We start from the raw sequence: 144,179 nt of genomic DNA on the forward strand, positions 1-144,179 counted from the left end.
GTTTACCATATCAAAACATTAGTAAACTGTAAATTTTTGTCGAAAATAATTTCATAATCAAACGAAGTTGTGCTAAAAACTAAAAGTATGTTTAGATTTATCAAATTATTATTTTTTAATTACAAAACAGTAACTGAAAAAACAAAAATAATTTAAAGCAAAAAGTCGACTTAAAACTAAAGCTACTTAAAACATCTGAGCAAAGCGAAATAAGCAAACCTTCACAAATTTATTTTCCTTTACGCTGAGCGTTTAAGCTAGCTTTACTTGGTTATAATCAAAATATTATATGTATTTTTTAATTTATGAAATTTACAAGCTCTTTTTACTTCTGATATTAGTATATTACAACTATTATTATATACTAAAAATTTTTTTCACCAGCTGCTAATCATTAATTCTGCAATTAAAAACTTACAGTTAAATAAATTTATGTTTAAAACTAAAATTTCTTACTATTACTAAATTAATTTTTGCTATGAAGTATAAAATATTAGTGCTAAAGTAGATTATATATAAACAAAAATTTAGAATACTAAAAGAAGTAAGAACTTTAAAACGTATAAAAGTAAAAAAAAAATATATAAATAAATAAATAATGGTAAATTTATATCTTAAGATTAGGTTTTTAGTAGGACTTGTATTATATTTTCAAGAATACACACTATAATAGATTAGGGTCTCCCAAACTTTTTTGAAAAAGGCTCCCTTTAAAAAATTAAAAGTGCGATAGCCCCCTTCAACTAGGTTACTCAAAAACTACCATTAAAAACACCTATGAAATTTTTCTTTTTTGCTTTTCATCTGAAACTCGATATTATCTAGTGTAAGTTTCAAATTATGACTTCATGGCCCCCCTATAGCTCCTTTACTTTTACTGCTCATAGCCCCCAAACTTATCCCTTTGCTGCTCGTTGCCGCTGAGTATCTGTCATGGCCCCCAAGGGGGTCACTTTGCCCACTTTCGGAATCCCTATAATAGAGTAAAAAAAATTAAATAGTAATAAACCGAATTCACATAAAAGTTAGATTCAAAAAATTAAATATAATAATAAACTCAGAGTTTTTAGTTAATAAAGTTTAACTTAGACAAAACTGTACTTGTCAAGGCATTGAAAGATATCCAAAAAAAAGCAACCCAATAGCTGAAAGTTCTTAGTGCACCAGGTCCTAAGATCAAACACTTTGAGAGTCTTTTTTTTGTTCAAAAAAATATAGTAATAGAGTGTTGAAAATTAAGGTTCAAAAAATTATTAACTTTGCTTAATGACAAAATAGTGATGTTTGAAGTTATGTACATATTGAATTTATTTTTTCTATAAATTTATAAAGTTTGCTAAATTGTTTTATTAAACATGGTTTATGTAATTAAAACTTAGAAGTTTGGGTCGTATTTTTATAAAAAAGTAATTTTTAGAAGTCCATACAATTCTTTACCATTACAAATAATTTAACTTATCAAATAATAACTTATTAACAAGTGATATTTAAAGTTTTAATGCAAAGTTTCTGAAAATAAGAGCAGATTGCAAACAGTTCGTACATCTTAAAGATGGTTTATGTAATCAAAACTTAGAAGTTGGAATCGTATTTTAATAAAAAAATAATTTCTCTAAGTCCATATAATTCTTTACCGTTTAAAATAAATTATCTTATCAAAATAATAACTGATTAATAAGTGATATAAAAAGTTTTAATGCAAAGTTTCTGAAAATAAGAGCAGATTGCAAACAGTTCGTACCTCTTACTCATACTGATCTTTTTGTTAGCGTTGGCGATCTCTATTTGTTATAAAATACAAGTCTTGCATATGTTGTTTGTGTTTTTAATTTTTCTTATGTGATGGAGGATGCTCCATTTTATTTCGTAATTGATTTTGTTATATTTCAAAACGCTTTATGTATTTTGCTAACTCGGTCCCATTGTCTTTATAAGTTTTTACTGTATTGTGGCTGCACCAACTACTTTTAAAAGTGTCTCCGGTTAAACCTATATAATTTTTGGTCTCCTTTAGCATATAATATCGTTTCTTTGTAAACGAAATTTTTATTAAACATTTGTTACCCAGGTAGTATAAATTCTTGGATCGTCAGTTACAGAATGGTGTTTTAGGTTGTTAGTTTTATTAAAATTTTCCTTGTTGTGGTTTTGTTTTATCACATTAATATCTTTCATACGACCATGGGTCAATTTATAGATATTTTCGTTTAATATTTTTATTATTTCGTTTTGTTTGCAGTGTTTATTAATAATTTCGAGAATGCTTCCCCGATATTAGTTTTTACGGATTGACCGAATGGGATTAAATTAATTGGTTTTCTTTAGCCGGTTTTTTTTTTTTAATTTAGTTTGATTCTTTTTAGTTTAGTCTTGTTAATAAAGTTAATTGAAAAATTTTAAGAAATAAAAAACAAAATAAGTAGTAAACTTAAAAAATTAAACTTTGTGTATATTTTCAAAATGAACATTCTACACCGTTATTAACATAAACAAAGGCTTATTAAATAAGTATAATATCTTTGTTCATCTTTTAAAAACATCAAAAATTGTTTGCAATTTAACTTCAATTTATACATTCATGCAAAAGTATGATGAAATCATATATAATACAAGTAAGTAAGTATAAATTAATTTACTTATATTTTGTATATAACATTAGTTTAACTTACAGTTGTTTTATCAACTCTGTATCAAGCAAATTTCTAAAAAAAATCGTACCAAGTCTATTCATAGCTCATAGTTAATAAAATTTAAAGTAATGATTAAGACTATGTAACAGAACAATAAATAACTATTTTATTACAATTTTTGTTTTCTCATGCTTGTAAACTAAGCAAACTTATCAATAAACAAACCAGGTTTTATTACAAATTTTATTACACAAAATTACAGACTAGTACTTCTTTTTCGTAAATAAAATTTGATTAATTAGACATTTAAAATAAATTGTGTGCTAATTATACTTTTGTAGTGGTAATCTTATAAAAAAACAGTATTCGTTGAATCTTACTTTGTTGAGAAGTTACCTTACTCTATGTTTTTGTCACACTTTAGTTTCTTTAAGTCTTTTTTTAATTCATTTAAGTGTTCTGAGATATTAATAAAGTGTATATCAATACTTTTGCAGTTTCTATTTAAAAGTATACAAAAAAAGTATAACTTTTTTTCAACCTTAATGAAGTTTTTATTAAAACGTTTTACTGGTATCTAACATTTAAAACAAAAAAATTATTCATGAAAAAGTTATTCAAATCTATAAAAACTAGCCTGAAACTTTCTTATAAGTTAGACTAGCTTAGTAATATTACAAACTGTATCAGTTGTCTGGTTTCTAGCTGTCTTAAATAGATAGTAATTTATTTGTTTCTGAAAAATTTATGCTTTCATAGTATTTTCTTTATCATGGTGTTGAAAGTTTAGTTTCTGTATCTTTTTTAAAGTCAATCGAATATTCTTCGTTTATTTAAATTAAACTAGTATTAAATTAAACCAGTAATTGCAGCACTATACAAGTCAAGTTTATATCTGAACATGTGTTTAAAGTTTTTTTGACGTGCGCTTGTATAAATTAAAAAAAAAACAAATTTAAGTTTGAATTTTATTGAATTAATATAATGACTTTCTTAAGATACTTACGTTTTTATTAGGTTCTTAACTTTAGTATACCTATAAAAAAATATATGTCAATATATTTTGTATTGTCATTCTAAAATAAACATTCATGTTTAAAACTTTTTGTACAATGATTACTTAAATAATAAATATTAAATGTTGTTGATGCTTAGTTGAATGTTTATCTTTAAAGCCAGTTCACTGTTTTGATAGATTAAAAAAGTTCGAAAAGAAATACACTTGTTGGCCGCAGTTGTAGTTTTTAGTTTTTATAAATATTTAGTGTTAGTTTATAATATCCTGTAAGTTGTACCTAACATATATTTTACTCTTCATTTTAAATCCCTTAACATCTAGCGTGTGCTTACAACTTTCCTTTCGCAAGCCAAATTTGCATATTTGGGATTTTACCATTGACATTATCCTGATGGGCGGCAGTTTTCTAACCGTTGCATTAAAACAATGGGAAAGGTTCTACCTAGTTCATAAATTTACAGCTAGTTGATCCAAAAAAAAAAGTTCCTACTTTCCTTAAACAATGTTTACTGAAGGAAACATAATAAGTTTTTTGGCAACTGGAAATTGGTGTAAAATTAAATATTATTAGTAAAGTATTAATTTAAACGATTTAATCTTTACATGAATTAACAAAAACTAATTAAAAACTTTATGATAAACCGAAGTAGCACTTACTAGTTCGTGCGAATAAACTTTATATCATTGATTGTAAACTAAAGCGCAGCAACAAATAAACTAACAGCATAATTTGAAGTCATTTTGACTAATCCCAAATTTAAATACCTTTTATACATACAAAAAATGTTCTTCACAATCAAATTCTACTATTCTTTCTAGCTTTAAAATCGTCACAAACAGGTGCAAAGCTAAGCAATAAAATCTAAACGCTTTTAAAACTTCGAAAATTTCAAGAAAAACATAAAACTTAAAACTAATAAATGGTTTTTTACAGATGTTTTCCTTAACAATTTAGTACATAACTACTTCTTATTAGTCCTACAGTATTAAAAACATAACAGATGGTACAACAATATTTGGGAACTGGTAACTTTTGCATTAGCGTCACTTTAGCACAAAAGGACACTTTTGCACGCAGGGTCCTTTTTGCACGAGGGAACACTTTTGCATGGCGACTCGTTTTCACGAGCGTCACTTGAGCACGAGGTTACACTTTTGCACGGAGGGTCATTTTTCCACGGAGGGTCACTAGTACACGAGGAGACACTTTTGCACGGCGTCACTTTTGCACGGTGATATTTTTAAACATCAAAACTTTTGCACGACGGTACATTTGCAAGGCGATATTTTTGCAAAGCGTCACTTTTGCACAGCGTTATATTTTTACGGATATACTTATGAACTGCAAAAATGTTAAGCAATCAGTCAATTTTGAAAGGAACTTCACTTTTGCACGCTTCTAATTTTTAATTTCTCAATTTTTTTTTTGTCAACTTAAATAATAATCTCTTTTAAACGCAAGTTGTTTTGAATGAATAAGATTTGGTAGTTTTTTAATGTAATTTTAGTGTAAAGTTTTTATGAATTTATTCTTGCAAAAAATTATTTTACAAACTTAGTTTTGGTCAAAGACCTCGTCAGTGCTTAAATAAAGTTCTTAAAAAAAGTTTTTATTTGAAGTTTTACGGAGAACAATATAATTACGTACCACAAATTTTTAAATCACATTTATAATCTTAATTAAAATAAACTAGATGATTAACTAAAATAAACTAAATTTTTAATTCTAAATAAAATCAATTTTGAATACTCTAAAAAAAATAATCTGAATCTCTTTAATTTTTAACAGAAAGATAAACTTAATTTAGTAACGCTTTAAAACACGAATCTTAAATATTATTTTCTTACTTTTATTCTCTTAATGTTAAAATTACCAAACAATTATTAAACTAAAAAAAAATGTTAATTTATGAAGTGTAAAGGTATTTTAGATTTTAATTTATGTTTATTTTTCAGTTTATTTTCTAATTTAGCGTGAGAATAAAAAGAGCAATAAAAGAGCGCATTTTTAATGACTTGAACTTGGATTATTTCATTACTGTAATGTTGCACAATCATGATAAGCCAATTAGAGAGTAACATTTGGAAGTTTGAACTTATGTACAAAGAAAATATACCATATTAGTCTTTAACCGCTGCAATATTTCAATAATGAGGCTTGTTAGAATTCTTTTTTTATCGGTCAGTTGAAATATGGAAAAAACTGACAAATAAATTAGTTTCTTGCAAAAATTTTAAAGAATTTCGACTAAAGTTAAAAACCTTTTATCATAATTATACTTATGTTAGTAAAATTGATAAGTGTTTTTTTTTCAACAGTTGATTTAATTTTAATATTAAGCTTAGTTTATAGTTCAATTTTATTAGCAGCACCTTTAGTTTATCAATAAGTCCTTTTCAGTGTATTTAATGATAATTCATCTGGCCAGTCTATTGTTAATGTCCTTGGAGCGTTAGGTTTTTACTTTTGTTGTTAGTCAATGCATTTAAATATTTGACGTTGATTGTTCTACATCAAAGCTTGAATAAGTATAAGTTTGTAGTTAAAATTTTGATTTATATGTTAACCTATGAATTTTATATCAAATTATGTTTTTATTTTTATTTTAATAAACTGACAATTTGTGTTAATTTATTTTTTTTCCTTATGTGCCTTTCAGTTTAAGTGGTTTAAGTTTTGATGCCTAGGTTCATCATTGGGACAATAAACTTGTAACCGTATAGTAAAATATATAAAAAGGCATAGTTGTTAATTATTATATAAAAATTTAAAATAAACTATAAACAATTTACTTAACTTAAAGTATTTTTTATCCTAATTTCTAAGTAAATTAAATTTTTTAATTTTGGTATGAATCTTTTATAAATATTTTTATTTTATCTTTTCGTTAGTTTGTTTCTAACATTAACTTTTACTGTTTAAGATTTTAAACCTTTCATTTTTTGCCTTTAGTATAGGTGTGTTATAAAACTTTAGTTTTCAGTTTCTTTTTATGTTACAGATTTGGAAAAACTTTTAATCGGCCTGCATGCCATGCAAATTTGTCCTTCGTGCAAAAGTGACCCTCCGTGCAAAAGAGTCGCCGTGCAAAAGTGTCCCCTTGTGCAAAAGTGACGCTCTTGCATAAATGACGCTCGTGCAAAAGTGACACCCACCCACAATATTTATCTACACTTACTAAGTTAAAAGAAAGTTTAAACATAATTAAGCACCTTAAAAATTTCAAACTAATTTAATTGTTAAACAAAAGTAAATTTAAAAGTTTGTTACTTTTTATATTTATAGTAAAAATTAAAATCAAAAGACCACTAATTTCACTAAGCTTAACATACAAATACAGTAAAACGACAACTAGAAGCTAAACTCAAAGTTTAAAATTGTTGCATATTTATGTATATGAAGTTTTTGTTTAATTATGCAAATTTGTAAATGCAGCGTAAATTTTCAAAATACACTCTTTTGTTTCAAACGTGTGGTTTTAAAGAAAATGCGTAATGCATTCTGCCGCGCTTAGTGACGTCATAAGATTTTACAAACCGAAAAGTATCTCTATAGTGAGTTTATAAACTAAAGATAACTTTAAAGTCTATACGTATAGGTCTTGCTTAAACTCACAATTTAAAAGGCACTGCAATGTGCCTCGAATAACATCGTTCAGCTTTAAGCTAAAGTCTTTTAAATTAATGCTCTTGATTTAAACCTCTATTTATTTTATTGATAGTGATTTATGAATATTTCATTATAATGAAATCTGCCTTAACTTATATTTTTTAACAAACCATCGAACATATTCTAAAGGAATTTTCAAATGTTTCTATCAAACGAAATTGACTTTTTCAAAGTCATCTAGTATGGGTCGACTGCAAAGTTTTTGTAACATTTATTCATTCTTAGTAAATGTTACGTAATAGGTCAAACATTTATCCAAAATTCTTATTTTGATAGTTTTTATAACACTTTAGCTAATTATATATTAGTATGTAAACCTCATGTATAGTTGTAAAAAAATATTCTTTTTTGATTAATTTAATTCTAATATTTTATAATATAGCTTTTTAATTATAGTTTATAGTTTTGTTTTGGTGAATAAACTATCTTAGTTTCCGTTTTCATTTAGGTTTTAGCTCTTTTATCTTAGAATTTAAATATATAGAAGTCTGTCTGGTGTATCTGCATTCACAAAAGCAATTAAATTTGTATACCTAAACCTTTTTTCTAAATGGGGTATCAAATGTTTCTATTCCATTTTTAACATCTCACTTAAATGAATACAACACTTCTATTGTTGACTTTGTCGACGCTTTTATTTAAATCTTATACACACGTGGTATATTTTCATATATGCATATATGGCTGTTTTAAAACTGTTGGAAACTTTTCTATACGTAAGTTATTTGTATCATTTGTTATTAACTATTAGTATTATTAAAATACTTTATTCAAAAAATGGCTAAACGATTTTTAAACTTCTAAAGTCATTGTAATATACCTAAATGTGTATATAATACAACATTTAAATAGCTTTTGAACAGCGCTGGATTTTTTTAGTCTAGAAGTATTGTTTCTAACTATTTAATGTGGATCTTGCTAAAAAATATGCAAACATTTTTGTAACTTTCTATCATTTTAATGCAAACACTATAAAACTAATCCAAGAAGACATTAAATATTTTATTTTTTTATTATTTAGTTTTATATTAAAAGAATATTAACACTAATAATAATTATTATTAAACATTCGGTATAGTTGTTCAGACTAGTTATAATTTTTTTTTTATTTACAACTAGTGGAATGAATGCCTTTAAGCTATTAATTTTTAATTTATAAGTTGTTACAGTTATTATGTTTTTGTATTTTAAAGGCTCTGTTTCAAAACAAATAAAATCAAAACTGAAACATAAACGAAATACATGTTATTATGTAAGTTTTGTGAAGTACTTTGAATTAATAGTTTATTTTGGTTTGAATTTACAAGTTAACATGTTTCTATAACGGTTTTTCTAATATAAATTATAAACACTGTTATGTAGTTCAGATTGTCTACTTTGTTTTAAAAAAGTTGTAAAATTTTATTATTTTTATTCAAAACTTTTCATATGCTCTAATACTAAATAGTAGTAGTAAATTTTAAATTTAAGGATAATTATTTTACGATAAAAATGTTATTAGAATTAGCAATAAATAAATAAACTGGATAAGTTAGAATAAAATATATAGGTTTAAGTTTTTTTTATATATAAACATGTTTACAATTTAAAAAAATATTTATTTATCTATTTATTATTGTATACTTTTGGAAAGCTTAATGTTATAAATTTTAAGAAAGAAGTCGCTAAAAAAGTTTATAAACAAAAATTATATTCTTCTTTTGAGTGGATTTAATTGTCTAATTCACTATTTTATACATACAAAATATAGCTAGTTTGAAACTAGAAAACCGAGAAAAAGTTTGAAACCCTTCTCTTACTATTCTTAACTTCAGTTTAGACTATTTTTTGAAAAAATATTTGATCTAGTTTTATTAAAGTATTACAAAATTTTCTTCATACAACTATCTTTTGTGCAAGTTAAATTTCCAAATTTAGTATAAGTAAATCTACTTAAAAATTAATTCATAACAAAAAGATAAAATATAGTTCATTTTGCTATTAGTTGACTACAATAATAAACTTTTCAACAAACTGATAATTCAAATATAAACAAATTTATGTCCTCTAGCGGTTCATATTAAAAAGACATAAACGACAAATTGTTAGTAAACCAAACGCATAAAAATTTACAAAAAAAACGTAAGATATTATTTTTAAAATTTTATCATATTCAGAATTTACTTTTTACATGCATTCGTACATAATGCTTAACTAATTTTGAACTTTCAAAACCATACAAACATTTCTGTAACGAATTATTAAGTATGTTTATATTTTCAAGTGTCCTATCATTCAAAATATTAAATTATCTCTTTTTTTAGATTTAGAGGTATAACAGTTACGTTTTTAAACAAGCTAAACAAGCTTATAAAAACTTTTAACAAATTTTAGGCAAGAAATATACTTTATACTTATTCGTATTTAAAAAATTTTAATAGTTTTAATGTATTTTTTTTACTAAATTAGAGACACAGTGCTAAAAAAGTGTATTATATCAAAAGAAATAAGTAACATTGAAAGATTGGCTCAAAAAAATTAAACTTTTTTGTACTATTTACGTTTTAAAATATTACTTACTTTTGCTTTTAGTCTTTTTTCATTGTAAGTGTGACAAAGGTATCTGTCAATTACGATACCTACTTCACAAGCTAAATACTCAGACGCTTCTAAAACATTCGAAAATACTTATAATAATATAAGAAGTTTTGTGAACGTAAAAAATGTTTCCATCATTTTATTATCTAGTACAGTTTCAAGCTATTTATTTGTTTTTAAAATTCAGATGAAAAAGGTCAAAAGACTTAGAGTTTACTGTTGAAAACTTTCAAGTACTAAAACTACATTTGTATAAAAATATTAGTTGCGCTTATCTTAATAAAAATTTATGTAAATTAAGAAAAAAAGTAGACTTACTTTTTTTTACAAGTTAAGTATTTATTGATTTGGGGGCAGTTACAATATGGAGTATGGATTGCAATGTAAAAGCTATCTGAACTACGATTGCTTTTTATTGTTTTGAATTCAATTACAAAACCACAGAATTTTTATCTTTAATGTTCCGTTTGAATCGTGATATAATATACTACAGAGCAGGGGCGTAGCGTGGGAAGGGACAATGGCGCATGCGTGCCACAAAAAAAAAAGAAGTAAAAAAAATGTAATATCTTTATCCTTTATTTTTTATTTTTTCTGTTTAATCTGCCTTTTTTCAACTATTTATAAGTATTATTCGAAAAGTTAAACGAAATTTTGAACACCAATTAGTGACAAGTTAGAGAAATTACCCAATATACTGATTTGGTGCGCAAGCGAAAGTGCGCACCGATGTTGATGAAAAACTCAATAAGGAAAAATTTTATAACTACGTTAACTTCATAAGAGTTTAGACTCAAAAATAACGCAACCAACTAGTGCACCGCATTAATACATATAACCTTATGAAAGATTTTTCTACAAAAAGTTTAAAAAATAAGTCAAGCTTAAAGGAAAATTTTACAAGTTTTTTTTATGTTACAATAATTGTTAAGTCTACTGCTAGTTTTCTGATCTTTATTTTTGTAAACATACAAGAAAAAGCGTGTCGGCCTATGAAAAATTTACTTTGTTTGTGGTTTATATTTTAAACAAATACAATCAGATGAATTAAATTTGAAAAGTATACTTTTAAATATTTTAAAAAATTCTAATAAATTGTAATATCAGTTATAAAGTTGTCTATTTTAACTTCTGTGTAACTTTATTTAAAATATGTGTAATGAGGTGTTGTTATCACTGTTGTATTGTATATCAAAGAGATTGATATATTTTCGTAAATAAAACAGATACTTTCGTTTTATTAAATATATTAATTTTTAAAGATATGAAGTTTACTGTAAGTAGTAAAACAAATATTTTTTTGTAAGTTTGCATTTGTGCAAGTATAAGTATTTCTAATAAAATTTAAATTTTTTTTTAGTTGTTTAATTTTGTAATATATAAGTATTTTTCAAAACAGTTACTTCGAACTTTTTGCTTAATGAATTTATTTCAATTATATTGCTTATAAAAAGATCTTCTTTTTATAGCTAATTACAAAAGTTTTAATTTAAGAGATTTTTTGAGAAATAATGTGCGCACCCCCTGACCAAAATACCACGCTACGCCAATGCTATAGAGTCATAAATAAATTGAAAATAAAAAGTATAAATTTTGCGTGCAGTTGGTTTTGGATAAATCGCAATTTTCAAAAACAAAAGAAAAACAATGTTGTTACGTTGGGTTACATTAAAGTTTAAATTACTTAGTACAAGTTAGAGTTTTAGAAAAAGTATCTCAAAAAAAATTAAAAATTAAGTTCATTTAGGTTTAATTAAAAAGATTACGGTAGTACAGAAACATTAAGAAAATATTATTAAGAGGTAATACACAACAACTTCGAATTATTATAATTTGAATTGTTGGAATTAAATGTTCATAAATTAAATTAAAGTGAAACCTTAAAATGTACAGCACATAAAACTATAGTGAAACAATTTTAAAAACTCTAAATTCTTACAATCATTTTATTTAAAAAAATTTAAACATTTAGATTAAAAAAAGTAAAAGCAATTTTTTTACCTAAGCATGTTATATTTCACAAATGAAATTTTTATATTTTAAGTTTTGTTAATAATTATTCAAACTAAGTTGTATATAAAGTTATTTTTTTATCAAAAAGTACAAATTCAATTTCAAAGCTTTCAAAAAATATAAGATTACAGATATATGTTTTACTTTAATACTAATGAACATAGTATTAAAAATGAAAAGTTAATACATTTTTGTTTATTAAAATTATAACAATATTAACTCGTTAGTATCTAACATTACTTGAACTACCCGTTCTAATAAATTTTAAAAGAAAATAAAGACGTAGATAGATAGTTAATTTTATATTTAAAAAAAAGTTTATAAGTATACTTAAAGTTATAATTCCAATTATTTTCATTTTAATTACCTGTTTTTATGAAATTTAAAATTCTACCTAACTTTTTTCATTAGTATTACTACAAGGTTCGCTCGAAAAGCTAAAAACTGAAATTTTAAAAAGTATTTATTATAAAAAAAAACATTTTTTGATGTTATGATAATTTTAAAATTTGAACCATTTGTATTTTTTTACTTATTTGCTTTTAATTTTTAAGCTTACTAATCAAATTACACTTTAGGTCAACTGATATTGAATCAAAATTATCACAATAAATAAATCTTATTTCTATAAATTATGAAAAGGTTATATAATGTATTATCAAATAAATGTTATCTTAAAATAAAAGCTATAAAAAAATATAATCAAACAAAATTTAATTTAAAAGTATTTTGAAAAAAAAAGTAAAAAAATTACTTTAAGTATAAACTTATTCCTATCTAAATGACTTTAATGGATGTTTGATTTAAGATTTACAATAGCTTGTTATAAAACGTTATAAATAGTTTAGAAAATTGTCGATAAAAAAGATAATACATCTTTTGTTGGCTATCTAATTATAGAAGCTTTGACGTTTTAAATTGTATTGGGAGCTTAAATTGCATTTGAAAAGTTTTTGAGTTATTAAACGACTTCACTTATAAGTAAATTAGTAATTAGTTTGCTTTTAAAAGTACGGATTTACATTACTCTTCTCACTAGCTTACTATCTTTAAAGTTTTTTGATGTTTTGCTTTATTTCATGGTTTGGAAAACTAAAATAAAAAAAATTAAAAAACTGCTGCCCGCGATATACTTTTTAGCTTCAGTTACACTTTTCTAAAATATCAAAACATTGTATTCAATGCTAATAGTATACACATAACTTATAACTAGTAATAATTAGCGCTTTATTATTGCAAATTTCATCAAAATTTTGTTTTAATTTGTGTATTCTTTTTTATTACTATAATTTTGTCAAGTAACTGCGGCCCGAGTAAAACTTTTTTCTTAACTGTATGGTCTTTCTATTTTTTTTATATAAACTTACTCGTTACTAGTAAAAACTGCCGGCTACTGCTTTATAAAAGAAGAACTTAACATCTTATGTACGGTAAAACACTTAAAGGTATACTAGTTAAAAAAACAACTCTGGTCTCTATATATTTAAAAGTTTTCTGTAATGCATTTTGTTACCTTATTAATTAAAATCTTGCGAATAAAACGATTTTTAGTAAAAAAAACGGAAATAAAGTTTAATTTATAGTTAACTGTTTTTTGCGTATAACAAAAAAAATAAGTATAAGTACACAATTAAAATACAGATTATAGTTTTAAACATTAACTTTAAAACAGGTTAATTTATTATTCATAAAAAAACTGAAAAGAGCCAATGCGTTAGTTTTTTATATATATAATTTTTAAATCAAATAACAAATCTTTGAAAATAATTTTGATTAGTGTAAATTTACTATTTCTATTAAGAAAAATCTGATAAGTAAACTTAAATACTTTAACAAAACTAAACTTTAAACATAATGTTGATAGCAAAAACATTTAAACAAGCTATATCATAGCTTAAAATGAACAAATAATTTGTTTCTGCTTAAAAAAAGCTTTTCTAAAATTTTCACTGACATATTTTTAACACAAGTTCGTCAGCATATATATACAAAATAATTATTTCCTTAACTTATAATTATGAATCAGATAAATTAAATAATGCATTTATTTACTTTTAAAACATTTATAAGTTGTACACAATTTAATTAACTAAACTATGTAAACGAAAGCATCAATTAAATATAAGTGTATATATTTAACTAACTTTTAAAACAGTGAAACTCTTAAGATGTTGCATTAATGTATTTAATTTAAGCTTTCATTCATATGAGAAATTTTTTAAATCATTAACAGTAAAACCCTGAAAAAAGAAAATATTTATATGTTTTTCAACTTTCGTAGTGTTAAAAAATTATAGAGTTAAACTAATTGTTAGTTACTTATAATCGAGAAAAAATCAAGTTCTTATCTTGATTTTAGTTAAGTAGATTTTTATTATTTTTTTTATTCACACAATGTTTGAATTTCTTTACAAATTAAAAATTATTAAGAATTTTATTTTTTCTATGTAGACGAAATTAGAACAACTTAGCTTTTTTTGTAAGATGCAAAGCTTTTATCCGTTGAATTCTAGTTTTACTTATACTGTATTATATCTTTATTACAGATAATTTTTCAGTGTTTCAAACAACTTAAACAATGCTTTTAACTTTAACTTGTAAACTTTTATTAAGGGTAATACGTATAATAAATCTGCTTATAAACACTGTCGAAATTATATTATTATTATTTAAAAATGTTATTAGCCGAACTGTTATCAATAAGTCGTAAAATGCTAATTAACTGTTCCATATAAAAGGTTGTTTATTATACAATTTCGATTTTCGAACTTTGGAAAATACAAGTTTTACGTAACATTAATCTAAATGTACTCTTAACTTAACCAGACTTTGTCAAAATTTTCTACTTGCATAAGACGCTTTTTTTATAGTAAGTTATAGTTTGAATGTTTATATAACTTTTTTGAAAAAAAATTCTATTTATAGTAAAAACGTTTAATAATATACTATAAATAGTAAAAAATGACATGCATTTAGTATTATTTCTTTCAGTTTAATAACCTTATATTTTATCTCAAGTTGATACTATTATGTCTAATATGATATTATAACGTAGTTTACTTGCTAATTAATATCCAAAGAATTTAATAAGGTAAGTGTAGAATGTATAAAATTTTAGTTGCTAATAAAACACAAATAAATATTTTTAATAAAAAAAAATTGTAGTAATTCCGTATTTAAATTATTTTAGTAGATAGTTTAAAGAATATAATATATATAAATATATATATTTATTTAATTATATAAAAACTATAATTCAAACAGCTGTTTCACACATTGAAATGTAAAATTTCATGTGATCTTCAGTGAGTTGTAGTTTATTATAATAGTGAACAGAAATTTCGATTTTATAATTTTTTATAGTAATTATGACGTAGTAATGGTACAGTTTAATGGTATCACATGAAATTTTACATTTCAATGTGTGAAACAGCTGTTTGAATTATAGTTTTTATATAATTAAATAAATAAATATTAAGCTCCAATTGGATTTGTCGAGCACTATCGATCAGAACTTTGTATAAAACCTTTAATATATTTATTTATATGTTAAGTACTTTTACTTTAAACAATTTTACTATAAATAGTAAATTTTATCAGACGTTACGTATTACTTTATTTAGTTTAATGACCTTGTATTTTCACGCAAAGTTTGTTTTGCTTGTTTAGCTATTATAACGTAATTTACTTGCCAATAATATACAAACAATTATACATAAGGTAGCCGTACAATGAAATTAATGGAAAACTTTGTGTAATTATGTCAAAGTTTTAATCGATTAGTTTATACTTTATTTAAACTTATTAATGTTATGATTTAATAAATATTTCTAAAAGATATTTTAAAGCTAATCTGAACAGAAGATTTTAAAAAATATACATTTTTTAAACATTTTAGTTTTTAAGTAAATAAGTAAGTATTTAAATAGAATCTATACTGTCTTTATCACATGTTTTGTTTTACGTTTTTATATTTTTAGTACAAACACTTGAAATAAAATTATGTTTAAACAAAGTTAAAATCGAATAAAAATTGTAAGTAGTAACAAAAAAAGGTTAAATAAGTTTAGTATTAGTTGTAAAAATATATTAAGTACATAAACTTTAAACAAAATAAAACGTAATGAAGTAAAATTTAAGTTTATTATAATTGCGTTAAATACATTAAAGTATAGTTAAGTAAGTAAATTATTACAACTACAAAAAGATTTTATAGAATTTTTACAAAGTTAAATTGTATACTTAACTCAGCAGAATTTAAAGCTATAGTTTTATATAAAACATAGCTTTTATATGCACTTACTAATATATTAATAAAACATGATATTTTCTGTTTTTTATTAACTTGTATGTATAACAAACACTAACATAGAATTAATACATTTAAAGTTAGACTCTCAAATTTATTTAGTATTGCTTAACTAATATATTGATTTTTTAAAATAAAATTTTGTTAACCAAAACTAGATAGTAAATATTGCAGTAAACATTTGTTATTCTAACTGACAAAAACTAATATTTTGTTACAAAAGAAAATAAACACAGAAATACTAAAAAAAATAAACAACAAAAGTATTAAAAAGTTTGTTTACAAACAAATAGTTTATGCTTATTCTGGTAGACTAAAAAATTTAAACCAAGTTTTGGTTTGTCGAATTACGTTAAAACTTGAGCTAACGACTTGAAATGTCTTAATTTTGATCATAAAATAAACTATACAGATTTCTTTCAACAATATAGATTAGATTTTAATTTTTTAGTCATTTAAAAGTAAAACACCAATACAATGCACTACAAAAACATTAAAAACAACTTTAGGTAAAAGTAGGTTTATAGTCTAACATTTAAGCGCGCATATATAAGTAGTTTAAATCTTGCAGGCTGACTTAATTGATTTAAAAGTAAAATAAAAACTTTTAAAGTTTTGTTTAACTTAAGTTTTATACTTATATTTATTCAAACAACATGTAAGAATGTTTGATGTTTCTGAAAATTTATGCTAGTGTGTTTTTGTTCTCTAGTTATTTTATTTTGAACTATAAAAACGAGCTAAAATATATTTTCTTATCTATCCGTTATAAACTTTGAACATCAGAATTACCATGTTTTTATAAATTAAACTGAAAGTCAGTACAGATAAATTAGGTGTTTGCAAAAAGAAAAAGTATTGTTTTAATTGCTAGTTTTATAAAAACCCATAATTTTTTTCTCTACGACGTAACTTAATTATTTTTCTATAGAGTATTCCTTTGAAGAAAATAGTTCAAATCTAGATCGTTTTTAATAACAAAATTTTAAACTACAGTATGATTAATATTTCATTTTTCATTTAGTTATAACAATTAAAACTCTATCATGTTTTGATACGACTTCAACATAGCAAAAGATGTCTAATTAAATGTAAAACGTTTTTATGTAAAAAGTCTTTAAAACAATTTTATCTTTATTACTTATTTGTGTTTTATGTTTTAAAATTAATTTAAGTTTTGAATAATTTATAGCTTGTTAAAAGTTTGTTTTTAATTATTACTTTTAAAATAGTGTAAAAAAAAATCAATTACAAGTCAAATCCACAGTTTATAGTGTGTTATGTATATATTTATAAGCAGCAGAAATAAACTTTACGTTGTGTTAAATATTAAATGTTCGACTTATGTGTATTAGTCATTATTTCACTAAAACAAACGGAAAAATCTTGTTTTCATATATTGAGAAACCAACTAAAAAATCCTGATAACATAGTAGGAGTGCCTGTATAAAAAAAGTTTAAATGTTTTCGTGTGTTTATGTTTACACTGGGTAAATATTACGTGTACTCGGGTATATAAGCCAGTACTCTTGAAATAGAATGTTTGTTTTGTTGAAGGCAGGTATACTAATAGCATGTTTTGAGTTGAAAGTGTGTATTTTTGTTTTTGCATAGAACTGAGTTATAAAAGCTTAGATGGGTCTTAAATAATTTTTTATTTGTTAAATTTTTATATTTATTTAAATTTAAACTACACTAGTAGTTTGTATTGATTTTTTTTGATTCAGTTATTTTTCATGTATCTTAAAGCTTATCGTTTTGTATTTCTGTTAGTTTTTTGTTTATTTTTTCATTGATATTTAAAGATGTATATAGTACAATTTTTAGCACTATTATTAGATTAAATAAATACTTATTGAACTAAAATTAAAAAGCAGACAGTTGTTTGAAACCATTATCTAAATCACTAGATTGTCTTTGATTTATCAATTTAAAAAATAATTTATTTAAATTTACAATTGTTTAATTATTTAAAGGACAATTAGCATAAATAATAAAAATCTGATTAAAAGTTTAAAAATGGTAAGGTAGTAATATAGAAAAAAAAAAAACATTTCAAACCACGATGCAATACAGTCACACTTTTAAACGTTAGTTTTAACAAAAAACACATAAACCCAAAACAATTTATCACTTTTGTTTTATTTTAATACAAAGCCGGGCAAAATTGCTGAATAGAAATTTCTGTTTACCTAGGCACTCGATTGTTATTGTGCCAAATTAAATATTAACTCGATTTAACTTTTGTCCAATTTTTTATTTTTTATTGTTTTTCAAGGCCAAAGCAGCGTTCGATCAGTTAAACTGAAAACTTGTTTTTTGTTTTATTTGTTTTTAACCTTTTTTTTTGCTTTCAGCAGCTTTTTTAGCTAAATATTTTCTTTGCAAGTTTGCCAATTTTCGGAAAGCACAAGGAAAATTAGTGGGTGAGTTTGTAATGATTTACAATTAAATACTCAAAATAACCTTTTAAGTTATTACAAATAACAAAAATTATATACAAGAGTACAGAAGTTTTTTGTTGAATTGTTTGAAAAAAAATTTTATACCGTAAGTTAAAAGAAAACCTTTTTGATAAAAATTGTAGGTATGTTTATGTTTTCGCTTTACTAGAAATTAAAAAAAAAAACAAGTTAGCTTGTTAAATTTCATGTAGAAAATACTTAAAATCTTATTAATTAAAAAAAATTATAATGTAATTTTTTTTTATTTACGATTAACAAAAACATTTTTGTAGTATTTACAATTTATAAATTTTAAAACTTTTAATATTTCAAATTATAAAGTCATTTATTTTAGACTTAATCAGTACAAAACAAAAAATTTTTTTTTTTAATTTTAAGTTTTTTTGTCATTTTTTTATATTCATTAAATTGTTTTTATGCTTAATAAATATTGTTTAAATTAAAAATAAGAATCGTTTGTTTTTATCTTTACTTTAGGCTTTACTTTAAACTAAGTTTTTAAAGTTTTCTCTTTTTGCATTGAAATATTTATTTTGTTTGTTAAAACATTTCTTTGTTTCATTTTAACTTTGAAGCCCTTGAAGATCTTTAATAAACTAATTAACTATAAATTACGTGAACTACAATTAGTTAGATAACAAGGTTATGAAACTATTAGTTAGCACAAATGTACAAACTTTATTGTCGACAATTTGTGCAAAATTTAAAACTCCTGAATACCGGGTTCAATCATCTTTGTGCTTTTATAGTTAACATTTTATATAAGAAAAATTTAACTTGCGTTTGATATAAATAATTAATTTTAAGTTGAATTTGAAATTTTAAATTCATATTTTGTTGTCACTGTTTGGAAAATGAGTTAATTTTTGAGGAAAGTTTTTAGAATATTTTTTATTCGACACTCAGTTTAAATTTTTATATATTAGCATTTTTATCTTTAGATAGTTTAATTTTTTTGTTAATATTTTAAAGTATCTGCAAAAGTTAATTATTTTGGTATCATACATTCTTAGATCCATATACATATAAAAGACTAAGTGCTTAACCATAATAGTACCAGTTTATTGTGTATTAGAGCTTATATTACGTCATAATGGCACTTGTGTTCAGTTTCTATTCAAAAAATATGTCGCTTTTTGTAGCAATATGTTTTCTTGAGAGCCGAGTTAAAAGTAACACTGTTCTAAACTGATAAATTTTCAAATTATTTTTAAAATAAAGCTAGCTTAGTAGTTTTGTTCTTTTGCGAAAGTCTACAGTTTTTAGTTTTGAAAAAAAAAAAATTTTAATTAAAAAAAAACTAAAAGTCAGTTATGCAAGTTCTACAAAAAAAAATATCACCGTAGAAACTTGAATGTCAAGGTAGAAATTTTTATTTCTAATAATGACTTAAAATTTTTTATTTTTTTTGTTTTATGTATACAAAGATGTTTAGTGCATGAAGTTTGTTTCACAAAGTTATTTTTTATTAAACAGCTATCAAGTTCTTGAAGAATCTGAAGAAAAATCTGCAGCATATCTGAATAAAGCGTTTATTTGGCATCCCGACGACTTAAGTTTGTTTTATTTATTTTAAATATGTGTAATAGATACTTGATTTTTTTTTTTAACACGAACATTGGTAAAATTTGTTTTATTATTAGTAATTTATACGACTATAAGATACGATAAGATATAAACAGCTTTATAATTATTGATACTAGTATAACAACAAGTTACAACTTGTTAACAATGAAAGATTAACGAAATACGAACTAAATAGTACTTACCTGAATTACTATCTTAGTTTTTAACTAAAAATGTAAAAGTTAGATTACTTTATGTTGTTGTTTATTAGTTTATTTCAGTTTTCTCTAATGTGTATATATAACAAATGCTTTGTTTTATTAAAAATAAATTAACTGTATACTGTCTTTGAAAATATTTTCGTAAATTGGTTTCCAATATTTAGGGCTACATTTTCAAGGTATTTTATTAATGTTTTATTTTTAAAGTACTTTATATATGTTTTAATTTTATCTATGGAGTACTTGTCAAAACGACAAAATCTTTAGTATCAGAATAGCTGACATTCTTCACATATGTGCACATAATTTAAGTGTTTGATTCAAGCTTTAAAAGTAAAAAAAGGCTTTATGTTTCCCGAGTCTAAATTCGCTTTTAAACAACTTGTTACAAATAATACAACTATTAGTATAAATTATCAGTTTTTCAAATGTCTAAAAAATTATGAATATTTTGTAATTTTAAAAGTTAAATGTTATAGCGGTTTGAAATCGTTTTGTTATTTATTTGAAACAAATTTTCAGTAATTAAACAAAAATAAAATTGTGTTTAGTCTAATAATCAATCAAACAAGATTTTATTTATAAAAACAATTCAGGTTTTGTTCTTGGTTACATAAGTTTTGACACAAAAGCTTATCAAAACATTATCACCTATTTAAACTTATGCGTTACGTTTTTATTTAAACTTGTCACTTCAATAAAAGGATATAGCAAAGCAAAAATTGATAAAACAGTTGCCTTTGGTTTAAACACTTTTGTACAGAATTGCATAAGAGTAAAATTCTATTAGTTTATAAAACGAGTAAAAATCAGTATTTGAAATGAAAATTGAAAACTAGCAGAATCACTAATATAATTAAAATAATAAGTCATGTACACAACAATAAATCATAATAACTTATTTTTTATAAATTATTATTTGCCACAGACTAAACAATCAGGTTTAGCTTAGTAAGATATTTAAGTTTAAATAACTTAATTTGAAAATTTTGCATGTAATTAAATACTTTTTTTTAACTTCTCAGTATGAATTCAAACCTTAAAAGTAAGTACATTTAATTGATTTAACTTATTTTCGGTTTAGATAAAAATAAAACCTTAAAAACCCAAAGTTTCATTTCTTATATTACCAATAAACTCATAGATATAAAAAGTAAAACAAAAGATTAATAAACTAAGCAACAATTTGATTTTGATAACATTAAAATGTTTACCTGCTCTATATGTTATGCCAACAATAATTTATAAGCGAAAGAAATCATGAACAGCTTATTAAAATTATTAAGTGTAGTTTTTTTTTTCAGCTATGTTTATTCGCTACATAAACACTTCCGTGTTTTTTTATAAATACCATTTTATTTGTAGTTCAATGCACATTTAAAATTTTTTGTACAAAACTTAACCGGTTTAATGATGTTTTTTAAGTGATACAGCCCAAAGTTCATGTCTTCAAAGGCAGTTTTTTTTTTAATTATTTGATAAGATGAAAATTATAAGTAATTTGTTTAGATAAATTTAATAGTAGAAAAGATTAGCTTATTTAAGTTTTTTTAAGTTGTTTTAGATTTTTTTAAACTACGACATAAAACTACATATTTTTTATATTTTTAGTTGTGAATATTAAAAAGAACAAGTCTTGTTTTAAACACAAAAAAAGTTTTCATAATCAAGCCTGTACATCTTTTGTTGCTATAAATAGTTAGTAAAAATATTATGTTTCTCTTAACTGTATTATGAGAATATATATTAATTACGTAAGTATTTTTTGTTGATAAACAAAAACTTTTCTTACATTGTAAAGCTTTTACTTTAATTAGCTGCACTAATTATGATACTCGTTACAAAAAGTGTTTATGAGTTTATTATTATTGTTTTTATTATTATAAAAGTAAGCTAAGAACTCAATGTATATACTCTTCTAAACTTAAGCAATCAAAGCAAATTATAACTTTTCCATTATAAAAAACGTCTTATAGTGTAGTATGTTTCTTTATTGATTACTGTATAAAATTTTGAATTTTATACAAATTAACAAGTGTGCTTTTTAGATTATTGTAAATTAATTAAAAACAATCTAAAGCTGGTTTTAGAAGCTTTTAGTGCTCATTGCTCATAACAACAACTAGTTTATATTTAGAAAGTTTTAGATAATACTTCAGCTAAGTATTATTTTGTCTCAATCTAAATAAAGCAAAAAAAAAAACAATACTAAGATTCTATTATAGTTTCAAAAATATTTACTTGATAAGTTAATACTACGACTAGTTTGATGTTTTTATATTTTTAGTATGTATTGTATTTTTTTTGTTACTAGACCGTTTATTTTTTTTTTGTAGCTCAGTAAAATTTTCAAAAGCTAGTAAAGATAAGTAAAATGTAAAAACTTTAAATATTTCAAAGATAATTTTGACATTGGTACAACTTTGTTGGTTATTTATTAACAAAATAGCTTCAGTGTAGGTTACAAAACAAACAATTCTTTGTTATTTGTTGTTATCAAGTTTTAATGTGGTTATACTTATTGTAACTTATTAAGATATTTTAACCCAAGTACGAAATAATGTAAATTACGAAATATCATTAATGTTGTTTGTTTTTTGTTTTTTGATAGTAAATTTATTAATTTTACTTTGAAATGTGGAAGTATTTACCTAACGAAGAAATAAAGCATACAAAAAAAGGTTATTAAATAAATACAAAACTATTTGTAACTTAAATTATTAAGAAAACGATTAAAGAAAACTTAAATTTATAAGTTTAGTAGTATTTGCTTGTAATACAAAACAATCATCTTTTAAAGATCAAAAACGGCTTGTTTTTACGTTTTTTAAGATTTCTAGTAAAGTATAACAAATTGTAGTTTGAAGAACACTGATAAACTGATTTGAAACTGTTTAAGATTGACTATTCAAAATTAAAAACAAAAATCTAAGCAATAACCAAGTGAAGTAAATAGTAATGTTAATTAGCTAACAATGTTTCAATCGAACACAAATTAGTTCACCTTTTCTAAAGCAAATAATTTTTGGTTAATGCTAATTCAAGCGTTTGCTTTTACAAGCATAAATTTTAATTTTTTCGAAAGGTAAGTTTTAACTCTCTGCAATGGTTGCAAATTATTCCGTACAAAGTTAAATTCAATTGAGCAATGTTTTTTGATGTGTGTACATTAATTATGAAATAGATAAATACATAACTCAGTTTTCATAATTGTTGCTAAATTGAAACTTTTAAACTCGAATACGTATTTGTTTTACTTAATGATTAACCCTTAACAGTTGTACAAGTTTTTATATAAGCCTTGAAACTTATTTAATTTAATTCAAGACTTTTTTATAAGTACTTCAAGTACATCATATTTTTCGAGTTGCAGTTTAAGATGCTTACTAGATTTAAACCTCCGAAGTTTTACAGAGAAAGTTGTGAAGTTATATATTTGATAAAAAAAGAATTATGTTTACTTGAATTAGAACGTTAGTTATGATTGTGACATTACCTTTTAATCTTAATTACAATTATAGTTTATAAGTTCTCTGAAACTCACTATTTTTAATTTTTTGTTCGTTATAAATTAAAAGTAGCATGTTTTGTTAAACATAAATTAAACAGACTAAATTTGAATCGAAGTTACAGTAAATTTTATTCATGGTTTTTATAGTTACATTCTCAATGTAGTTTACTCGTGTTTTTTTTTTTTTGAAACAACTTTAAATTGATAAAATTGCTAATATCAGAAAAGCTGACATTCTTGAAATATGTGCAAAACACAAAGTATTTGAAAATATAAAACGCAGGATTAAATATATATACATATAACACTTTTTGTATGTCAAGTAAAAAATTTAATGCACCAAAAAATATATCTAAAATATTATTATTTTTAAGTGTTAATAGTTGTTTTATTTGATATAACTAATAGTTTTTTGAAAATTAAAACATTTCAGTCTTCATGTTTTTTGTTTTAGTAAAAAAGTTAAAACGATTACTTTAAAAAATGTAAAAATCTATATATTTTAAAAATTTTCTAGTATACCATTTTTTAGTATACTTCAAAAAAAATGGTTGAGTATAACTTAATTAAAGCTTTAATTTTCAAGAAAAAAATCGTTCTATAAATTTCTTACGTATATTATAAAGCTACGCTGACCGTTTTTTTAGTATCATCAGAGTATTAGTTTTATGTAGACTTAAAGATAAGAAGTTTCAAACATGAACTAGAACATGTAAAAAAATCACATACATTTTATATTTACACATACTTTAAACTGTCGAAAGTGGACGCTTAGTATACAAATAAAACATTTATGTGAAAAAAGCTTTTTATTTTGTTTAAATCATTACTTTCAAAAAAAGTCATTTTTACTATTTGCATATACTTAAAGTTGACAATAAAGTTAGCTTAACTGGTAAATAATTTTCAACTAGTTTTAAAAAAGTTCTCATACTTCATACAAAAATAATTTTATACAAATAAGTGTCCAAAAGTACTGAAATTCATTGTTTTGAACTTTACTTAGTTTCCGAAAAAAAAAAACTAAATGAAACTGTTATAGTAATTTACTACTTTTTCTAGGATTAAACTTAACATATGTTTTTTTTTATTTTTTATACGATTAAAACTTGTATAAATAAAAATTAGTTACTAGTTATATTTTTTGCTCAAAATATAAAATTCGCGCAACTACTAAATTAATGTAAACTAGAATAAAACAGTTAAAAAAGTAAAAGTGATAATTTAAGTAAGAATGTTACAGTAAAGATTTTTTATTTGTAAGTATACAAGTATTTACTATTCAGTAATAAGTCATTTACTTAATTGATACAATGAATTAAAAAAATCGTTATATATTTCTAAAACATATAAACTGTGAATGAAACCAATCAACAAATCTTATCTTTTCCTGAATAGATTAAGTCAAACAGTATTTTATATATAAATTTTACGGCAGGAAACTTGGAAACAATAGAAAAAGGAGTATACTTGATGTTTCTAGAACATTTTTTAAATGTATATTAACTGTTTTTAAAACATGGAAACCGTTGAGTTTGCAATAATTAAAAATATTATAAATGTTTCAATTTATATTGATTATTTCCACAGTATCAAACATGGAAACAATAGAATATACAATTAAGAAAGAAGATGATGAAGAATTTGAGTTCTTCCTTAAAATGAACGCAAAAAAAGAACAGGTTATTATCTATGTTTTACGTAATTTATTATATTATAGGAATTTATTAAAGTGATAAGATTTTTGAGCAAGGCTTATTTCTTAATACTCGAATAACTACGTAAGACTTTCAATTACATTTTTAAGATTTATAGCTGACTGATTTAAACCATATGAGGCTGTAAAAAATTTTCTAAAATCCAAGGCAATTTATACATCAAGTTCATTATTTCAACTTCCGAACAGATTAATGTTGAATTTAAGTAGTTGTTAAACCGAGTATCGTTGCGTAAAACTATTTAGAGGTCAATATTGTTTGCGTTGTTACGTACATCCTTTAAATTTTTCGCAAAAAAATAAACAAGACCGTTTTAACAACTTTTTAAGAATTCTTTTCTTATCAACTCATTTTGAACTATAAAATTTCAAAAGTTGAAATAGAGTTGTGTTCTATCTTTATAAAGTGCTGATAATTGTTTCATACCTAATGTAAACCTTATTATTATGTTGTACAAAGCTAACGTTTTTAGAGTACAAATAATTTACAACAAGTCAAGGTTGACCATTTCTTTATAAAGTTACTAATTTAAAAACACTAGGTTATCGCTACACATAAAAAATATTTTGTCATATGCAAAGTTTGTATAAGTTATAGCTCAACAAACTACCATAGTTAAATAGTTATAAATAAATAGTTAATAAATAGTAATTATATAGTTAATAAAGTTTGCAAAGAGTTCATAATTTAAAGGCTTTTAGGTACAATTAAACCTAGACTTAGAAGCAAAACTAAAGCTTGATTTATTCAAACAAAATTTTAACTAAGTTATCATCAACAAGTAAAAATATACTCCTACAAAAAAAATTCCAAAGAAATAAATTAATTAAAACTAAGTTGCTTAAGTCAAATGTTATCAACAACAACTTCCTAAATTAGCTTATATTAATAATATCACAGTTACCGAGTACATTTGCCTACAGTCTTCTAAAAAAACATAAAGTGTACATCATTACTTAAATATTAATATTTTGTATGTAATCATTGTTACACACGCAAGTATTAAGTTACGATAATTTCGTTTGATAAATAATATGAAAACTACTATTTACTTTTAAACAGTAAAGCTTTTAATATCTTTAACTTAGATTAAGGCTAAATATTAAAGTTTACCTACAAAGCTATATGAACTTCAAAACCACACAGCTCCTTACTAAAAGTGGTAATCGATAAACCTGCAGACAAAGCTTCTATTAATACAAATATAACAATACATTTACCTACAGTCTTCTAAAACAAAAGATAAAGTTTACATCAGTACTTTACTATAATTTTTTTGCATGTAATCACTGTTACAAACGCAAGTATTATGTTACAATAATTTCCTTTGATGAAAAATATTGAAAATACTACTTGCTTTTATCACTTTTAAACCATAAAGCCTTTAATATTTTTTATCCAAAACATGGCTAAAGTTTAAAGTTCATCCACAAAAGCTACAAGTTTTATCAACTTCAAAATCACACAGCTCCTCACAAAAGTGGTACCTAATGGACTTGCAGACAAAGCTTCTATTAATACAAATATAACAATATGTCTGTAAAAAAGTAACAACTAAAGTTATATGTTCACCCACAGCTCCTCACAAAAGTGGTCCCGAACGGTCCAGCGGACAAGGCGGGGGCCAGGGACGGCGACAGGCTGGTGGAAGTGGACGGGACCAACGTGGAAGACATGACGCACGAGGGGACGGTGGACATCATCAGGAAGGCGATACCATCCAACAAGGTCACGTTCAAGGTGAAGAGGAGCAGTAAGAAGAAGAAGGAGGAGGCAGTGTGAGTTGAAATTGTGCTTTAGAATTATTTGTAATAAAATAAATTTGAAATATTAGAGTTGAAATGGAATAAAATTGTGCTTTAGATTTATTTTTAATTAAATAAAAACTAATTTTGATTAAAAAAGTTATTGATAAATTTTTTTTGAAATAGTAGTTTAAACTAAAGTTTTAATAAAAAGATTTGATACAAACACAGTTATCAAACTAATAGCTAGTAACAGTATTTATTGGTATAAATAGCTAGAGTATTATGGTTAAATTGTGCCTTAGAATTATTAAAAACTAGTTATTATTTAAAACTTTTACGATAACACTTTTATTGAAATAGTAGTTTTAGCCAAAGTTTTAATAAAAAGATTTGATACAAACAGAGTTATCAGACTGCTAGCTAGTAACTGTAAAAGTGTATAAAAGAAACTTTAATTATAAGATCTAATGCTTATATTATCAAGTACTTTAATAAATTAATAGTACAAATAAGCATTTATAACGTTTTAAAAGTTTATTGTAACTTTTTTATAATCTATAACTTATTTCTTAAGCCTAAACTGTTTGCGTTTAAGTTCATCATCATAGAAATAAAATATTTTATAAAATGTTCCAAAATTACTTTTTAAAAAGCTTGTAAACGTTGTTTTTTAAACTTTGGAAAGCCCGCAAACGTTTACAATAAATCATAAAACTAGAAAAATGTGTTTTGTAAATTTTAAAATATATAACTTTGAACAACTATTACACCGATTTTAGCTTATACAATAAGTTTATTTGGCAAATTATTAACTAAACTCGTTTTCATAACAAGTAAATAAACTTTTGCAATAAATCATTTGACTGCATAAAAGCAACCTTTGATATTAAAAAGTTGTTAAAATTGATGTCAAAAACACACATTTACCGGTATTGTTTGACTAGGAATTAAATGTTTTATGTAAAAAAATGTTTATTTATATAACTTGTAATCAAAACTGACCAATAACTAAATTTATTTTTTCTAACCATTTTATTACAATTTTCAACCTTACATGCTTATGACTACCTAAGTAAGTTTGAAGCATTTACAAATATTCTTTTATTTTAGTTTAATATGTGTTTTGAATACGTTTTAATCTATTTAGAATACAAATTAAAATGTTTTATTGTGAAATTTTAACAATTTATTTTTTTACAGAAAGCCAAACAAATCAAAAGCAAGTAAACCAAGGATTTGCAAATTAGTAAAGAAAGATGGACAGTCTTTCGGATTCAACCTAAAAGGTTTTGCTGCAAGAGAAAAACAAGGTTAGTATAAAAATGTATGAACAATTTTCTAAACGAAGCAAGTTACATTAAACACTGAAGTACTTTATACCATCTTTAAGCTTTATTTTAAAGTCTAAGTTTGTTCTCAATTATAGTTAAACAACCGATCACATAACTTTACGGAAACATTTTAACTACTTTACAACAACTTAAAAATACGCTTTCTTGTAACAATTATTTTACCAACCACTACTTTTTCATATTTACAGTGTCCATGTAATAAAGTTTCCTCACACTAATTTAAGAACGGTAGTTACACTATGACGTCACAATTTTTTATCAATCAGTACGCAATAACATCCTTACTAACTAATTATACTTAACAACAACCCAAATGACTAAATTCACACCCAATAACCTGCAATGTTAAACACCATTATAGTTTCATTACATGTCACAAATATCACTAATACCTGAGCTTCTACAAACAAAATTATAATTACTATTAGCTTATAAAATATTGACTTATCACTGCTATCTTTCACTACAGCGCATGTTATTGAGAACATAGTCGAAGGAAGTCCTGCCGACAAGGCCGGTTTGATGGACGACGACCGAGTGATCAGGGTGGGCAAGCAGAATGTTGAGAAGTTGACCCACCAGCAACTTGTGCAGGTTCTGAGGAAAAGTGGCAACCAGGTCACTTTGCTTGTGGTTGACAAGATCACATACCATCACTTCAGAGCAATGTTAGTGATCAATAAAATACATATATTTATTCACTAGTACACATTTTTAATTTCATCAGTATAGATAATTATATTTTGGTATATTACACATAAACATTGACAAGATTACCATCATCATTACAGCGCAAAGTTGGTTTTTTATTAAGTTTTGTTTAAATTAGGTAACTATATAAAACTTGTAACATTGAAAATTAAAACATTTGAATAGGTACATATAGTTAACACAAGATCATTATAGAACCATGTTAGTAATCTTTATTATAAAATATTTTATCTGATTAATAATGTTAAGTATATTTTAGTTAGAACTAAAAAAATTATAAATAGTTATACATAAGTAATATAAAATCACCTTTCATCAAAACAAAGCAATGATAGTATTTGTTTTTTCAGACTACTTACAATAACAAAAATTTTAAAAACTTTGCATGTATCTTTAATCTAATGTCCATATTAAATTAATAATACTTTTTTGTTTCATATAAATTAAAATTTATGTAAAGCTTGTGAGCGACTTTACTATAACAAGCAAAAGTTTTGTAGTGTTTTAGACTCTTGGTTAAAGTTTGTTCAAATTTTTCTATTTTATGTTAGAATGTTGACATGACACTTTTTTAATAATATTTTGGTGGTAAAATTGAAAAGTAAATTTAATTCAACGAGAAAATTAAACGAGTGCATAAAGTACATCAAGATTACGTAGATTTGAAATGTTACAATCAAATAATTAATATATAAAAAAAGGAAGCATAAAAGTCTTTAAATAAAAATAAACCGTACTACTTTGATTCAAACACTAAAAAATACTTAAGAATATTTTAGAACTTTTAAACTGAACAAAAACGTCTTTTGTTTTTTTACTTTAAAATGTTTTACTTAACATGTTTACGACAAAAACAGCTATAAACGTTTTGTCACGTAAAAGTTACGTTCGTAAAAACAACATAAAATTAAACAAACCACTTGAAAAGCTAATAATTAACATAATTGTAATGGGACCGCAGATGTACAATCTTTGATAAAGCAATTAATTTTTATTATGTTTACACAATAGCACTGTTGCCGACATAAAACTAGATTAAACCGGGTAAATATAGTGATAAAAACAAAATAAAATCTGCATAATTACGTAAAAATTATTCTAAACAGGTTTGTAGTCTAATTATTAGCTTTTAAAATTGTATATTTAACTATATTTTGGATCTTTAGTCTTTCCTTTTAGCATATAAACAACATATAAGCGTTTTATAAAAATTTTAAAACCCCAAATATCTGTTTTAAATGCGTCAAAAAATAATTAAAACTTTATGGTTGTCTAAAATTTCATTATCTTTATTTTATTTGAACTTCAGATATTTTCAGATACTTTGGACTTTATATATCTGTTTTTAAGTCAATACAGTTTAAGAGGTGTCTAAAAAAACATAAACGCTGTAACTTTTAATTTTTAATTCAGGAAAAAGAAGATAACTGAGAAAGATGCAGTCATGGCAACCTCATCGTCGAAACCTCACAGGTCCCAGGGTGGATCCCCCCAATCGGACCTTAGCAACGAGGAATCGGATAAGCAAGTTGCCAGGCAGCTGCACGTGGTACCCAGTAATGAGGGCATGGGGTTCTTCTTGAGAAAGAAGGAGGATAACGACGGTTTGTGTTGTTTTGTTTTTTATAAGACTTAAAGTACTAAAAAATCTTAGAGTTCTTCGAAAATACTTAAGCTAAAGCTATTTTTTTACACTAAAAAGTGTTTGAAATTCTTTTTTAACAAAGCTTTAAACTATTTGTCTGTTTGAAAAGATGTTTGAATAATGACTACCCGTCGTATAAAATCTTTGAAAAATTTATAAAATAAAATTTTACTAACTTTAATGAACTTTTTTTGTAAAGTTCTGAAAAACTTCTAACAGAAGAGTTCGTGGGAGGAGTTGAGAAGTCGGGATCGGGATACGTGTGCGGGTTGAGGGAAAACGACAGGATAGTCGGAGTTAACGGGGTTTCAGTTAGGGGGAAGACCCATGAAGAAATTGTGGAGTTGTTGAAGAAAAACAAGCATCATGTTATAATGGTTGTGCTGAGTCCCAAGACATTGAAGTTTGTATTGTATTTTATTTCTAATAATATATTATGCTTATTTTACACACATCTAAAAAGTTCATGTGTTTGTTGTTTTAAGTTAAAAAACGCTGAAGTTAGCAAGCATTTAAAAATTCTAGAATTAGTATAGATACAAATTGAATAAAAATGCATGTCTGTTATACTAATTTTTTACTACACTATCATAGAAAAAATAACTGTAAGACAGCAAATTGTAGACCGATTAGAATTAAAATATAGTTCATAAGTTTTGTATAACTACTTCTCAACTATTCAATAACTTTAAAGTTAGTTTTCTTAGTTTCTTTATAATAACTCAAAAATCTGGTTTACATCTATGTTATTTTTAAAAGTTAACTAATTGCCAATAATCGCAAACATATGGTCGTCTATATATGGGAGCTAAATAAGCTTTTAAAACATAATATTCAAAGTTGACAACATTACATTGTTAAAACATTCAACTGCTAAGTGTCATATTGTATGAGTCGTTGTAAGACTGAAAACTTTGAGGTTAGGCGAATAAACATTTTAGAACAAACATTAGCAGTGGTTGCTTTAAGCCTTAAGACACTGACGTATATTTGAGTAATTATGAATATTTTCATGTGAACTTAAAGCCAAAACATTTATGTAAGGCGTTTTAAATTTTTTTTTTTGTTAATTCATTTTACGCTTTTTTCTTCAAAAGTTTTTAGTTATTAAGTGTATGATGCTTATTTTTTTTTAACCTTTGTTTTACTTGCTTAAGTCTATTTATACTTTATGAAAGTCACGAAATTAGAAACATACGTTTTTTAACGGTTTATAATTTTAAAACGCTAAAATAGTTACTAGTTTCTAAATGCTTACAAATGAAAATGACTTTCATTGGTAGCTACAAAGTATTTTGTTATATTTGAATAATTTACTGTGTTTTTTAGCTAAATTTTGCACTTAAAATGTACTTGAACGTTATCGAATATCTTCGGAAATAATTTAGGAATTAATTTGTACTTTTAGTATTTAAAACCGTAAAAAGTTTATATGAAGTCATTTACATTCTTTTAAACTTCAGCTACATATATCTAATAAAGTTTATAACCGTATCTTCCAAGTTTACTCAATGTAAAACAAACACTTATCTTATTTTGTGCGTCATACCGTAAGTATCGCAAATAAGAGAGAATTTAAGTTTAAGACAAAGTCAACAGCCTTTAAAAAGGTTTTTATTGGTTTAATTATGTGTATTTTCTGTAAATAAAAATTAATAGGTTATTGTTTGCTTTAAACATAAGCTCATTTATTTTAAATTTACTAAATATTAAAGTTATTTAAGTTTGTTAAAACCTATTTTTCTTAAGTTAAACAAGTTATTTGAATGTTTTACTAATATTTTGTTATGAATAGTTGAAGTTTTGAGAATTTACTGATTATTTCAATAATCAATAATGAAAGTGAAATATCACAATGACTTGACATTATTTTTAGCAAACAAATTTTCCCTGTTTACTGTAAACTTTTTGTTAAATACAAATTAACTCTCAACACGTAAGGTAAACTGTAACCTGTAACTGTAAACAAACAAAAGGTGTTAGAATAATAGAAAGCACTAAATATTGTTATGAAAGTTGTGACTAATCGGTGTAAAACAAAAAGCTTTTGTTTTATACATAAATCAAAGTTTAAACAACTTTTAAAAGCAAATAACTAGTAATAAACTTACTTAAACAGGTTTTGGTTATTTAGTTGTTCAATATTAGTTTATGCCTAGCAATAAATTTAATGTTTATTTGTAAATTATAGAATTTAAGAAACACTGTCATGAAAGCTTTCAAGTCTTTTACCAATTAAGTCTAACCATTGTTATAAAATCAATAATGGAAAATAATTAGTTTAAAATTTTAGGAGTACGGATTTTTCCTTAGAGTGGAGAAGTTTTTTTATAAATGTAAAGAATAAGTTAAAAATACAACTAAAACTAAAATTTTAACTGCTACGTATTCTTTTTACCAATCAGTCTTTAAAGTATTGATTTATGGATTAAAAAAGTAATTTTTCAAATATTCGTAATAAATTTAAAATACATGCGAACACAACACAAGTTTGAAGTTGTATATTACTAATAAAACTTATTTTAAATTTTTCACACAGATTGATAGAATCGAAAGGAGTCGGATCTTTGGGATCGATGGAGACTTCTAATCTCGAGAAGCCGAGGATCGTCAAACTCGAAAGAGGGGATGACGGGTACGGATTCTTCCTTAAAATGGAGAAGGTATATTTGAAAAGCGTATAATAAATCGGAGATTTAATAAAAACTTTGATACTTCTTTTTTAAATTGGGTTAAAAATTTATAATGGAAAATTTAAAGTAAATAGGTAATAATTAGTGTTTATTTTAGTGTTTGTTTTATTTATTAGAAGTATGTTTACTGAATTGTATACAGTGACCAGTTGCTCAAACGAAACTAAACATATTTTAGGTTTTAAACAACAAACGGAGAATTTTAAACATAAAGCAAATTTTATGCTCACGTTAAAAACAAATATAACTTTTTTTAACTCTTTTTTTGTATTTTTTATGACATCATTATCAATATGATCGTGTAAAGCTCTAAAATGGTATGATTAAAACTGGTTAAATTACTTTCTTTCTAAAATCGATAAAATAGCAATTTAACAGAAAATTAGAATTTACGAAAACTTTTAAGCGATTTTGTTTAACAAAAACTGAGTTAAAATATGACAGTAAAAGTTACAAAATGTAAAGTTTCCTCGTTGCAAAGTTTCATACACATAATATTACCGAAACCAAACATTAATAATTAACTACCGCACTGAATTATCTGTATAAATGTTTTATTAGCAATTGATAATAATATTTGTTTTTCAATACCCGCTACAGCGTACTTGTGTAATCAATACATTAACTTTTCGAAACGGTGTGGATAGTTTTAAAATATACAAGTTTTAATTTTGAACGTTGTATTTTAAATGAAGTTTTAAAAAGATTCATTTTGTTTAAAACTACTTAGCATGTTGTTTTATAAATTAAACACATAAGTTTTAATGGCTAGTTGTACTAAACTTTTAATCGATTATAATTTTTCTTTAAAAAACTTGCTATTTCACAAACCAAAAGACAATCTGATAACTTTTTTTTAAATCTCTAATCAAGTGGTTGGGTTTATAATTTGAAATAGTCTTACAATATAATATAACACTGTAATATATGTTTAGCTTACTCTATTGAATAAAGTTTATAATTCATTTTAGTTTCAAATGTTTCTTTTTAGGGAAAACCCCATCACGTGTTGACTGACATCGAAGAAAATTCAGTGGCTGATAAATCAGGTATTAAAGTTTAAATAAGAAACTAATCTTTAATTAAATATATAAACTTCTGTATTAAATTTCAAGAAATATTCTTTATTACAAACAAGTAAAAAAATGTTTTGCATTACAATAGTTTATTAAGCTGATAAATCAGGTAAGTAGTCAAATAAAAATGAAAGCTTTTCATTAAGAAACAATATTAGACATTATAAAAATACAGTTTTGGCCAAGAAATAAACTATAATATAAATCAGATATTTAGAATAAACGAATAACAGTTAATAAAACTATATTAAAATTGATAACGAGTCACGAACAAATAATAAATAGATTTGATTAATCTAATTAATCTAATGAGTTAAATCTAACAAATAACCAAAATACAGGAATCAAAAATAACGAGGTACTGGCTTCTGTTAATGGACACAGTGTTACGAAAGCTACGCATAAAGAATGTGTTGATAAAATTAAGTTGGTTTTGATATGGTATTATGTTTGGATGTAAAGTTTTAACGAAATATTATTTTTGAGAAAAAAAATTATAAGATAGTACGAACTTCTAATTCAACTTATAAAACAAAAAGCATGCATATACTGGTTTATTAATTACTTTAATAAAATATTTTGGTGTAACTTTTAAACTTGAGGCTTTAATAAAAAAAAACTAATTATACTTACATCCAAGTCTTGTCTTTTAAAACAATTAAAAGGTTTAAAAATAACAAAACAAAAACTTTTTAACAAAACCGATGAAAAATATTAAATATTAATCAAAAAATAAATTGCTACAAACAAGAGTTACAAATAAAACTTATATAGTTTAAAATAGATTTTGATATAAATAAAAAAACTATTTTACTTAAACTTCAACTTTTTCAGGGAATCAGGAAACTCGGTATCCCTGACAGTAGGATCCATGTCTACAATGGACACTTTCTACAAACTCAACATCGAAGTAAACGACGAGTTTATTGACAGCTGGCCGGAAGAAACTTGTTTCAGCAAAGTTGACATCGGAGATTTTGTTTCCGCTAGAAGCGCTGCTAGCAACGATGACAAAGAGGTTCGAGTGTTGTTACTAAAAATACCCATGAGTTTTTTTTTTCTATAAATATCAGTAATGCTATATTGATTTTAAGTATTACTAAAAAACATATACATTTAAACAATTACTTAAGTAGAAAGTTTTACTAAATAGAAAATTGTAAGTTTTTGCTTAAATTCGTCAAAGCTTCATTAACTTTAGTAATTACAGATGTAATGAACTCCTTAGTGGTTAAATATTTTTATTTAGTATTTTGGTATAGCCACTACAGCAAAACGCTAGTTTTATAAAATACATCTTTTTGATGTTACGAATTGTATCAAACAGCTAATATGCTTATTTTTACTATAAATTATTCACCCAGTACATCAAAAGTTTTCATATGTCAATTTATGTATTTCTGTTTAAGGAACACCTACCACGCTTGTGCCAAAACTAAAACTAATAAAAATGAAAGTAGGACCAAAATTTCTAATGATATATAATATACATAGTACACTGCAATGTTACTAATGCATACAAACATATAAGAAAACACCAGAACTGCATAATTGTTATATTTAAAACTGATTTCCCAGGAACACCTACCACGCTTGTGTCACCTAGTCAAGGACCAACACTCTTACTCCTTCTACCTCCGTGACGAGGAAGGTGTGCACGTGCTGGAGCAAGTTGAGGAGGAGGGCGCCGCATACAAGGCCGGAGTGAGGGAGGGTGACGTCATAATCGAAGTTAATGGGGTGAATGTTCTGGAGGAGAGTCACGACGAGGTTTGTGTGACGTCATAATATTACACTAATAACTGAGTTTTTATTGGTATAATAAATAGCTAGTTAAGTCATGATGAGGTTTGTGCGTTTCGTGACGTAAAAGAATATTTTTTAATTTTTGACGATTTATGTAGTTTAATAGATATGTTTATTTGGAACTAGCTTGTGACGTAATAGTTTTACTGAGATACTTTTTTGCTTGAGAACAGTCACGATGAGGTTTGCGTGAAGTCATAGTTGTTGCATTTTGCTGTTTATAAGTTATACTTAATTGAACTGTTATTATTTGTAATTTTTTAGACTTTTATGACCTAAATTAAACAGTTTGTATTGTGTAAGTAGCATGTTAAAAAACATGTTTAAAAACTGTAATAAAACTAATAGTTGAGTAGTTTCTGAGCATAAACAGTATAAAAGTTAATAAGTAGTGATCTTAGAGACAATAGTTTTAAAATATACAAAATAAATTTTTCAAATATTAAGCTTTTTTTTATGTTAATAGTGTTTTATAAGAAAACACCAAAAGACAAACATTTACACAAACCTTTTTGTTTTACTTTAAATTCATAAGTAATAATTTCATTAAAACATTTACGTTTAGTTTCAGTAGTCAAAAAACTTTTTTAAGTCACAAAGTTCAACATTATAAATCAAATGCAAACAGTAAATTACTGAAAATTTATTATGAAAGGTGTTATTGTAAAAACACACCTTAAGTCAATTAATTATTGTTTGTAATGTAAACACTTTTTATTTCGTTAACAAAAATTGTTTTGTGAAAAATATAAAACAATTTTTACAAATGTACTTTTTTAGTCTTTTAAAAAAAGTACACAAAATTTTATTTCGTTTTGCTCAAGCTTAATTTAAAAAAGCGCTTTTGGAGTAATAAAGTGATAATTTTTGATATCAATATATATTATATATATATATTATATATATATATTATATATATATAAATATATATATTATATAAAAAAAAAATGATAAAAAAATAATCAAACTTTTATGCTTTAACTTTAAGACTTAGCAACTTTACATAAGCTTTCATGGTGTTATGTTTACTTAAAGTGTTGTTTAACTACAGTCACGTTCTTAAGTTGCTCACGTTGAAAACAAAAACAGTATTATGATACTTTGTACAAATTGTGAACCTCAAAAATTATTTAGTTGTTCTAAAATAAAATTTGTTTAGTAAATAACAAATGTTATTATTCATCAACAAAATAGTAAAATTAAAATGTCTCTCAAGTATACCCAGATATGTAACATTATTTTTTAAATATGTTATATTCACTGTTATTTAAACTAAAATATTTCTGGTATTTAAAACAAAATTATATGTATTAAAAGATGTATTAAAAAATGTTTTGTTATAGGTAGTAACAAGAATACGCGAAAAGAAAGATAATGTAACATTCCTTGTAGCCGATGAAAAAACAAGGAATCACTTTAAAGCTAAAGGGGTTCTAATCACTGCCGCTTTGATCAAGCATAAAGTTGAAGGTAAAGTACTGATGTTGTCTAATGTTATAAACTTTATTTTATACTAAAGTACACACTATTTTTTTAAAAACTAAACTTAAATTAAGCTTAAAGTATCAGTACTTAAAAGACTTTTTCTTATGAAAAAATTTCACAATTGTTTAAGAACTTTTGAGTATTAATTATTTTCACTTTGGAATCTAATATAATAAAACACTTAACTACATTTACACTATAAAAAACAACTTTAACTAGTTGAATGTGATAAAAACACTACTCTTAAGCTTTAGAGTTACACATTTCGAAACAGCTTGTTAGTTAATCCGAATTAACTACGATTAAAAAAATTTATCGATGCAAAGTATAAGAAGTCTGTAAACAAAGTTATAATTTAAGTACATGTAAATTCCAAGGACGTGCAAACAATTAATGATCGTAAAAACCATAAAACATGCAGCTACGCCGCAAAAAATTTATTTTATGATAACAATAAAAAAATAATTTTCACGTAGTTTTCATTAAAATATGTTTCATAAGCTTCAAACTTTACTCTCAGCGTTTTAATTAACAGAACTCACTGTAATATCAAAATTAATATCATACACTTATCGCAATTTATGATAACAGCATCGGTTTTAAAAAGCTTAATTATAAGTAATATTAAGTTGAAAATTAGTAACTATTTTGTTTGTAATAAGCTATATAATGTTCTTGCTATCAAGTCAATTGTAAAACACATTAAAAAAATTATTGAAATAAAAACGTGTTATGACGTCACAGAAGCTGCCCAACCACCGCCACCAAGCGACGATCAACCGAAGCCTCGCTACTGCCACCTGGTGAAAGACAGGACTTTCGGGTTCCGCCTGACAAATGACCAGAACTGCGACAGACCCGGGCAGTACGTCAGACAGGTGGCCGAAGGGGGCGTGGCTGAAGTTGCCGGTATCAAGGAAGGTTGGTATTATGACGTAATAACAAGAATAAGGATGTTGTGGTGGTAAACATTTGCATGGGTAAAGGAAGTTTAGTGTATTATTACGTAGTGGTTTTTACTGAGAAAGGCGGGCTGCTGGTGTTAAGGAAGGTGAGTTCATAAATAGTAGACAGGCGTGAGGCAGTTCGCACATGAAGGTTATTTCTTATTGAGTTAAAGAAGGTCAGCAATATAAGAAATATTATAAGTATAAAAATAAGTATGAGTATTATAAAACTACTCATTTCTGTATAAGTGTTATACAGAAGTGAGGTAACTTATATTTATAAGGTTGGTTGTGACGTAATAAGTAAGTAGGCGAGAAGATTAATATAGTGTTGAGGGTGTTAGGAAATTTAATAGTAAATATTGTGCAGTATTTGTGGGAGTGGAATAAGGCTAGTTATAATAAGTATTAGTTTTTAGTTAAGTCGCAGAGGGTGGCAGTAAGGCATAGTTAAGTAATATTTACTAATTTGACGTAATGTGACGTTGCGAGAGTTAGAAGAGAGATTGGCATTAAAAGGTGACAAAAATTACTAATGTTTATGGTGGGAGGTAAGCAACGTATACTTCTTATTAAAGCTTAGAGATATAATTTGACTCTAAATCTTGTACATAATTAATTGTGGTATGTGAATAAAGTTGCACATAAAGAGTAGATAGCAAACGCTGCCGGGTTTAAAGAAGTAAACGTTATAGCTGAAAGGACTTGGATTGTAGAAATTGAGTAGTGATAATAACGTACTATGTTTACGTATGAGTTTTCTTAATCTACTCATTAATATTTTTAAGTGTTAATTAAAACTATGATTGGCTATAAAGACAGTTTAATAATTTTTGCACGTTTCTGAAAGTAAGAAGTATATTTGCTAATAATAACTAGTTTCTAGATAAAAATTTTTAGAAAACATAAAACAAATTGTAGACAAAAAAGTCATTTAAAAGTAAAATAATTAAAAATATGTAGTTGAGAAATATATATGACGTAATAAAGAAAAAACTTGAACACTTCAACAGGTGATCGTATAATTGAAATAAACTCAACCAACATTGAAGACAAGAATCATCAAGAAGTGGTAGCAATGATTGTTGCTAGTGGTAAAGAGGTAAGATCGTTTTTGGCGTTGAACTTTTTTTTACTTGTTACTTTCAAGTAAAGTTGAGCTGAACTCAAAATATTCAGTATATAAAATCTGCTGACTTTATGATAAAACAGTTAGTATGTTAAGTCATTTAACAAAGTTTTAAAAAATTTTCCAAATAAACTTTATAAAAACTACTTAATACAGAAAACACTTAAAACTAGTTAATTCAAAAAAGTATCTATTAAAACAACTTAAATGTTATTTAACAATGATTTTTTTTCAAACATGCGAAAAGTTACAATCTTGCCGGTAAAATACTTCGTACAAAACAATTAAACAATTATTTCCACAGGTAAACTTCCTAGTAGTTGATGAAGAAACTGATCTTCATTACAAGAACCTGAAAGTCCCAATCACAATGAGCCTGTTGACTGCAGTTGCTATGACTCCTGCCGAAGGTTTGACACTGAAGTTTAATTAAATTAACTAAAAAATATAAAAAAAATCTTTTTAAAGATTTAACAAAAAAACATATTTTTTTTTGTTTCCGTAATATGCAGCAGTGTGTAAAAAATGTTTATTATAAGTATTTGATTCTTTATTGAGATACTAAAATGGTTTAAGTATTGTATCGCTTGATAGCATCACTTGATCAGCTATTCTTTTAATCGACCAATTACAAACAGACGACAAGCAATCAGTGGTATCAGAGAAAGCATCAGTAACTGAATCTGTTCACTCAGTAGAAGTACACGCAGAACCTGAAAAAGTTTGTTATAATTAAAAAACATTCAGTTATTTGAAGCAAGTTAAAACGTAAAACTTTTGATATCTTGATAATTTTGCTTAAAAGTCAAAGCATCCTTGTGATCTGTTTTTGTTCAGTTTGTATTTTTTAAAGACAAACCTTTATCAAAAACTAGGTTTGTTTGAAAAGCAGTCGGTTGCAATGCAGCTCTACGCTAAGATTTTATTTTTCAAAACTAAAATGAGCTACACAGCTTACTATTCAAACTTTGAACACTCATTATAAGCTGCATAGTTACCGCATTTTGTGAAGTTTGCTTTTTAACTTCGCAGCCGGAGATAGTAGTCGACGAACCGGCGGAAGACAAGGAAGACTCTGACAAGGAGGAAGACTCACCGCTCAGGGAGGCAGCTGAAGACCTGGCGGCTGTTGCAGTACTGAAAGAGGTGATCGATCAGGAAGAAGAGGAAGAGGCTGTCGAAGAAGCTGTTGAGGAGCTGAAGGAGGAGATACAGGAGAGGATCGAAGAAGAGTTGGAAGATAAGGTGAGAGTTTTTTCGGCAAAAGTAGCAACCGTGATTGTGTATAATCTATATAGTGTACAGCAGTAAAATAAAGTTTTTTGATATAAAACAGTGTTGCTCTTACAAGCTCACAATTGTGCGTGGTTTTTGAAAAGCTTTAGAATCACCGAAAACTAAAAACAACAAAAAATTACGCAGGTTGGTGAAGAGGCCGCTGAAGAGATCGCGGAAAAAGCAGCTGAGGAAATCGTTGAAGAAATGGTCGAGGAAGCTAAGGAAGAGGCTAAAGAAGAAGCAGTTGAAGAAGTGCTCGAAGAGATGAGGGAAGAGGCGAGAGAAGAAATTGCTGAGGAAATTAGAGAAGAAATCAAGGAGGAGATCAAAGATGAGATCCGTGAAGAAATTTGTGAGGAGGTTAATTGTTGTTTGTTTTTTTTTGCATGTCTTAAATGACTTTGTAAACTTTTGCTGCTTTAACACAAAAATACTTTATGCTGTAAACAAATTAGCAAGTTTAGTTTTTAATTTGCATTCAGAAAAAAATTGAAATCTACTTTTAAATATTTTAGAGAATTTAGTGAACTCATTTTACACGATCTTCCTTAAAATATATGCCCTTTTTACCAAAACAAATATGCAATTTTTAGTCATTTAGCCATTTTAGTCTAAATAGCCATTGTAGCCATTATATACATTTTAGAGCCTTTAAAAAACTCTTACCATTATTAAGTAATATGCCCATTTTACCAAAACATTTATACAATTTCCAGATCATTGAAGACGTCGTGGAGAATGCTTACGAGGATGCCATTGAAGAAAAACGAGAGACCGAAGAGGAAATGCGAGAGAGGCTGAAGGAAGAACTGAAAGAGCAAATGAGAGAGGAAGAAGAACAGAGATTGAGAGAGGAAGAAGAGAGGAAAGCGAGAGAAGAGGAAGAGAGAATAGCGAGAGAAGAGGAAGAGAGGAAAGCGAGAGAGGAGAAAGAGTCCCAGGAGGAGATGATGGCGAGGATCAGGGAAGAAGTCAGAAAGGAGATGGAAGGTTGGTTGTGAAAAAAAGATGGTTTTTAAATCAAATTTTTTAAATAATTTGATTTTATTTAAAAGCAGGGCTGTTGTATGGCTTTCTTAGATAAAGCGGCTCTAAAATATTAATATTTTGTATTTAATTGTTAAGACTAAATGCATGACATTTCTAAGTGTGAAAAACCGTAGAAATCACAAACGCTATTAAAAAATTCGATTATCGAAACTCTGCTTTTAAGTGTTTTTGCTTGAATGGTGGTCATCTGTTCATAGTCACACGTCCTAATGAACAAAATAATGTTTAAAAGTTTTTTTTTTGTTCATTAGGACGTGTGATTTTTATTCTCAGTAGAACAAGTGATTGTGTGGAGATTACAATAAATTTTTTTGCATGTTTCATGTTGTGTAAAGATTTTTTTAACATAAAGTTTGGAATGTCTTAATAAGTAAACTTGCAAAGTTTTAAAGATAAAATTGAGTTTGAAAGTTTTCAAAGTTAGATTTGTGCACTTGTTTTAACATTTTTTGATAAATCTTGTATACAATTTTAGTTTAAATTAGCTGCATGAAAATACGTCTTTATTTCATCACCTTTCAATTCAATTACTTAATACAGTGATGTAAGTCTTAGAATGCACAGCATATCTTATATATGGGAGCTGTTCATTTCTGACTTGTATTCATTTCAAACTCAATTATTTAAAACTTCATGTGGTTGTAATCACTTTTTTCGAAAACTGATCAAAAATTTTCAAAAGAAAAGAAAAACATTCAATTAATTTGTTTAGTTCTTTGCAATAATCAACTTTAAGGTTATTGTACATTTTGTAAACTACTTTAAAAAAATTAGTCTAATCAAGAATATAAACTTAAAATAATCGATGAGCAATTAGTTTTACCAATTATCAGAAAGTAATTATAGCATGTTTAATTCAAACATCTACTTCTGTATAAGATCTAAAAAGTAAAAACTTAATATTAATAATACTTTTGACTTGAAGTTTTTTTTAGTTAAAATTGATTGTTTTCCATTTTCAACGCTTAATATTGTCTCAACTAAATGCAAATTATTCATTGTAGTTTAGATATACATTAGCTTTATTTTGAAAAAGCTCAAAGTTTTTCATGAAACTTTTGTGATTTTTCGTTTAAAAACTTTTATTCAACATTATAACTCATTAAGGTTGGTGTGAAAATTATTTGAAATTAATTTATAGATTTGGCAGTTAGAATTAAGAAAGAAATTTCCGAGTTACAGAATAGTTCATCATATCCTTCACATTTACTCATTAAAATGAACATAGCCGGTTTGTAATTTTATCTTGAAAATTTTAAACGTAATTTAATAAATCAATTAAATTGCTTAAAATCAGAAAAATAACATAAAAATATCCATGTTGAAAGTGGTTTGAACTTTTTTCTTACCTTACGTATAGCTTAACAAAAGTATTTTGAAAAGAATTTAAAAACTCGTTATAACTTAACTACATAAAGTTGAAACTATAACTTTATTGGATTTTTGGCTGTTTTAAAGATTGTATAATTTATTTCTATTTTTCTACTAAATTGAAAAATATCCCCCTAAAGCAAACTATTTCTCCTAACAGCTGAAAAAGCAGCAGCCGCGATTGCAGCCATCCCAGTGCCCCCATCGCCCACATTGAGCTCAAAATCAACCAACCGTGAAGCTGCTCCCAGCAACGCACCCAGCAACGCCCCTAGCAACGTGACCACTCCCAGAAAAGAGGAACCGAAGGTGATCCAACCCCAGGTATCAATAAACGAGGTGAAGCAGGTGCAGTTGAAACCAGTCAACCGTGTCCAGGAGACCCCTGATCGTCATGACGACGAAGCTGAGGAGGAGAACCCGAGACCCGTGAGGATGTCGGTCAGGGACAGGATGGCCATGTTCAATGGAGGCGGAAAACCGAGGTAATTGTGTATAAAAGTAATTAATTTTTACAGATGAGCTAATCTAAATAGTCATTTATAAAACTATGACCCAGGTTATTGTTATATAAATATGTAAATAATTTACAACTTATATTGAAATTTTTTTTTACTGTTATTATTGTATAAAACTGATATATTTAAAAATATGTAAATAAATTATATTGACATTATTTCATCGAAAATAAATCAAAACTTAAAAAAAAAATAAACTGACAAAAATTATCTTGAATTCGGACAAAAACTGTAATTAGCTTCTTTTAAAATGCATATAAGTATAAATTTAATATTTACAAGTGAAAACATAATAGGTTGTTAAAAGTTTTCAGAGAATTCTTCGAACACAATAAAAGTAATTTAATTTTAAATAATCAGGTACAACCCACCAAAAGTCGATTCCCCCGTGGTCGTCAACGGCAACGTCAACACATTGGAGAAAGTGACGGAGGCTGTCGTCAAGTCACCTACCGTGACGTCACCAACTAAGAAGAAGAGACCCTTCACTTTCGCCTCAGCCAATCAGATGAGCTTCAAGATCGTCGAGTCGACGCCCACGATCAATTAAAACATCCGCTCTATGGCAGTATAAAAAGGTATTTTTTTTAAACTAATTTTTATACCTACTGATAATTTTTCTAGATGTTGTACAAATTGTGAATATAAGTTACTAAAGAGATATTAATTTAGCTGGTAACTGGTATTTAAGCTTTACAAATATACCAACAGTTATAAAACATTTAAAGAAAAATTGTTATTGCTAATTTGATAAGCACCATTATATAAATGTATAATTAGTCGATAAGCTTACAGTTTGATTGATTGAAATTGTTTTTTTTACAAAAACTTCTACAACATCTGTTTTTTTTTTTTTTTCAGGTAAACATACTCTAAGACTTTCTGCTTCCAAATTTAGTTACCAAGTACTTCTCAAAAAAAAAATTGATACCGGAATATTACAAGTACTCGTTGTTGTTAAAAGAAAATAATAGCTTCTTTTTTTATAGTACAATATTTTGTTTTGGTTAATACGTACTAAATAATCATGGTAATAATTAAGCAAAGTTTTCAACAGTTATATTTCATAAAGTTTTAAGTTTTAATATCTCATTTGTCTATATTTTACTGTTTTTATTGTTTATAGTTGTTTTATACGATAAGAAGGTTTGAGATAAGAGTTTTCTTTAATTACAAAACTTGTTTTAGTTTATAAGTGAAGGTATTTGAATTTGCAAGTACTTATAAGTTAAGAAAAGTTATTTTAACATGGTTTTAAAGTAAAAAAAATTAAATATATCACTACTATCTTGAATTATTCAAGTTTTCCATTAAGTATTTGTTATAGTTACAATAAAGTTAAAATCAAGTTTTTACTTTTCGAACTATTTCATCATTTTTATATGCGTTTTAATTGTAAATATGTTTTTCTTAAAGCTATTTTTTTTTTCTATGACAGCTTTTGTTTTCTTACATAATTATTATTCGGATGCAAAATATTTTGTTGTCAGTTTTATTATTTCTAAAAAGTTTTGAGCTCACGTCGATGCAAAAAAAGTCATTATAGTATTATGAATGACTATTTAAAATGTATATAATTTTTTTAATTAATCTGTACAAAGTTAATTATTTTTTTGTGAAAAGAAAATTACGTAATTTAGTTCGATGCCTTATAAATTACAATTTTTCTCGTTTTATTATTTTCTGAATGTAAATATTTTTGATTGTGGAAACTTTGTGGCAATGATTTTAAAAACTTGGTTTCATATTTTGTAAATAAACGAACTTTCTATTAAAATGTTAGTTTTATAATTGAGTTTTGAATTTATTTAAGGTTTACCTTATTAAAAAACTTAATAAAATGTGATAATAAGATGTAACGTTAAAAGGCGTTAAATCCTGGAGATCCTGATAAGCTAAGCTTATCAGAACAAATACCACAGATGTTCTTGTGCTAAAACTTTATTTCAACTAACGGCGTTTCACTGCTCTCAAATAAATTTAAGAACAGATCTACGGAGTCTCAAAATTCTTAGAGCTTTTTGAGACTCCGTAGATCTGTTCTTAAATTTATTTGAGAGCAGTGAAACGCCGTTAGTTGAAATAAAGTTTTAGCACAAAAACATCTGTGGTAAAATGTGATAACATATTTTTAAAATTAATTTTTATGTTTATAAAGTAAAACTTCAATAATAATTAAAAAAAAACTTTTGCTAATATACACAAACCGCTATACTTGGAGTAAAAGTTATTTTCTTATACCCTTGACTCCAAATAACAAAAGTCATTTTGGTCATAGTATACAGCTTATATATTGATAAATTACCACTTTAACAATATTGACTTTAAACAATAGCAACAGCTGTGTAAAAATTAATATTTATTAAAATTAGTAAACTCATACTTAAATCTATTTGTATACAAAACTAAAAAGTAAAGTATTCAACTAGTAACAAACTTTGTTTAAAAGTTTATTTCGTAGTTTCAGTTGAATCTAATTTTACAAAACTGTTTGAAAAAATAACATCAAACATAATTTATAAATCACTACAAACTTTTTTTACATAACGTTATACGCTTACATTATGTACAATTGTTTGTACTCAATTAGCAACTAAATTGCGTTGTAATAGCTAAACAAACAGATCGAACTTTACGTTAAAATCCAAGGTCAAAATAAATATGACAACACGTAACTTTATTTTTTGATTACTATTTATAGAATAAGGTGCAAATATACGAAAAAAAGCTGCCTATATACGTTTTTAAAAAAATATATACTTGATCCAATAGTGAAATCTGAAAACTTGAGATCGGTCAAACTTAAGTTACAAACATTTTTTGCTTAAATTTTAAAACTATTTTATTATTTTAGAACTTTGTTCAAAGTATTTTTTTTTTATAATTTAAATGAAGTTATGTCTAAATACCTTTTTTTTGTTCTATTTAAAAGTCTTTAATGTGAGCAAAATTGCAAACCCAGATTATCATCTAAATAAATGGTTTTCCAAAGCGGGTAATATCATAACCCAAATTTATAGCTTGTTTTCAGAACTAAAGGTTTATTTACCTATTATGGATATAACAACTATTTGATTAATACAGAGCATATAAAAAGTTCAGCGAAAACAACTTACGTCGCAAATCATTGTCTTTTATTCAACTTCTTCTTGAACTCTTGTAGTTATAGAATAAAATTAATCAAAAATTACAAAATATATGTTTCTAGTTTTACAGTTTTTAAGGCAAGTACGTTTGTGTTTTAATATAGAAAACTCAATTCAATATACTTTTTGCAATAAGTATGCAAAAAAAAAAAAGATTACTATTACGCAAATAACAATTCTTATAGAAACTAACTAAAAACCCTTTTTGCAAATAGCAAGACACGATATGCAACTTAATTTTAGTTTCTGTACTCCCATGACTGCACGATTTTTGTTTAAACGAGTAATCTGTTAAAATAAAAGGTTTGCCTTAAAAATTGGTATGTGGCGAGTTTGTTCTGTATAATCAATAACTTTTGCCTCTAGATCTATCTTAAGTGTTTTTAAAACTCATCAAAAACATTCATACGACCTTGCCAGTAATATTTTTTTATCTTTTGTTTGATATTGATAACAGTGCAAAGTACTTAAGCTTTAGTTAGGATATATTCGGATAATTCGCGAAAAACAAAAAACTACTGTTAAAGACAAAATTCTACAAAAAAAATCGAGTTAATCTACGTCAATTTCAACTTACTTTGAAAATTATTTTACATTTTACTAGCTAAATTTTGCCAAAAAAAGACAATAGTTATTTAAACTTTAATTTAATTATTTATTGAGTTTTTGATTTAAAAGTTTCCCAAAAATATTTCCATAATCGCCCACTTGACATTATTTAAAACGATGTTCGCTCTATTTATTAGATATCGCTCCTTTAATTTTTTGCACTGTATGGAAAACATTGATTAATGTAAATAGAACTGTAATAGAACCCTTTTGTACTAGATTATTTTTTGTATTAAGTTTTTGTAAACTTTAATTTTTAATTAAAAAAAAGGCATTTTAGTGACTTGAAGCTGTTTGAATGAGTTGTAAGATTTTGTATAATTTCTGCTTGTGTACCTGTAAATTTTTTTAAAAGGTTAAATATCCAATTTATTATTTCGTTATAGCCAATAAGTTAGCTGATTTTTTAAAAGGTCAATAATGTACTTTACTTAAATGAAAAGAGACTTAAATTAATTCATCAATAAAAAGAATTATAATTTCTAGATTAATCAACTTATTAACAAAAAAGTTTTATGTTCTTTTCAAACTATCACTCTACTATGTACTAAATTGTTTTTTTTTTCATATATAAATCATTGATATATTAAGCTAATAAGCTTATGAAGTTTTGTAGTGTTTCAACTTTTAAATCACTTTTATACGAAAAATTATCCTTATTTTAAGTTAACGTTCTAATCAAATTCAAGAAAATAAAATTTAAATATTGATAGTCAAACAGTTTTTACTACACAATAAAACTATTACTGTGTAGTAAAAATTGTTTACTATCAATAACTAAATTATATATTTTTAAAGTAAGTTATACGTTGTATACGTTTGAACAACCTAAAGTTTTGATTTTTGATAATTTTTTTTAATAAAACTTTGTAAAATGTATTTTTTCTCATTTTAAGAGTATAATAAAATTTGTTAAAACTAACTAATTGCTTATTAAAATTTAGATATACGTTATTTAGTACAACTCAAAATTATTGACAATCTTTTTAATTATAAAATTGCACAATAATACATTAGAATAATTTATACCTTTTAAAAGTTACACTGAATTTATTCAATCAAACAATTTACTAGACAAACTAATTTGTATAAAAGAACAAATTATAAATATTAAAAAATAAAAGTTTTAAATATTTACAGAATAAAGCTATTAACAGAAAAGGTTTTTGAGATTTATTGAAGTCAAATGTTTTCTTTTTAGCATAAAATAAATTTAAAAGTAAAATGATAAAAGTAAAAAGAAAAACGACACTTGATAAACGTAATATAGAACTTTGAAAAATGTTTTCTATTGAATTTAATGTAACTAGACATATTTTAACGTAAAAATGGCAAGAACTAAATAAAAAAGTATTAAGGCTTTATCAAGCAGCTTGAAAAACGTTTTTAATTTAAAGTATTTAAGTGCAACATTGTATTATACTTTACGTGCAAAAAAAAAACTTACTTAGTCTTAAAAATTTTTTTCCTATTCTTGTTTTTCAAAAATATTTAGTAGTTATATTGCGAAAACACTTTACAGAACATTAGAAACTATATACAGTAATGTTGACAAGTAAAAAGTTACATAGAAAGTAAAGTTAATTGCACTAGTCAGCCTAAAACTTCGAAACTTAAAACTGTTGATAATGAAATGAAATAAAAAAATAACATATATATTTTCAAATCCTATTTATGAAAAGCTTCTGTAACAAATCCTAAGTTTCAATTTAATGATAAGTACATTTAAATCCATTGAAAAATAAACGACTTTTAACAGATTTTTCAGACACTTAATGTTTTTTACATGATTGCAATAGTTACATTTAATTGGACGAATAGTATTGTTACAAAAAGCACTTATATATTTTCTCTAGTTTTCTTTTTTCAGATTTAAAATTGCTGCCTGTAGTCTCTTTACGTGGCCGATTCGATAAACTCCAATATCCTATAATATCATTAAACAGTTTTAAATATAATACAATTGAATTTTATTTTGTATCATGAAATATTACAAACTTTCTAAATTAATAGTTTTATTAACAATATATATCAACCTACTTAATATTGGAATTTTTAGTTTCTCATAGATTATGAAAATAAAACAAACAAATAGAATTTTGCACCATGAAATACTATAAACTTTTTAAATTAATATATATTAAACTTGAGATATTATTTTTTCAATGAACCTTTGGTTTCTTCTAGATTTTTTATTGTAAAAAAGTTAGCGACATATAACATATGCATACTTAATATTCCATACATGCTTTATTTAGAAACACAAACAGTTTTATAAGCAAACAAACTTTTACATCTTGTTCTTGAAATTTAATTAATTTTTAACACAAAAAAATAAGTAAACAAACAAACTTTTATGTCTTCTTCTTGCAATTTGAGTAATTCTTCACCTCTTATATCGTTCCGCATGAACGGTTCCTTGTACATTTGAAGTTGGACTTTTTCAAGCCAATCGCAAACCTCTCTCGTTCCCCATTGTGCCACTGAAAAAAGTAACAATTAAAAAATATTTAGTATTTGTTTTTTTTTATATTTACAATTAATACTTATCGAACAATTCATATTTGAATATTTTCAAGCAAGTCAATTAATAAGCGTGCCCCATCGAGCGACTGTAAAGTTAAAACAAAAAAATGTAAATTGAAAATCTAATACAATATGGTTCTTATCTTTTATACTATTTAAATTGTATAATAGTTTATTGCAGTTTTAATTTTTTTGCAAACTTCCCTCTACTTCAAGAAAACCGTATTTATTTTTTTTTAATATATTCTTCTACTGTTTTTTACTTATTTAATGTTTACATATTATGTGTGATAAAAAATTGCGTTGTTATTTATTAGGCTTGAAAGCTGAAACTTAATGAGGTCAGCTGAAGCTGTTTTCAGTTTTTATTTTTACTTTTCATAAATTACTTGTAAACTAGAGTAGTTTTATAGATTATTATTTAAAATATTAGAATTTACTGAAAACACAGTTATCTTCTAACTTCCAATAAAAGGAATAAAGGAAAATGTTTATTTAAAAAGTAATTTTTAACTGATAAACTAAATAATTAGTTAAACAAAAAATAAATAACTCAACCCGTGTTGAAGGAATAAATTAAATTTCTTTTTTCTTAAAGTTTAGTCGATATTTTAATAGTTATAGTTTTAGTGTGGATAAAGACAGCTACTTTAAAAAGTGAACTTAATCTAATGCCAATAATTTTAAATGTATACAATTTACCATTCGTGAACTCAATGTGTTGATTACTTTTCTTTTTTCTGCCGAGCAATTGTGACGGCATTTTGAATAAGGTCGAGAAAAACCCACTTGATTTGCTGCTGCTAGATTGGACCATTGATTTATCATTCTGTCGAAATAAGTTTAATGTAGTAAGTTCAAATTTTCTTTTAAGAACTCATTCTTCATATTGAGCAGATGTTTTAAAAAATAGTTTGATATGAAAGTAAAACTAAAAGCAAAAAAAAACTGCTTTATTTTTAGTTTAAATATTTATTATAAGCACAATATCATTTGTAATTGAGTTAGTTATTACTTAAAAGCGTTTTACATATAACAATACATCAATAAACTTAGAATAAACATTTTATCAAGTAGGAAAAATCTTATAAATATTTATCACTCAATTTTACGTCAAACCAACTTTATTTTGAGTTGCTTGCGAGAGACACCTGACGTTTGAAATTTTTTCAATTTCCAGCTTCAACCATTTCAGCCAAGTTGATATCTTGCTCGCTACTTGGTCGTCTATTGGCTGAAATGAAAAAATCGTGAAAATAAGCTTGTGGAAACCAAAACAGTTACAAAAAGTTTTATAAACACTGAAAACAGTTGATTTAACTACCTTTTGTGAAATATACTTTATGCTCCTGAAAATACAGAGTTTAACAACAAAGGTTTTTAAGCAATACAAGACAAAAACAATCAAAACAAGTAAAAACAGCTATCAACTCATCAATTAGAGTTGGATTTCTAACTTCCACCCAACTTTATTTAAAACATTTTAATACTTTCTACTGGCAATAAAAACAATTTTAACTTTTTTTATAATCTTTTAAGAATTGTGGAAAAAACCGTTTTTAAATATTCACAAGAAAAACAAATCATAAGTTATGTCAAGTAGAATACAAAATCAGATATCAGATAACAAAACTGTTTCAAACCTGGTCGTCGTCGTGTAGCAACCCGTCCAGCTTTGCAATCAAACTGGTAACCATGGCAACCAGCTCGACCAGTGGGTGGCAGTCGGTGTTGTGGGGGACTATTTTGTGCACGTTCGTCACAATCTCGTTTGTGACGTCACCGACGTGATGACGTAACTCCTCGTTACGATCCATCGCTTCGTGGATGCTAGAGGAAAAAAATATTCATTTTAACTTTTTAACACAAAAAATAATGTTAAAACTTACAATGAAGTGTATAAAGGTTTAAAGGAGTTGATGCCGCCCCCTTACTTTGGGAACTTTTAGGTTAAAAACCGTCAACGACATATAATAATTTTCAATCAACAATAAAATAATATAAGTCATTGAGCTGATACTAATTGTTTATTAAACTTCAACAAATAACTATCTACTTCGTTATAACATCAATAACATTTCAACGCATATAACAGAATTTTCAAATGAGTTGATGCCGCCCCCTATTATTTTGGAAACTTTAGGAACTCAAAATTTTACATAAATAAAACTAATACGAACCCGGTAGCAACCACAGACACGGTTTCAACAAATTCTCCAACCACGACCGTTTCAGCATCGGTAATTCCCCTACTAGCCGAGGATTGCCCGGCAGCTTGCGAGTGGTTGCCTAGCAACAGGTGTCGGTTGTCAAGCTGGTTGCTGGGTCGGTTCTCCATCCACGACTTGAACGTTGACTCGAACCTCTGAAAAAACTTTTTGTGAGTTTTGTGAAAAAACTTTTTGTGAAAAAAAATTTTTGTGAGTTTTGTGTAAAAAACTTTTTGTGAAAAATTTTTTTGTGAGTTTTGTGAAAAAATTTTTTTGTGAGTAAAACTAAAAGACAAATAGTAACTTTGTTAGCCTGTAATGAAATAAGTTTAAGTTTAAAGCATTCATTTTTCTATAAGTTAAAACCTAATTGCAATTTCCAAATCTAAATCGGATTTGTAGTAAATCTACAGCAGAGTTTTTTTTTTGACATAAACTAGCTAAAATCTAACAAATTTAACTAATATTAAACTGACCCTATCTCTAGCGAGCATCTTAACTGTGTTCTTGTGCTGTATGGTAATTGTACCAGGGGGTTGAAGCCACGCTTCTCCGTCGACTTGAACCGGAATCGCTTCCTTGCCTGTTGTTACGTCATAATGTGTTTACAAATTAAAACTAGAACATACATGACTATTTACTTTTTGTTTGAGCTTTTAAGATAGAAGTTATCAGCTCTGTTTTAGGATTTCAAGTAAGTTGAACAACTTGATTGCTATATTATACGTAACAATGCTTTTATAAACACAGAAGTATATTTTATAAATTAAAACTAGAACATACATATTTTTTTAAATAATTAGAACTGATTATCGTTGTTTTAAGATTTTGATCTTTTAACGACTTTTTTGCTAACTTTGTATTTATAAATACTGTATATTAATTGAATGACATTAAAGATAACGTTTTAAAAGATGTCAAAAATTTGCATAATTTCATTTTAAAATCAATAGTTATATCACCTTTTTGAGTCACAACAAAATGCAATGGGCAAGCATTAGTTTATTTAAACTTTGAAATCTAATTACCTTAAAAAAAAAAAAAAAAACTTTTTCTAAACTAATTATGTACTTCGAAAAAAATGTGAATAAGCAACTTAAAAAAAATATATATTTTGTAAACATTCAGTATTTTTATTACTTTAGAAGTTACATAACAATATTTGGTCTAAAAGCCAAAATAAATGAGCTTTCTAATAGCTGTTAAACGTCAGATTATTTGTTTAATTTACCAACTTTATTTTTTGAAAACAAAACTCTTGGTTAAAATGATTTATTTCGTAAGAACTACGTCAGAAAATTCTACTTTGTTCTGTTTGTAAATAAATACCAATATACAAACAAATTCATTGAGTTTTAAACTATTTATTACGCAACAGTAACGTCACAATACTCTTTTTAACGTTTTTGGAAAACACCGGGAAAAACGCAATTTATAATTCAAACTAACAGGCTAACAATACCACTTTTAACAAATGATAAAAATTCATTGCTTTAATTTGAAAATTTTTTTATTTTGTTGCTTAACATTTGCGTCAAAGCTAAATTATGACATGCTATAAAAAAGCACAAGTTTATTTAATTGTAAAACTGAAATATAAACGAGCTGGAATTATAAGTGATTTTAATTAAAAATCAATGAAAGTTCACAGCATGTTACTTAACTTTAATGATCAAACATATTTGAGTATAAAATGTCGTATTTAAGAACTTTTTACTACAAAAATAAAAATATTATTAAATTAACTGAATACACACACGGTCTAATATTTAATAAAATTAATTTTAAAAACAATAAAAGCTCATATTTATTAAAATTTAAAATAGGAAATTATAAAACACGTAACAGTTTATATTAACCTTATAAATATTCTTTAAAGTTTTTATTGTAAAATATGTTTTTCTGATCTTTAGAATTTAATTTTTTATAAAGTTTATCACGTAAGTCATATCACGTGTTTTCAAAATTATTAAAAAAACGTAGACTACTTTAGTATTTATATGTTGTATACTTTACTTTGGAAACGAGTTTATTAGTATAAAAATTTATTGTTTGATAGTTTCCAACGTTTAAACGTAATAAGTAATTCATAAAACTTAATAATATTTAAGTTCCGCATTAAATAAACCTTTAGTTTTTCTCAAAGTTAGTTAATTTAACCTTATTTTTACTATATTTATTAATAATGTAAGTTAGTAAATTTGTAAAACAACGTTAATAAAGATACATATTACTTTCTTGAAAATTAAGTACTCACTTTACTGAAAAAAATGAATTTTCATCTTAATTAACAATTAACAATATATAGGATACCATTTTTAACCTTAATTTTTTCAGTCTAAACTTTAACAGTTAGTTTTTACTTAAAAATGTAAAATATTTCTAAAACCTAAACTAAAATTTAGTTAAACAAGTTCAAACAAAAGATAACAAAACTTTAGTTTTTTGCATCAGTCAATTAGATGAAATCTAAATAACACAAACTGATTTATACGCTAACCAACATAGAATTTCAGCATAATTTATAAAATCCACTTAAATTATTAAACATACATTTCAACTGCTAAACGTACTACATAAGTTTATCAAAATAATTCAAAATATTCAAGTCAAATAAAAAACAATTTAAACACTAAATTGTTATGTTAATATAATGACGTAAAATTCAATTTTTATACTTTCACATATATGGTGTAACATATTTTTTAAATGTTAATTTTTTGCATAACTAAATGTTATAACAAAAACACGTGACAACCCATGTATTAACCTTATTATTATTTCTTTGAAGTTTTATTGCATATGCCAAGCATCAAAACAAGTTTGTTCAAACTTTAAAATTTATTTTTATAAAGTTCACAACAAAGGTGGTATTAAAAAAAAATTACACCACATGTGATGAAAACTGTAATTTTTTTTTTTTTTTGGAATTTTCTTGTTGCATGACATTATAAAATAAAATTGCAATATCCATTTTATTAAAATAAACGTTTAAGTTTTTTACACGATCATCGTGAATACTTTTACACGTTGAAACGTAATTCGACAGCTATTAATAGACGAATTGTGACTAAACAATAAACTCGAGTGTGAATGTGACAACATAAAAACTATATGAAAACTTAAATCAAAAAACGCGCCATGGAAATAATTTCTTTATTTGTTTTTTTATCTTGAGCGCAAACTTGTCTGTATGAAAACAAAGCAGCGTGCAAGTAGAGGCAAGTAATTCTTAAATAAAATAAAAAAAAACTTAAATAAAAAAAAATATTATAATAATTATACTAACCCAACATAGTAATTCAGAGTGTTGAGCACTGTGAGTTTATTATTTGAACATTTTAACTTAAAAAATATATTCTTTTAATTAGTAAACTTCAACTGACCCAGCATAGTAATTCTGAGAGTTGAGCACTTTGAATTTCTTATTTAAATAATTCAGTTTAAAACACTTATCAAACTTCAAATACAACAATTAACCCAACAAAGCAACTCTGATAGAGTAGTTCTTGTTTATATTTTTTATATAAACTATATCCAAAAAAGTAACTCTGATAGTTGAGAACAGAGTAATTCCTGTTTATACTTTTTATTTAAACCATTATTTTTTAATTAGCATATTTCGACTGACCCAGCAAAGTAATTCTGAGTGTGGAGCACTGAGCAGTTTTTTGTATATATACTATTTAAAAATACTTATTATACTTAATATATACTATACTAACCCAACAATGTGATTCTGAGCAATGAGCACTGAGCAACTTTTCGTATATTTTTAATTTAATTATTATTTTCTTTAATAATACACAACTACTGACCCAACAGAGTAATTCTGAGTGTGGAGCACTGAGCAGTTTTTTGTATATATACTATTTAAAAATACTTATTATACTTAATATATACTATACTAACCCAACAATGTGATTCTGAGCAATGAGCACTGAGCAACTTTTCGTATATTTTTAATTTAATTATTATTTTCTTTAATAATACACAACTACTGACCCAACAGAGTAATTCTGAGTGTGGAGCACTGCGCGATCCTGTGATGGGTCTGCAGCATTCCATCGGGAACCTCGATGTACCGAATACCGATGTGCCGGATGCTGAACACTGCCACCACTTCCAACAACTTGTCGTTGTAAGAAGGTGCTACGAACGTCTGTGTAAAATAATTCTGTAAAACACATAAAATTAATGTATTTTGTTTGTGCTGTTACGGCTACTACTTCCAACAACTTGTCATTGAACGATGGTGCTACAAATTTCTGTGAGTTATAACATTTCTATCATATATATATATATATATTAACATAATTTATCAGATTAAAACTAAATACTGCTACCACTTCTAACAACTTGTCATTGTGCTACGAACGTCTGGTGGTAATATTGATTGAAAAAACATTAATTATTTATTTATCCTATGCCGACCACACTGCTTTGCTAACGTTTTTTTAAATATTAATGTTTGATGTTTAGAAATTAGAAAAAAATTTCAGGTTTTTCCAGTTTTTTTTTCAAAATTTCTCATATTCCAGGTTTTTTTGCCTATATTGTCAAACTCCAGGTTTTTCCTGGTAATTTTTCCTGTTTTTTTTTTCAGGTAAGGCGGATACCCTGATACTATACATGAACTCGATATATTTAACAAGCAAACACCAACCTCGGAAGCTTGCTTGGTGCCCAAGAAATTCAAAATAACATAAGTTTGAAATAAATATAAATAAATTACTGAATACTTAAAATACATGTTTACTTTTAAAATTTCTATTTAATACGCACTTTCAAAACTTGCTTATCCTTTTTTCAACTGCGAAAAAAGGTAAAATAAACTAAAACAAAACAAACTCAAACCTCGGAAGCTTGCTTGGTGCCCCAGAAGTTCAAGCCGCCGCAGTAGCTGGGTATGTTGAGCACCACTATGCCCTGCAGTGGGGGCAGCGATATCACCTTGCCGTCGCACTCCAGCGACACCCGGTGGTGGAGGTTCTTGAAGGAGGGGAGCGCGAACTCACGCGACCCCAGCAGCCCGTACCACATGCGGTTCTTCAGTCGGCTGGAAAAAATTGTTTTTGTTTATTTTATAAACAAGAACTTCAATATCAACATAAATATTTGTTTTTTTTTTACAAGAAACTTTACATATTAGAAGTTTACCGCATCCGGTTTTTTAATTGGCTAGAAAAGTTTTTTGCAAACTTATAATTTTTCACAGCACCGGGGTGCGATACATAACGGTATACTATCAAAATCCACCCGCGTTCAAAATTCATCCTTTTTTTTTTCTATTTTCTTTAATTATTAATTAGTTTTATACTGTTTTGCAGTTTTAATTTTTTTTTTTCACTTCCACTGTTTTCCCTAAACCTTTACCGATAAGTGGTTCTCAAGTTTGACTTGGTGGATTTCAAACGCGGGTGGATTTTGAACGTGTCCCTATATAACAAACATAAAAGCATAAAAAACTTCACAACACCATAAGTTTTGATCCAGTGTTGAGATTGATTGTTATGTAAAACTGTTCGTGTTCAAACTCATTATTAGTCAGTATTGTTCATAACTTATAAAAAAAAGATTCTATTGTATATCACGCAGTATTTGTTTTAACAATGTCAACAAACTTACCCGAACTTCTTCGGTTGCAGTTCCCTCTTTTTGTGGAACTCCAAGCTCACTTTGGCGTCCAAGCCGATTCCAAAGTAATTGTTCATCACGCATTTCTCAGACGTCTGTAACCTGTCAAATTATTACGAGTAAATAAAATTATAATTGTATCTAATAAGAACTTGTGAACACTGTTTAAATATTACTTGTTAGGAAAATATTGATTACGAATCAGGCAGATGGTATAATGAAGTGAATAAAATGATTTAATTTTAAAAATTAAAATGTAAATAAATGGTCATAAAATTATTGCTTATATGAATAAACTATGTAGATTAACAAATAACAAACCAAACATATACACGAAAACATATTCAAGTATCAAACTAACAATTGTGTAAAACTTATAATACAAATAAGATATATATACATATTTAAATATCAAACTTACAATTGTGTGGGGCAATGGTGACACATCGGGGTCGCAGGGGCGCACACGGTCTGCGCGTTACTAATCAGCGCCCTCTCGAGAAACGATGCCCGCAAGTTGTGAGAGTATTTCGGATTTATTACTGTAAGAATATAAAAAAATTAAAATAATTATATTCGAATTAATAGCAAGAATTAGCAGTGTTTTGAGCACTTTGAGTTTGTTACGCTTTGAAATAGTGAAAGTACAAAGTAAAAATAAAACAGTTATAAAACTATCATGTAAAATTGAAAAAAAAAATGTATTATTATTAAATAAATTGTGACTTTTTTAAATTAAACAAATCTAATTCCAGACGTATTATCGAATAAAAAATTTAATTGATATGTATATTACGCATTACCAGTTTTAAATTTCGTGAAAACAAACTTTAGTCTAATATAAAAAGTATATTTTTGTTTACTTTATTTATAGTAATGAAAATAAATAATTCACTTTCGACTTAAAAACTTTATGGAAGTATCAAGTTAGTTAAATATAAATATTAAATCATTTTCCTATCTCATGATATTTATATGAAAGTATACTTATACTTCTTGGTAAGATAAAGTTTCTGTTTATTTAGTAAGTTAATTAAGTTATTTGATTAAAAACACAAAACTTTGTTTAAAAATATTTGAAACGGAAGCATTTATTTAGATCTAACTTTTAATATCTTAAAAAGACATGAAAATCTTCTTAAGTTAAGTATTTTATTTTATAAAAAAATGTTTTGTATAAAAAAAAAGTTTTACCTAAACATTGTTAACCATTTAAATGTACATAATAAACAAACTAACGCAAAGGTCTTTTATTTTTGTTGTTTGTATTGAGGAAGTTGTGAAACAGCGGATGACAAGGTAAATGTGACGTCATAGTACCCATGTTTTTAGGGAATTCACCGAATATTGCGTCATCTTTTAGTATGGATAAATATAATTTATAATAAGTACATAACTTTTTTTGTTTTATTTTTATACAACTAAAGATGCATCTAGGTTTTTAAAAGCTTCAAGCTTTTCAAAGCCAGTTTTTAAAATATGGTAAAAAAAATAAAACTTTAAATAGAATTACTGAGTACAATAATCAGCACACTTATAAACTTATATAAGTACCTTTAATAATTATTTATTTTTATATTTATTAATTGTAAAACAGCTAACCATTTTCGCTTGATTTCGATTCCTTTTTTCTGCTAACACTGCAAAAAATATTTAGTTGTTTTTTTATACTAATATTTTTCACAAGATTGTGGCACATATAACTATCCCAAATAACATTTTAGATTAACATTTATTACTACTTCAACAGTTCCAACGATCTAGAAATGTTTTTATTAAAAACAAGTGTATAACACTTATATTTTCTGCAGTAAACTATAAATAAAAGCAGAACAAATTATTGAAGCATTACTTCAAGATTTATACATATAAATAGCTTGGCAGCTTTACGGTATAATTGCAACTGTAAGGAAAGTATATATATCTTTATATAATTACCTAAAAGTATAAAAAAAACCTAAAAATAACAACTTGGGTACTTTTTATGTAACATTTCATTTAGAACTCAATAATAAAGAGAAGTGCAAACATTAAACATAAAAGATTAATCTTTTAATTTCTTAAAAACTTTCACATGTTTATTGAAGCATTGTGCAAAACTACAAAATAACTTAATGCTTGATAGGCTAAAACGATTAATTTACAATAATTTAAGGTAATTTGCAACAAATGGAAACAAGTTGAACAGTAATTGTATCCAAATTTAAAAAGACGAAATTTGAAAATATCTGTGCGTAGGTGACACTGGATTTTATAACATTCAATAATTTAGCTCACAATCTCTAAATGCTTATAAGAATTTAATACAAGTTTGCAAACAACTTAATACTCAGTGAGGTTTAACCACTAGAAATTATTACAAATAACGTTTTTTCAAGCAAATTAAGATATTTTGTTAGGCAAATTGTTAGTGCTTGCTGCAAAATATTTCATGAAAGTTGTAACAAATTACAACGTTTAAGTGGGAATTATCTCTACTAGTCGTGCGTAAACTTTTGAACACGTTTACACAAAATTTAAAACTTTAAATTGGTGTTTAATGTTGTTTTTAAAATTCAAAACACAAATATATCTTTTATAAAATATTTTGAAACAAATTATTAAGTTTATGAAACTTAATTTCTTACAAGTTTACAAAGTTAACAGTTATGATTAAAAGTTTAAATTTTTTGCTCTCAACTAAGGATAAAAACAATATCATAACACACTATAAAAAAACTATATTTTAAATTTCTAAACAGAGTTTCTTAAAGCTAAATAACTTCCATTAAACGAAAAACAAAAATAATACAAAATTTTGATCATAAGAATTCAGTTACATATTTTACTACTAAAGTTTTTCTTTTCATTATATAATAATAATTTAAATAAAATAACGTAAAGTTTTTTCTAATCTAACCTATTCCTACTTCCACCACTAGCATCGCTAAAATTATCCAGTGCATTGTCAATTTTAAACAAATATTATTTTCTTTTTCACTTACCTAGTACTTACATCTCCCCCACTCCTCAGATTATCGAGCGTCTCGTCGATCTTGTAAAGATTTCCACCGCTAGGTGACGACGTCGCGTCGCTCGATGACGTCATCATGTTCTGCTCGTCCAGTACTGTGGGGAGAAATGAGAATCAAGTCTGATTATCATAATAATTAAATAGTAGCTACAGTACAGGGCAAAAATAATTATAGAAAGTCATGTGGAAGTAATTGACCGTCTTTTTGTTTCTGATTTTGTAACGTTTGTTTGTTTTGTTAGCAAAACGTTAATTATTATATTACAGCTTGTGAATCTTCAAAATTAATTTATCATTTTGCTTAATTTAAATGCAAAACTAATAATATCATTATTTAGGATAATAAACGTAAACAGATTTCATTCTTCGCTTTAAACCACAAAACACCAAAAACAGAAGAGCTCGAACCTAAGCCATGTTTTAGGCTAAATTAATAAAACATTAATAAACAAACTTGATTCGGTGTGCTCCATTATTTTCTGCACAGCTTTTCTGATGCTGTTGGCTCTCAGCATCACTTGAGAACTTATCTTGAATCTTGGTGACTTCTGCGAAAAATATTGCACAATAGTTTGATATAAATATTGTATTTAAACTAAAAGTTAGAACAAATATATACGAAAATTTTTGGTGAGTTATCATTAGTGTAAAGTCGATGCTGCTTGCTCTCAGCCTTACTTGAGAAATTATTTTGAACTTTGGTGATTACTGCGAAACTTAGTGTAAAACATTATGTAAATAAGGAAAGTAGTCAGTAAATAAGGAAACAATTTCTATCTTCTATAAGATTAGCATTTAAGTCAACAAATGCGTTTTAGCATTTTGCAGCTGAACCAAGTATTTAGGAATTAAACAACTTATTTAGTAATTAAGTAAACTTCATCTTGTAAAGCTTGTACAATCTAAATTTACAATAAAGCACAGTACTTCAAATCAAATTTACAACAATATGGTGTCCCACTGACTTTACTAGCTAGTTTGGAGGGAGACCTGGTAGGAGATTTATTGAGTTTTTCTTCAGGGTTTTCCCCATTGTTTGACGGTTTGTCGCCAAGAAAATGGGACGCGGGCCGGAACTGTAAATAATAAAAGACATTACACTCTGATGTTTGATAAACTCCTGTATACATAGATATAAACTTATTTAACATTTATGAAGATTCTAAATTAATAAGAGAAATCTTGATCAGTTGTTTAAACTTGGTTTTTAACCTATGCTTAAATTTGAAACAAACTATATATACCTTAAAAATAATAAAAAAATTAGTAATAAATATTTATAGCTCAATTTTTACAATCAAGGTTCAACTATTTAAATTTTTTTAAGTTATTCATCATAAAAAACCTCATTGTTATCATTGTGTCCCAACTTAAAGATTTTGTATTTATCCTTATATGTTTACTCGTATTGTACTTTGACTGTCATAAAAACTTTTATAAATAGTTAAATTTTTTTATGTAATTGAAAATTTGGCAACCATTTTCGTTGTAAACTCAAAACAAAAACCTCATTGTTGTTTTTGCTTCCTTGTTCGATCTCCTTGTTCAAGGTGTCCATGAGTGACGTCACTTTCTGGTCGAGCACCCTGCACATCTGGTTGTCATGGCAACCGTTTTCATGGCCCCTTCTCTCCACCGTTGCCACCAAGTTCTTCATTGTTCGGCATAGTTCGCTGTATAACGAAAACAAAAGACAAATTTAAATTTTATTTTTAATAAAAATTATTAGTAATATAAAATCACATTTGAATTAAAAAATACATATAATTTTATCATATTTAAAAGAGTAAAGGAGTTAAAGCTGCACGATTAGTTTAACATGAAGCAAAAGTTATTTTTTATATTTTCCAACTTATTGTAAAAATGGTTTTACACCCAAATTTGTTCTAACTTACAAGTAACATATTCTGTTTAAATTCTAATTTTCAAAGCAAAAGTATCAAGAAAAACCAACGAAAAGTCCAAATTAAAAACTTTTATATGAACATTTTTGTTACACGGTTAAAAACTTAAGCAGCTATTTTAAGTGTTGAAATAATTTAAAAGTTTCAATCTATACGTTTTAATTTTGAGCAAAAAAACACTAGCGTTCACTTAATTTTTTTTAAATGCTGTAAACAAATCAAAGCTTATTTAAAATAAATTTTGAACTAATTTAAAACTCTATTATTAATGGGTATGCTAAGCACTTCCAATTCAAACTTCAGCAAAAAAAATACTAATCTAATATAAAAGGTGTCTCTTTGTTTCTTAATTTTAATAAAATTAAATGTACACATTTATATTTAGGCAAACAACTTGATTAGTGTAAAGACTAGCAACTACTTTGTTTTTCAAAACCTTTCCTGTATTGTATTGACGTATTAAAACTAAATCTTACAGAACAAATTCAGTTAATTCTTTATTGAAAAGGTTACAACGCACTTCCCGTACACATAATTTCACCAAAACAAGTTTTAATCCAATTTAAAAGCTTCCCGTTTTTATAGTTCCTCAATATCGACAAAACGAATACCAGACCTTTTACTTTTGAGCGTCACGAAAGTATTTAGTTAAACAAATGAATCAAATTATTTTTCTCAAGAGATTTCGTACGAAAGCTCACTCTTACTTTTAGACATGCAATGTTTGTTTAGTACTTTTTATTGTAACAGTTGTTCAAAAATAAAGAGTTTACTCCCCATTTCACAAAGTAAGTTAAAGGCTTCTGAGCTCAACGGAAAACACATTTATCATTTTTTACAAAACTAAACATGAAGCTACCTTATTATTATAAACATTTATTCAGGGTTGCCACAGACTGAGCTGAAAAAAAATCCTGACTTTTCCAGACTTTTCTAAACATTCTAAAGAACACAACATTAGCAAAACGCAGTTGTTAGATGATAAACTTTTTTATTAAGAGCATGTTTGTATCAAATTTCCTGACTTTCCTGACTTTTTTCAAAAAATTCCATTTTTCTCCGACTTTTGTATTTTACTTTTATTTTTCCTGACTTTGTGGCAACCCTGTTTATTCCATAGCTAGACTTCAAAAACACAGTTGTTTGAAATTTGAAACTAAAAATTTAAAGAAGTTTATTAAATATTTCATAAACAATGCTTCGCCTAATGTATGATGTATAAAAAAATTACAAATTGAATATATAGTTTAGACGTAAACTAGATCAATACATAGTATATAAAATTTATCTGTTGCAATTGTATTGTTAAAAACGTGGTATATTGAAGAACTTGCTGAGGTTTCTTATAAACTTATCTTAGTATTAATAAAAACAATATAGCAAGTTATAAAAAGATAAAATGATAGGAACGTTTTAAGCAAATGTTTTAATTTTTCACTTGCTTACAAAAGGAGATATAAAAAATAATTGCAGATTGAACAAAAACCAATTTAATTTTTTTTATTTTGTATGTATACAATAAACTAACGTTGCAGATTGAAGTACTTGCTGGGGCTGATTCGAATGTAGCATGTTGGATATTTGGTCAGAAACCGTCGATTCGCATATTTGCAGTTCCTCATTCATCTAAAACGAATAAATATATAATAAGTATTATTTACAATAACTAGCATGTTAGTTGTTTGATTACAAACTGTTGACTTACATATTTGTAATTCCTCATTCATTTAAATTAAATAAAAACAAAACAATGTTTGATATCTTATCAAAAACTGACGATCACATGTTTGTAATTTATCTGACACTCAAAAGCAATAGACATTTTTGAAAGTATTTTTTAATTTTTTTTAGTATGAAATTTATTACTGATCTTCACATGCTGCTATTATTACTTCATTAAAAAGGCATCATCAAAGAATGTCTAATTACAAAACGTTTATACTTTCATAAATTTAAAAACAAAAAAACATACGTCCTGCTTGCTTGCTATTTGATTAGTTTTCTTCTCTTCAGCGCCCTTTGGTGGCTCGTAGTTAACATCCCTCTCATAAGTCAGTACGCTCCATCTGTAAAAAAAGTTTGCATGTTTGTAATATTCATGAACAAACGTGTCCAATAAAAAATTTTATTTGTAAAACTTGAAACTGCCGGACCAGTCTGTTTGGCAAGCGCTGCCTTTTATTTTTTTGCTTAAAATTACTATCGACCCTCAATATATAATAAAACTTATTCAAAGTGTTTGTCGCAACACTAAAAAAACAGTGTCAGGTTTTAAAGGTAGTGGTTTCTAATTTGCTAAATTAGTGCCTTTCAACAACTGCTCATGCTACCCATAAAACACATCAACAAAAACAAACAAAACAACCAACCTGTCAAGCATCTTAACAGAAGCCCTCTCGCACCTCTGCACTATGACGTGAGCGGTGACGTCATCGTCGCACGTGTTTCCCCACCCCATCACCTGAGCGAGATCGTTGCCCGTTCCTAGGGGGAGGACGCAGACTCTCATCTGTAAACAGAATGAAGTTTGATAGTGCAGTATTTCAATTTTTGTTCAACCCTAATTTAAAGATCGATTGCGCTTAAGTTATTTAATTTAAAACAAGTTGGCTATAATAATAAAATAAAAAATGTCTCATAGGAAGTTTATTATATTCTGTTGCATTTAGTATCAAATTGTAATTGTTGTCTGTAAATAATAAAATATGAAATCTTATTCGCTGTTATGCTTTTCTAAAATCCTCAGTTTGATAAGTTCAATTTAAGTTGGATTATGTGTTACATTCGTAAAGGTCTCTAAGCTTATATAACAAAAAAAAGCACAACTCAAGTAGGTATAGTTTAGAAGTATTTTAAACCCAGTTTTAGGTTAGTTTGACTAAAAGTACATACACAGTAATTGTAATTTTAGTATAAAGTACTTTTTTACAAAAATATAAGTTATATAAAACTTTAAAAAGTCACTAAGGCATACTCCTTAACGTTAGCATATTATGACTTTTTTTGTAATTAAAAAATATCTAATACAGTTTTGTAAAAGTAGTTTTAGTGATACAAAAAAAATTCTAAAAATTTCTAATAGACCTTCGCCTGTACCCAATGGTGTAATATTTAAGCGTATTGTAATATAAAGCGAAAGGTTTTTTGAGGTTTTCAGTGATTTTTGTTTAAACTGTCAAATTCCAGGTTTTGTGGCAACCCTGACATGCGTAACGTGTAACCACTGGACAACTGTTTAATAATTTCTTTAGTTATTTAATCGGTCCCCCTATTGAGAACAAACATAAAATTTGAAAAAAAAAATTAAATTTTTCAATTTTTTTACTTTGAAGTCAACGCGACAAACTTTTAGAATATTTTTTGTATCACTAAAACTACTTTTACAAAACTGTCTTAGATTTGTTTTTAATTACAATAAAAAATCATAATAAGCTAATGTTAAGGAGCATACCTTAGTGACTTTTAAGAATTTTATATAACTTATATTTTTGTAAAGCAGTACTTTACACTAAAATTACAATTACTGTGTATGTACTTTTAGCATGGTTGCCACTCATCAAGCTGAGAAAAATTTCCTGACTTTTCCTGACATTTTCCTGACTTTTTACCAAAATTTTCCTGACTTTTCTAAATCAAACTCTTAAATTAAACTTATTCTAAAATACATAATCTAACACTTGAAACTATATAAAGCTGTTCAATATGTTAATAGAAAATTTTTGCAGTTTTATAACGGATATTTTACTAATTTATACCAGATGAAGGCATTGGAAATAAAATTTTTTAAATTTGTAAATTTATAGGAAAATTTTGGATTTTTTTTGACTTTAAAGGACTTTTAATTAATTTTTACCATTTGAAGGCTTTGGAAAACAAGGAATTTTGTAAACTTAAACTGACAAAATCTGTCTTTTTTTTTTAATTTTATCAAATTTCCTGACTTTTCCTGACTTTTTTTCAAAACCCCCCATTTTTTCCTGACTTTTCCTGACTTTTGTCATTTAAAAAAAATTTTCCTGACTTTTCCTGACCGAGTGGCAACCCTGTTTTAGTCAAACTAACCTAAAACTGGGTTTAAAATACTTCTAAACTATACCTACTTAAGTTGTACTTTTTTTTGTTATGTAAGGTTAGAGACCTTTACGAATGTAACACATAATCCAACTTAAATTGAATTTATCAAATTGAGGATTTTAAAAATGCATAACAGCGAATAAAATTTCATGTTCCATTATTTAATTATAACAAACAATGAGTTTTAAGATGAAAAAAGTAGTTTGATACCAAATGATTTTATCAAATTAATCATTTTGACAGCGTACAACAACAAATAAAAATTAAACAACCAGTTATTAGATCACAATGAACTATATTTTCCCTTCCTGTTATCATGTACAACTTAAAGTAAATAACAAAATCCAATTACAATTTGATACTAAATGCAACAGAATATAATAAGCTTCCCATGAGACATTTTTTATTTTGTTTTAAAGCTAAATTGTTTGGAAATTTAATAACTTGAAGACAATCGATCTTTAAATTAGGGCTGAATAAAAACTAGAATAAAGTAACTACTTACAGAAAATTACACTTGAATTAATAATGTGACTTTTTCTAGTAGGCGTTTACTTAAAAACTTAATAATAATGTTAAAACATCATCCAAATACAAAATATCAATTTTATCAAAAGACAAAAGACCATACAAATTAGGCATACTAACCAAACACAAAACATATATGCTAGTTTAAATAATTCATTATAAATGTTAGTTTTTCAAAACTTATGAGACCGCAACTATAAATTTCATTCAAAAAACTTGACACATATATTAATCGACGTACAATACAATCAGAATTTTTTTAAGTTTTTTAATTATATAGATATACTTGTCTTAACTAAAAATTATTACTGAATTTGCTGGAATGTAAAGAGCTTATTTAAATAATAATACAACTTAAATTTAAGTATTTTATTCAATACCAGGTTTTGATAGCAAAAAAATACGACCTTGTAAATTTTAAAAATTAAATTTTTATTATTATTTAACAATTTTATTTATTTATATAAAAATTACAATTTTGTAATAGTAATAAAATAGTAACTTAATTATACTTTACAAGGTCGTAAAGTTTTTTTGCCACTTAATCCTGAATCCTGAATGAAACACTTAATTTGAACTTGTATTATCATTTTATTAAACAGGTACAAAACTTTCATAAAACTACTTGAAAGTATAATGAATTTAATTACATACAGTTACTATATTATCATTATATATTTTTTAGTTGTATACAAAACTTTCAAACCCGACTGCTGAGCCCGCATTTATCAACTTCGTTCAAAACCCAGCCTACAGAACCGTCTCCCGAACAAATTAGTACACGGATTGTTTCGAACTTTTGAAACATCTTCAACCTGTAGATATATTTAAATTTAATCAACATAAATAAACTACTATATGTACTATACTCTGAAACATACATGAAATTACTCTGTAAAACATATGACTAACTAATACAATTTGTACTGCATATAAGCATACAAAATTATTTGTTGAAAAGTTATTATTCAGTGTTAAGTTAAATTTTAGTTTCGTTTGTTGTAGCATGTTAAAATAAAAATGTATACTAGGTTTCTAATAAACAGTTTCAAGTTTAAAAACAACTTAAATTTTTTGCTTTAAAACCTTTTTTTTTTGTTTTTACTGATAAAAAAACGATAATTAAATAACTACAAACGGTCACTATAAATGTTTTTTAACTTATGTTAAACTTATGTTTTTTATACTTAACAAAAACTTATGTGTTTTATAACGACAGCTTTTTAAACTTTATAGGAAACTTTGTACAAAAAATGAACAGAATTGTAACCAATACTTAGCAACATTTAGGAAACAATTGGCTATATATAGTGGCAATAAAAATTTTTACGTCATACTTTGTCAATTATTTGCTTTTTAATTCGCTAAGCTTTAAAAAAAAAAATTAGCTTATTTTTTTTTTTTTTTTTTTTTGTAAAAGATTGAAAAAAGTTATTTATAAAAGTAAGGAATCATTCAAAGTTTATAATGTTAATTTCCACAATTCTATGAATTACTTGTTCAAATAAATGTAATATGTAAAATAAAACAATAAATAAAACTAAAGATGTTTTTTAAATAGTTACGATGCTTGAAAAAAAGAATTAATCAAAATTTTCTTTTTGTGACAAATCAAAAAATTACTCATTCTTTAAATAGTTTTTTAATTATAAATTTTTCATTACTCATAAAGTACAATTTTAAATCTAAAGCTGGAACCTTTTTTTTTTTATTTTTCAAGCTTAACAAAGCAAAAACGTAGTTAATTTAAACTAAAACTGTTTAAAACAAAGTTGAAGTTCAACGCTGCAAATATTTAATTGCAGCAAAACCTTTACAAAGTTGATTTAATTGATCTTAATTAAGTTGAGCTCCAAGTTAAACTGATGATTCATCGGGACAATTAGAAGATTTTTTGTGAGTTCGTATAAATTAATTTGAATCGAGTTTATTAAATTTAAGGCGTAAGAAATATAGAGGAACAGTTTTTTAAGTTGTTTTAAACTTTTCTTCACGAAAAATTAACGAACTGAATATTTGTTAACTCGTAATAAAACAGTCAGTATCTCAGTTATGATTTTTAGTTATTTTTTTATTTAATCAAAAGTTGTAATTAATGTTAGCAATATAAACAGTATAGAAAATTTTTTTCACACAACGTAAAAAAAAGTAACTTTGATAAAACGGTTAGCATTGAGTACTTCTTCAATTTATTAAAATTTCTAAACTGTGGTAAAACAATTTTTAATAAATTATAAAACCTGAGCACGGCATGTTTTTTAAATAAGTTGAACCGTACAGAAAATGTTTTAAAATTTTTGCACTATTTTTGTTAAAATATTTATTTGCCGCATATAAAAGTCTGACAAAATACGATTAATTTAAAAGTTAAAAATTCAAACTCAGGTTTAGGTCCGTAGCAGTCCAGGTCTAACACTTGAGCCGGGTTCAAATACATTAACAGATTAATAAAAAGTTTATATACCAAATAACAAAACTCTTTAGCAACTAATATTAATCATCCTTATAAAAAACAATTTAAAAAACCCAAAACAATCCAGATTTGGGTCCGGAGGTCAAACACTTTTGCAAATTCAAAATTCGAATCAGTTAAGATTTTTTTTACATATCTAACAACCAAAATTTTTAGTTAAACTACAATAAACTAAAGTCATGAGCTTAAATAAAAACCGCCAAAAAAATTCAAACCGACCCAGACTTTGGTCCGTTACAGACTAGGTTGAACACTTGCGCGGGGTTTAAACTTATATACCAAAATATAAGACTCTTTGTAACCAATGTTAATCAATCTTAAAAATTTCAGATAAAAAATCAAAACAACCCGGATTGCGCCGGGTCAAAATAAGTTTTAAAAAAACTATTTATTTTAACACTTTAAGTACTTGGTAATTATTATGATCATGAGTTATAGTTAGAATTTTTTTTCAATTCAAACCGACCCAGATTTGGGTCGGTAGCGTGCGAGGTCAAACTCTTGTGCGAATACAAAATTCTAATCAATTAAGATGTTTTAATTATATATCTAACAACCAAACTTTTTAGTTAAACTATCATAAAGTAAAGTCATGAGCTTAAGTAAAACCCGCCAAAAAATTCAAACCGACCCAGATTTGGGTCCGTAGCATGCTAGGTCGAACACTTGCGCGGGGTTCATGTACTGCCGGAACCTCCTCAGAAACTTCACTCCCTGATTGTCTCCACTCCTGCTGTTCACGAACACCAGCAGTGGCGATGTGCAGTTTGATGAGGGTGAAGCGACCCAAAATCCTGTGAGAAATTAAATTATTTATCTATTTACTTTTGTTTACAAAAACCTAGTAAGGGTGAAGTACAGTTAGAAGACGGTGATGCGACTGTGACAAATGATATAATATTATTTTTTTCAACAATTTTTTTGTTTAAAAACACTGGTAAGGGGAATATACAATTTGGTGATGGTGAAACTACTCGAAAACCAGAAAAATCGTACAAGTTAAAAGTGACAACCGAAATTCCGTTAGCCCAGATTTTTGTTATAAAATTGAATTATTTCTCATTATCGAACTATTTATATGTTTTACAAACACTTATAGGTGAAGTACAGTTTGATGAGGGGGAAACAACCCAAAAACTTGTGAGAAATGTAATGTAAATTAATTTCAAAAGTAAGTAAAAAAAATAAAAATATTTTTTTGAAATGAAGAAAAGCAAAGAAAGTGTATTACTTTATCATATTGCTCAAACTTTCCTTTTAATAGAAAATATGAGTTGAAAAATTTTTAACTAGAAATTGTACTGTTGTATAAATATATACATTGTTTAATGAAATTACAATAAAATATTTTACGCAAAAAAACATGAAGAAAATGAGTAGAAATGATTTAATTTCTTCATGAACTAAATTCCTTTTCACATGACACAAATATTACTTATTTAATGTTCGTTTCCTAGAAGTCATATTTTTACAGCTTTTTCATTATGCGCTAAAAATACTAATTTATAACCCACATCATAAGACAAAAACAAACTGATCATATGATTCCGCTTAAATGTTTTATTTGAATTTTTCACTTTGATATTTTATTTTTAGAACCTGCAATAGATATTTAAACGGAGAGAAAGTTTATACACACAACTTTATCTTTAAACAAACTTCAAATTTAAAGCTTTATGAATACAAAAAATACAATAAGAGTTTAGAAAACGCATTTGGAACACTTTTTTTAATAAGTGAATTTAAATTTCCATTGAAGTTGGCTTAAAACGGAGTATAAAAGCAACAATGAAGTTTCTTTTGTAAATCTATTTTTGGTATCGCTCGTGAAAATTAAATGTATATTTAGCATAAGTTCCGTATACGTGAAAGAACAGAACCTTTTTTTTAAATTTCGTTGACAAACTTTTGAAGTAAACTTTTACAAAAACAACACAAAAATGTTCAAAAAATGAACTGGAAGTAAATTACAAGTGTATTTGAAAGAGAAGATTATCTTTTTACAAAAACTCTACACTAATCCTGTACTATACTTGAACTTGAAGCACTTACAAAGTGTGAAAACAACATACTTAATAATTTGTGGTTTGGATTGTAATGAAAGTTAAGACGCTTGATGTTTAGTACTTAAGTTGTAATGTGTTTAAGTTTGGATTTGTCAAAAACTTCTTTTCAAAACTTTATTTTTGGCCCGAGATAGGCTGCATTAAATAAACTTTACACTAAATACAATGGTAACAGCTTTTGTAAGTTTATAACTTATTAGCTGAAAACACTTTCGATAAGGTGTTTTGCGTTTAACACAATTTATTAGTTTTTTTTCATAAAGTAAGACTAGTTGACAGCAACAATAGAACTTTACAAAAACCACAATAAATTCGTTAGTGGGTTAACTGACGATCTTCAAAAACATTGGGACATTTTTTATTTTCAACATTATTTATTTTCATTTTATCATAACTTTAAGCTAAACTGACTCTATTAAATAAACTTCACACGAATTACAATAACAACAGCTTTTGTGAGTTATTAACTCATAAACTTAAAAACACTTTGTACTTAGCAGATTTTTTTTTTAATTTTATCTTTTAACTACAGACTAACTTGGCAATATTTAGAATAACTTACAAATACTATAATAGCATATGCAAGTTATGGTAAGTGCATTTTTGATATTACATTGTTTTCGGCATAATCCTTTTTAGTTTGTAATAACTGTATGCTAAGTTGACTATAACAAACTTTACAAGTACTAATTACTAGAACATATTTAAGTTTTTTTGTAAAAGTGGCAAAAAATTTTGAAAATTTTTGTATTTAGCAGTTTTTTTAATTTTTTACAACCACAAGTCTTTACAACAGTGAAAGTTATACCTAGAGAAACTTTAAAATTTATTATGAAGCTTATTACACTTACCATCAAATAGATTTTTGACGTAAACTAATTAACGGGACACAACTTTAAAACAAAAAATATATATTATATGTTTTGGTTTTAAGAAAACAAATAGATAGATCTCAACTACAAAATATATATAACAGTCGTTAGAGTTTTGCTTTATTTCATGTACATTTTGACTTATGTTTTAAGATATAATTACATTAAAAAAACTGAAGATCTCTTCTGTTTAAAAGAACAGTGAAACAATTTTATTCAAAAAATTTAGTGTTTTACAAATATATATACGCATTTAGTTTTAGCCCTCAACTTAATCTTAAATTATTTTCGTTGGTTCACTTTAAAATTAAACTGATTTTAAACATGATGAAAAAAACAATAAAACACTTGCATTGTGAAAATACAAAGCACAAATTAAAAGAATACCAAAACTGCATATAACTCTTAAAAAAACAGTGCGCAATACAACTGTAATAAAAGCCATTACTTCCTACATATTAATAATTAAAACGGTGTATTATGAAGAAGGTTTTACTTTCGCGTAATTATCATAATTTTACATTAAAACATAGTTTTAACGTCGCGAAACATAGTTTTAAATTTAATTCCATAATGGACAAAAGTAATGTGCTATGACGCGCTTACTCAGTTTTTTCGATGTACATTATTCACTTAATTCGATTAAACAACGTCTTTAACTACTAAAACATATTTGAAATAAATTAAATTATTGTAAAAAAGTATCAATAATACTAAATTATTGAAACTGTTTTGAAAATTTTCATATTCACATAAATATTATATATTAATTGTCATTTTTAGTATTATTAATTTATTACAGATTTACAGTTTGAAAATCCGCTTTGCGTTGTAATTTTGTTTATAAAATAATAAAATTTCAATTTTAAATAATGTCTTTTCCTTGAACTAAATTCACATGTAAACTACGTTGGTAATATAACCATAGTTTTTTTAACTTAACATAGTTTTTAAAGTGATATAACACAATTTCATAAGACAGTTCCTTTTAATAAAGTGATAAAATGGTTTGATTTCATAGCTTTCACGACGATTTGTTATATTTTCGTGAATTTTTTTTCTTAGATTTCTAGTGGTCAAGTCTATAATATAATTTTTTTTTAATTCGAAAAAAATGTTTAACTTTTTAATAGGTTAGAACAAATTCGGTTAGATAAAGTTACTTATACTATTTTAAAATTTACATATAGTTTAAACTAGGTTTCTAAGTAAACATCTCTTTGGCGTAAATTTTATATTAAGTTACGAATATATTTAAACTTATATCAAAAACTTTGTTTAGCGCTATTCTTTAAACCAATAAAGCCTTTTATGCAAAAATAAAAAAATAAACTTAACAATAATACGCAACAAAGTTAATTTTTTATAATAAACATTTAAAAATATATAGAACTTAAAGTTCATCAGTGTACATCAGATTTTAAAATTGTTCAAAATAAAACTCAGTTCATTAGTAGATTAAAATAAAGATAATCACGTTATTAGAAACATAAAAACTTATAATTAACTTTTAAGTTTAGGCAGTTTTAACTTTAGTCGTACAAAAAAAAATCCGTAAAACTTAATTTCAATCAGTTTGTTTCAGAGTTTAAAATTGAATAATACAAATCTAATTGATTACTAAAAATAAAATAGCCCGGCTTGCAAACAAAACCAAAATTCTTAAATCAATTTTTCGGTTCGGACTTTAATAAAAATCTAGTTTAAAGTTCGAATAAATTAAAACAATCGTAAGATAACAGCTGAGAAAGACATTTTTTTTTTGTTTTTAGACAGCTTTATAGGAAACTAATTGGGAAAAAAATAGTTACATTACGAAAAACATTTAGAAAATTCAAATCAATTCAACAAGTCTTTATTTCGAAATCTCGTAAAAGCTATTAATAAAGAAAACACAAAGCATATTACCGAGAATAAAAAATTTAATTAATTCTATTTTTTATTTATTTTCATTTTACTTAATTCTAGCCTCAGACCGTTGACATTTAAACCAAATATTAAAGAAAACGAAATACAATACGCATACCAAACAAAAACATCCTGCTACGTTATTAAATTTATTTTCAATTCGTCACTTTGGGAAGCTTCGAGATAAAAAGTATGAATTTCAATCACTATTCTTGGAAGCGATTTTATAGGTTATAAAGTTTTCGATCAAATTTACAAAGTATTGTTCACCAAAATTGCGAAGAAACTAAGTTTAGTTTTCAAGAATTAGAAAAGTGCACGTAACTTTATTTTTATGCTTTACTCAAGCAGTTGGTAAAACGATTTAATTCAATTTTGTGTCCGAAAACAAAAATTCCAACTTTAAATACATTTTGTACGACTATTTTAGATCTTTTATAGCAACTTACTGGAAAAACTGAACTTTTACTGTTACGTTACATAAAAATACTCTTATCTCGTTTTCAGGTTAAAAAAAATAAAGTAAAAATAAACATCGTTCTTTTTAAGTTTTTAATTAAAAAACACTTTACATAAGTCATTGTGTAAGTTTTTAAATTTTTAAACTAGAGCTTTACACACTTAAATAAAACACCGGAAACCGTTTTATAAGCTCTATACTCTTTTGACTTATGTATATTTAAAAAATTGTTTTTCGTTTTATGGGTACGAAAAAGTAAATGGTGATACAATTTTCAAAGCCTTTACTTTGTTTTACTTTTTCATTTACAATTATCAATAACTTTTTTAATACGTTGTATTTTTTAAATTAGTAAAACAAAAAATTGTAGAGTCTATTAACAATTACTTATTATTACTATTAAATTAGTCTTTCTTTAAAATATTTAACTATAAATTAAAAAATATATGTGTAATTAATAAAAAACACTATGTGCTTTTTAATGTATGTTCTTTTAAATTATCAAAAACAAGTAACAATGTTATCTTAAATAAAAAAAAAGAAAAATGAAGTTGTTGTAAAGACTTGAATCACAGTGTACTAAAAGAAAATTTAATTAAATAATCAGCTCAGTTTCAGTCAAGTTGCAAATAATCAATTGTTGTTGAGAACACTTGTAATAAATACGATTAAAAATACTCGTGGGAAAGTTTTTGTTTCGAACAGGAGTGCATTAAGTTTCGGTGAAAATTGTGCGAACACTTGATAAATTATATTTTTCCACGCGTATATTACTCTTTTCGTGTAGCTTAAAAAGCTATTTCAACATGAAATCAAACTAAGTAACGGCATATATAATATTCTAAAAGTAAGCTGTTTAGTGTGATAGCGCATGTGTGAATAAATAAAATTCTTTCCAGTTCTACTATGTACTTTGTCAAAACAGGACTTTATAAAATTTCCAAACAAAAGTTTGTTGTTTAAATCACCGTTTGGTTTAAATATGATTTTAGTGCATAAATGCAAGCTGTAAAAGTAAATGTATAGAAAAGGTAAAGTACTTCTGAAAACATTATGAAGACTGTTGAAATTATGCGCATAAAAATAATGGTCACAACTCCATTCCCCTCTAGAACAGGAACGAATAGAAGTGGAAGGAGTCTGTCCCATTTTTCTTTAAGATAATTACAATTATCCGAAAATACTTGCCATAAAAACAAATCACTTGAATCGTAGGAATGCATTAAAGTCGGAAACAACACTGAATGTCTACAACTAACCCCATAGTATTATGAGGTAATTACAGTTAGACACATATACTGTACATTTATTATCAATTGTAAGACACATACAGCTACCCGTTTTACTATGAGATAATTAATTAAAACTGAATGCCTACAACTTCTAATAGTATTATGACTTTATATAATAATGTTATTAATCTGTTATTACGTCATACTCACCGTTGGAATCATATGAGTGTATCGAAGTTGGCGGCAACACTGAATGTCTGCAACTGCCGAGTGTGCACCTCTGTGGCATGTGCTGTTTGCATTTGTCGTGCACCTGTAAAAAAAATGTACCGTGTACCTGTGATAAAAATGTAATAAAAATAATAACAACTGTATAAATGATGGAAACATTAATTTAATGATAATTAAATTGTATATGCGTATAAATGTTATTTAGTCGTAGTTTATTTGCTTAACGATGAAATGATAATTGTAGTGGAAATTTCAAGTTGGCTTGTAATTCGTTGGCAAAATCGTCAAGCTTGTAATTCTAAGTGATTAATTTAATTAATTTGGTATAAGTGACAGTTTTGAATAGTTGGTAACAACCATCGAATAATTGTACTTTAAACTTTTAAAGTTGACAATTTTGTCGAAGTTTAAGTGTAGTTAGACATGACCATTAGTTTATTTACAATTCAATTATAATGACATTTTTTGCATATGATTAATTAAACCCCCTATAATTTTGTAATTGTTCTTAGAAAATAAGTTTTTTTAAATTAAGTTAATCTTTTGATCTATTAGAAAAGCACGATTTTCGACTAAAATAGTTTGGACTTTACCTTTTAATGACGATCTTGTTTAAATATAACTCAATTCAAAACGACATGAGAAATTATACTGGTCGTAACGATTAATTATCGAATTGCAACAAATTTGTCAATTAAGCATTAATTGGCTGGAGGTCAGTAGGCATTAACACACTTTGTATTTTTTATTTTTCTTTATAAGTTTGTACAAACAGTTATTTGTATAATTTTAGTAAATACTTACAACCTTTGCTTAAAACTGAATATTTTGAACAAAATTATAAAGTTTTACGCACAAAAACACGCTATATAAATATGCAACAAAATGTTTTTATTGTTTTTTGTTAATTTATCGTTAATTGAATATTAATTTTCAAAGATTATTAGGATTTTGTGTATAAAAAACACTATCTCAAAGTATTCAGCGTCTTTAAGCTGTTGTTATTTATAAAAATAAAACACCTTTTTTTAGAACTTTTTTGTAAGTATTTTTCTTTTTTACTCAAAGTTATGTTTTTTTGAATCATGTTAAAATTTTTTACGCATAACAAAGCTAAATAACTAAAACAAGTTTGTTGATTTTTTTACATTTAAATACATGCGTTTTTAGTTTTGAACTAAAATAAAAGTTTTTTAAACAGTTTTTGCCTACTTGTAATTCTTTTTTGAATATATATCAAAAAAAAACGTAACTTCAAGCGTTTAAAATGTAAAAAGCTTTTACTATCTTTAAAATGCGTCAAACGTTACTCCCAGTATTTTTTAGAACTTGTATGGCTAAACTAAAATTGATTTCATCAAAAAAAAAAAAGTTTTCGATAAACAACACCATATTTAAACAATTTATCTCAATTGCAATGACAAATGAAAATCAATTGGCTTGCGTCAGTAAAATTCTAAAATTAAGAAGATTCGAAATATTTATCAAACTTTAAAAAAAATTGTCCAAGTTAGCAGTTTTTGTTTTAACTGAAGAGTAAAACTGTAACCAAGATGATTTATTTGATTTTTACTTAAGTACTAAATATACTGACTTTTCTTTTTTTTGTTAAGAGTCAATTAGTGTTTTTTTTTATCATCTGACTTATTATTGTTCCTCTTTTAAACTTTTTTTTGCATATTTATAGCTTAAATTCTAATTGATTAATTGGATTGTTTTTTGGAACGACTATTACTGAACATTTGGTCATAAAAAAACTTCTCGTATCTAAACATAAGTTTTCAAAGCATACTATCACTTTATAGCTCACTTTAAAAGTATTCACACAAGTTGATTTAATAATATTTTTAAATCCAAAGAAAAGCTGTTTTTGATTTAAGGTTCCAAAAATTTCTTTTATTGCTTTTTATAAATAAACGTTTCTTTTGGGCAACACTTAAAGTGTATATCATCTTTACTTTCTAACTAATAAATAACTAAAGAATTTTAAACTATGGGTGTTTAAAATGTGATATTAACAGCTGGTTAGAAATAAAAACAGAACGCTTTTACTTCCAACATTTAGTTGCGTATTCATCAAACTAACAACAGCTCTACACCAAAAACATTTCTTATCTTGTAACTTTTACCCATTTCCACAACTATTACTTTAAAAATTTACTAATTATTAGTTATGTAAAATTCTAACTAACTTTACACAATAAACATTTCCACTTTTCTTATTTTAATCAAAATATTTCTAGTCCTGTAACTTTAATTCTACAATTTTATTTTAATTAAACTACTTATTCAATATTAACTTTCAAAATAACTACTAATTTAAACCATAAACACAACCACAGTTTTTATTTTAATTGAACTAATTATCCAACTTATAATTTCAAACTAACTACTGCTTTGCACCACAGGCACTTCCAATCTTGCAGTCTCAGCACACTGCCACAGTTCTTGTCGCAAACGCAACATTTCGCGTTAACCGGCAAGTTGCCTTCCAACCACTGGTGCACTATGTATATCTGTGGGTGAATTATTTTAAATTAGTTTGCTACTCAGAATACTACGTAGATCTGCTTGTAAAATTATCTAAAGTAAAAAATCGCCAAAATGAAAACTATCAAATCTGCTTCACACAATGTTTGTGACGTAACTATAGTGACGTAATAAGGGTGCGGAGCAACATAGACTAACTTACGAGTAAAATTATTAAATGAGAACTAATAGAGATATTAAATGAGAACTAATAGTGAGTCTATATGGTATTTCACTATACTCTCTTTCAATTAACTGTCCTTCGTTAAGCATGAAGGATAACTTGGTTTTAAATGTTGTACAAATCGCAGCCTCAAGTTATTTTATAGTAACAGAATATCTTGGTATAATTTATAGTTATAATAAATGTTTCTTCAAACTTTTTGATTTCATAAAAATGTATTTACTAGTTTTATTTCCAACTGCTTATGGACTGTGTATGTGTTTTTTTGGGATCAAAAGTAAATAATTGTGTTTAAGTTCTAAAAAAACGCTAATGTGATGTAATAATTTTATCCATGAATCTATTCACATCACTGGTTCATATTTCTGACCTGTATGCTAAAAAAAATCAATAGTGTTTTGGCGAGTTTTTAATAACTTCAGATTTAATCATCTTGGCATAATGCCCCACGTGTATTAAGCAGGAAATGGGAAAATCGATGAAAATATTTACAAGTTTTTTTTTCATACTTATATAACAATGTCAACATTTTCAACTGTAATTACGATAAAATTTCAATTTGAAAAATTTGACAAATGTTCATACTGATTGTCAAAAACTTATTTTTTTACCATTGATTTGTAAAACCTTGTAAACAAATCGATGGTTTTATTCACACGTACACATTTACATTAAATTATTCACAAAAGACTACAGTTAATCAATGGTAAACTATTTAAAGTTTTATAGATTTTTCTTGAAAATAAAATTTTGCCCTTTAACAAAATCACATGTTTTTGTGCTTCGCATTCTGTGAACAGAAAGTTTACTGATTTTAATCCATTTTAATTCAATTAGCCAAAAGCCAACAGAGTTTGTCAATGGGATTTCCTAGGGCTTAATCCGAAGTGGAAAAGGAAATGTAAAGTTAAAGATTTGAAACTTATTTTGAAGAAATATAGAGAAAATAAATTCTAGCTGAAGTTATTTTAAGCTTAATCTATGGACCACAGATTTTATACTAATAGTTTTAAAAGTACGTAAACATCCTAACTAAAACTAATTTAAAAAATATTTTCTAATTAATTAAAAGAGAATTAAAACTATGTACACGCTATATATATTCAGATTGAATCTTATTCTTAACCTAGCTTTGAATAATTTGCCTAAATTGAAACAATTTTTACTTCTTTGTTTCATTGTTGCACAATGCTTTTACAATCTTTATTGATAATAAATTGAATCGTGAATTTAAAACTGGTATAGGTTTTTTTTCAACCTATTATCAAATGTTATGCAACTGCAAAAACATGTGAAATACTGTTGTTATGTAAAATAACAAAATAAATAAACAAACTGACAAATGAATATGATTTAAATAATAAATATACACATATGGGAAAGCGTTTTAAAGACGATAAATTAGATTTATTAGGGTTAAAACACGCTATTATCGTCGAAAATATATGAATTTTAAATATGATTTTTTTATTAAATTGTTATAAAATGTTGCATAAGAAAAAAATATGTTGTCACTAATAACAGCTTGGTAATGAGCAGTAAAATTGATTTAAATTTTATTGCGTATTTTGTTTAGGGTGGTTTATTTTTTTATACATTCAGATATATACAAAAAAAAATCATGTATATAAAAAATATATTTACAGATATATCAAAAAATATGTTTTTTTTTCATGTAACATATAGTTTTCTCAACATATAACTTAATTCACATGTATTTATGTTATTTTTCATTTTTTCCTTTATCATTTTATAACAGACTTGCAATTTAAAAAACTGCTTTGCGATGAAACAGTGTAATTTTGTTTCTTGAAATAATAAAACTAAAAAAATTAAAAATTAATTTAACATCATATCATGTTTTAGCACTAAAATTCAACAACTCATTATGCTAACAACTAAAAGTTTTACAATTTTTTTATTTTTTAAATTTTTTTTTGAGTTTAGTTATATAAGATTTTTTATAAGTATATTTGATTAAATTAATTTTCGTAGAAAAAATGACAAAACATTTATTACTTTACAGTTGAAAAATGTATTTTTACATTAACTTATAAAAACAACTCAGTATTATAATAAGTTATAAGCAATAAAATTCAAGAAATTTTATTTACCAATATCTTAAGGGAACTTTTATTACATTACTTATACAGACTAGAACATTTCTATGGTAAACTTAATTATGTAAGGGCTTTTGTTTATAAAATAATGTTATAAAAATTATTTTCACATAAACATTAGACTGCATGTCAATTTAAAATTAAAGGCATAAGTTGTTTTGCAATTTAAACAGCGCAGTAATGTATTAAGTTGTGAGCACTAAAGTTTCACAACTCGTTTTCGCTAATGGATTAAAAGCGTTTATTATGAAATTATTTTTACATGCTAGACCTCACGATGAACTCTGTTTTGTGGGATTTTTTAATACAAAGTGGTTTTTCAGGGTTGCCAATTATTTTGATAAAACTACTTTAAATGTGCTTTTTAGTTTAAATTTTTTTTTTTGATAGCAACAAAAATTTAATTTATATGGTAGGTTTTTGTTTCTGATTAAAATATTACTACTTAACGCGTAAAATTGTTTAAAACTCCGCATTTTCTTAATTCCCAAATTACAGATTTTTCCAGGTTTGATTTAGCCTAAACTGTCAAAATCCAGGTTTTTCCAGGATTTCAGGTTTTTTAGCAACCCTGCTTTATATTAATGAATAATACCTTAACAAACATTTTGTTAATAGAACGTTTTTAAGGTAACAGTTATTAAATTATTTATATTTTACAGAACAGGCTATACAAAAAATAACTTGATTACTTAAAGATCACTTGTACACAGAAGTAAAATTTAAAAATTACTACTGGTTTGAAGTATAATTCAGGTGTTTATTTGCTTTAATAGCGTTATTTAAAATTAGTGTACTGTTTTTTCTACTTTTCATTACGTATTTTATTTTGAGTAAATTCTAAAAAAACACTTTATTTTACATCTATGGAAGATATAGAAAATTAATACTTTAAAGTGGTTATACCAGATGACTTAATAAATCAAAGTGTTCTAAACTAAATAAGTGTAATTTAAAAAAAATAAAGTAATACAGGGTTGCCACTTGTTTTTCAAAAATTTTTCAAAGTTTTCCAAATTTCTTCCAGGTTTTTAAAAGTTCACATTTTTTGGTCTATTTTTAGATTAAAGTTAAGTTTAAGGTAAGATACTGTGTTAAATAGTATAAAAACATTGAAAAGATACTGTAAAGCTACTTTAAATATGTTAAAAAAAACATTTGATGATGACAAAAGTTTTTTATTTATATGATAGATTTTTTGAGTCAAATCGAAATTTTACTACTAAGCATGTGAAAATTGTAAAAATTCCAAGTTTTTTCAAAACTTCCCAAATTCCAGGTTTTTCCAGGTTTTTTTTTTGCCTAAATTGTCAAATTCCAGGTTTTTCTAGGTTTTTCCAGGATTTTAGGTAAAGTGGCAACCTTGGTAATAACAAACACTTGTAATCACCTATTACTTTTTAAAGACTTAATTGTAAAAGTTGACCTAATTAAAAAAAAAAATTATGTTTATAGAAATTATAGAAGTCTTTAAAGTTATTACGTCATATTTACTAAAAATAAAAATCTTGCATCAAAAACAAACTTCCTTAACAGATTTGTTTTGAGTTTTTTCTCAAAATAACAGGGCTCAAAACACAAAACTACGTTAAAGTATTCATAAAACACGCAATTTACAAAAAAATACCAATTTTTTTATTTCCAATACAACTTTGTTACCACTTTGTAATATTTTTAATAAAAACAAAAAAAATGCTGGAAAAAAAAAGCAAAAAAATACAAACAACACCGATGTTTTAAGAAAAATTTTAAATCGAGTTTATTTAAACTTATTTTAGAGTTACGCAACAAACTTAAATTTTATTTGTTTGAATAATCAATTTCATAATTGACAACTGATTTAAAGCCAGTTAAAATATATTTCAATTTTCTGAGTTGTCAGACAATTGTTTATATTTTAAATACAGAAAATTAATTTATCACGAATTAATGCAAAGCTTTATTCTTGGAGTTGAACTCGTAGCCGTCACTATATATATTTGTCAAATAAAATATTTGATTCAATTTGATGCATGTGTTTTTACAACTTACTAAGGCTGCTTGTCGACATTAATTTTGTGGAAATAAATTTGAAATAATTTTTTTGTGACAATTTTTTTTCCATCAAATAAATGTTATTACTTGTTTTATTTTAATAAACATAGGGAATGAGTATATTTTTAAACTAAATTCTAATAAGCGTTTATGTATCGTAAATATTATTACTTATAAGAAAATGTATTTTTGAATTAAATTATAATAATCTTTAGGAAATCTTCATCAATCATTAATAACTTATTTGTCAAAAACGAAGTAACAAAAACAAAGTAACTAAATTAAGGTCATTATTTATAATTTGAAATTTCTACAGTATATGGAATTCCAATTATTTTCATATCAATCTTTTCTCTTAATTTTCAATATAAAAGCATATGTTTCCTAATTTAGGTACGGACAATTTAATGTTTTTTAAACTGTATAACATTTCTTTTATTTGATTTATGTTGCTTCTGAAAAGGCTTGATGTAAATAATTTTTGTTTTTTGTTATTGTCTCTTAAACGGTTTTAACTATTATGAATTGGAAAAAAATAACAAAACCATAGATAAGGCACAAAAATTGGCCAAATAGCTCTTTAATTAAAACCTGGGAGAGTTATTACTTTATCAAAAAATCTAAACTAGTTTAGTAACTCTTTCTCTTATTTAGTAACAAAGCCGCTCGGCAAATTTAAAACTCATTTAAAATAAAAGGCAATTTAAGGGTAACACTGGTTTGAAGTAAAAAATATTTATCTTACAAAAAAAAAACACGACTAAAATAGTTTAACTAAAATCTAACAATTAAACTAAATTATAACAAAATAAAAAACGCTTTGGTTTTATTAAACATGGAGACTTAGTTATAGGGGTGTGATTGATTTATAAATCATATCTAAGTGTTCATTTCAATCACTAGTAAAAAAAAGTTAACTGTTTTTCATATTAAAATGGGATGAAGGTAGTCTTCCTCTTTTGATTTTAAAGACCGGACAGGATTGAATTTTAGATAAACAAAATAAAAATGGTAAAACCATTAAAAAATATCAGTCAGATTCTATTTGAATAAAAATTGAAAATGTTTGTTTTTTAATAAACGAAAGATCTCTTCAAAGCGCTTGTATAAGACAGTGACTGATTTTTTTTAATGGTTCTACCATTTTTATTTTGTTTTTCATTTTGAAACTTAATTTATTTAAAAAGAAAAGCATTGTATCTTGGTACAAATGAACACTAGACTGCACCACACGACCGCCAACAACAGTGGCAATATGCGATCTTGTTTCTTCCTAGTAATAATCATAATTTAATTAACTATTTAATTAATTTCAACCAAATTAGGGCTCATCGGGCATTCATAATCACGATGAAACAAAAAATTTGAGTCAAAAAATCTTCTTAATTGAAACTGATAACATATAATTATGACATCATTAACATGGTCTTCTCTTTTGAATGAATATAACATTATACTAAACAATTATTATAAAAAACATTCAATTATGACGTCATAAAAAAATACTATGACGTCACTAACCCCGTCCTCCCTCTCGACGACGTTCTTGCCGACGCTGGAAAGATTGGACCACTTGCAGGGAGAAACTGCCTTGCTGGCACACCTCTTGTGGGCTTTGAACGCGCAAACTGTTACAAATAAAATAAGATTAATATATTTGATTGAATTTATCTATTAAATATTTTAATTTGTTTGTGAGGAGAAACAGCCTTTATGGGGCTTGAATGCGCAAACTGTTAGAAACAAAACATTAAGTTTAAAAATGTAAACGAGTTAATCAAAACTATTAACTAAACAATGTTTATTTTTAAATACTAGTAAAAACAAGTTAAAGAAATGATTAAAACTATCAACTGGTTAGTTGCAAGTAAAAACTACTTAATATTTTATGGGCTACGAATGCACAAACTAAAAAATATGACGTTCTTATTGTTGTGAGCACATTTTGTAATTTAAAACTGTCCGCTAAAATATTTTGTAAGGAGATGTTTAAAACTCAAACATTTTGCGCGTAAACTTTCTAAAGGGCTCTTCTTGTTCAAATCTCTACGATTTAACGCATTTTAAAATTATTGTAAAGACTATTTATTCTCTAGCTATTAAACTTTTCTAGACAACAATAAAAATTGGATGATAAGTTTCAATTTACATCATTGCATAAATTTAAATTCAAAAACTCACAGGTTTGAACTTGCAAAAAAAAACTTTTTCGTTTAACGAGATCAAAACTAAACTTTTACGTGTGAATTCACAGAACCAAAATTTATTAGAAAATGATGACTCACTTAATTTGCATTTTAAAATTGAAATAACTATCAAAAAGCAACAATGTTAGGAATTTTAATTATTTCAGTGATTCACTAAAACTTAAACTAGTTTAAAAATAAAGTCTAATTCAAAAATAATTTTCTCCTATTTGAAAAGAAAAGATCAAATAACTGTTCAAATATTTAATCTTGTTTAAATCTTGTTCAGGATTTAATACGCTTAAAACGTTATGACTTTAGTGAAAATATTTATTTAGTTTTCTTTTAAAAACTTTTTTTCAAAACAATTTAAGAATATTTTCTCTGTTTATTGTCAAAAAAGTAAACAACCAAACTTTAAACCCATTTGAAATAAAAGGCGCTTTAAAATGCTAAATATAAAAGTTTAAGGGGGGACACTTTAGACTGTAACAAAGCGAAATTCAATTGTTGAGAAACACTTTGTGAAGTGACTTTATCTTCAAGTGAGTTTTGAGAAAGTAAACGAAATACTTGTATCGACAATGTGAAGCCATTAAAATTTTTCAGCAGTTCTTTTAAATATAATAGACTATTTTTATTGTTGGGTGTGAAACTTTAATAGATGCATGGTCTTTTTTAGTTCAAGTAACAGAGTATAAACACAATTTAGAACAAAACTCATTGAAAATTCACTGTATTTTTAATTTTTTTGTTCTCCACACAGTTAATTTTACGAATGATTGCTATAGATTTTTCAAAAGCAGGACCTACTTATGAAAAATATAACAAATGCACGTATACATAACAGCTCAAGAAAGTTTTACAAAATGTAAAAGCTAATATCAATTTAAATAAGTGGTTGGAAAATAGCTTGACTGTTAGAAACTGATTTGAACCAAACTATTTAAACTCCAGAGAAGTGTTTAGTAAGAAGTCAGGTTTTGAAAAAGTCAAAACTAAAACGTGTTAAGAAGTTACCAAGTTTTTATTTTCTCAAAAGCTGAAAGTATACAATTCTTTTTCTTTTACTTTTCGCTTGTTGCATTTTATAATAACAGTTAAAATTATAATTCTAAATTAATTAAGTTGATTCATGAAGTTATCATCAACAGTAAAAGTTTTAAATACAATAAAGCTTGAAATTGTGCAGCAGTTAAAGCAGCTTACTTTAGTTACTATTGAAGTGTGTGGCTTTAACTAATATTAAAATTAATTAAGGTACTTGTTTTATAATTCTATATTTGAAATTTTTGCACTGTAGTCATGTATCAAATTTTTCTTTAAAACGTTTACTTTTAAATACAACTACTTAAAACATTTTTTTTTAACTTTAACAACTTGTTTTTACTTCTTAAATAAGGCTGTAGGTTTCCCACATTTTATGCATACATATATAAATGCAAATGAAATATTTTACATTTAATTTACTAGAATGATAGTATATTATTTTAAAACAGATTTACTAAATATAGTTTGAACTTAGTCAGAGCACTTTTCAATAACCGCTACGTTATAATTTATTCACAGTTTAAAAGCTTTTGCACGTAACGGCTTTCTCAAAGCAAGTATCATTTGAAAAAAAAGTATTTTTATGTACAGAAAGACAGCTATAAACTTTAAAACACTTTTCAACAGCTGCTAGGATGCACTTTATTCACAAATGCATTTACATACAATCACTTTCTCAAAGCATGTACTTTTACTACTATTGTTCTGCAACGTGTCAATTCTTTTACATTGAAGTTAAATTGAGTGCAAACTTTAAACAGTAAACTTTACTGAACTGTTTTAGTTTGAACAAATGTAAGTTTCTTCTCAAAACATTCAGCCGTAAAGTGCATGCTTTAAATACTGGCTGATCTAAATTACATTAAAATTTTTTTTTTTAATACTGCGCATGCTTTTTATAGTTTAAAAAATGTTTCACAGAAAAATTGATGATTTTGTAATTTTTTCTACTAAACTATTTGTTATAAAAATCCTTGCAACACTTTTTCTCAAAACATCTTACTTTGTGAATGCATGTTTTAAACATTAATTGCATAAATTAAATTTAATCGTTTTAAAATATTTTTTAATGTCTTTAATCATTCAAAATATGTTTCTCAGAAAAATGCTAAGTTGACAATTTTTTGATGCTTTTACACAAACTCAAACGTTTTCTTAAAACAGCTGAATTTACATATTAATGTACATGTTTTGTAATTAATTGTTTGAAAAATATGTAAAATTAAATACATGTAAAACTAACTGCACGTTTAAGATATTTTTAAAAGCTATTTATATTTATAAAAAAGTTTAGCAGAGTACACATAAAAATAAAAATTCAGGAAAGTGTATATCGAAATAAAAATTATTAAAACTATGTATTATTAAAAACCAATAAACAAAAGTAGCTTAAACTTTTATCTCATCTAATATGCACTTTCACTACAAAGAGCAAAGTCCAAATTGTTTCATCATTAACATATTATCTATATTTTTGTGGTTTTTAATTTCTTTATAAAGATTTATCAAAACCTTCAAAATAAAATGCGTTTGTCTTAATGTGATCAAACTATTTCAGGTCTTAAAATTTAGTGCATATTAGATGATTTACAGTGGTTTATTATATAACTACACATAACTTAAAGTAAACTTTGATTCTACATAAACATCAAGTTTAATGCACTTTGACTATGTATATTTTTTTAATTTTAAAAAGCTTTTTGTTTTAATTCCCAAATGCTTTCTTAATATTTTCTCAAACAAAACAAACTTAGGCTTAAAGTTAATTTTCTAAAAAACCATTTATATAAATTTGTTGATCTACCTAAACAAAAGTGTTTATCGTATAAAAAACAATGTCGATTTAATAACAAATACTTTACAATAATTTTCCTAACTTTTTAATGAGTGCGAAATACTTTTATTTAAAAATTTTTTTATTTTATATTATATTTTTATTTAATAAAACCTACATTACAAACCAGGAGAACTAAGAAAATTTAAACTGTACAGAAATGTATGTAAAAGGGTTAAATGATTTAGAAAACATGTTTTTCTTTTAACTAATCACTAACAACGTGAACTTAATTCTATATTTTCTACGTAATTTATTTTAACGAGTTTTGAACTATTTCTCTTTAAAAATCTATTAGTCCTAATTAAACACATGGCTCTAATTTTGAATAATAAGAAATGTATGTCAATGGCTCATGCTATTCTATAAAAGTGTTACATTAATATTAATCACTAAAAACATGTTATAATTTCACCGCATGTTTCACTTTGAAAACCTTTTTATCTCAATTAAGGATAGTTTAGTAATAAATTAGTTTTAATTTATGTCAGAGCTTACACAGTTCTCTAAACAATTTAACTTTCTGTATGTATACGCTTGATTTCTTTATAAAACTAATCTAACAAAACATCTAATTTATATGTGTTTAGAGTTCACAAATAATTTTTAAAATTTTGAAGAGTTCGACAAAAAACAGGTTTACATTTTGCAAAAAAAAAAATAAACAAAATCGTCTTTTCATTTTATATTATTCACCACAAAGCAGAGTTTCAACAAAATTTATCTGTGTGCGGTTTTCGCTTATATATATAAATAGCTGGCAAACCTTCAAAGCAAGATAAATCAATTTAAATGCCAAAATAAACAATATTTAGATATATAAATAGTTTCGCGGTATTACTTTATCGTTTTACTCAAAGGCATAAGAAGTAAAAGCTCTTACAAAATTATAAAATATTTTGCATAAATTTCGTCAATAAAACAACAAAAAAATCAATAAAATTGAAACAATATGATTATAAACTTTCCAAGAAACAATGCATACAATGTACTACTGTCCACACTAAATAGTTTGAAAATTCCTCCAACTATATCAATAAAAACAAGAACTAAATTTTAAAAAGTCAATACAAGTTGCATAAAGCAGAGTCTAATTCAAAAAATATACATACCAAACATTAAACGTCCATAAAGTATTTTATATAAACGCTTGCAACAGCATATTAATAAAAACAAGAATTAAGTTTTTAAATCAATACAAGTTAAAGAATATGAAGTTTATTTCCCAAATATATTATATATATATATATATATATATATATATATATATATACCAAACATCAAATGTCCACAAAATACATTTTATAAAATAACATATTAATAAAACAAGCGTGCAAGGATGAACTTTGTAAAATCAATATTTCTTTTCTGAATATTAAATTAGACCTGTTCGGAAACGAAAAATCCATAAAAAGTGACCTTACGAAATGAACTTGCCAAAATGATTTAATTTATTTTTAATCCGAAGCACACTGATCAATACAATTTAATTTCAATGCATAAAACAAAATGGTCATATATTACATCGTAAAATTTTATTAACTTTGTGAAATGAACTTTCTGAGTCAGAATGATTTAGTTTTTCTATTTTTTTGATGAAATTGTAAAAACTTTACTCCTTGCATACTATGATTTAATATAGTTTAAATTTTCCATGCGTTAAGAAAAATAGTCATAAATTACATAGTAAAAATTTATAAATTTTATAAACCTTATAAAATCAACTTAATAATTCCAATGGTTTTACAAATCTTTATTAAAAACACTGAGCAATATAACATACTTTACAAGTTTATAAAATTTCATCTTTATAGAAAAAATTTCCATATGTTGTAAATAAAATTAGCAAAATGTTGTTAAATTTTACTGAAATACAGATATAGTATAATTTAAGCTTTTATTTGTATAAAACGTTTTGTCATGCATTTATAAGTTTGCTATCCTTATTAAATTGAACTCTCTGCATATGTGGAACAATTTAACTTAATTTATTCTAAAAACGTTATAAATATAAGCGATGATTATATTATAGACTATAGCAAGGGTAAAAACAAATTGTCTAAAACTCGAGTAATTAATTCATTGTGCAAAGTAGAACTAATTTAAAACAACAAAATTAATGTAATTTAAACTTTTAATTAAATTAATCACTTGGTCGTATAGTTCGTGGTAACTTTAAAGTAGGATTAATTCAGTTAATTTTTTATGCTTTTCAATACATATGTTTCTTGTACTAAGATGATAAATTAATTTACAACTTGTTAAAAGAACAGATGTGGCGAAAAAACTTTATAGCAAATATTTTTTTTAATTTAAACTCGTTGGTCTAAATTAATTTTGTTGATAAATTTAATCAATACTGTAATTTATACAAAAGTAAAGTATCGATCTAATAATAGACATAGATTAATTTACTTTATCTTCATCAATGTAGATTAATTTAACCATATGGTCTTGTATTAGTAAACTTTATTCAAACTAGAAAAATATGTTTTTATTGTACTATATTAAATAAAGAAGAAATTGTTTGAAAAGATGAAACAATAACTTAGCAAATACATGTACTACCTTATTATAGCTACGATTTGTAGAAAAAAATCTTTAGAAAAATTCTTAAACATAAATTATTAAAAGCTTATTATGTTAAATTACATTTGTAAAAGTAAACTCGTTACAACAATTGTTTGACTTAAAATTTATCATAAAATGTATATAAAAAATTTTTAGATAAAAAATAAAATATATTCCAAGTTAGTTACATGTTTTAATGATTTTAAGAAAAAAAAAAGCAATACAACAAGTTTAGTCCTAATCATTCTGAGTATGAAAAGAATTAGTTGACTTTAAATTTAATTATTTCAAAAATCTTATATGTTCATTGTTATTATTAGTCAAACTACAATTGTGGGAAACAATATAAAAAGTGTTCTCGGTAAAACAATGGCAAATTAAAATATACTTTGCATTATAATAAGAACGTGTTATCGATCATTAAAAATCACAAGTAATTACTCGTTAACACGAATGTGTGAGTTGAAATCATTCTATTTTTACTTTTTGGCGCGTTGACTTTTTTGTGAACGTAAAATTCTAAACTTTTTAAATCTAAAAGCTACAAGACATTTTTTAATAAGCAATTTTATTTTATAATCGATACTAATTTAATTTGCTGTTTAAATAGAATAAATATCAAAAGAATTGTTTCCAAAGCCAAGATGATGCAACTAAAACGTTTTACTAAAGCCAAATAAAGTTATTTATTTTTTTTTTTCTTGAAATTATAATTTTGTGCAAAAATCTTATGTACAAGTATACCTAAGTTATCAAGCTTTTCAACGAACAAATAGGCTTAAATTATCAAAGCATTTCGAAAAGGAACCATAAGATAAAATACTTTTAACGAAAAAAAAAAAAAACAACAACTAATTATCATTAAACCAAAATGTTTGAACCTTATCCAAGCTTGAAAAGTTTAAAGGGTTGACTTGTTCAAAAAGGAACTAACAGTCAATAAGAAAAAAACTTTTAGGAAGTTTTTTCAGTATATTTATAGTTTTTAAAAGTGTTTTTTTTAAGTTTGTTAAAAGTTTAAAATACGTTTAAATTAATAGAAACAGCTATAATATTTATAGCTCGTAAAAGTCTAGAAATTATTTTTCGGGATCAAACTTGTTTAAATGAGTTTAAATTACTTGAGTTTGTTTGCAATTTGTATAAATATAAGTACTGTTAAAAAGAAGATTGAGGTTGAATTTAAAAATAAAAAAGACCTATTAAAAAACAATTTTTTTAGCTAAAATAAGTTTGTTCAAGGTGAGAAAATTGTTTGAATAAAAAAAAATTTGTATACAAATTAGATTAGTAACTAAATTTAACAGAATAAACTCGTTTAATAAAGTTTCAAGGGCATTTTTAAACTACGCCTCATCCAAATGACAATCAAAATTAAATTCTCTACAAAGGAAAAAAATTTAGCTATTTGTATTTGTAAGTTGAATTTACGTCTTTTCCGAGGTAACATTTTGCGCTTGAAATGAAACTCAACTGAACTTGCTTGATTTAAATTTGTGCAAGCTTATTTACAACTTGCTGTCAGACTTCAGAAACAAACGAGTAATTTATATCTTATTTCATCAAACTGACGCGGTGTTTAGATTAACACAGAGAGAAAACAAGGCAAAAAGTCAACTTTACTTATTGTTCACTGGTAACAAAATAAAAACAGTTTATATTTGCACTCTTACAGAAATACGTTTAAGGTATTTTTTCCAGCTAGCTTGGCTAATCGTGTGCAAGTTATTGCTTTCTCATTTACGATTATCGTTCGTAATATATTAATTCATGGAGAGTGGAAAAAAAACTACATACAATTATATGTTAAGCTCATAGTGTAGTGACAAATTATATATACATGCTAGTACATTACAATGCACAAAAAATTTGTTAAAAATTTTATGTATGTTAAAATAAATAAAACTAGTTCGAGTATAACTTTATTTTTTCTATGGTAAAAAAAAGACTTTAAACTAACTTGTTTATATAAAAACAATGTAATGTAAATACACAAGTAATTTTACGTCATGTATGCAGAAACATAAACATATTTGCCCCGAAGCTACTCACCGAAATAGCAATCAAGAGCAAGATAAATTTGTTTTCAACTTCACTTTTTTTCATGTTTGAACTCATATAAAATTACAATTTTTATATACCAACTGAATAAAAATTTTATTTGTTAAAAACTATTCACAATGCCATGCATATTGTTTCAACTTTATTTTTATAATGTTTTAATGCCTAGCTCTATATATATACAAAAAACAAGCCAACAAGTTATCAACTTTTCCAACAGAAACTGATACCTACAGTTAGTAACCTTTTCTAACACTTGTGTCAATTTGTTAAATATTCAAAACTCAACAAAATATTTGTTCTGGGTTGGCACAGACGGAGCCAAAAATAAATTCCTAACTTTTCCTAACTTTTCTAAATCAAATTCTTATTTTAAACCAATTCAAAAATTCATAATTATTTTAAAAACTTTTGAACTTTATTTTTATATAGTTTAAAACAACTTATTTTTAAACTTTGTAAAATTTTTAGAAAATAACATTAGCAAAATGCAGTTTTTAGTGATGATAAACTTTTATATCAAGATCAATTTTGTATCAAATTTCCTGACTTTTCCTGATTTTTTTTTCAATAACCTCCATTTTTCTTGACTTTTTTTTTCATTTTTCCTGAACTTTTTTGACCTTCCTAATCTTTGAGGCAACCATGTCAAATAAAATAAATACAATTTTGATGCACTAACATTAAACAAACCATCACAGAAAAGTTCATAAACAATTGCACCACTCGAAATTTACAGGTTAACTATGGGTACAAACGCACTAATTGTGACGTCATAATATTAAACTGTACAAATACATACCATCGCAAGACAGCCCGTGATTGGTCACCCCTGATAACACCTCCCTGCAAACATTGCAGTAAGTGGGCCTCGAGTGTGCGCAAGCGTACCAGTTGTGGCAATCGTCCATGACCATGTCCAGCGCTGATTGGTCCCTCTGTTTGATAATGAACGTATTAAAGTTTATTGTAAAAATTTTTATATTTTAAACTTGTTCCATTTATTATTATACCTAGTGTTGACTGGTCTTTCTGTATGGTAGTGACTACATTTAGTATAAGAAATTTATAGTAAAAAAATTTACGCATTAAGTATGTTTTTTTTTAGTTCTCTAAGTCTAGTGCTGACTGGTTTCTTTATTTGAAAAGTATGTTAAATACAAATATAAATATTTTATAGAAATGTAAAAAACTACAAATAAAGAAAAAAATTACAACTGAAATTTGACACATTTAGTATAAACACATTTAAATAAAAAAATTATTTATAGTATTTTCAACTCACATTATAAAACTGTTGGTGTTTTTGGGCTCTTATGGCAGTTATCCAACTATCCATGTTTCTTCTTGTGTCTGTACACAGCATCAGTTTGTAATTGGAACCAATTACCTGCAGTCGTATTCAAAATATTAGTTACAAATAGATATTAAACTATTTTGTATGCAGGGTACATTTCATATTGTGTCAGTAAATAACATTAATTTAAAAGTTAACTACCTAAAATAAATAGTAACATTTATTACCTGTGAAGATAATAAACTTTATATATATATATATTTATGCACAAAATAAAGGTTATCAAAACTATGCCAGTGTATGACATCAGCTTGTATCTTGTTCCTTATACTTGCAGTGAAATAATAATAAAATTCAAGTAAATACAACAAAAATTTAATTTGTGTTTGAAATGTGCTCTCAATTTGATTTTCATTAATTTTTATTACATTACAAGATTACTATTATTTTTGTATTTTAATTGTTTTTTTTTATACTTTGATACAATAAGTTTTACAACTGATTTCAGAACAGTTAATTTTTTTTTTGAAATTTTTTAAACTATTACAAATTAACATTTTATTACTTTTTAGAAAAACTATTACTAAGTTTAATTGCTAAGCGGATTTTCAAATTGTAGATCTGTAGTAAAATAATAATAGTAAAAATGACAAACAATAAAAAATTGGTTTAAATTAAGTTTTTTGTTTACAAAATTAAAACTAAAAAAAATAATGATAAACCATCCCTTGTGAATAGATTATTGTGTTTTATTTATTTGTTTTGAACTCAATATTTATTACAAAATTAACCATAATTACATAAAATAACAAAACTAACAGAAAAGCTGCAATTGATATTTTTGTGACTGTTTTCAGCAACACTACACCCATTCAAGTCAAATTCATTGAATATTTCAGCCTGAAATTTATTAATTATTTAATTAAATCTACAAAAAATGCATAACTTTAATTTGTTTTATAACGTCACATGTGAATTTATTCAGTTTGAATAATCAGTCTGTTCACACTAACAACATTTTTCAACAAACAAGTAAAAATAGCATTTATTGGTTGAAAATATTTTTTTAAACTAAACTAACATCTTCAGATTTGGCATAATACAACTTTCCACCTCTTAACTTGAAATATCTTGATTTCCATCTCTACAAATCAAACTTATTGTTTATTATAATAATAGAAAGTATAGTTTTCATTTTACTACAATATTTATGAAAAAAAAAAGAGTAAATTGATCAAGTATAATACTTTATGATATTCTAAAACCAAGTTCTTTGTAGAGCAAAATTATATAATAACTTATATATATCAACTGTGTTTTCAAAATAAATAAGTTATTAATCTTTATATCTTTAATCTTTACAACTTGTTTTAAATAACTATTTTTAAGATTTTTTATAAAAAACTTTTTTTTTTCACTTAATGAATTAAAGCTTAAAATTGACTTTGTAAATTAGTTTTTTTCCACATGCATATTTTATTTTGATCAAAAAACTAATTAAAAACTAATAAGTAATTAAATGTAAACTTAAATTTTATTATTTTTATATCTAAATAACCAACTTGAAATGAGCCGGGTGACTGTTTGAAAAGCAATCCTTCTTTGATGGATTTCTGCAGAATTTAATCATTTGAACCTAATTTACTTTCAAGTGGTACTAATGCTATTTCTTTATTGTTCACTTGAAAACTTAAATGATTTTTAAAGTTGTTATAAAACGATGATTACATCAATGAAACTTTTTATAAAACAATGTATTGTTTCCAAATAAAACTTAAACAATTACAAAAAAAAAAAATCCAACGTATAATGGAAGGCCTAAAACCTACAATTTAAAATAAAACCAACATTTGTATCAAGCAATAACAAATACACAAGAAAATTTTCTAAACACTTTCCATAAACTGTAACAAACTTTTTCACTACTTTTATCTTATAATATACAAAAAATTAATGGACAAGACTTTAAAAGGTGTCCATGGTGTGCAACTCAACAACCCAAAGGTTATTTGTGCACCAGGTCCTAAGACCAAAAATTTTCAGCATTTGTTTTTGTCACTAAATAAATATATAACAACATTTATTTTAAATTTATCAACTCAACTCGCCTTCTTCCTGATTTGTTTCCTGGTTGAGACCTTCCTGATACTTTTCAGCTGATCATTACCTTCTGTTTCACTGTCCGATGAGCAAACAGATTCGGTGCTCCTGTCCTTCAACCTCAACACTGTTTCTTCACTGTGAAAATATTCAATTGTTATTTAATCCTTCAGCCTTAATAATGTTTCCACATTGTGAAAATATTTAACTGTTATTGTGAATTATGAAAATTGTGTGAATGGGAATTTTTCTTATGTTTAACAATGATGTAAAGACCAAAGTTAGTGTAATACAATACAAGTAGTCACATTGTAATATAATTTACATACTAGTTTAATAAAACTGTTATTTATGTTTAAGTAATGAAGCTATTTTATAAAACATTTTTAAGAAAATTACAGAATTAGGTGCTTAATAACTGTGAAGTGTGCAATAATATGTATTATAATGTTATTTATTTCACTACAAAAAGTCATGGGTTGCATTTATATTACAACTTGGTGAAAATTGATAAATGAGGTAATTTTTTAATGAAAAGAAGACTTGTAGGCTAGTTGGAACTAAGTTAAATTTTGAGCTAAAGCTTAATACTAAAAAAAATCATAGACAGCTGATAAATTATAAAAACAACCTATTTATAGTTCCAGATAACATAGAATTTTAGTTTGCACACTTAGTTGGAAGTTTATAGAAGTTTAAAAATACAAAACAATGTACAATTCAAATTTTTTTATTATATTATAAATTAAACAATTTTTTTTACTAGCAAACAATAGTATTTTATAAATCTAATGAAGGTTTGACTTAACCTAAACTCAAAATATTTTTACAAGTTTATAAATAAACTACAAAAATTAGAAATACTCACTTTGTTTCATCCATTGAAGCTTTTTATTATCTAAATCTTTTTGGTAAAACTTCCAGAGATTTTTAATTGTCCACAAAAATTTTAACTTTTACTATACATAAAATATCAAATTTATCCAAAAGTAAGTTTTTATAACAACTATTAAAATATAAATGAATTACAAATTTATCATAAACATCAATAAAAGATGTATAAAATAAATTTTAATACATGTGGTACTAATAAATTATTATCAACAATTTTACTTAATTTTTTTAGTTTTTCTTGAAAACTACATTCTTAATTAATGGCTTATTTTTGTTGCTCTATAGCAGGGTTTCCCAAAGTAGGCCAAGTGGCCCCCTTGGGAGCTATGAGTTCTTAATTTAAAACGTACACTATATATTCTGGAGTTGCTGATGTAGAGCAAACAAAAAAAAGGTCTTAGGTATTTATTATGGTAGTTTTTGAGTAATCTTGGTACTAGGGGGCTATAGCTTTTTAAATTTCTTTAAAGGGGGCCATTTGAGAAAAAAGTTTGGGATAGTTCTATATTTATTCAAACACTTTAAAATTACAAAATGAAATGTTGATTTTATTACACCTTGCTCTTTATTATATTATAGTTTATTAGTTAAAACCAGAAGAGTGTGTTTTTAACCAAGTATGCTATGAACAAAACCATAACTGCACAATTATTCTCCTACTTTTAAAACCTTAACATTTTAGAACCAAATACATGTAGTTTATTAGACAAACAATTTTTTTGTGTACATGTCAACACTGAGTTTCAATCTTGCAAATTTTAACCCAAAGAGTTTTCAAATTCATCATTTAGGCCCCAACACCATTAGGCCACACTAATCTCATTAATTATGTTACTAATTTTTTAGTTTTGTAAAGTAACAATGTAGTAAAACCTTGGTATAACTGGTTATCCTACTTTTTGTTATTGTGATGACAACTGTGGGCTTGTACCTTGTAAGATTCAACTCAGAAAAGTTTTACAACATCCAAACAACTATGCTAGGGCAGAGATAGCAATAACAAACTTTTTTTAAGGTAGATAAACATCAGAACTAACTTAGCAAAAGCTAATTTATAAAGGGTAAGCCTCATTAAAGTAAGCTTTCAAACAAATGAATATTTACAACCTAATTAAGCATGGTAATATGTTTTCCAAAAGTTTTCCAAAGCCACTAACTTTTTTATTGTGGCAATTTTTAGTTTTTTTTTTTTGGAAAAACTTAGTTTTTTTTTTTAATTGTTCAAAAATCTCTTATAGATCAAGATGATTTAATATTACAACAAGCTAGTTGATATTACTAGCTTGGTAGTAACTACTATGAGTTGATGCTACCAATATATTTAGTTTTTTAATATACAAAGCATTATATACTGCTAAGATTTGTTCCATAGTAAACAAATTAACTTTCAGTATAGGGAGTTTTTTATTTTACTTGATATTCTACTTTTTGTTTTTCAATGCAGAGTTGTAAACCTACCATTATAAGTAACAATTATAACTATAAAAACTTAGTTTAAAACATTTGGCGAAATCTAAGTTGTTAACAACGAATTCACAGTAGTAAAATATTTTTTACAGTAGTTAATTACTTTTTTGACTGTCAAAATTTAGTTTAATATACAAACATGTATTAAACTTTTATGCACAAAAGTTTACCTGGACAAAAACGTTTTTTGATTTCGTAAACAAAGTAACTGAAAATATCAAAAAAAAATTGAATTTGCAATAGTTATTTATGTGAAGTATAAAAAATCTATCTTTGAATATAAAATAAAGGTAAGTGAAATTTTCAATGATTTAAAGTGTTGAAAATTAATTACATTTTTACTATTTTAATAAATACCGTTTATAAAAAATATATCTAGAAACTTCTAATTTGTATGTAACATACTGCAAAACTTATTTTGTTTAAATAATGTCGAAATCGTTTATAACACTCTTAACAAAATATTTTGTAATGAAAAAAATAATTAAATTGAACGAGCATCCGATAGTTCAATGTTTTAATCTTTAAAACTCGTTTATAATTAGCAATAAGATAAAACAGTAGTTGCAATTAAGTAGAAATAATATTTTAAATAATTGTAACTTTTAGTCACAAAACCTAAAGTCACTGATCAAACAAATAAAAAAAAATGTTTCATGAAAAAGTTTTTTTTTTGTAAATTAAAAACTGTAGCTAGATTTTTTGGTTGTACAAGTAGTTGACAATTTACAATAAGAATGAACTTTTTTCTTAGCTTTGGTCAGATCTGATAATGAAATTAAAAATATAAAATAGTATTTCTTGTACTTGTTTTTGCGAAAAACTTTTTGACTTAATATAAAAAAGTTAATTATATATTCTTTTTAATTTTTAAATAAAATGTAGCCTTGCAGATTTTTTTCACGGTATCAAACAAAAAGAATAAACAATTTAAATATTTTTATAGTTATAACTTTTATAAAACTATAGAAAGTCACTACTTATGTTTTGATGCGGGAACAAATACCGAAATGTTTTTTTTTAACCTTAACTGGAAATTTAAAAAGAAAAATCTATACAAAAAAAAAAACTAGAAAAACAAACTTAGATTTTTTTTTAACTTGATTCTGTTTGAATTTATCTAAACAAATAATTTTTTTTCACAATTAAGGCTTTATTAGCTGTTTATTAAACTTTTTTTTTTAATTTAGTATTATATTCAATTTTTAGTATTAAAGAAATCAAGGGCTAGCTGTTTTACTTTAGAAATAGTGTAAAGGTGCTTAGTACTACAAAATGTCTTTAATCAATTTAAAACTAATTAAAAACTTTAATCAGACTTATAATAATTATAAAACTGTACTTTTACAGAAGCCAATCGTTTGATTATTTCTAACGAAAGAAGCTGAAACTAAAAGCTTAAGTTAAAGTGTTTTATAAAGTTGTTTAGATTATTTTAGATGTAAGGTTTAAAGTGCTTGGGAAAAGATAAGTAAAGTGAGCAGTACATCTATTTTTTAGTGTAATTTTTTATTCAACTACTTATTATTCTTCCTCACTTTCAACATAAACAAAAATAATTTAGTTAATTTTTAACTTAAAAAAGGAATAATGCAACTTAAATTAAAATATAAATTAAGGATGGTCATTTTGTTCTCAACTTCAAAACCTTAATAAAGCTCATGTTAGCTAAAGCAGTTTAAAAGTATCAGGCTACTTTTTTAGCCATCAAAACAATTTTTCGTATAACTGGTCCTTATTTAAACAAAAATGATGATTTTTTTGTCAGGTATTCAAGTCTAAATAGCAGCTTTTGTATCAAGTTTTTGGATTTTACTATGAGTTGTTCAGCTCATACGAACATCGGCTGACTTAATGTTTTTAAAGTATATTTATACGGTGTTAAAGGTAAATATAACATAAAACTTTAATTAATTTCAAAATTTAGACTAAGCAGTTTAATCTATTTAAGATTTTAGCTATGCAACTCTTTATCTATTTCTTATTTTGATGATGTTTAAAAACAAAATAAAAAATAAACTAACATTTGAAAACTTACAGATTATAAAACATAAACAATTTCTCCATACACTGTCAAAAAAGCAAAAAATGGTAAGTTAAGTTTTTGTTTTTTAGTTTTTTTTTAACTAACATTAGTATTTTGTTTATAAGAAACTAAATTGCAAGCTTAGTAAATTTATAATTTTATGCAGCTAAAACCTAATCTTTCCACAAAGATTTTACAACCAATTAATTCTACAAATTAATAATATAAATAGTTTTTTGTTTCATTTTAATTTTATAAAGTTTAAAAAAAAATTTTTAAGGTCTTACCATATAAATTAGGTCTTAAAAGTTTTAGTAGCAGTGATTTTAAACATAGTACAAAAAAGAACCTTTTAAACATATAACATGTACTTAAATTTAATTTTAAATATTCAAACAAAATTAAGAAATTACTTTCTCAAAAAAACGTGTTTATGATAAGTATAGTCTAATTTTCTGACTATAGTCCTAAAGCCTTTTGCAGATTAAAGCTTATTTTTTCTTATTCTAAAATTACACAAAGGGTCTACTAACAAATATTTATATATAATATATTTATGTTACAGGTGGACGATACAAAAACAAAACCACATAAACCTGCAACTACAGAAGAAAAAGATAAGGCTGATAAAGATTTAAAGCTATTACTACGTACCAAACTACAAGCATTTACTTATCCTGACTACGATTCTGATGCAGATACTGACTTCTTTACATATTCAACAATTAAAAGCCATTACTATGACTGCCTGAGTCGTTTGCTGGTAGTTGATGAGAAAGGAACAAATTGTGAAAAATCCAAAAATAAGTCGAACTATTTGGAAACAGAGAGAAGAAGCAAAAATATATTTTTTGCTATACTTCACACTTTCATTTTTTTCGGATTATTGTTAATTTGTGCTTTTGTAGTGTCTCACGAATCTGTGAAACATTATAGATCAAATAAAGAAAACTAGTTACGTCTAGTAAATAGAAGTTTGCTCTCTTTTTATTAACAAGCACTAGTTCATTGATACAATTATTTTTCAATAAATTTAGCAGTGCGTAATTCATTTTAAACCTTAACCTAATAAATTAGCCTTTTTAACTACAACCGAATCTCAAACATAAAAATTTTTGTAGAATTTAGGTTTAATATTTTCAAAAGACAAGACGATTTTGACAGCAAAGAGTTTTTTTCAATTGAGAGAAAACTGGACAATACAAGTTAGGTTGAAATACTATAAAATAGTTAACCTCAGATTTAATTTTCATCTTTGTTTTTTTACTTCCTCGTACGCAGTAGAAGGAGACGTAGTTAAATAAGATGTAGAAGTCCTAAGATGAAAATTTGATTTAAAATTAAGCAACAAGTTTATATAAAAAAACATGAAATCCCTTAACTATTTTCTGAAAAATTTAAAACGAAACAAATGTTGCTCCACTTACTAAGTGAGGACGATTGAATACAAATACATGAACCAACTAGTGTTTCTGCTTTTCTATTACTTATGTTGTAATGCCAATCCTATTTAGAGTAGAACAAATCCACTATATCTGGTAGTATTTCAAAAAAAAGATTTATAAAAGAGACTTTGTAGATTATTTATAAAATTTATATTTTTTAGTGTACGACTTGTGCTTGTTATCATTAGTACAAATAAGAAAGTTTCTTAATTTTCAGACTTTTTATAAATCACCGAGAATATAAGCAATTTGAAAACAGCTAAATTGTTTAAACCTAACTAACAATCTAAAAAGGTTTATTTATATGGAATGACAGTTATTATTTTTAAAGAGTTCGCGAATAAGACTGTTTTAAATAAGAGTCCGCTATGAGTTAAGCTACATCAAACGTTGTAATTAAAAAGCTCATAGGTTTTTTTTAGTTAGTTGTTTATAAAAGTATGGCTTGATAGATTATTATCTTATTCTTACTTTGTTTCATAACTTAGTTAAACGAAGGTTGTTTTGTTAGTTCATGTAGTATAACACAATATTATATTAAAACGATCTAAAAAAGCTGTAATTGAAAGAAAATATAAGCAATAAATACCAAAGCAAGTATCAAAAACTAAAATAAAAAATTTGTCTAAAAACGCTAAAAGTGTATAAGTTTAATTGTTTAAATATATATGTAGTTTATGTATTTAAATACAAATAGACAAAACAACAAGCTTTTTACAATTTATTCAACCCAAACGAGTCACGCTAACAACACAATCAATCAGTGCCAGGCGTACCTTCCCGCGCGTATTCTGGCAAGCTCGGAAATATGAAACATGTAGCCAATCAGAAGCCAGAAGATCGACAGCACTATTGTTTTAAAGACGGATTGAACGAAAGAAATCGCTGCGACACCGACGTTCGTTATTGTTTCGAAGACAATTTGAAATCCAGCGGCTACCAACTGATCCCGAGCGATGACGAACTGAGGCGCTGCCGGGTGTTGCGACATCTGGTGTGCGAGGAAGGTCGTAATGAAGACGAACGTCAGGATCGCGAACAAATATATGGGTCGTACAGGGTAAGACTTGTTTCCGCTGTGTTTCTTCATTTGGTTGTTGTAGAACTCTTCTCTCTCCTGCAACTCCCTCTAAGTAGTGATTATTATTAAAAAAATCTTTGAACATTTTTTAGTTGTCGATTTCAATAATTTTGTCTAATAGGTCCTAGTGTATTTTGATTTCGTATTTTAACATTAATAAGACAATAAGTCTGGTACAGAGTAAATTTAAATAAAAAAATCTTTTTCTGACATTTATTTTAAGTTATTATCTGGGAGATACTGACAAATAGGTTTAATCAAAACACTAGTTCTTAATTATATCTTTGAAAATTTTTGTGTTCATTCGACTTTGCCTATGTGTTAAATGAAAAACTGTCAAAAAAACTGATAAAAATCTCTTCAAATGTTTTATAATTTTTTATAATTTTAACTAGTGGTCATTAAGCTAAACAAAATCAGTGCACTCCAAATCACAAAATAGAAAAATATATGCAGGTCCCTAAGTTTAAGTTTCATGAAATTTTTCCACATTATCTAGTACAAGTTTCATAACTACTATTTAAATCGCTTAAGACCTTTTTTTGCTCTTCATACAGTATATCTAAAGTGGGTTTAAAATTTTAGAATTAAATTTTTTGCAAATTTTGGACACTTATTTAAACACTTAGACAATTTAATAAATTACAATTTTATTATTGCTTTTTACCTCTTTTTCTTTAGCTTCTTTTTGCAACCTTTTCAACTCATTTTGAATTTTTCCTATTTGCTCTTTTTGCTCTACCTAAAGAAATTAAATGGTTAAACTTTTTTTCACTAAGTTAGTTAAATAATAAAATGTAGTAAAATGTTAAACAATAAAATTAATACTTACCAGTTTTTCTTCTGGATTTTCAAAACTTGGGAAAATCATATTTCTTAAATAATTAACCTGTCAAAATTTTTATTTTTTTTTATGTCGATATAAAAATGAAAATAAACAATTTTGCAATCTGAAAAGTTAGTTTTAAGATTTAATTGTAGTACTTTCAGCTTTGTATGTGTCCTATAAAGTATTTTTTAAAATCTGATGAAAGAAGATTGAAACCTGATAGAAATGCCTTTGTAACCTACAGATTTAGGTACCTTTAATACTAAACTTAACTTATACTAAATAATGATACTAATAATACTTGGGCTACTCTATATAAAACTAGGCATGACATGAGTTAACTTATTTTATATAAAGAACAATTGCAAACATAAACAAATATATAAAGAACGTCAAATCTAGAATATACTTTAAATGTGGTCAAAACCTTTACACAAGATTTAATCTAGCAAGAATATACTTTAAGAATCTATAAAATAAAATACGATTTAACTACTTAGAATGTAAATAAGAAATACTTATAAAAATAATACTAATCAAAAAATACTTTATAAAACACAAGAAAACAATATAAATGTGTATTCTTCATTATCATGTTTACTGCAGCAGGCTGTCGCTAGAATCCCCGAGTCTGTCTGTTGTATCAGCTTATATATAACATTCCATAACTCAATGTTGCATCAGGGTTTCTGGTCTGCACTTTATTTTCTCCTTTTGTCAACTGTTTTAAACTTGCATCAGTATAAAACTTGACCTTGCGAGCTGAATGATAAAAATATACTAGTTTGAGTCAGCCTGAGTTTTTTAAAATTTTACTTTGTAGTAGCACAGTACTCACTTGTTTTGTAAAACAACAATTATTAATACTTTGTAAGTCGGTTTGTAACGTGAAAAAATAAATGTATTTTAAGATAAAAATCATGTTTTTGTTAGATTACAAGCTTAAGAATAGTACAAGTAGAAAGTTTTTTAATAATTTTAACCCCCTTGTTTTTTATCTTACTAAATGGATCATATTGTTTAAACTACTACAAATTTTTGAGGCATAAAAATTACATAAGTTTAAGTTAGATCGGACCTGAAAAAATGAGAAATTTGAGTAAGTTTTTATAAAAGTAAGAAGAAAAAGAAATAGCAAAAACATTTCACTATTTTGTTACTAAAGAAAAAAGTCGGTAATGAAATTGGATCTAAACTAAGTAGTGGTTTGCAAAACATTTTTTTATCTTAGTATATCAAGGTAAATTATTCTGTAGGTAAAAATTTAAGGTAATAAAAACTATGTTTATGAATTCTTATTCGTGCTTAATTCTGACTCTACTTGATATACTTTATAAGAGGTAGGCAGTCCAAGTGGGCACTGTATAAATAGGGGTTAAGTTAACAAATCAATGGAGTGATATTGAATGTGGTGATAAAAAAAACAGGACTTTTCACCAATTTCATCTTGATATTTTACATACCCATAACATCATTATTTTAAAAATATTAGCATAACTAATTTATAAACTTAGAACATGAGTTTACTTGTACAAAAGCTATTTCAGTTTCACAACTCTCACAACATTATTAAACATTAAACGTACATTATATAATAAAATAAAAGCAAAACATTAAAAAAAAATAATTTGGCACTTAAATTAGATATAAACTTAGTAGTGATTTGCAAAACTTTATTTTTCTTAATCTATAAAGGCAAAATATTCTGTAGGTATAAATGTCAGGTAATAACAATGATATTTATAGACTTTTATTCAAATTCACCTCTGACTCTATTTGATACACTTTAAAGGAGGGGGGCACTGTATAAATAGGTGTTAAATTAACAAATCAATGGAGTGATAGTGAATGTGTTGATAAAAACAACAGAACTGTTCACTAATTTTATCTTGATACTTTTACATATCAATAGCATTATTATTTAATTGTTTTAGAATAGCTATTTAAAAACTTTAACTTGAGTTTACTTGTATAAAATCTATTTCAGTTTCACACCTAAATATGTTTCACATCTGAAGCTTTCACTTTTGAGCCCTCATAGTTACAACTGATTTGTTTTAGAACTAAGTTTTAGTAATTGCTTATATGCAGTTCCAATTTGCAGTATATTTCCTAGTTAGCTTCAATAAGTAATATAAAAAACATTGAAAAATATACTTTGAAATTTTATAGTATTTTCTAATTTCATCAAATTGTTTATTTTTTTACTCTTAGAAAATGAATATGATATTGTTAATATTTTTTGTAAACTATAGCAATGGTAAGGTTTGTAGGGTAGCCACAAGGTCAAAAAAGTCAGAAAAATCAGGAAAAAAAGGGGTTTTTGAAAAAATGTCAGGAAAAGTCAGAAATTTGACAAATTTAAATGACGCCAGGTATTGCCAGTTCAAACTTACAATTTTTTTATTTTTAAAGACTTCAATTAAAGAATTATTAAAATTAATTTGTCAGACTAAAATTGCAAAATTTTACTAAATTTTACTTTCATCTGGTACAACTTAATAAAATATCCTTTATAAAACTGCTAAATTTTTCTATTAATATATTGAACAACTACCCTATTTAAATAAGCAGTTTTTGTATGTTTTTTAGTGTTGATGATCTGTGGCAAGGACACTTCCATAGTGAAATTGTGGTGTACACACAAAAGTTTATCTCGAAGAATTTTAGAATCTAAGTCCTTTTTCTTTAAGTAAATGATTAAATTTTTTATAATTATCCATCAAGTTTAGATTTTATGTAACAAATTTATGTGTTTAGCTTAGCGCTTTATAGTTTTAAAAATTGTTAAAATTTAAAAAATAAGTTATAAGAGAGGTATACTAATTACTAACCTTTTCCAAATGATTATTAATTCAAAGATTTATACTAAATGGTTTATGTAATATTTTCTTAAACTGAGTGAACAGTTTATATTACATATAAGAGTTTAAAATATATTAAATATTTTAGATATATGATTTTTTTATTAAATATTATTACCTTCTAGGTTGTTTTACAACTTTTATGTTAAGTCTGAGTATATTTTATTGAAATTACAACAACCAAGCACAGATGGTTAAATTATGTAATGGAAGTTAATGGAATTCAGCAAAAAAAAAATTTGTTTTACCCTGTATAAAAAAGATTTAAAGCTTTAAACACGGTTGCAACTCTTTGGGTCAAAGCATCTTCCCTAGGTGACCAGAAATTTCTCTGAGTAGCCTTAAGTTATCCTGATTTTCCCTGATTTTTTTTTCAATTCCTTAAAATTTAAGCAAGCATTTAAAATGAATAAAATTAACTGTTTTGAACAAATTATTGAGCTGAATCTACTAAATCTCATTAAAGATCAAGAAAAAATTTTCCTAATATGTTAAAAACAATCTTAAAATTTCCCGAAATATTTTAGAAAAAATAAAAATGCCTTGAGTTTAAAAAATAGAAACATTTTTTGAGTTTCCTTGAGATTTTTCTTAACTTGAAAGTTTCCTGATTTTCCTTAAGTTCCCTGAATGTGTGGCAACACTGTTTAAATAGCTTCAATAGCATCAATTTTTTGATTATGTATTTAAGAATAAGTTTAAATTAAGAGTTTAGATTTAGGAAAGTCAGAAAAAGTTATAGTAAAAAATTAGGATAAGTCAGTAAATTTTCTCAGCTTGATCTGTGGCAACCCTGGGTATGGATGTTGGTATACTTAATATATTGGTACTCATCATCACAGTCAAACCATACTTTATATAGTAATTACCTTATAATTACTATATGCTGATTTTGTTTACTTTATATATATCAGACAAGACAGTTACAACAAAACAATATAATTAAATCTCTACTTCAAAATCAAATGTTTTTTTTTTTCAATTAAATTAAATTAAATAAAACTTAATAATTCTTTAAGCTTAGTTGAAAACTACATATAGATCTATAGAGTGTTATAATAACTCAAAAACAAATCGCTAATATTTTAATAATAACTGTTTTACTTTAACTAAAAAACTACATAAATAAATTTATATGCCCTGTTTACTAAACATTATAGATGTAATTTTCAGTATTTAGGTCTTACACTACAACTCTATCTCACAATAATGATAAAACAGTATGTTATACTTGCTTACTGGTTAACTGGTCTTGGACAATCAACATTCAAAAACTACTAATACTAACATTCATATATGATGCAAAATCATAATAAAGGGAAATCACAAAAAAAACAAAGGGACATTATTTATATCTAAAAAACAAAAAAAAAGTCATTAAATTCAGTATAATATTTTAAAATATTTAATATAGCCTAAATTGTTCAAAAAACCAAAGAAAATTCATCAATACCAAAATAAATAGCTACTATATACAAAAAGTCATTCTGAGTTCTGAGCTCAAAAAATTAATGAGTCAGCAAATAAGCTTTTTTCATAGTTTTTCAATTCTTTTATTCAATTTTATTTTCTAATTTTTTTTTATGTTTATGTAAATGTACAACGGGTTGGTGGTAAAGGAATAGAAAATTTATGACTCAAGTATTTTTTCAGCTTTTTTGAGCTCTGATCTTTAAATAAACTTTCCTAAAAAACTTAGAGTCCTTTAGTTTGTTGACCTGTAAACTATTTATTTATTTTTGGGACTACAAAACAAAAGTGTGTCTATCTAGTCTTTTTTAGTCGAACTTTGTTAGCTGACAAGTAACAGCGAGTTTTTTGTAATTACTACAAATAAAAAAATATAGAATATGAAATTTTTGTTATTACCAAGGGTAAATTTTGCACAAGTTACTTTTTGGACGAGAGTAAAACAAAAAAGAAAAATTAAAATTAAAAAAAAAAAAAGAAAAAAAAAATACTGACCAAGGGTAGGGGTTAGGCCTAGGGTTAACAGTGATACTAAAAATAAAAACAAAACAATAACTAATGAAAAAAAAAAAAGCATATATATTTGTAAAAAAAATAAAAAGCGACCGACCGAGGGTGATGGTTAGGGGTAACAGTGATAGTAAAAAGAAGAAAATAATAAATAATAGAAAAATTGAATTACAGCCGGAGTGTAGGGTAGGGGGTATTAGTGAAGTTAAAATAAAAATGTTAAAAAATCCAAAAAATAAAATTCAACCCGTGCAATAATGTCACCGTGCAAAATTGTCTGCTCGTGCAAAGGTATCTTCGTGCAATTTTATTTCCTCGTACAAATGCGTCTTCATGCAAAAATATCTTAGTGCAATTTTGTGCACTTGTGCAATTTTGGCTTGATGTTTTTTAGTCAAGCCTTAAGTATGATAAACATTAAATTATAAAATTTAAAAATATAATCCTTAAATATTCTGATTGGTGAAAGATGCCGATCAGAATTAGTTTCTAAAAAAAAAAAATTAAAAAAGAAGCATTATTCTGAGTAAAGTACAGATTGGTTTTCAAAATCTGTTAGTTTTATTGTTATTTTATTGTTACTTTGTTTTGTAACTTAGTTAGATGAAAGTTTTCTTATTAACTCATCTAGCATAACACATCATTATACCTAAAGATCTAAGAAAAGCTGTAATTGAATGAAAATATAAACAAACAGTTACAAAGCAAAAAATCAAAATCAAAAAAAAAAAAAAACTAACACTATATAACTCTAAACACTTTAAATATATATAGTTAATATCCTGTTTGTAGGCTGTGCTTAAAATAATCAACAGCCGTTATGTATGCGTAAAAAAGGAAGGTTGTTTTAATAAGAGGAATGAATTCATATCGCCTTGTCGACATATGAAAAAGCTCCTCTTAAAATAAAACAAATTTTGAAGTATTTTATAGTCAATTAACTGTTGTTTTCGTTAATTTTTAGTTGTTTGATTAGTTAGATGGTAGATCAATTTTTGTACTGAATATTTGTAATGTACAATGTTCAATTCTACGTCATATTGATTTTGTTTTTTTGTAAACTTTTGCATCTTTGTTTACCAAAGTGCTTTTTATTTTAAATTTGAACTGTCTGAAGATTAAAAACTATCTTTTTTGTCTTTATGAAACATATGTTCCGATATTTTTAAAATCGTCATTTCAATAAGTTATTTAAAAGCCCTTCAAGTGGACTCAGTAAAAGGTGTTCAAGTTTGAATATTAACCTTATTCTATATATATAAGTATATATAAATATATCATATGTATTTACATACTAATAGACAAAAAACAAGCAACCACATTTTACAGTTTAAATTTATTTCATTAAAACGAGTCACACTAACAACAAAATCAATTAGTGCCAAGCATACATTGCTGCACGTGCTCAGTTATTCCTTATTATTCCTTTATACACCTTCGGAAGTTACTAGGTAGAAAAATAGAAACAAGCAGAAAAGAACAACAACAAAAAAAAACATATATGTTTAAAAACTACGATTACAAGCATCAGGCCTCCTAAGCAAAAAGCAGCAACAGTCCAGTAATGTTTCAACGAAGGATAGAACTCGAATAATAACAAACTGAGGCATCACCAGGTCTTCTGATATGTAGCTTTGTTAAATTAGGAAGGCAACCATGAAGAGGATCGATAGGATCGCGATCTAAAAGAGTGGGTGGACAGGGTGATGTTTATCCGCCTGTTCGTTTAATTTCTTGTGTTGGTCGCTGTAAAACTCTTCTCTCTCCTTCAAATCCGCCTGAGTAAGGATTATTTTTTTTTAAATAAATACTGTTTAAAGTATTTCAGTTGTTGATTTTTATAATTTTGTCTAAAAATGTCCTAGAGTAGTTTGTAGTGGTTTTATCTCGTTTTGAACTTTTATTACGAGATAACAAGTCTGGTACAAAATAAACTTAAACAAGTTTTTTTTTAAATATGTCTCAATTTATCATTAGGGAGATATAGACAATTAGGTAAAGTCAAAACACTTGTTCTTAATTATATTTCTTAAAGTTTATGTGTTTGTTCGACCCAGCTTATGTGTTAAATTAATGGCGATCAAGTAAAAATTAGTAAAAATGTCTACAATTTTTTTATCATCATTTATTATTTAAACTAGTTGTCGTCAAGATAAACATAATATGTGCATCCCAAATCACAAACTTAAAAAATATATATGCACCCCCTAAGTTTGTTTCTCTTGAAATTTTTCACAACATTTAGTTCAAGTTTCAAAACTACTTTTATATACGCCTTAGACCAGGGTTTCCCAAAGTGGGCGATATCGCCCCCCTGGGGGCGATTTTAGTATTTCGGGGGGCGATAATTAGTAAGGGGGCGAAAGGGTGGGCGATAACTAGTAAGGGGGCAAAAAGGGGGCGATTTTAAAATTTTGGGTTGTCATAAAATTTTTACTTTTTATTTTGCTATTTTACTAATTTTAGCTTGCTGTTAAATATTTGACCCTGTGGTAAACCTTAAAAAAAAAGTTTATTGTGTTTATGTAAAATAAAGAGAAAAAAATCAAGTACTTATGACTCCTACTTTAAAGTTAATTACATATTTTAAATTATATATTTTCTTATTTAACACTTACATAGATCATAGACGATCGGAATTATTTTCACTATTTTTTAACCTTACATATATGTTATTTAAGATCATAAATGGTTTGTAAAAATCTATGTTTTCTATATTAACTACCACCTCATGATATTTCCAATTGTTTTTTGAAAAGTCATTAAGTTAGACTAAGAAATAAAACTATACAGGGTTGCCAATTTACCTAGAAAAACCTGGAATTTGACAATTTAGGCAAAAAAAAAATTTTATCTGGAATTTTTAACAACTTCAACATATTAAGTAGTAAAATTTTGATTTGACAAAAAAAAGCTATCATATAGATAAAAATATGGATCCCTTCGCGGCAGATCTTTTTGAAGTAAACGACTCACAGGAAACCTTCTCCGACTTACAAACTGACCTTGAACTTAAAGTATTTTTTTCCAAAGAACGAAATGAAAGCTTTTGGAATAAACAAAAACTAAGGCAAAAGTATCCAATTATTTGAGAGGAATTTAGATTGTTGTGTATATTTTTTCCTTCTAGCTATGTTGTTGAGAAAGCTTTCAGTTTAGTTATCAACATCTTGAGCAAAATATCTAATCTAGATATTTGTAAAGGAAGTGACTTGAGGCGTTATTTGACTGATTTAGAATCAGATTATAAAAACTTGCAAGCATTCATGAACCTCATCCTTCGCATTATATTAAAATTCAGTAGCAGACATTATTTTATGAAAGTTTTTTTTATTTATTTGATCTTTTTAAATACCTCTTGTTTAACCTGGTTTGTATTGTATTTAAGTATTCTTTTCATATTAGAAATTCTTTTAAGTTGTTTATTCTATAACAGGTTTGCATAATGCCTAATAAATATTAATTACAGTAGACTTCCTTTTGAGTTCGCACTTTTTACCCAAAAAAAGTGCAAACTTATACTTTCTTAAATTTAACTTAAATAAAGTCTATTACTAACTAAGTATTAATAAAACAAAAAATACACAATATTTAATAGCTTATATAGATCTTTTTTTTATGAATGTTTGTTTTATGTTTTAGTTGATTTCATGTTTATTCATAACGTTATTGCATATAACATATCTAAATTTATCATTTTGTAAAAAATAATGGTAATAATTTTTGAGTTTGAACTTTTTTATTTTGTTCAAAGTGCGAATTGAAGAGAAAGTCTACTGTATTTATAAAATGTTTTATGTTTTAAATATGTTAATAGCTTTGTTTTGACCGGGTTAATTTTGTAGTTTATATTTTTCAATCTACATTACACTAAAAGTTTTTATAGCATAGTGGTTAAAGTATTTGTTTGAAAGAAATTTATTTGACATATTTTTGTTATTACTTGTTTAATCTGTATAAATAAAAAAACCTTGATAACCATTAAAGTTTTTACTTAAAAAATATTTTTGGTTTTAAAAGAGTATAGATTTGATGTCTCTTTTTGAAATGACTTCAAATTTTTCATTTAAAAGATAATTAAACTAAAATTTATTTTCTAACTTGTTTTATTACTGTTAAAAAATCTATCAAATAAAATTAAATAATTTTAAACTAATTATACAACTGTTTTTTGTTTTATTTTATTTTTTAATAGATTAGCAATTAGAATATTTGTTTATTTCAATAGTTCAACACTAGCTTTTAGTTTTTCACTATTTTCTTCTGGTAAATTATTATAGGCTAACAACTAGAGAAAAAATAAAATTAAACAGTATTAAATAAGCAATCAAAAAGACTTCTACAGTTACAAAAGAAAGTTTTAACACAATTAAAAGAATTTTTTAATTGATTACTTTCTGTTCACAGAATTAACTGTAAAACATTTGATTTTTTTTGAATTTAGATGAAGAAAAAAAATGTTAAAATTAAGGTTTAGTTTCCTAAAGGTTATTTAAGTCAAATACTATTTAATGGTATTCTACTACAAAACATATAGTTTAATAAGTTTAGAATTAAATTTTAAATTTTGCAACTAACTTGCTTATAATATATCTCAGCATTGAAATTAATAATTTTACTGCATTAACAGAAGCTATTGATAAACCCACTCTTCATGTGAGATAATCAACCAGTCGGTCAAACTTCCTAAAACTGGATCAGCAATAATGTTTTAATATCTGTTTCATTATGTTTAAAAAATTTGTTCATTCTTTTATAGTTTTTTAATCTCTGGTAATTAATTTTAGAATATGCCTATTTATAAAATGATTTAAGTATTTTGTGCAGCTTAAATAAGTTACTTAGTATTCACTCTAAATGTCCGAAATTCGTTAAATGAGAGATAGTTATAATGTCAGGTTTCAGTTAAGATTTCAGATGGGTAACTTACGGTCCAGATCCAATCAAATTTCGACCTGCTAAGTAACTTGAAAATACTTGTGCAAAATAAACGAAATTTAGTTTTTTGATGCTTATGATTTAAAAATACACTTTCAATTTGGTTTTCAGTTACTTTAGTAGTTCCTAGATCACAATAATAGTAAATCATTTTATTACAATTATGCTCGAGTTTTTTAGTTTTCTATATGTTAGTTTTTTAAATTATGCAGCCCGCAATTACATTTTTTTAACGAGTTGAAACAATAAAATATTTTTTAGTAAATATGAATTGCTGACTACAAAAGTTGTCCACCACTACCCTAAAAGTTTCATTAGTTTCAAAATAATTCATATTTTAACAGGATTGATTACTGATTGCACAAGGCTTTTTAATATTTAAGTATTTTAATACACTTTACTGGGCTTATAAGAAAACAACATAATTTATTTTTTCAAGCCCTGTAAACTATTTTGAACACAGCCCAAAAGTGCGTGTATAAGAAATACCAGACTAAATTACATTTCGAACACAATTTTTTTGCTCAAAAGTTTGTTTTCAAGAGAAAAACTACTTTTTAAAATTGTGGGGGGCGATTATTTTTCAAATTTCTGAAAAGGGGGCAATTTAGTAAATGAGTTTGGGAAACCCTGTTCTAAACATTCAAAAAAATACATCTAGTATCACTTCTGAATTTAGAATAAACAACATAAGGTTACCTTCAACTAAAGTGTTTAAAGATCTGGGAATTTTTATTGCTGAAAACCTAAAATGGAACCACCATATCAATTACGTTTATCAAATTGCATCAACTATTTCTTTTCAAGTTTTAAAGAGTTTTAAATCTACAGATATAAACATTCTCAAAAAAATTTATCTCATATTTTAAAAACTTATTTTGATAGACTCTTAAAACTTGGTATTAAGTCTTTAGAGTATAGAAGGATTAAGTTTGACTTAATTACTTTTTTCAAACTGATTAATAGTGAAACTACAATTAATTTACAGTCTATTTTTGAACCTCATAAATGTACTTATTTACTGAGAGGTAACAGCAGAAAATTTACATGCAGACATAATTTCAATAATAATGTTTGGCATAATTCTTTTTTTATCGTTCAGTTGAATTATGGAACAAGCTTCCAAACGAATTAGTTTCTTGTAAAAAAGTTGAGCATTTTCGGTTAAGGTTAAAAAAGTTTGATTTAAATAAATATTTTGTTAGCAAAATTCATAAGTGATTTTTTTTTGTTGTTATTTCTTCATTAACCACTGGTTGTATTTGTCTAATTTGGTTTAACCTATAGCTTTATTTCATTAGCGGCGCCTTTCCTCTGTGTATAACAAAACCTGTTCCTTAATACATAGTTTATTGGGCTGTTAAAGTGCTAGAGGCCTTGGGTTCTTAAGTTTTGTTTATAGTCAGTGTTCTCAACACTTATCAGCTACTACGAAAGTCCAACAAACGCTGAGTTATCTGAGTATTAAAGATTTGAAAGTAAATATGAAGCAGGCTCTCCTAAGAAAAATGAAAAACGTTGTTCATATAAAAGCGGTTCTAGTTATACGAATAAAAGTGAAACAAGTTGTATGGATAAAAGTTAAGCCGGTTACTCAAATGAAAGCTGAACCAGTTGTTCAAATAATGTGAAGCCAGTCGTTCGAATGAAAGTGAAACCAGTTTTGGAGTGAAACCATCTGTTCGGGTGAAGTTGAAATAGGATATTGTTGTTCTCTTTTCGGAAGCACCGGAACTATAAATTTTGTGTTATATTTTTTGGTGTTTTTATGTTAATTTTTAAACTTTAATTAGTTAAACTCAGTTTTTTTTTTCATTTTGAATGTACAATTTTGGTTTATTTTTGTCTTTTTGTTGTATGTCTTTCTGTATAAGTGGCCTAGGTTTTGATGCCTGGGTCCTTCATATGACAATAAACTTACAATAATAAAGTAAACTATAAGTATATGTCTGTTATATAAAATACTTTCTTTTATATTTTACTGTAAAAGTTGAAACAAATAAGTCTACTCTTATTTTTTTGAAATATTCTACAACAAATTACAAATAAATTACAATGGAGTACCTCACTCATAACTTACCATTGAAGTTTAAACAACTTAAAAAATTATAAAGAGGTACACTATACACATAAACTTGTCACATAAAATACTTAAAGCTTAATAAGAAAAAAGCTTAATTATTTAGTTTAGCAAAAAATGTTTAGTTCTTAAGTTTTGCAAGGTAAACTATTGAGTATATATCACAGTTTCACTATAAAAGTGTCCTTGCCACAGACAGGGTTGCAAAATATTTTTGTCAAATTTGACTTTTAAAATTACACGTTTTAGGGTCTATTTTTAGTTAAAATTAGTGATGTACCGGACTCACTATCCGGGTCCGGATCTAGTTAGTAAAAAAGAGCATACAGTAAAGTATTTTTTCAAAAACTAAGCCTTTGTAAATTAAAAAGAGTGATTTTCGCCAGTTAAAATTAAACACCTACCGTGATTAGCTCATTTTGAACTCGTGACTAATTTACATTTAAACTATGAAATAAACATTTTAGAAATGCAACTCTTTACCTATGCTGTAAAATAAAAAACTTTACTATCAAATTGTTAGGCTAGTTTAAAGATTTTTTGAAAAACTCAGGTTAGTTTTCTTTTAGATTTTGAATGAGTATAAGCTGATCCAGTATTCAATATTTTGTGATTTTCTTGTTAATTTTGTTCGATTTTAATTGATTTTAGAATGGTAAGGCTATTGGAGGGGGGGTCCTCCTTGATTTTTACAAGTTGATCTTATTTAATAGATTTTAATCATAGCTACCAGATATTGTTTCTGTTATGTACTTTATCTTTCTATCAATTTTCCTTATACTAAATTTAAGTTATTCATAGTATTTTTTTACCTTTTACAGAAATGAAGTTTTGAAACTACAAATGTAAGCTCTACTTTTTATGTGAAAACTAGTGATGTACTGGACTTACTATCCGGGTCCGGATCCGGCCGGATATTGCCATTTTTGTCTGATATCCGGATCCAGCCGGATCTTGATATAAATATAAAGTCCGGATCCGGTTCCGGCCGGATTCTAATTTGAAAAAAAAGTACGGATTGGTTCCAGCCGGATCTTAAATAGAAAAAAAATTCCGGACCCGGTTCCGGCCGGATTCTAATTTGAAAAAAAGTGTCCGGATCCGGGTCCGGCCGCACCCGAAATTGTTAGTCCGGTACATCACTAGTCAAAATTGAGTTTAAGGTAAAACAAAGTAAGTTAAACAGTATAAAGACATGAAAAAGGTATCTTAAAGATCCTTTAAATGAGTTTTTTAATTAAGAAAAAATTGATGATGACAAAAATGTTATCAATATGATAGATTTTTAAGTCAAATTGAAATTTTACTATTTAATTCATGTTAAAATTGTTAAAAATTCCTGGTTTTAATGTTTATTAGCAACTCTGCACAGATTATAAATACTAAAAATCATACAAAAACTGCTTGTTCAAAAAGGTTAGTTGTTCAATATGTTAATAGAAAAACTTTGCAGTTTTATAAAGGATGTTTATTAATTCATACCAGATAAATGTATTAGAAATTAAGTTATTTGTAAACTTCTAGGAAAATTTTGCAATTTTAGTCTGACATAAGAATCTTTAATTAAATTTATCATTTCAAAGCTTTAGAAAATAAGGAATTTGGTGGGTTTAAGGTTGCTTAGGTTTTTTTATTTATTTTGCTGTTCATCATCAACGCCAGAATAACTAGTTTTTCAAATGATGGTCTTGTTGCGCCTTATATTCTTAAATAAAATTCCATGATGCCTAGTATGTATTTAAAATTATAACATCAGAGTCTCCTAAACTTCTGTAATAGCCCGTGGGGTCCACTTGGCCAAGTTTGGGAAACCTAGTTTATAGCGTCTGGTAAACTAAACAAAGTTTCAAACTACTTGGATATAGTAAGTTACTTAAGCAGTACATTTTAAATAAATAAATTAAATGTGGATATTTCCATAGCGTACAAAATTGTGCTCAGTAGTTAAATAAAATTTCATTTTTCACATTTTAAGTATATTTTTAGTATTTTATTTATGCTTATGTCTCTCTTATAGATGCTTTATCACTATATTTTATATTAAAGTGTCAACAAACACAGATAAAATAAGAACAAAATAATAAAAAGATCTAAATTATAATAGTTTGTTAGTTTTTGTTTCAACCCATTTTGATTTTTTTGATTTTTTTGATTTAAAATAATTTCTACATACGCACATATATCCTAATGCTTATTTTTGAAGCCACCTATTTAGTTAATACTTTGTTTAAATTAAGTGCAATTTAAGCATAATTTACTTTGTACTTGTTTTATCACGTTAAACATACTTAAGTGTATCAGACACATTTAAAAAAATAAAGAATATTACTTAAGTTAAAATGCTTTTGCTTATGGCACTTTTTTATTTATTTAAAGTTACTACAACAAACTCGCTGTTATTTGTCAGCAAAAAAGTTTAATTTATAATGACTAGATAGGCACACTCTTGTTTTGTAGTTAGAGCCGAAAATAAAATAACTTTTTACAAGTCAACAAACTAAAGGCTTTTTAACTTTTTTAGGAAAGTATGTTTAAAGATCATTCTGAGCTCAAAAAAGCTAAAAAAACACAACAGTCACACCCACCTTACCTAAACACAAAAAAAATCAATAAGAAAATATAGTTTCATAATTGAATTTTAAAATCATGAAAAAAGCTCTTTTTGCTGACTCATTGATTTTTTGAGCTCAGAACTCAGAATGACTTTTGAGTATAGTAGCTATTTATTTAAGGTATTTTTGAATTTTCTTTGGTTTTTTGAACAATTTAGGCTATATTAGATATTTTTTAAATATCATACTGAATTAAATAACTTTTTGTTTTTATTTTAACAGACATAATTATTGTCCCTTGTTTTATTTTTAATGACAGTGTATTGGAATTCATCTTTCATATGATGTACCATTCTATGAATGTTAATAGTTTGAATGTTGATTGTCGAAAACCAGTCAACCAGTACGGAAGTATGTCAGGCAATATCATCATTATTGTGAAATAGAGTGGTTGTGTAAGACCTACAGACTTAAAATTTGAACTGTAATATTTAGTAAACAGGACATATAAGTTTATTAGTGTTTTTTTTTGTAGTTTAAGTATAACAATTATTACTAAAATAATAACTACTTATTTTAGAATTTTTAAAACATTCTAAAGTTCTCAAAGAATCTTTCACTTAACCTTAAATTATTATTAAGTTTTATTTAATTCCATTTGATTGAAAAATAAAAATATGTTTTTGAAGTAGAGTTTTAATAATGTTGTTTCTTATATAAAGGATACATTGTTGTATTTTTATTGTCTGATTTATATAAAGTAGACTAATATAGCATGTATTTATTATATGGTAATAATAAAATAAAGTAGTGTTTTATTGTGATGAGGAGTACCAATATATTGAGGATACCAAAATCCATACCCAGGGTTGATCAAGATCAAGCTGAGAAAAATTTCTTGACTTTTACTGACTTTTTACTAAAATTTTTCTGACTTTTCTAAATCTAAACTCTTAATGTAAACTTATTCTAAAATATATGATCAAAAAATTGAAGCTATTTAAACAGGCATGCAACTCTTACAGGAAACTAAGGGAATTTACAAGTTATAAAAAAGCTCAAGGAAACTCAAAAAGACTTAAAGAAACTCAGGGCAGTTTTAATTTTTCTAAAACTTTCTGGGAAAAATATAAGATTTTTTATAAAATGGCAGGGAAAATTCTTTCTATATCTAGAATGATATTTACTTAATCAAGTTTTAAAACTGTGTTCAAAACAGTTAATTTTATCTATTTTTAAGTGCTTACTTAAAAAAATTCAGCCTTACGGATAGTTCTTCAAAATTCTTGGAGTTAACATTATAATTTTTTTTTAAATAATAAAAATTATAAGTATTTAAAAAAAAACTAAGGGAAACTAAGGGAAGATTAAGGCTGCTGAAGCAAGTTTCTGGTCACTTAATGAAGATTTTTTGACATAAAGAGTGGCAACTCTGTATAAAGCTATAATGATCAAACACTTGAAACTATATGAGTCTTTCAATGTTCTTTTTATACAGGTTAAAACAATAGTTTTTTTTTGCTGTATTCAATCATCTGACTTCCATTACATCACTTGAACCATCTATGTATGATTATTGTAATTTTATATACTGCTCTATCAAACCACAAAATATACTCAGATTAGCATAAAAATTGTAAAACTACCTCAAATGTAATAATTCAAAATAATAAAAATTATTTATCTAAAACATTTAAAACTAGTATAAACTGTTCACTTAGTTTAATAAAGTACTACCTAAACCATTTAATATAAAATCCTTAAATTAATAATCATTTGAAAAAGGTTACATTTAAGTAACTGTAAAAAATAAATAAAAAAGTAATTTATATATCTGTTATATTAGTTCTTTCCTCTTATCATTTAGTATAAAGTTTATAACCAATAAATAAGCCTTTTTTTTTAAACTTAAGTTATTCTATAGATTAGTATGTTAGTTACATAGTATAGTTAGCTATGATACAAATAATAAAACTTAAACATGGCATATATCTCTCTCATAATTTGTTTTTTAAATTTAAACAATTTTTAAAAATTATAAAATGCTAATCTATACACTTTAACTTATTACATAAAATCTAAACTTATTGGTTAATTATAAAAAACTTAATTATTTACTAAAACAAAAAACACTATGATTCTAAAATATCACAGTTTCACTATTAAAATGTCCTTGCCACAGATCATCAATACTAAAAAGCATACAAAAACTGCTTGTTGAAATAGGGTAGTTGTACAATATGTTAATAGAAAATTTTTGCAGTTTTATAAAGGATATTTTATTAACTTATACCAGATGAAGACATTATAAATTAAGTAGCTTTGTAAATTTTATGGAAAATTTTTCAATTTTAGTCACACAAATAATTAAAAAAAAATTTAATTGAAGGCTTTAAAAATAAAGAATTTTGTAAATTTGAACTGAGAATACCTGGCGTTTTTTTAAATTTTGTCAATATTATTGACTTTTTCTGACATTTTTTCAAAAAACTCTTTTTTTCCTGACTTTTGATTATTTTTGTAATTTTTTAATTTTTTCTCTCTTCAGGGTGGCCACTTTACCTGGAAACCTGAAAAATTTGGAATTTGATAATTTAGACTAAAATAACCTGGAAAAACCTGGAAAATTAGAAATTTTGAAAAAAACCTGCAAAAACCTGGAAAATTGATCAAAAAACCTGGAAAAAACTGAAACTTTTAATAACTTTGATTTTTATAGATTTACCAAACTTTAAAAGTTTGATTTTGGTTAATCCGTCAAAACTATAAACATATATTAAACAAATAAAAAATATAAAATTAAAATTAAGTAAGCTCGTAGAAGTAGTTCAAATTTTTCTATGATGTATGTACTACGCTAGATTAATTAGTAAATATACGGTAATATATTTTAGTATTACCAGTTGATAGAAAAAACAGAATCAAAACAGTACTCCTTATTAAATTAGATAAGTTTTAAGTTTCTATCCACAAGCTATATATTTAATTATTTTAGAACTTTGCCAATTTATAATTTTATAGAATCTTATTTGACACATAAGTATTTTGTCTCTATTTACTATAACTCAACTTTTTAAAAAGAAATTTTTAGTATCACGAAATCAACTAAATAAAAATCATCCCATACGTAAGGGCTTAGCATTTGTGTAATAAACTATCAATAACTATTCATAACATCAGAATAAAAAAATTTATCAGATTAAAAAAAGTTTTTCTGTCAGACATATATCTAAAAGTCTTATTATTAAAAATGACCTTTTTTGCAAAGTTTAAAATGTATTGGTTCTATTTTTAACATACTCACTTATATAAAATCATTAACAGAGTTTATTAAAAAAATAAAAAATGTTTTCCCCTACATTAGATTATTCAAAAGAAAAACTGGTAAGTTTTAAAATTTTATTTAACTAATCGTGTTTAAATTGAAAAGTTTATAATAATTTAAAACTTTTTATTTATTCAGGCACAGCAAAAAGAAAGGAGAGAAAATCTTCAAAATGATCAGAAAACGTCGCAAAAAGATGGAAAACCAAAAGAAGTAATTTAAAACGAAATAAATTTAAAATAAATATATTTTTAACTGTCTTACTTTTTATATAATTATATTTTTACTACATATTATGAGGTAAAGAAACAAAAACAAATTAGTACAAATTTTACTGGTATCTATTTAAACATAATTATTAATAAATATAATTAACTTTTTATGAATAGTAATAATGTTTGTTTTAAAACAAATATTGTTATTTAGACGGAGCTCAAGACAGAAAAAGATTTTCACAGTAAAGAAAACCACAGCGAACAATCAACAGAGCTCAACCCAATGGTTTCCTTTTTAGTTCTAATTTTCATGATCATTAGCCAGATCATGTTGATCTTACTGATCAGCATCGCGTGCAACGTGATAAGTTTGATCTACCACGCCACACTTGAGTACTTTATCGAACACGTGCAATGCTTCTTCGTGCTTGTACTTTTAACAACGTTGTTGTTAGTATACCTAGGAATACAATTGTTTGAACAAAAACCTTTTTCTTCCCGACAAGATGAGTTTCAAGATTGGTATCGTGTCATATAACTTTTCAATCTCTCTATCCAAACATTTTTATTAATATTTTTAATTTTTGCTCTGGTTTTTTGCTTTCCTAACATTTTCGTTTTAACTTTTATGTTTATTTCTATTTTTTTCTTAATTTCTTCTCTGTGATTTTAACTTTTATATTTTTTTAGATTAAAATTTGTTTTTTTAATATATAATATTTTTCTTATCTATTTCTAGTACTCTTCTTTTTTACTACCGTCATTCCACGGTTTTGTTTCAAATATTTTTCTTTTTGTTTCACTAACATTCTTCATTTTGATTCTAATGTTCCTTATGTTTTTTCAAATGTTCTTTTTTTGTCTTTCTTATGTTGTTCTTTTCAATTTTCAATATATACTTTTTGATTTCGAAAGTTATTCTTATTGATTTTAAGTGTTCTACCGGCTCTGAAATAAACGTTCGATCGCAATTGAATTCTACCCTTTTGAGACTTTATTTGAGTTTTGATATTACTAGTTGTAAAAATAAAATTTATCTTAAAAAACATTACCTGTAAAAATATTTTTTTATCTTAAATATACCGAAACATATAGAAGTTACATTAATAAATGTATTTAAAAAATAAATAAAAGAACATAAACTGATAAAAATTCATAGTTATCTTTTAAAGAAATTAAATTAACTCTGAAAATCTTTGTAAAAAGTATATGCACATTCAAATTGTATAAAAAGGTATGTTTTTTAAAACTAACTAAATGTAAGTTTAACTCTATATTACTTATATATAGTTATTTTCCAAAAAAAGATTAAAAGTAAAGTTCTCGTTTACTGTTGATCGAAATATTTCATTAAAAAAATCTAAATTAGAATTAATCTATTAGTTGAAAATGTATCTGCAGCATTTTTGATGTTTTGAAACTTTGATTTTGGACATTGTAGTTTTTGTACAGTTCAGTAAAATGACTTAAAGAATAAAGCTTTTATATCTAAAACATTATTATTTTAAACAAAATACCTCTACATTAACTACTCAGTGTGTTGTTACTAAAGAATTGTGAGTTTGTATCCAAAAGTATACAATAATTATGAGTATTTTTTTGTTCGTTATTTATTACTTGGTAAGTAGGTAATAACTAGTAGTGTTGTTATTGTTATAACAGACGTATTAATAACTGACTCGAACAAAATATAAAATGTACGGCCGGTATTTATTAAGAATTTAAATTAAAAAAACGTAACATTTATGTTTGCAGAAAACATAGTTGCAATAAAAGTTTAACAAAAAACAACCAATCTTATTTATCTAAAGATACTTAATAATTTTTGGGTTATAAACCTGATATTATGCTCGAAGTTATAATTAAACAAACAAGCTAAATATGTATTTTTCAATATATGATTAAACCGTATTACAGTTATACAATATTAACATATTTTAAAAATTATGAAAACATTTTATTGTTTAAAATTTAGACCTAAACATTTAATTCAAAGTTAATAAACATAAATGTTTCAAACGTTAGTATCAAACGGGCTTAATTTTGAAAAAAAATCTTTATAGATAAAATACATTTATTTTATACAAAATTGTAGTCAAAAGGTAGCTAAAAACTTGCTTCTGAAGATAAAATAAAAAAAGAATTCTCTATCGAAAGACGTATAGTAGGGTAGGAGTCAAACATGCACTAAGGGTCACTTTTGCACAAAGACACTTTTGTAGAGGTTGATAATTTTTTTGAGCTCTTTTTTTTTTCAATAATTTAAAGTTTTATTTCTTTTTTTAAATAATACAAATTTTTAATACTTTTTTTTACTATCACTGTTACCTCTAACCCTTACCATCGGTCGGTAACGTTATTTCTTTTTTTGTTTGTTTAATTAATCAATTTTTTAATTTTGTTTTATTGTTTTTTTTATTTGATTAAAAAATCTTATTAATTTTTTTTGTTCCTTTTTAATGTCACTTTTAACCTTAAACCTTACCCTTAGTAGTTTTTTTTCTACTATTTTTAAAATTAAATGATTCTTTTTTATTTATTTTTCTGGTTTTTGTTACAAATTAATTTTATTGGTAGTTTTCCTTATTTAATTTACTATTATTATTAATTTAACCCTTACCTTCAATCAGAATTTTTTTTTTGTTTTTTTACTATTAATTTATCTTTTATTTTTATTTTTTTTTATTTTGAATACATTATTTTGTTTTTTTATTCTTATGCGAAAATGACCCTTCGTGCAAAAGTGATCCTCCATGCAAAAGTGACACTCCGTGCAAAAATGACCCTTAGTGCAAAAGTCTCTTTGTGCATATTTTACTCGTTTCCATTTAGTGGGGTATATAATTAAATACGTGTTCAATCTTTTTTTCACCTTTTAGATCGGTTTTTCTAACAAATAAATAAATAAGTAATATACAATACTTTATTCTAAAGAACTCCAGGTAAGCGTATACGGCACTAATATAAGACACAAGTCTTTCTTAACATTTTTTTAAAAAGCTGTCTGTTGTATTACACGGATGTAAAAATTAATGATTTTTTATAAAGTAGATTTTTTTGTACTTGTAAATTTAATTGTATCTACTAATTAAAGGTAAGTAAAGCTATAAAGTAGTAACTTTACAGTATTGGTTCTTTAAGCATACAAAGAAAACTTAAATTTAATAAATACACAAAATATATTACGGCCTGCTGTTACACTAATTATCTTCACGGTGAGCACAGAAATTTTTCTACTGTTCAAAAAAAAATGTAAATAAAACATTTTGTCAATTGTTGATACCTTGTGTGTTCAAAATTTGCACAATTAGTAAGAATACAAGTATTTAAACAGTGAAAACTCCCGATTAATTCAAACCGTTTTTATTGACAGAACTTTGTTTTATCAGCTCAGCTTCTTGTAAAAATTAGTTTAAAGGCGTTTTAAAAACAAATTAAATAAAAATAAACAATTTACTGAGCAGCTACAATTATTCGAAATTTATTTCTAGCAAACAAATTTTTCTTTATGCGTGTTGTGCACCTGAGCGTTATTCGAAAGTGGCATTTTATTTAAAACAAATACAATTTATTGAGTATTTAGAGTGAGATTGTTTTTTCTTTAATTCTGTCAACCCTTCTGGGTAAAACAGCAACCATTAGAACTTCTGATAGAGTTTACTTGCTTGAAACATTATGAATATATCCAATCTTAAAACTTTTTTTTTCTTTAACTTGTGTTATACACATTTGTCAAGCAAACTTTTATGCTTCAAAAGCAATTTAAACAGCCAATAAAAAACTTTAATGGTCAAACTTAATTAAAATTTGACAACTTGTTGAAGCTTTTTAACGACGAGGCACGCCTTCATTTCAAGTTAAATATCAAGAACATGTTTATACTTAAGTTTTTCTTAATAACTTGATTCTTTTGCAATTTCTCTCAGCTTTTAAACGTCTTTTTTTATGGTTGTTTTAAAAAAAGCATTTGTTGTTTCGTTGTTGACGCTGTTTCTGTTTAGGTTATAAATTTTTTCTTTTGCATTGTTTATAAAACTTCTTTTTACAATAAAATATAAGCCAAGAATAGCAAAAGAATTGTTTAATTCTACTACATAAAGTTTGTAAGATAAATATTGTTGTAAACCAATATTAACATTTAGAGCTGTATATCCTAAAACTTTCAATCTATTTCCTCTGACGTCACAAGTCTCAGAAGCTAATTCATCTTCATTATATGAACTAATTGTTACCATAGAAATAATCGACTGTTGTGCATTGAAATCAAACAAATAAGGTATTTTATTATCTTTATCAGTAATAACTAGTAGTTTGGTACTTATACTTGACTTTGTGTCACAGAGTACCTTATTTTCTTGAAATTTTCTACATCTTCTTTTTGGTCCAGTTGACTTTTGTTTAAGTTTTTTTGTTAATTGTTTTATAGGTTTAGCACGATTTTGCTTCTTCGATTCTTATTGATTTATCTTCACATGTGCACTACAATTTTTATTTTTTCAACATTTCTTCTAGAAATGGTGTTTTTTTTCACTTTTTCTGGTTTTTGTTTAACGTATTTAATTTTGTTTTCTACAAATTGTTTTTAAATTTTAAATTGCGGACCTTCATAACTTTTAGCTTTCTCACCAAAACGCACATGATAGCAACATCTGTTAAGGTTCTTATTACTAAATTTATTTTGATTTTGTTTACAACCTTTTTAGTAGTTGTTCATGTTTTGATTAAGTTTTGTTTGAGTTTCATTTCAACAAAACACTCTTGTTTTGTCAATATTACAAAAAAAAAAAGTTTACAGGTCAACAAACTAAAGGCTTTTAAATTTATTATAGAAAGTATACTCAAAGGTCAGTCCGAGCCCAAAAAAGCTGAAAAAAACCTGAGTCACAAAATTTTTTAATTCTTGTTTGTAACTCACCTTACCTAAACATAATAAAAATAAATAGTAATATAAAGTTTCCTAATTAAATTTAAAAATCATGAAATATGCTGTTTTTGCTGACTCATTGAATTTTTGAGCTTAGAACTCAGAATGACTTTTGAGTATAGTTGCTATTTATTTAAGGTATTTCTAATTTTTTTTTGGTTTTTCAAAAAATTTAGGCTATATTAGATATTTTTAAATATTATACTGAATTAAATGACTTTTTATTTTTATTGTTTTCTTGATATAAATAATATCCCTATGTTTTATTTTTAATAATAGTGTATTGGAATTCATCTTTCATATGATGTTCCATTGTATGAATATTAATTGTGTTTAAATGTTGATTGTTCAAAACCAGTCAACCAGTACGCAAGTATATCAGGCAATTTTATCATTATAATGAGATAGAGTTGTTGTGTAAGACCTACATACTTAAAATAAGACCTATGCTATTTCTTAACAAGACATAAAAATTTGTTAGTGTATTTCTGTAGTTAATATGAAACAATTATTATTAAAATAATAATTATTTGTTATAGAATTATTAAAACATTCTATAGTTTTTGAAGAGCTTTTCACTTAGCTTAAATTGTTATTAAGTTTTATTTAATGCCATTTCATTACAAAAAAAAATATTTTTGGAGTAGAGTTTTAATAATATTGTTTTGTTGTTTCTTTTATAAAAGATACATTGTTGTAACTGTGTTGTCTGATTTATATTAAGTAGACTAAAATTTCATGTAGTAATTTTAAGGTAATAAATAAAAATAGGGTTTTATTTTGATGAGAGTACCAATATACTGTGTATACCAACATCCATACACAGGGTTGCCACAGATCAAGCTGAGAAAAATTTCTTTACTTTTACTAACTTTTTACTAAAATTTTTTCAACTTTTCTAAATCTAAACTCTTAATTAAAACTTATTCTATAATATACGATCAAAAAATTAAAGCCATTTAAACAGGATTGCCACACTTTCAGTGAATTCAGGAAAACTCAGAAAATTTTCAAGTTATGAAAAATCTCAGGGAGACTCAGGGAAACTCAGGGCAGTTTTTAAATTTCCTAAAAATTTTAGGAAAACTTTAATATTTTTTATAAAATGTCAGAGAATTTTTTTTCTAGATCTAGAATAGATTTAGTTAATCCAGTTTCAAAATTTTATTTAAAACAGTTAATTTTATTTATTTTTAAGTGCTTACTTAAAAGCTCTTCAGCCTTGCAGCTAAATCCTCAATACTTTTAGAGTTAACATGGTAATATTTTAATAAATAATAAAGTTTTTAAGAACTTGAATAAAAACTTAGGGAAACTCAAAAAAAGTTTAAGGTTACTCAGAGAAGTTTCTGGTCATTTAGGGAAGATTTTTTGACCCAACGAATGGCAACCCTGTTTAAAGCTTTCAATCTACTTTTTATACAGGTTAAAACAAAATTTTATTTTTTGCTGAATTCATTCAACTTTCATTACATCACTTGAACTACCTGTGTATGATTGATGTAATTACAATAAAATATACTCAGACTTAGCATAAAAGTTGTAAAACAACGTAGAAGGTAATAATGTTTAATAATAAAAATTATTCATCTAAAATATTTAAAAGCAATATAAACTGTTCACTTAGTTTAATCAAGTACTACGTAAACTATTAAAAAAATCCTTGAATTAACAATCAATCCGAAAAGATTAATTTACTTCTCTTATAATTTTTTTTATAAGTTTAAACAATTTCATAAAATTATAAAGTGCTATGCTATACACATAACTTAGTTACATAAAATCTAAACTTAATGGTTAATTATAAAAAAAAACTAATCATTTACTTGAACAAAAAAGACTTTGATTCTAAAATTCTGCAAGATAAACTTTTGTGTATATACAACAATTTCACTATGGAAGTTTCCTTGCAACAGATCATCAATAATATAAAGCATACAAAAACTGCTTGTTAAAGTAGTGTAGTTGTTTAATATAATAACAAAAAGATTTTGCAGTTTTATAAAGGAAGTTATATTAGCTTATTCAAGATGAAGATATTAGAAATTAAGTAACTTTGTAAATTTTTGGGAAAGTTTTTGCAATTTTCGTCTGACATAGAATTTTCAATAAACTTTTAACCATTTGAAGGCTTTGGAAAACAAAGAATTTTGTAAGTTTGAACTGGCAATACCTGGCGTTTTTGAAAATTTTGTCAAAATTCCTGACTTTTCCTGACATTTTTTCTAAAAACCTTTTTTTTTCTGACTAAGATCTTTTTTTTTAGTTTTTTCTTAGTTTTTACTGACTTTTTCTGACTTTCCTGACTTTGTGGCTACCCTGCATACCTTACCCTTGCCATAGTTACCAAAAATATTAACAATATCATATTCATTTTCTTAGAATAACATCTTTGTATGATCAGACTGTTATTAAAATTAACGATTTGATAAAACTAAATAAAAACATAAAATTCCAAAGTATATTGTTCAATGTTTTTTTTTTTATATTACTTATTGAAGCTAACTAGGAAAAATAATGAAGAAATGGAACTGTATATAAGCGATTACTAAAATTTAGTTCTCAAAAAAATCAGTTGTAACTAAGAGGGCTCAAAAGTAAAAGCTTTACATGTGATTAATATTTAGGTGTGACACTTTAATAGCTTTTATACAAGTAAACCTAACTTAAAGTTATTAAATTAGTTATTCTAATACTTTTAAATATTGATGTTATGGGTATGTAAAAACATCAAAATTGTTTTAGTGAACAGTTCTGTTGTTTTTATCAACACATTCAACATCACTCCATTGATTTGTTAATTTAATACCTATTAATACAGTGCCCCCTCTTTCAAAGTTTATCAAGCAGAGTAAGAGGTAAGCACGAATAAGAATTCATAATTATATTATTAATACCTAAAATTTTTACCTACAGAATAGTTTATCTTGATAGATTAAAAAAAATGTTTTAAAAACTGTTACATGGTTTAGATTCAATTTAAGAATAAATTATTTTTTTTTAATATGCTTATGTTTTTTTATCTTATAAAATATTATGTACTGTCATTGTTGAATAACATGGTAAAAGTTTCAGCAATTATTTTTTTCTACTGACTTTTATGATACATTTTCAAACTTCTCATTAATTCATGTATGTCTGGTGTGTGTAACGTTAAGGTTGACTTCTCGCCTCAAAATTTTGTAGTAGTTTAAACTGCGTGATCCCCTTTATTAGTATATAAGAACAAAATCTTGAAATAAATTTCTATTTTTAAATTGTATTTGAACAATAATTTTATAAATTTTAGAAAACAGATTTAATTTTTCATTTTACAAACCTGTTTACTAAAAATTAATAATTGTTGTTTTACTTAACAAGTGATTACTGTGCTAATCCAAATTTAAATTTTGAAAAACTCAGTTGAGTTTAAACTAGTATATTTTTGTAATTCAGATTGGTTAAAGGCTTGTTTTAAAATCTCAGACTAGTGCTTTGTAAGACACTTTGGTACATCATTTTTGGCCTTAGAGACTGTCAACTCTGTAATTATCAATAGCTTTCTTTTTCAATTTTCTACTTACTTACAAGACATTCAAAAGCATTGTTTTTCATATATTTTTGATTTAGTATGTATTGTGAAAAAGGTTTAAACAATATTTAATAGGTTTTAACCAGTTTAATCAGGTATAAAAAAAAGTTTTTTGGGGAACACATAGCTTATAAGACTGAAACTTATAACAAGCTTATCAAATTGCAAAATTGTTTTTATATTAATTTTTATATTGACATGATAAATTAGATTGAAATATTGACAGATTATTTAATTTTTAAAATGTTTTTCCCAACTTTTGAAAATCCAGAAGAAAAACTGGTAAGTATTAAGTTTTATTGTTTAATATTTTACTTTATTTTATTAATTAATTAATTTTGTAATACAAATTGAAAGTATTTTAACTTTTTAATTTTTATAGTTAGAGCTAAGAGAGCAAACAGAAAAACTTCAAAATGAATTGAAAAAGTTGCAAAAAGAAGCAAAAGAAAAAGAGGTAAAAAGCAATAATAAAATTGTAATTAAGTATATTTTGTATGTGTTTGTGTCAGTGGTCGTCAAAAGTTGCACAAAATCTATTTTGCTGTGCATAAAACTTTTTTCTTAAATTTGAATCTTAAACTAGATATTCTAGATGAGGAACAAAAAATTCTAAGGCGTTTGTAATGGTAGTTTTAAAACTTATATTACACATCAGGGGCGTAGCGTGGGGAGGGTCGCTGGCGCATGCGTGCCACCCAAGTAAAAAAAAAGAAGTAAAATAAAATGCAATATCTTTATCCTTTATAGTTTATTATTTCTGCTTAATTTGCCTTTTTTGAACTATTTTTTTTTAGTTTTCGAAAAGTAGAACGAAATTTCGAATACCAATTAGCGACAAGTTAGGGAAATTACCAAGTATACTGATTCTGTGCGTAATTGCAAATGCGCACCAATGTTGATAAAAAACTCCATAAGGAAAAATTTTAAGACTTCATTAACTTCATAAGAATTTAGACTCAAACAGTACGCAACTAGTTAGTGCACCGCAGTAGTATAACCTTATAACAGATTTTTCTACAAGAAAATTTTTTCATTTTTTACATTGACACGTAAATTACATTGAAATATTGACAGATTATTTAATTTAAAAAAATGCGGTGCATCCAACACAAGAAACACAGCAAACAGGCAAACAAGTCTCACCACCCGATCATTAAGATCGCGATCCTATCGATCCTCTTCATGGTTGCCTTCCTCGTTTACCAGAGCTACATATCCGAAGACCCGGTGATGCCTCAATTTATTATTGTTCGAGTTTTATTCTTCGTTGAAAAATTACTGGACGTTGTTGCTGTTTTTTTTCCTGGGCGGCCTGATAATTGTTCTCGTAGTTTTAGAACACATAACCGAGCACGTGCACTTGACGTTGCTCTTGCCCGCTGGTTTTTGTTTGTTTGCCCGGTGTATGTTTCCGAAGGCGTCAGAAAAACATTAAAGAGCACGTGCAGCAATGTATGCTTGGCATTAGTTGATTATGTTGTTAGTGTGACTCGTTTGAACTGAATAAATTTTAACTATTAAAAATTGGTTGTTTGTTGTTTTGTTTGTTTTACTTAAATACATATGATATATATATATATGTATTTAAAGTATTTAGAGTTATACAGTGTTGGCTTTTTTGAAGATTCTGATTTTTGCTTTGTAATATTTTGTTTTTATTTTCATTCAATTACAGCTTTTCAAAGATCTTTAGGATATAATGGTGTATTATGCTAGATAAGTTAAGAAGACAACTTTCATCTAATTAAGTTACAAAATAAAGCAAGAATAAAATAACGATAAAACTAACAGCTTTTTAAACCATTCTGTACTTCACTCAGAATTACCACCCTTTTTTCAATCTTTTTTTATAGAAACTAATTCTGATCGCCATCTTTCACCAATCAGAAGAATTTAAGGATTATAATTTTAATTTTTACAACTTAATGTTTATCATATTCACGGCTTGACTAATAAACATCTAGCCAAAATTGCAGGACTGCACAAAATTGCACTAAGATACTTTTACACAAAGACACTTTTGCACGAGGAGATAAAGTTACACGAAGACAGTTTTGCACGAAGAGTCACTTTTAAACGACGACACTTTTGCACGAGCAGACAATTTTGCATGGAGACATTTTTGCACGTGTTGAATTTTATTTCTAAATTTTTTATTTGTTTATTTTTTAATTTCACTAACACCCCTTACCCTTACCCTCCGTCTGCAATTTAATTTTTTCTGTCTTTATTATTTACTTTCTTTTTTACTATCACTGTTACTCCTAACCCTAGTCCTTGGACGGTAGATTTTGTTTTACAATTATATATATATTTTTTTTTTATAAGTTATTTTTTTTTTTTATTTATACTATCAGTGTTACCCCTAACACTCCCTTGGTCAGTAACTTTTATTTATTTTTATTTTATATTTTATTTTTTTCTTACATTCGTGTAAAAATATAACTTGTGCAAAACTGATCCTTGGTTTACGTGCAATTTTGTGCCATCGTACAAATTTGTCTTCGTACAAAAGTATCTTCGTGAAATTTTGTCCCGTTCACTCACATCTTAACTCAAAGCAAAAGTTTATGAGTATTCAAAACAATTTTACTGCAACTATTCAGACTATTTTTACTGCAACTATTCAAAACTATTTTTTTATTGATTTTGTAAAGTTAATAAAAACTAAATGTAAAATTATTCACCCAAAATGGTTGTAAACTGAAAATATTGTGATTTTACATACTAAATTTCAAAAATAATTTAGAAAAAAAATAGGCTGTTATTTTTTTAAATCTTAAAACTATCCTGACTTTTCTATAGAAAATTAGCAGAATGATACATAAAAAATTAAATCAAATTATCCTAAATCATCTTGAGATTTTCATGTTACAAAATGGTTAGAAATTAAATGTTTAGAAATATCCTGAGTGTTATGAGTAACTTCAGGGTTCGGAAATCCTACCTTACTCATTAAAAAGAGGAAATAAAAAGCCTAACTTAAAAATTTAAATCTAGCCTGAATTTGTAAATAAAAGACTAGCCTAAGTCTGCTTGATTTTTCCAAAAACATCTGATGGCAGTACACACTTTTAACTTTCAAGCTAGTTAGCCTAACAAACAAATAGCCTAAGATTTTCTGAAAATTTAAAAGTTAGCTCGAATTATTATTGAAAACTATTCTGATTCCTCCTGCGATTTTCAAAAAGGAAAACTCAAGTAGCCTCAGTCAGTCTACGTAGCTTGAGCGGGTAAAAATCTATGTTTTTTTGTGCTATTTTTTATCATTCTAATGTTTTTTGTTACTTAACTAAACCGAGATATTTAAAAAATACAACATTAAGTTAATGTACTTTTTATAGATTTATAAAAACTAGGACAAACTTAAAAAAAAAAAGTAGAATTGAAAGTTTAAAATAAAAGGTTTTTTATTTGTAGTTAGCTTTCATTGAACCTATACTACCATTTATTTTAGTTTTGAGATTTAAACTATATATAATTTAAATAAATTATAAAACACTAATAAATACAATAAGGGACTGAATTAAACAATATTCATTTTAATTAGTTATTGTGAATAAATCTGTATAAAAATCAAGCTGTCAAAAAAAGTTAAAACTTTTTTTGGATCACAAATATCTTCACAAATATATTTTAAACTTATAATACTTCAAGATCTTGTTTTATAAGATGTTACAAGAACCATCAGTTAATAAATCAGATAATGAAATTTTATCAAAAAAGAATTGTATCATTGCATTATTACATATTTAAAATAAAAATGTAGGGTTTTATTTTAATCTTATTGTCAATAAATTAAGATTTTTAGTTGTTGTCTTTAAAGATAAAAGCTATACAATTGTATATGCTTTTCTTTAATTTTAATCTTTATGACTTTAATAGATTTTTAAGCAAAAAAAAATCTCACAAACAAGTCTAGAATATTCTAAATAATTAAAATAGGTTTTTATCTATAAACTTAAATTGGAGACAAAAATTTCAAAACATTTATAAAATATAGAATGTATTAAAGAAAAATATCTATATGGATGGCTGCATTTTTAAAACTTTTTTATTCCATATAAGTAAAAGTACTTAACGAAAATTACAAAAAGTAACAATACACAAGTAAAACTTAATACCATATTACCATCTCATTTATTTAAAAGTTTGAATCATAACTTTTACCCTAGCATGAAATTATTCTAGCATGAAACTGTGATACGAAACATACAAAGTTTATCAAGCATTCAATGTCCAGAACTCTTTTGATTTCCATTACATAGACCAATTTTTAAAAATAAGAATTTTAAAAACTTGATTTTTCGTTGACGAAACTATAACACAACTACTAAAACATAGAATTTAAAGTTAAAAAAAAACATTGTTTAGTTTTCAGAAATCCTTATTTCTGGCATTATAGAAAATCTGCCATGTTTTCTTTTCAGTTTAGTTCAATTTGTTTAATTTCAAGTGTTCATTGGTTTTTTAACCTCTTAGATTACTTTTGAAGGTTTAGATTACTTGTTACTAGATTGACTTATTTAAATATCTTAATATTTGCAAACTTCTACATTTTTTAATTTTATGTGAGCTTTTGATTGAACTAATACTGGTGAATTAGACTGCTAAAGTTCTTTTTCTCTTATTATATTTAAATTTTGACTCATCGAAAATATTTTATGTTTTAATAAATGTTAAACTTAAAATTTTGTGTAAACAGGTAAGGAAAATATTTAAATGTTAACACTATTCCCAATTGCATAAATAAGTTTTTTATAAATAATAGAACAATTAAAAACAGTACTATTGCCACCAGTATTTTTTACAATTTTAAAATTTACCTCTTAAGTATATAAAAGCTCAAAACTAATAAAAGCTTTAAATTTTTTGAATATTAGTTAAGACAACTATTTTCTTCTTATATTTCTCTTAGTTAGTTTTAATTAATTTTGTATTTTTTTCAGTTCAAAAAGTACTTTCTTGAGTTTGTTTTATTATTTTTCAAATTTATTTTTATCAGTTAGCTGATAAGGTTTGTAGGCCAAAATCAATAAACAATGATAGTTTAGCACATTGTTTCCTCACATGAAATTACACAGGCTAATCCAGGCTAGTTTCAATTTCTTTTTCAATTTCCATACTCAGACTAGTTTGAATGGATCATAATTTGATACCATTTTTTAACCATTTATATTCTACCCTATTTTTTTTAATTCTTTTGTTATATTTTAGCTTTGAAGCAGGGTTTGATTAGTTAAGCTATATTATTGCTTAAAATAAGATTTTTAAATAACTGTTAAATTTGTATTTGCGAAGTATTATTTTATATTTGCCAATAATAACCAAATAATATAAAACAATAAAAAAAAATGATATATAAAGAAAAAAGGTACTAAAAAATAAGTTTCCATTAAAACAAAAAAAGTATAAATGTATATAATTAACATATAAGCTAGTTATAAAAGTAATAGATAAAAAAACTAGTTTGTTGGTTTTTAAAGAACAAATTCTTATTTGTTGACTAGATACGTTGAATTGTAGTTTGAAGTTGAGTGTAAAATTACAATCATAATTTTATTAAGGTAGTTAAACTTTGCAAAATTTTACTATTTTCCTTTTTTACTGAGCAAATAATAGATATGATAAGGTTGTGAAAAAACTTTTGAAAAATAATTTGTACGCAGGAAGCTGAAAAAAGCTGAAAACTCTGCGAAAGTTTGTCTATAAATGTACTAATTTCATAGATAATAAAAACAAAAGATCTTTTAGCTTGTATTTTTGGCGTTGTGAGTTCAGAAATGCTTAGCTTTAAAACCTGACCAAAATATTAAAAAACTAAGTCACATTCAAAATAAAATATTTTAAGCCGCAATTTTTTTAGATCATTAATATTTTATCACAATCTAAAATGTCTCCACCAGTGCAGAATCCAGTGATGATCAGTGAAGCCCGTAAGAAAGATGGTGATGCTTTTGCCAGGAAATTTGTTGGCAATTACTACCTGTGTATTGAAAACAAGCCGGAAGCCTTGCATGTGTTAGTTTTAGTTTGATGGCTATAAATAAACCTTTTGTACGTTTAGAATTATTATTTTGTACTGCTTAAATGTTTACTTTACTAATTTAAAAAGATATGAAAACTTAGTTATTTTTCTAACGATTTTATGTTATGAATGAAATGAAAAACATTTTGTTTGTAGTTTCTAAAAAGTTAATATATAAATTTCGAACTATTTATTGTTTAACAACCACAGTAATTTGAATAATCGAATTGTGACAAAAACAAAAGTTTCTAATTAGAAATTTAAATTCATCAAATTTCAGTTTTCGAATTTTCCTTTTTAATTAGTTTTATTAATTTCCAGTATTTATTTAATACATGATTTTTCAAAGTTTATTATTAACAAAAAATATTCTTGAAATGTTTTCACTTATGTTCTGCCTATTTTCGCTTCAAATAAAAAGAATATTGTTGTTTGTTTTACAATTTACAAAAAATAACAATAAAGTTTATTTTATTTTGATGTTGAACTTTGTATCCGATTTTCTTGTTATTTTTAATTGCCATGTTTCAAAAAGGTACTTCCAGAGCAAACCGATGTCGTCATACTTCCATTATGACAAGAACCTTTCCTTCAAACAGGTTCAAATGAAAAAAGGCCAAAAGGTCTGTTAAACTTTGTTTTAGCAACTACTGTGATTTGATTTTTGAATGTCTGAAAAACCATGATGACAGATGTATTTAACTCCACTTATATAATTATGTTTTTTTTTCAATAGATTTTTTATAGTATTTTTGTATAAATATAATGAAATTGAGTTAACTATTTCATTAAAACTATAAACAGTAAATGGTAATTAGTTTTCTATTTAGTTTTAGTTATATTAAAGATAAATTTTCTGAATGATATTTTTTGCTGACTAAAAAAACATAGTTTGAAGACTTATGACTCGGATTGTTAGTGTTTAAAAGGTTGGATCATGGTTTCTCAAACTCATTTTCGTTGTGGCCCCTTAGCAAAATTTTGAAAATCAGGCTTCCTTTTCTTTTAAATATCCCATCTTTATTAGTTAATAAACCGGACTTGTTAACTGACTTAATTATGACATTTACTTTTCGCCACCTAACTAGTTTTTGTTCCCTGATTGTCAAAACTTTCCCCAAGGGATTGGTGTTCCCAACTTTAGTAAACTCGATCCTAAACACATAACTGTTTTATGTTTTTTCAGTAAAATCGATTTCTTTTATTTAAATCTTACATCAGGATCAAATATTAAGAGTCAATTTAAACTTAAAAACACAGTTACTCTAAATTTAGAAAGTCTATGATAAGCCAAAATGTTAAATTCGCCCAAAATTTTTAAATTGCCCAATAAGAGGCAATATACCTACCTTTGGAAACTCTGGGTTAGATGCGATTTATAAGCAACAAATATTAATTTTGTTTATATTTCTAAGTATTAAATATTTCTATTAATATTTCTAAGTCGTTGTATATATATCGCAACGATAAATGTTGATATTACTCAGAACTTCTATGTTTAACTCTTTTTTCTTCTAAAACATAATAAACAAAATGTAATAACTTTTTAAAAACGAGTCATTTAAGTGTATTATTTTTAGACTCTTTAAACAGGTTTAAATTAAAAATAGTTCTCAAAAATATTTATTGTTTACAATTTGCATTTAAGTAATGTTTATGCACAAAAACCTGCTAAACAACTAAAATTATATTTAGGAAATAAAGAAACTCATCAAAAAGTTGCGCTTCAAAAACGCGAAAGTTACCAGGACTATAGACAAAGTTCAAGAAAGTGATAAACACATACTAATCTATGTTACAGGTAACTTAAATTAAAAGTATATTATAGATAAAGTAGAATACCTACGGTATTATTAAGAAGAACACTCAATATCTTATTTTCTTATATTTTGCCAAGCTTAAAAATAAAATTGAAAAAAAAAGTTTTACAAGCTACATATAAAAAAAATTTGGAATTTTTTAAAGTAATATAAAGTTTTGTGTGAACTAGATGGCTTACAAACATGAACTTGAACCTGTAAAAAATTTAAAAAGTTATTCCAATATATTTCGTCAAATTCTTTTCAGGGAAACTACAATTGAAACAATAAAATAAAACAGTGAAAATATAGTTTTTCTGAAGAGAATTTGACGAAATATATCGGAATGAAAAAATTGAGTGTTCTTTTATTCATTAAAAAATTATAGATAGAAGTCTAATGTTAAAATTATTGAAAATTTGTTGACAAGTAATCAAATAAATTTGACATCAGTAACATATGCTAACCACACAGGCACTCTTTCAAACAATTCACAACCGGCACGCCAGTTCAATCAGACGTTCACACTTCGCAAGTCGGACAGTCCCGCCTCGCAAGTCGTTTTGTTTTCAAAGTTCGAGTACTCGGACAGCGAAGGGGCCTTTGCAACTGAAACAAACTTCCATGACGAAGTGAGTAGGACTTGATTGATTTTAAATTCTTACTACAGTAGGTTAACATGTATGAAATGTTCAGTATGCATTTTTAGATTTATACATAATAGTGTTATTAAAATTATGGACTCATTAGATTTTAAACTTTTAGTCGGTATTTAAATTTACCTTCAGAGAGTTATTAGAGTAACTGGTTTTTTCAACGGCACAGGTACTAAGACCTTTTCTACCAAATTAAATACGAAACGTGTCTATAGATAGTTGATCTAATTACAGATATGGATTAAAAACTGTTTTCAAAATTTTTGAAACTTAGAAGTTGTATGAAACTTTAGATACATTTAAAACTTTTCTTCGTTTGATACAATCAGTTAAATATTTTAACAGGTTTGGTTGTGGGGAAACATGGCCAAATAAACTCATTAGTTCATGAACGACAACAAGTGCATGTGAACACAATAGTGTGCATAATAAGTAGTTTTAGTTTGAATAAAATTTTAGCAAATAAACTGTTTATGTATATTTCGTGCACCTGATTTTTTCGTGCACAAAGTCTTATGACCAAACTTTTTAGCGCTTTTTATGTCGTTCAATAAACAGTATACTAGTATTATGTTTCTGTGGTCTTTAAAATATTTTTGTAATACTAACTTTGTATGAAACTTTAGCACATTTTACGTATGTATTAAAAGTTAAGTGATAAAAAAGATAATTGTCTACAAAATTACGTAATCTACTGCTATGTTAATGTAACTTTCTTTTATGATTTGTACTTTTAAAACTAAGGAACTAATGGTCATAAACAAACTTTGTCGAATATTTTTATCAGAAAATTAAACACATTCTTTAAAAAAGGTTTCTTAAAAGTTCATTTAAAAATAAAAACAATGCGTATCAATAAAGGCTGCGGATCACTGTGTTAGATGATAAAAGTCTTTTGATTAATTAAAAGTTAATTGCTTAAAATTGAAATATTTGTTTTTCTTTTACATAAAAAATAATCGAACAATCCTATCTAAAAGTTTTCATTATAAAAACTACAATCTATGTTGTTAACTTGGATGAACTTAATTTTTAAGTTATTTTCTATGTTTGTCAATTGTGAATTAATAAAAATTTGTGAGATTTTTATTTAAATAAAAAATATCTTGAATAACTTTTCTCAATTAATTAATCTTTAATTAATTTAAGCTTATAAGATGCATAATACTAAAAGTTTTTAAATTTTTTTAATTTTTGTGATTCAACTATCGATAAACTATGAACTTTGATTATTATATATAAAGCGTTAGTAACCAAATGATTGTAAAAATTTTGAATAAAATAGTAAATACTTTCTTTTGTTAAATTTTAAATTTTATAAATTTGTCATAAATAGACTTTTTCCTTTAACAAGTTGAAAGTATAAAAAAAAGGTGAGAAATTGTTATACACGTCTTTACCTTATAGTTAAAAGATTTAGAATAAAACAAATGTGTACATTAGTAGATCATAAGATTATAACTATTCACTTTATATAGTTAATTAAACTTTAATTAAAAATTTAACGCTCAAGAATTCAAATGTACGACAAAATTTATTATTAGTTGTAAAAAAACTAATGGAAAGAAATGCTTTGTTGTTAAGTACTGAATTACTTTATCGTCTGTTCAGAGTAGTGAGTAACAGTAAATTCAATCCATAAATTATATAACTTGGAAAAAATCTTCATAAATGTTTAGCAATATAAATTCCACAGTTGTTTTAAAGGAAGCAAATCTTTAAATCACAAAACAGGGTTAAATTACTCCTTATCAGTTACAGATTTTTTTTTTCACAGAAATAAAAAAGCATAACCAAGATAAACTCTATAAAGCTTGCTGCATAGTAATTTTAGAATTTTTGTATAAAGCTTGATCATGTAAATGAAAAAACAGTAGTAATGTTTTAACCCTTATACTAATCTATTTGTAGACCGTTAAATTAATAATATATTTAAAAAAATATACCAAGTGTTAAATAGCAGATTTTTAAACCACACAACAAACTTTACTACTGAGTTTGAAAAAAATAAGTCCACAAAACAAAATGCTTTATAGTGCTGGTTTCCTTTTCTAGCGTTTATAAATTCATTTTTTCAAAGCTTATATATGCAAACTTACAGTACTGACATATAATCTCCTATTTCTTTTTAACAAATACTTTTAGTTTAAGAACAAATAAATAAAAAGTTGTACTTTTGTTTAGTTAAATCATACATACATCTTCTTTTAACTACTAAATTAAACTAACTACTGTAGTCAGCAGTATTTCAAAGAATGAAAATGTCTAACATTTTGAACCTTTTTTCATATTTATCAAAACAAAACGAGCACAAAAATAATTGAACCCTTCAATAACTTTCTAAAAAACTATTGAAACAACTGTAATTTTTGACATTAAATAAAAAGTATAACTCTTAAGACAAGACATGTTGATATAAGAGTTGCCAGTATTTGAAAAATAAAATTTCTAAATACAAAATTTATTTGTTTGTTTTACCTTAAAACTCTTTATAACTTGTGTTGATTATTTTTAGAAATCTTGCAACTATGCAACCATACTAAGTGTTATTCAATGAAAAATAAATATGAATTTTATAAAACAACTATAAATGTTGCAAACAAACAACGATTGCACTAGACAATAAGTTTTCTTTATAAGCTAGTTTCAAAAATACACTGCTACTATTAAATAATTTTTTAGAATGTTTTGAAGGTTTAAACTTTTATATGCTTGGTTGGTTTTAAAACCTTGTAAATCTTAAAAAATAAGCAGAGTTCTATTTTTTCTTTGGAATACTGCTTGGATAAATGGCTAAAATTAACTTTATGCTTACTTAAAGTTTTAGCTTATAAAAAACACTTAATAAAATACTTTTAGTGATGATTTACTTTTAAAACTCTGGACAAATAGGATAGTTTAAAGCAGGGTTTCCCAAACTTTCTTTCAAAAGACCTCCTTTAGAGAAATTAAAAAAACTGTTGTCCCCTACAACAAGATTTCTCAAAAAACTACCATTTTAATTACCCAAGACCCTTTTTTTGCTCTTAATCATCAACTTAAGGGACTATCTAGTATAAGTTTCAATACCTAAGACTTTTTTTTTTGCTTTTCATCATCAACTGCAGAATATCTAGTGTAAGTTTCAAATCATGACCTCATCCCTCGTGGCCCATTTACTGCTCATGGTCCGCTAACTTTCTGTAATTCACTTAGCCCAGTATTGGAAACCCTGGTTTAATGTTTAAGTATAATCCCATATGCACAAATAAGCTTTAGACAATTTTTTTTTGATTAAAAACAGTACTGCTGCAGCCTGCACTATGGAATGTTTTCTGTTTTGTGTTTTTCTTTTCTAATTTTGTGGTAAAAGTTTGTTAATGATATAAAGTTTAAACTAATATTACCTTTTTTTTGTGCTTTAAAGTTTTTTCACACTATATTTAGTAAAGTTTAAAAAAATTCATTATAAAATTTATTATCTTTTTATGTCAATGGTTTTTTTTTAATGTGTGGAAAATGTACTTTGTCTAATATTTATTGTAACTAAAATATATCTACTTTGACTAACCACTTAGTCCAGGGTTTCCCAAAGTGCGCGATATCGCCCCCCTGGGGGCGATTTTAGTAAGTCGGGGGGCGAATTTTAGTAAAGGGGCGAAAGGGGGGCGATAACTAGTAAGGGGGCGAATGGGGGGCGATTTTATAATTTTGGTTATTCATTAAATTTTTACTTTTTATCTTTTTATTTTACTAATTTTAGCTTGCCAGTAAGTATTTGACCCCGAGGTCAATAAAACGTCCCGAAGTGGATTTTGGATCCTTTCAAAGCAGATCTTTTTGAAGTAAACGTTGACTGACAGGAAACTTTCTCAGACTTACAAACTGACCTTGAACTTAAAGTAAAACTTTTCAAAAAACGATATAAAAGCTTTTGGACTCAACAAAAACTAAGGCATTAGTATCTTATCATTAAGAAGGAAGTTAGATTGTTGTTTATAGTTTTTCGTTCTAGCTATGTTGTTGAGAAAGCTTTTAGTTCAGTTATCAACACCTTGAGCAAAATATATAATCTAGATATTTGTTAAGGAGGTGACTTGAGGCTTTGTTTGACTGATTTAGAGCCAAATATAGAAAAACTTGCAATCAGTCATGAAGCTC

At 25.6% G+C, this 144,179-nt stretch overlaps 2 protein-coding genes across 2 annotated transcripts; one reads left to right on the top strand and one right to left on the bottom strand.

The window, feature by feature from the left end:
* The first annotated feature begins 27,365 nt into the window (after positions 1–27,365).
* On the top strand, positions 27,366–44,478 carry LOC145832128 (uncharacterized). The gene is made up of 19 exons (XM_082939484.1): positions 27,366–27,476; positions 28,647–28,756; positions 29,268–29,466; positions 30,923–31,113; positions 31,374–31,557; positions 33,694–33,817; positions 34,839–34,896; positions 35,265–35,349; positions 35,758–35,941; positions 36,502–36,693; positions 38,073–38,199; positions 38,959–39,135; positions 40,175–40,263; positions 40,595–40,700; positions 40,929–41,011; positions 41,323–41,535; positions 41,713–41,928; positions 42,285–42,558; positions 44,150–44,478. Exons 1-19 carry the CDS (start codon positions 27,373–27,375, stop codon positions 44,476–44,478), a joined length of 3,045 nt encoding a protein of 1,014 aa, XP_082795610.1. The 5' UTR covers positions 27,366–27,372.
* Positions 44,479–49,726: 5,248 nt separating this feature from the next.
* LOC145831800 (diacylglycerol kinase delta-like) lies at positions 49,727–96,396 on the bottom strand. Its single transcript, XM_082939142.1, has 29 exons — positions 96,344–96,396; positions 96,082–96,162; positions 95,251–95,355; positions 94,768–94,903; positions 85,785–85,891; positions 79,787–79,912; positions 77,376–77,502; positions 71,259–71,421; positions 68,861–68,969; positions 65,922–66,061; positions 65,525–65,618; positions 65,081–65,178; positions 63,156–63,321; positions 62,614–62,724; positions 62,103–62,196; positions 61,620–61,743; positions 60,238–60,275; positions 59,875–59,991; positions 59,057–59,177; positions 58,627–58,737; positions 57,856–58,057; positions 57,004–57,160; positions 53,475–53,581; positions 52,969–53,153; positions 52,432–52,618; positions 51,912–52,022; positions 51,491–51,617; positions 50,615–50,745; positions 49,727–50,189 (listed from the first exon to the last, which is right to left on the bottom strand). Exons 3-29 carry the CDS (start codon positions 95,329–95,331, stop codon positions 50,115–50,117), a joined length of 3,345 nt encoding a protein of 1,114 aa, XP_082795268.1. The 5' UTR covers positions 95,332–95,355; positions 96,082–96,162; positions 96,344–96,396; the 3' UTR covers positions 49,727–50,114.
* Between the last annotated feature and the right edge of the window lie 47,783 nt (positions 96,397–144,179).

The sequence above is a fragment of the Thalia democratica genome, chromosome 3 (genome assembly GCF_965202585.1).
Source record: "Thalia democratica chromosome 3, ktThaDemo2.hap1.1, whole genome shotgun sequence".
Lineage (NCBI taxonomy): Eukaryota > Metazoa > Chordata > Thaliacea > Salpida > Salpidae > Thalia > Thalia democratica.

Excerpts from the sequence above, each read along its gene's own strand:
- LOC145831800 (XM_082939142.1), bottom strand. The coding sequence starts at position 95,331 with ATGCTGTGTACAGACACAAGAAGAAACATGGATAGTTGGATAACTGCC. Across the intron at positions 65,619-65,921 it reads TCTGTTAAGATGCTTGACAG|ATGGAGCGTACTGACTTATG; the intron begins GTTGGTTGTTTT and ends CTTTTTTTACAG. Across the intron at positions 50,746-51,490 it reads ACACATTGAGTTCACGAATG|TGGCACAATGGGGAACGAGA; the intron begins GTAAATTGTATA and ends TACTTTTTTCAG.
- LOC145832128 (XM_082939484.1), top strand. The coding sequence starts at position 27,373 with ATGACGCACGAGGGGACGGTGGACATCATCAGGAAGGCGATACCATCC. Across the intron at positions 31,114-31,373 it reads AAAGAAGGAGGATAACGACG|AAGAGTTCGTGGGAGGAGTT; the intron begins GTTTGTGTTGTT and ends AACTTCTAACAG. Across the intron at positions 40,701-40,928 it reads TGCTATGACTCCTGCCGAAG|ACGACAAGCAATCAGTGGTA; the intron begins GTTTGACACTGA and ends AATTACAAACAG.